General features: G+C 35.1%; 1 protein-coding gene across 9 annotated transcripts; it reads right to left on the minus strand.

Moving 5' to 3' along the window:
- Positions 1 to 1,639: 1,639 nt before the first annotated feature.
- On the minus strand, positions 1,640 to 113,995 carry LOC145690843 (uncharacterized). Of its 9 annotated transcripts, XM_081766197.1 has the most exons (4): positions 106,339 to 106,474; positions 65,249 to 65,817; positions 50,836 to 51,320; positions 39,031 to 39,198 (listed from the first exon to the last, which is right to left on the minus strand). In XM_081766197.1, the coding sequence occupies exons 2-4, from the start codon at positions 65,752 to 65,754 to the stop codon at positions 39,179 to 39,181; spliced, it is 1,011 nt and encodes a 336-aa protein (XP_081622323.1). In that variant the 5' UTR covers positions 65,755 to 65,817; positions 106,339 to 106,474; the 3' UTR covers positions 39,031 to 39,178. The 9 variants fall into 9 exon arrangements, with proteins under 9 accessions (XP_081622324.1, XP_081622322.1, XP_081622318.1 ...); XM_081766198.1 differs by lacking the exons at positions 39,031 to 39,198; positions 50,836 to 51,320 and adding an exon at positions 1,640 to 2,457; XM_081766196.1 differs by lacking the exons at positions 39,031 to 39,198; positions 50,836 to 51,320 and adding an exon at positions 15,291 to 17,585.
- Between the last annotated feature and the right edge of the window lie 30,184 nt (positions 113,996 to 144,179).

The following is a 144,179-nucleotide window of genomic DNA, read 5'->3' on the forward strand; positions in this document are numbered from 1 at the left end:
TTAGTCCCAGCATCTTCCCGAGACAACATGAAATTTGGTAGTTCTTTAGGCTAAAGAAAAAAAGTTTGGTAAAACTACTTCCTCTTATAAAATTTACGTTTTTTTTATTTTTTAGGTCACGTGGTTTACGGAGAACTTCATGTATCCTGGAGGAGACACTGGTTCTCTAAAACACGAAAATACACTGAAAATCAATACTAAAGTATTTTTCTATTTTTCACATCGAACTATGCTATTTCTTCCTACATCATTTTATTGATGTTAAAAACAGTTTGCAGTTAGTTTAACCGTTTTAAGTATATGTTATACACTATTTTCGATAGAATTTTGCTGTTTAGTATCTCAAGCAAACCCGCGAAATTTTTACGCTTGTTTAAAGAAGAGATAGAGCTGAAAACAGTTTCTTGATTCCTACAAAGAAATACTTTACACGTAGAGCATCTAATCCTAGCTGAGTTGGAAGAGCAACCTGGTAAGCGACATCGGTTCTTTTTAACTTGGAGGAAATTCTAGAAGATAAAGAACGCTTTTCCTTCGTAAATCGCCAGATGGATGCGGTACGATGGCTCGTGCATATCTTGATTCTGAATGAGGAACGTATTCCGGATCAGTAGTATCTTCCTGTCCATCATCTTGAATAAGCCATTCTTCTACTTTCTGTCTGAAACCTAGATAATCTACAATATCTTTCACCGGAGTCTGTAGTCCTATTTGGTCTCGCTTATATTTAATCCAGGAAGCTGCGATGGAGAAATCAAGAAAATGCATAATTAGTCGAACCGTCCATTTCTTAGCGCTTGAGGATATTCTGTACATGCCAATTATTCTATCGAGGAGGTCTACACCTCTCATACTTCTGTTTTACGGTTTAATAACTGCAGATCGCTGAATTTCTTCATATGGTTTTCCTTTCTTTGACCATTTACAGATATCCATTGGATTCGAAGTCTCTTTGGATAATACGAGTCACAGGTCTATTACCGTACCATTTTACGACAGCAATCTGCCCGTCATTTCTCACAACATGATCGATCCTCTGGTTTTCCTCAAGCCGGTTTCAAAGAATAATTGGACGGTATGCTTCCTTTTTGAATGGTACCTAATCCTTAAAATTCGCATGAAAGTGCAACATGTGAAGCAGTGGAACTGAATAAAAATAGCGGTTCATGTAAATAGTGGCGCCTGTAGGCAGGGTTTTACAGAGCTTGATTACTGATTTTCCACGAATACCGTAAACTGGGGTGATCTGATACAGCTGTAAATTTTAAAATGAGATAATAATGCCTTATCAAATTATATTCCAGAACTTTTTATATACGGCATATAATTGTGAGGCATAATGTTTGATAGATCATATTGTATGCTGTCTGATCTTTATTGGCACTTATATTTTGCAGGTGAGAATTAAAAAACATGGTGTATCGCTTCACCCCACCAAAAGGGGGGAAGTGAGACAGAAGAGTTATTTATAGGTATATATCACATCAAAGCAGAAAAGGGGTCTTCTGAGGCATACTAGAAAGCTACAAAAAATATTAAAATGTTCCAAACTGTATTTCTATTATACATGCGATATAGTTTACATATATTTAAAAGTAGAATATAAGTCCTATATGGTATATTCATACTATTGTTTCATGAAACATTACAAAACTGTCCTAACAACTACATAACCCTACTGATACCAATTGTTTTCGGAATTCACTAACAGCAAAAATATGATAGGAGTCCTGAAGAAAAAGAAAGTGAACTAAAGACAGTAAAAGTTAGTAGTAAAACAGAAATATGGCACCATATTAAGGAGCACTATATGAGAATTCCTTACGTCCGTAGCATAATGGTGTGGACACCGGAAGCTTGGAAACCGTCGTTTGGATACACGACGCTTCTTTGTTTAATGTTGGGCCATACAAATGTCTTTATGTGCCCTGTATAGTTCCATAAATTTTACTTCTTCAATTGTGGTGGTTAGAGTAGAATTTTCGGCAACCACAACTTGTGAGACATATTGTTTCTCCTTGCCTGTTTTCGAATCCTTCAATTTAACAAGGGTACAGTTATAGTCGCCCTCCCTAAGATTAGATAAGAGACACTCGGGAAGTTTCTGTATCTCCTGCTTCAATTTCTGATATGCTAACAGTAGCATGGCTCGATGGATCGTCCGAATCCAATTCACCCGCTGTAGAGGTTCCGGTATCGGTTCCAGGGACGCTTTTTCTAGGCTTAACAAGCAATTTCTGACTTTTGGTAGTTCTTCTTCCTGTTGTTTTAGTTGCATATCTCCACTCGCGCAGATGATGAATCAAACTTTCATCCATGAAATCTTCCACTGTATTCACGTCTTCACCATGATTAGGTAGCTGCTTCAGGATTTCATTGCTATCCAATGGGATAATTCCTGATTTTCGGAAGTCCCTTCGGAAATATTTTAGGCATGCTTGAATTTCATCTGGTATCCTGTAACAATGAAGAGAATCAATTTACTGCGTGAAACAGTGTAGTGGGAGCATGTGAGACAGTGTATCTCATCACCCCAAAAAGTGCGCAAAATTACGTCTCAGCCTACTACCAAAGTAATCATTGACAAATCAAATTAATATTAACACAAAAAATTACAAAACGTTATGGCTTACCTGTACGGAAAACGATGATCTCCGTAGACCTCCCGAAGTATATTACATTTTAGGGGTTTCCGGGACCACAGAAACACAACAACAACAATGTGTAAATTTCAGTTCCGGTATCTAAGTATCCGAATTCGTAATTATCAAGGATTTTGCCACCTTTGTCCTAGTATAAGAAGTCCAAAGGAAGACCATTTGGTGTTGTTACAACAAAATTTTTTGTACCACAAGAATTTGGTTTACCTTCTACATATTGACGGGTAGATACCCGTCAAAATGGTATAATTTGTTTATCTATAAATACGTCTCTCGACCTTGGATTTAACCTGGACCTGTTAGAACTTATTTGCACATTTTTCGTCCTGTAATACTGAAGAATCCTCTCTAATTTTCAGATTAAGTCTCAATTGAAAATATCTTTTTTTGTGTGTGTGTTTTTGCTAGCTACAGTTTTTACTCTATTCCCCGCTCAGAGCTTACGGAAATCCGGTTTCCGTTAAATTGGTTGGTATTGTAGTATGTTATGTATTTTGGCCCCCTGATGAAGTGTCTCAATGGGCACGACGCCAGAAAGCCCCACGTTTTTCAGATATCTGCTGATTATTAGCGTCACTTAAAGGCGTACATTCCATCATAAACTGGAAATAATAATTAGGTCGACATTTCATCTATGAAGTATGAACGAGTTTCGCTAGGGTATGCTAGGGCTTTGTGGGTCGGTGATTAAAAATCCGAGGTTGGTTGACCTCCATCACATCAGGTTCAAGGACACTTGAAGTTCAAATCGAGAGGCAACGTTGCAAAAATTTAAACAAAAAGTACCTAAAAGTTTTTCGAGTCGCTGGATCAAATTATGTCATTCTCTTGACCCGACAAGTTCATTACAGGGTCATTTCAAGGTCAAACTTGAAAAACCATCCGAAAAATCGGAAAAAGTCATGGATAAGTTTATAGAGCAGTGGCGGATCTAGAAGGTAAAAACTGGGAGCCAGCCAGAACCCAGACTATGATGGGTATATCATAAGTTTACTATAAACTTTCAAAAATATATAAATAATAGCTTTAATTATTTTTCTCTTTAAAAAATCTAGGTGCCGTAGGTCCCCCGGCCGCGGGCTAGTTGATTACGAATTCGAGGTTGGTGCTAATCCAATTTACCATTAATATTGTCCATTTAGTTTTCCAGTCAGTCATTTACAGTGTCTTCTTCAATAAAGATTTGTTTTGCATCTCACATCTCATCATTCTTGAGCTTCAACCTTCAGTATTGTACCTTTATTTACATCTTTGTTCATTACGATTACCAGCATCTTATATGTATTGCAGAAAACCTTAAATGAGGTATTTGATTTGATGTTGATATCGAGCTCATCCTAAAAATCATAAGACAGTAGCTACATGTGCACAACCTAATGTCCTAGCACCGGACTTACAAGTGAAATAATACCCTATATCGGACCATCTTGTACTTCCATGCCTGGCAATTTGCCGTCATTCACTGCAAACCGTCAGCAAAGCTGATATCGAGTAGCCTTTCTAAATCTTGAAAAGATTCTAAACGGTAAGAATCCTCCTGGATCACCACAAAACCAGATCTATGATTTTTTTTTAAATTTTTCGATGGTTTCTCAAGTTTGACCTTCAAATGAACCTGTAATGACCTTGTCGAGTGAAGAAAAAGACATAATTGGATCCAACTTCTCAAAATCATTAACGTACTTTTTGCTCAGATTTTTGCAATGTTCCCTCTCGATTTGACCTATAAATGATCTTGAACCTGTCGTGATGGAGGTTAACTGACCTAGGATTCGGAATCAGCGACCACAAAAACCCTAGTATACCCTAGTAAAGCTAGTTCATACTTAATAGATAAAATGTTGACTTAATTATTGCACATTATTGTGTTTTATGTCGTCTTGAAGGGCTGGGACTTAAGGCTTTCAATTTTTTTTTTAAATTATGGGATTGAAGGAGTACTAAATTTCGTGCTGCCTGTTTGGAGGAGGCAATGCAGGGACCGAGGAGGTTAAACAATGATCAATCGACAGAGTTTAAAAATCATTCTTCCCAATCAAAAATGAGGTAAGTCGCAGATTCCACTACCAGTATCGAAACATATAAGTTTGTAAAATTTACGTAAGTTTTTATAATTGTAATGCCAAGAAAATCAATTTGTAGTGTTATCCTTAACGGTGGGCAGTCTGTTATCTAATGAGAGGAAACTTAGTTTAACCGTATATTAAGTGTTATTTGAATTTTTCTTTAGGGATATAATTTTCCAATGGCTTATTCAATACGAGGTGATTTAAGAAAATAGGCAGGAAAAATAGCTAAATGTATGCTGTTTAAAGTGCGATGTTCATAAGTATCTAACTAACTAACTAACTCTATGGCCTATGGAACCCGGAGGTTCAGTGCCGCGTTCACAAAAGCTCTCCACTGACTTCTATCCTTAGCTAACTGGATCCAGTTTTTACTTTGTATTCCTATCTCTGCGAGATCCATCTTAATGTTATCCTCCCATCTGCGCCTAGGTCTTCCTAATGGTCGTCTTCCTATGGGTCTACCAGTCAAGACTTTGAAAGCGTTTCTACTTTCTTCCATTCTAGCTACATGACCTGCCCACCAAAGCCTCCTAGACTTGACGACCCTAACAATGTTGGGTAAACCGTATAAACTATGTAGTTCCTCGTTATGAAGCTTCCGCCATTCCCCATTCTCGTTCCTCTTGGGTCCGAATATTCTTCTCAGGATCCTGTTTTCAAATACTTTCAGTCTATGTTCTTCCCTCAGAGTAAGCGACCATGTTTCGCAACCATACAGAACAACAGGCATGATTATCGTTTTATATATTTTAAGCTTCAAATTCCTCGACAGAATTCGCGATGACAAGAGATTTTGAACCGAATAGTAACACGAATTCCCTGCTTTTAGTCGACATTTAATTTCTTCGTGAATATGATTTTCCTCTGTTAATATTGATCCTAAATATTTGAAAGTATCCACTTTATCAAAAGTATTATTTAATATTTTAACGCCTCCACAATTTGCCGTATTACGGTCCCGACGCACTTCCATGTATTTAATTTTCTCTGCATTTACTTCTAAACCCATGTCCCTGCAAGCGTTTAATAATATCTCTGCATTTATTTCTACTGTTCTCCTATCATCCCCTATTAAATTTACATCATCAGCATATGCCATAACCTGGTGAATGCCGTTCAACTCTAGGCCCTGGTTGCTATCTTTGATTTTCCTTATGGCGTATTCCAGCACAAAGTTAAATAATAATGGCGACAACGCATCTCCTTGTTTCAGGCCATTTTCGACGTGGAAGCGCGTGGACAAAAATTTTCCTACCCGGACTTTACTTTGGGATTCACTTAAACATATCTTAATTAATCTAATTAGCTTTCTCGGTATTCCAAGCTCTGTAAGAACGTTGTATAATGTTTCTCTCCTAACCGAGTCGTAAGCCTTTCTAAAATCAATAAATAGTTGATGTACCGGGGTATTGTATTCCCACTTCTTTTCGAGTATTTGGCGAATGGTAAATATTTGGTCGATAGTTGATCGATTTCGTCTAAATCCGCACTGATAATCTCCAATAATTTCATCTGCGTATGGGGTCAATCTTGCTAACAGAATATTTGAAAGGATTTTATAGGATGTTGACAGAAGAGAAATGCCTCGATAATTAATACAGTCAGTTTTGTCGCCTTTCTTGTGAGTTGGAACAATGATTGACTCTTTCCACTCTTGTGGCAATTCTTCCTTGTTCCAGATAAGGAGAATGAGTTTGTGTATCTTGTTCCACAATTTTTCGCCTCCAGCTAAAATTAACTCAGCCGGAATTTCATCTACACCCGGAGATTTGTGTTTCTTTAATTTCTTTATAGCGGCTTCCACTTCTATTCGATTGGGTTCTGGAATATACGGTTCTGCGGTGTGTATCTCCTTTTCTCCACGCACATTAGTTTTGGCTGCATGTTCAGCAAATCGTCAAAGAAATCTTTCCATCTATTTAAGAGGCTATCCGTATCAGTGAGAACTGTTCCGTCAGATTTCTTTAATATATAAGCACGAGGTTGATAGCCTTTCTTAAATTCGCTGATCCCCTTATACATGTTCCGAATATTTTTATTTTAGCTTTCAAAAAATCCCGTTTCTTTGTTCTAAAAGTTTTGGAAGTTTCCCGCCTGATATCTGCGAAATTTTGTGTAGTTATTTCATTCGGATTTTGTAGCCACCGTAATTTTGCCTGTTTTCTCTTCTCTACTAGTTTAATGCATTCTTGGTCGAACCATGGTTTGTTCCTACGTATTTCCGCGTGTCCCAGTTTTTCTATTGCTGAACTTTTAATGCTATCTCTAATTTCAATCCAAGTATCCTCAACACTAGTGCACTCTGAGTCTTCTAAAACCGAGAATCTATTCGAAACTTCAATCTGGTTTTCTCTCTTACCTGGCTCTCTTCTAATTTCTTTAAATTAAATCTCTCCGTTTCCGGACATTGAGTATTACCTTTATTCAACGATAATCTCTTCCGTATTATCGCTGCTACCAGGTAGTGATCAGTGTCACAATCAGCCCCTCTAAACGACCGGACGTCAATTATGCTAGATTGTCTTCTTCTATCTACTAAAACGTGATCAATTTGATTATGTGTTTTTCCGTCTGGTGATGTCCAAGTGTATTTATGAACGTCGCGATGTGGGAATTTTGTACTCTTCACGATTAGGTTTTTGGATGTTGCAAAGTTTACGAGTCTAACACCGTTGTCATTACTTTCCTTATGCCAACTTTCGTTCCCTATAATCGGTTTGAAAATATCCTCTCGTCCTACCTTCGCATTGAAATCCCCTAATAGAATCTTCATATGGTATCGCGGGAGTTGGTCAAATATCCGTTCCACTTCTTCGTAAAAACTATCTTTTATATCGTCACCCTTATCTTCAGTTGGAGCATGTACATTTAAAACAATAATATCACACCACCGTCCCTTAAGAGTAATAAAAGAAAGTCTGTCAGTAACAAATTCAACCCGTTTAATTGCTGGTAATATTCGTTTGTGAACAAAAAACCCTGTTCCTAACTGGTGATTTTTATTTCCTTCCCCGTAAAAGAACTTAAAATTTCCGGAATTCTCAGATCCATTTCCTTCCCACCTAACTTCCTGAACTCCTACTAAGTCCATCCTGTATTTCTCTAACTCACTCGTTACAGATTTTAACGCGCCTGCCCTATAAAGACTTCTAATATTCCATGTTCCAAATCACACGTCCATTTTCTTTTGCTGATGTCGTGCCAAGTTATCAGTCCTTGTCCGAGGCTTTTGTGAATGTTTCTGAACAAGTGCCTTTTTTTACAGGATGAGGGTGTTAGCCTTACCCAAACCCCCAAGCTGGAGGACCACTCCTAGTCGTCTGTCCGCGACTGCCTATTCAGTATATTTGCAGCTAACCTCTATATCTAGAGGCCTTCTCCTCGATCCGCAACCTGAGGACGCGCCATGCCGTGGTGACAGGAACCCACGTTACGTTCATAAGTATCTATTTAAGAAAAATCTGGTTCAAAAGCTTGGCCAAAACTACACTCAAATCGGCATTATTAACACCTGCCCAGCAAAGATACTAAACATAACGCTTCTGACGAATATAGGGTCATTTTTGACCCATCAATATTTTAATTTTTTAAAAAGGAAAACATAGTATTACTACTACATTTCCAATTAATTTAAAACTTGATATTAGTGATGTGCCTATTGGTCTTCATTGGCGAATCTAGAAGGTAAAAAGTGTGGGGGGGAAACCAGAACCCAGACTATGATAGCTTGTATAAATTTTCAAAATATATATATATATATATATTCAATTATTTTTGTCACTCAAAAAACTTGGGGGCCTAGGCTCCCCGGCCCATGCTAGAAAGGCCATTGTTGGTCTTGGTCTATTTTACAAAATATATACTAGTCCATCCAGTTTGATATTTACTCTGACCGGCAATGTTACCAGTTCGTGAAGGGAAATTTCCCGTTCGTGGACATGAAATTTTCCAATATGATTCAATGTTTACCGGAAATAAATAAGGCACACAAATACACCCAGATATGCATTTTTCCATTTGTACATGTTTTGAAGAAAATTATTTCGTATCCTACAAATTTGGAAGGAAATATGCCGCATTCCCGCCGGATATGAATTTCCCGTTTCGTGGGAATTTTTGACACCTGGCAAGACTGTTGACATGTTGGAGCATGCATGCTAAGGGAATGAGTATAGAATAGAAATGATCATGGAGAATAAGAAAAATGGCAACAAATAGAACGGTGTGAGGTAGACAAGATAAAATATCCTCTACATTAACAGCGGAGACCTGGTCATTGAAGATCCGGAAAAAGAATTGTTTATTTGTGGTTGACAAATAAAGAATCCTAAGGATGTAGAAATGCTACTGCATGGTACGTAGGTTAAAAGAAGCATACCTATTGTGGTGGCCAGAAAAAGGAAGAAGAAATAGGAAAAAAATTAAATGAAACATTTATGTGTCAAAACTGACCAGATCCCCGTTGGGCGCGTGTTAATACTTTGCCTCTTAAGAACTGTAGTGCTTTAACAGGAAAAGTGTTGTGCTATGTGTTCAATCTGTTTAGAAAAAGATTATTTTCCCGGTAAATGAAGGCAATGCAAAATGATACCAATATTCGAAGGCGGTTGGGCTAATACTCCTAGTAATTATGGACTTATATATCTATACTTAGGAAAGTATCTAAATTAGATGAAAACTGTCTCATGCGAGGTTCGTCAATATGTAGAAAGCAATAATTAGTTTTATGAACATCAGTATGGATTTACAAATGTCAAAAATACAAAAAAAAAAAAAAAAAAAATCCCATAGCTAACTGAAAAAGCATAGAAAGACAATAATGCAAAATGGACTGCATACTTGATATTCGAAAAGCTTTTGACACCATACCACATGATAAATTATTACTCAAATTGGAAAGAATAAGCATTAGGAACAATTCATTAAATCTAATTAAATCTTTCTTTAGAAATAAATACGAAAGGGGCCGTAAATAACAAGACTTCTAACTAATGTAAAATTAACTGTGGTGTTCTTCAAGATCTTTGCTTATCGCAGTTATTTTTCGCTATATTTGTAAATTCTTTTGTTAAATTGGATTTAGAAGGAAACGTTTTGATATTTGCTGATGATATGGCCTTTATTGAGCATGGAAACACAGTACAAGAAGTCATTAATACAACAAAGATTTAGAAAGAATTAGATTTTAGTTAATTTGTAACAATCTCAGCATTAGTACAAGTAAATCAAAATACGCGATACTTAATGGACGAAACGGTAATCGAAAAACGAAATTTGTAGCCACGAATACAGCTGTGGTGATGAAAATAAATGTAAATGTATTACATTAAAAAGTTTAGATATATAAGTATTTAAGTATGTATTTAGACAATAAACTTACTTGACAAACACACATAAATCATGTTAATCAGCAAAATTAGGAAAAATCAAAAAGTACAAAATTTAATATTATTACAAAGAAATCTGACGTCTCTGCACTTTTTTCCTCTTTCGTGAATTCGCATATAATATACGGACTCTCTGTATATTATATACGAAATACAAACAATTATTTAGGCTATGAGACCAAGTGGCAAAGAAAAATGAAGTCCTAAACATAATTCCGATAGACAATCTGATTTTGCAAATAAACTTATTATTACCAGTTAGGGATGGCCTAAAGTTTTCGGATCCGAATATCGGATCTGGGTTCGGATCTCGGATCTGGATCCGTTGCAATATTTACATGTTGCACTTTCTGTCGAAGTCTCTTTAGTAAAATGTTTCCAAGTTTGACTTCTTCCCATTTCAGAGTATACCGAATTGTCTGAAAACTGATGTAAAGGTTAACAAATTTTTCTGTTTAGCTCCTCTTCGAAACTTAATGTTAGGTTCACATTGAAAATATTTATTTTATTCTTAGAAAATAAACTTTATTTTCTCATATACAAATAAGATAAGGCCCTTCTAATCGCAGAAATACTAAACTAAACAAACTCTTTATTAATAGTAGTTTCTGACTCACTAGAGTCCAACCATCAACAAATGTAATAATGAATATCTTTTACTTGGAAGGTATATACAACAAAAGATATAGACTGGTTGGCGTGGAACAACAGTAGATTTTTAAACATACACACGAGAATTTCTGGAGAGCGATATGGTTGTGTTCGTTGTATAACTTTATTACCTAACTTATGGCTTGCCCTTCTGAGGTCGGGAGTTTGTTGGAGTAAATATAAAACTGATTACTGTTATTTTTTCTTCACCCGCCAGGTTTCTTTAATCATGCATTGCAGGACGTAACCAAAACATATGCATCGTATCATTAAAGCGTTTTGTGTTTTGTATATTAAAGTGTTCAAAAATATTTAACATATTCGCATTTGTTCATGTGATCTCTGGTTCGATTCTCGGTGGGAACATACATGAAAAAAATTGAAAACTGAAACAATATGAAAATAGTATTTAAAAGTCAGGAAATTGATATTAAAACTTTAGCTATTTATTGGGACTGTAAGGCTGTAGTTAAATTAACCCACACGTTTCGTGAAGTTATATTACATCAATATTGTTTATTTACTATAAGCTACCAGATACGTCCTCAGAGGCCACTTTACACTGTAGTAATCAAGAGATGAAAACATTGGAAAAGGAATGGAAGGAAGGTCTCCAGAGCCTTAGTACCAACCTAGCATTTGCCCAGTATAACTGAGGAACAACCCTGGAAAATCCTCGGTCAGGATGGCTGGTCTCCGAATTCGAACCCGGTATTATCCAATTGCGAAGCATGAATCCTAACAAGTAGCTTGAGCTCGCTCCGTATTATTATTACTTAATTAACTAATGTTTTAAAATTAGTGCCAATTAACCCTACTTTCTTTATTGCTGATGTTATAGTTAATAAGCCTACATGAGACATCAATCCCCCATCAAGAAAGAATACTAGAACTGAATTCAGGAAACGGGGGTGAAGAGATTAATTAGAATGAGGAAACAATGTACGATGCAAAAAATGAGTAATTATGACTTCATCACAGATATATTCACTTACATACGTCAATTAATATATCTCTGATACAGGGCACTCTTACTTTCTATAGTGGCAGGAAAACGGCCAGCTTTTGCAAACGAACACAGTAAGCACGTGCTACCCGGACCCAATAAGATCCGGATCCGGATCTCGGATTCGAACCTCAGATCCGGATCTCGGATCTGGATCCGAAATTCGGATCCCGGATCTGAGTCCGTATCTCGGATCTCAGACTCGGACTTTATTCGTATCCAAACCTTCATCTCTAATTTTGATAACAAACTTGAATATCTAATATTCGTGAAAAACAATTTCAGGAAGTCCTGACAGTGAAGAAGAAAACAGAAAATTAAGACGAATATTGGCTACTCTATTTGCTTCCCTCAGTCTACTCAAAAGATGAAATGCATACCCTACTTAAGAAGAAGAAGAAGAAAAAAAAGGATCCGGATGAGTTCGGATATCGAATCTAGGTCTGGACCTGGTTCCAGTACCGAAATTCATACCTTGGATTTGAAACATCTAAAACCGGAATACAAAACTCGAATATTTAAAATTCCTCAAGAGAGCTATTTCATTGACAGCTGAGAAAACAAAAGACAATTATTGACTAGTTTTTACGTGTATTTATCTTGCTCAATCTGCTCAAAATATCGAATCAAAAAGATGTAATAATTACTGGGTAATTCACAATATGAGCACCGAGAATAAAGCACGAATTTTGGTGCCTCTTATCTATATTTAAAATTTCGGATTCATACATAGAATCGAGCTGAATACAAGATAAATATTTGATATCTGGAAACCGGAACTTCTGCTAGTACGAAGATTGTAGCCGATGTAATACGAACGGAAAGCACTTGCACTAATTTCGTACTACTTTGGAGAACACTAGAAACTAAATAAGATAAATATTTTTTTTCAGGGATAAGTCACGCTTTAACACGACTTTTCATGGGTGTTGTGTTCAAATACCAAAATTATAGTGGGGATTTGTTTGAAATACAGATACTTTCATTTTTATTTCCAAATTTAGATCCGGGATCCGAAACCAGATCCGGATTTCAGATTTGGTTCAGAGTTCGCACGGAGTAGATTACTTAGTGTTGCATCCAGGTAAAGCGGTACGCGGGTGGGTATATGATGTGTGTGGACTGGATCGATAGTTGTTAATTCACGTAGTTTCTTTAACAACTCACGTTTCGTCGTGGCTATATGCAGTGCCGTGCCATGGAAAATCAGCGCCCGGGGCGAGAGTATACGACGGCGCCCCCATACATATATTCCAAGCAAGTATTCCTTTTTTTCTCCCTAATTTTGCGTCTCCCTGCTTCGGAGCCCCGGGCTGTTGCCCCGCTCGCCTCTTCACAGGACGGTACTGGCTATATGGTTAGTGTTATCTCCCGTTGTGAGAAGGAGGCTAAAAAAAGGAGCGTTAAGCTGAAAGCAAACATTACTAATGTTAGGCTAATAGCAAAAAACCTGTACTTCCGTCAGACATTGTATTCGAAACTCGGCTAAAAGTAGAGTAGATATTTAATTTCGAGACTTAGCGATAAAAAGAGAAATATATGGATACGTTTAAGTTTACTATTATATTAATATAGTAAGTAATTCCATATTTTGGTGTTTGAAATATCTTGAAGTAACACAGATATTTAAGTTATTAGTAGATGTAACTTCGGCTAACATAAAGTACACATTTTTTTCTTCCCAAGTATCTTATTACAAATTGTATATTACAAACCCCAATAGAAAAAAAAATGTTTCATAAATCTGATTCTTATTGAAAGTTGTACAAAAACACCTAAGGTGATTTCACTTGAACTGCAGTTTTACCTATGAGAAACGAAAAATCACGAATCTATGATACACACATTATTAATCTTCATATTATATGTCTTAAAATCAACTTTCTAATGTATCAGTTAGAGAACATAACCTATTTTTCTACCATGGGGGCACGGTGGCTTAGTGGTAGAGCGCTCACCTCTTGTTCCAAGGATCTCTGGTTCGATCCCAGGCCAAGCGAGTTCGTGATGGACGACGTAGTGTTCGTGGGTTTTCTTTGGGTTCTCCCGTTTCTTCAAACTTTTTTCTAATTCCAGCGATTCTTTCATCATCATCCACTTGCAATTCATTCGTTTCGATTAGCCCTCACTGCACAGCTGTGGAACGCTACACTAAAACTTTCCTATGATTTTATTTCTGATATATATATATATATATATATATATATATATATATATATATATATACGTATATACTCATATAACAATAGTGCGTATTTATTTGAAATAGAGATTTCATGACTTGTATTTATGAAGTTTTATGGTATTTTACTTACAGCAACTCGAAAAGAAATTTCATTTTCATTTCTGCAAATACCTTTCATGATAGCTCCACAATAGCTTCATTTAATTTTAATTCATATAACTAAAATTTAAGAAGCAATAAATCCTACTTTGTCTTTCTCTCTGAATTGCATTCACTAGTACCATTCACATCTTATTACACTTCACAACATCGTAAAAATCAAAGAATAAAATTAAAATTGGTTTAGTATTTTGTGAATGACAGAAAATAATGCAATTAATAAGTTATTGTTTCCGAGATACTGTTTGTTGTTTAACAGTTCATCGCCTAAACGAATTACCATATTTGCAGGTGTATTTAGAGAAAATGATAAATATATAGACAATATAAAATATTTATTAATAAAATACTGCAAGAACTAGAAAATTACACAGATTCTTATAACGTTGATCTTTAATTTGTCTAATATTTTGAAAAATGTAGAGAAAAAAGAGGGAAGCTAGACAGCACCCTTTTACCCTGAGATAAGCAATGCATAATAAAAAATTACTCTAGTTATTCCTAGGTATATTGTCCACAAATAAATTCGTATTCCTAAAGTATGTAAAACACAATACATTCAAACATTTTACAATACAATACACAATATATAAAACAATCATCAAAGTTTTATTTAGCCCTATGTTTCTGTTTCTGTTTTTTTTTTTCAGACTTTAGAATGCATTTAACACTTAAGCTTTTTAGATGATTAATTTTCTTATTTAATCCAAACTTTCTACATGCATAAAACACACAAAGTAAACCTTCTGAATAAATATTTTTATGTTGCTTTATAATAATATAGTATAAAAAGACAAGAACAATTATTTCGGATCTGGTCCACCCAAACCAAATAATCATATTATTTATAGGACTTCTCCGCAGTGATTGGATTGCCGAGAATTAAAATGAAGTCAACTACACCATTTACCAAGATCAAGACATGGCATTGAAATATCCTGGGATCGAATCCTTGGTCCTTCCAAGTGCCTTGTTTTTCTTTCTTGCATATCAGTACATGTTGAAACATTTATTTCACGAATTTCACATCTAATATATTAATATTTTTTGAGTTTTGTGAACTGTTACCTTTCTACTTGATTTACGTTACCTATCCATGTATAGTTATTAAATCGAGCTTGGAATAGGTATATTGTATAATGAGTATGAAAGTTTTCCAAATAAACATAAGTGAGAGCAAAAAATTTGATAAAAAAGGTAAAAGAACTTAAAGGCTGATTATGTATATCGTGAAATAAAATCTCTAGATAAATACTAAACAACAACAAAAATAAACAAAAAAGAAGAAACTTCGTGAACCATGATCCAAAACAAAATAATCTCCCTCCGTCGAAAGCGCCTCCATCCATATGATACCGCTTCGACCATTGAACTTCTGAAGAGAAGAACCTGGAAAGTTCGATTTGTTAACCGTACATTTTAAATTTTATTTTATTTTTGTTAGGTGGTCGAAGAGTCTTTCAAACTTATGAATGGACAAGATAGAGGTTAATAAGTATCATATCATCTTTTTTTTTTTTATAGAAGAGAAACGAACAGGAATACACATTCACTACTAGTGACAAGACAATAGTACACAAAAAAGTGACCAAAAAAATATTTACTATTTTAAAAATAATAATAATAATAATAATAATAATAATAATAATAATAATAATAAAGAAATATTTCTCCTAGATTTAAGGTTACATTCTTCATTCTTCGTAGCCAAACATGTAAATTAGGAAGAAACTCATGCATCTTTCAGATTTTTATTTAGAAAAATTAATTTATCGGCATGTTCAGGTGTAAGGCGACTTCTGTTGGCTGAAATAACCATTCCAGCAGTTGAGAAAACTCTCTCCGCTGGAACAGATGTTGCTGGGATAAGCAGATACTTTTTAGCTAATTTCCCTAAGTTTGGAAAGCGTTTAGAATTTTGTCGCCACCATTCCAATGGACAGCGTGATGTGGGTAAAACAGGGTCAGTTAAATAAAGTTTAATTTCATCATCTACACTTGATTTTGTAGATTGCTCGTACTCCTCTCCCAACAAAAGATTAATCGCTGATTCCATATCAGTTTTTCTGTCGTCAGAGGAAGAACTATTGTCGCGAGACTCTTTTTCGGTTATTTGCTGCAATTTACTCTTTATTTCACTTTCAACTAGCATTTTATAGATGTCTTCAAAAAATATTAACTTTTTGTATCGCGGATCAAGAAATGCAGCTATTGCATACAGTGATTTGCATAAATAATTTGGATTTTTCAAACCTAAACGATCTTCTAAATTGGGTTTGATTGTTTTTTTTCATTGCAACAATCCCATTTTCTTTTCCCTCACTTACGTTCTCTCTCTCATTTTCCTTTACAGATAAGTGTTTATTAACCAAAGCAAAAGCAACAGGGAGCACGACGGAAAGTGTTGTGTGTTGTTCACTGCAATTTGCACCGGTTTCAGTTGGGTTACTAATTGTTCCATTAATTCCCATTTATCTTCTGTAATTTCTAAAGATCTATATTGTCTAGGTTTTGTTATTTCCCTGTCTGTGAGAACATCTGTAATAGCTCTCCTTTGTTCTATTAATCTTTGCATCATTTCAAACGCGCTATTCCATAGTGTTTGTGTGTGTTGGATAAGTTTGTGACGCGGTAAATTTAGAGCTTCTTGTCTATTAAGAAGTTCTTTGGTAGCAATTGTGCTGTCTAAAGTGGTTTACAACTCTACTTGCTAACAATAAAATATCAGCAATTTCAGTGGTCTCCAGCCCTTTGTTAACAGAGAGCTGGAGAGTATGAGCAAAACATCTTATACTTTCAAATGGAAGCATATTAAGGGCGGCAACAATATTACTCGCGTTATCGTGAACAATCCCAATAACTTTTGAATGGATATTCCATTCTTCACATACTGAGAGAATATAATCTGCGAGATTTTCTGAAGTGTGTCGTGCTTCAATATCTACCGTCTCGAAGACATGACTACGGAGAACAAAATCCTCTGTTAAGTGATGGGCCGTGATGGTTACGTACGACTGAGATGCTCTTGATGACCAACAATCAAATGTTAGAGCTACAGTGGCAGTTTTGTTTACCTCATCTTTAACACTATTTTTTACAGTTTCATAAAGACGTTCAATTTTCCTGGTTGCCGACTGACGCGATAAAATATGATAATTTGGTTCAATTTCCGAAATAAGTTCACGAAACCCTACACCTTCGACAACAGAAATTGGCATGAGATCTAACACAATCATCCGAGCAATTTTCAGATCGATTGTATCAGACCGCGTTGGTGGACATGGCCTTGTATCCTTGATCAATCCCATGAGTGTAGTTTGTTTGAGGGATGTTTTACGTCGCTTTGGCGTGCCAGATGTAGAAGTTTCTGGTGCTCTTTCGGTCTCTACATGGATTTCTTTCCCCCTTTCTCCTGAACTCGTGCGCTGGAGTGAACTTGTTGATGGTCCTGGAGATGGTTCAGGTTCACTAAAAAAAAAAAAAAAAAAAAAAAGTTATCAAACTTATTTCACATTAGGAAGAGAAAACGGTGACTGTGGTAACAAGCATTCAAATCTAGTACGAAGGTCCCTGGTTCAATCCCAAGCAATATCAGTTTGTGATGGACAACAATCATGACATGAATTTCCTCGTGGGTTTCAGTTTCCTCCCACATTCTCACATCACCAATACTTCCTTAATCATTTACTTTCAAAGTCATCCGTCTTCTTTAAACCTACAAGACATAATGCGGGATGTTAAACTAAAAGGTTTCATTACACACTGAAGCAGTACTACTTACGCATTTTAGATCAAAAATAATTACTATTTGAGTAAGGACCTTTTTTTAATGTCTTGAAACCGGAAGTAGAGGTGATTCGTTTGCCGCACGTACTTGTATATATAACTTGCAAATAACGTGCACAATACTTATTTTTTCGTTTGTAGGATTGCATGTCTTTAGATCTAAAAATGAGGATGAGAAGTCAGGGTGATCAATCCATTTCAAATCAACCAATCAGGTCGCAATCAATATTTAGGTTTTCTTAATATTTTTACACAAGGTTCTACTATATTTAGAGAGTAGAAAAGAAAAGAAAGAAAATAAATTAAATGTACTGATGCCTAGGACACATTTATGTATACTGTACTATAAATACCTCTAATTATTGTTAAATGTTATAGTTTAGATAACGAAAATTATAATTTTTGAAAGGAGAGGATCTATTGTTCAATCTGTTTCTGTACCATTTTCTACAATTCTTCCGGTGTTAAAGTTTCGAAAGAAAAAAAATAAGACACATCTTCATTTCTTTCATCTGTAAAGACTTTTTTTTTTATACAAAAGTTTCAGACCTGTGAGTCTTATGCTGCTTCTTGTACTGGTCTTCAAACATTGTTATTTTTTTTTAAATGCTATATTCAATACATGAAAAGAGAAATTTTAAAAAAACTCAGATTTTCACAAAACAATCTTTATTTAGATAGTAATAAGTCTTTTGAAGTTCTGTTACTAGACCTTTCTAGTTTTTGAGTTACAGTATTTGTAAGATGCTAAAATCAAAAGAAAACACTCTGATTGTTATAAAATTGGTTATATTCATTGTAGAATTCATTCAGTGGTAGTTTAGTTGCTAATAAACCGAATTTCAGCACATAAAAAGTCATAACTCAAAAATTAGACGAGTCCTAAGCGACTTATTGCTATTTAAATAAAGATTGTTTCGTGGGAGATTTTTAAAGTGAGTGAATTTTCATACATATTTATATTGAATGTAGTCGATTTTAGAAAAATCGTAATCATAATAATTGAAGATCCCCACAAGAAAGAGCATAAGGCTCACAAGTCTGAAACATTAGTAAAAACTAGAATACAACGAAGTCTTTACAGAGTAAAAAATGAAGTGAAGTCAAGAAGTGAGCTAAAAATAAAAAAATACTCTTTTCGTTATTTAGACTATAATATTTAATAATGTTTTAAAGTTATTTATAGCACAATATGATTAAATAAGCCCTAGGTATCAAGTAGTACATTCAGTTTACTTTCAATATCTTTTTTAAAGTAACATCGTCAGAAATAAAGGAGCTACAGAATTTACCGCAAACCTTTGCAAAGTTCACAAATAGCTACACGAAACGAATCCTCATAAAGATAGTAAGCATCTAAAAATGAATGACGACTGATTTTCAACTTTCTAAATAATATAACCTTGTAGGGGACTTGGTGGCTCAGTGGTAGAGTGGTTACCTCTGTTGCGGTCCCTGGTTCCATCCCTGGTTAAGTAAGTTTGTGGTGGACATCATGCTCATGGGTTTTCTCGGGGTACTCCCACATTCTCATTCCACCAACCTTATTTTTTTAAAGCAAGTAAATCAAAATGTTGATAGCAATCTCATTGGTTGATTTGAAATGGATTGACCCAGGGTCTATGTATAATTTCCACACCAACAATGCTCTTTGCAGTGATGTAATGCTAATTTTTTAGGTGGGTATACGCTCCATCCCTTGTCACACTCACACACACACACGTATATATATATCGATTGTTTCAATACTATTAGTCTTTGCAATATTAAGATTTAAAGTTCGTTATGAAATATCCTTGCTTATAGGCAATTCGCACTGGCTTTCTGCGCATATCAGTTGCATAACAAGCAGGATATGTATATGAAGAAACAAGAGAAGTCTTAATGGAGAGCTATGTTTTGGAGGACAGTTACCGAACCACTTAACCTATCAACCAGAGGCTAAGAAAAAGATTACCTATAATGTTAGGGATTAATTTAAAACCTTATTTAGCTCTCTGAGCTAAGTAGGTCAGGCTGTAGAAGTTGTTGTACTTGTATGACTGATAACTATAAGAAGAAAAAAATGACTTGGGCCAATGTTATTTCCGCTACCTTGCTCATTCCTTTGGTCCTATCTATCACTAAGAAACTTTCAAAAAATGTATTTATTGTACACAGAAATACACATATCTCGTTTGAGTTAAAATGTTGATTACATTTGGAGTAATTTAAGATTGAAATTTTGAATTTTAACATTGTAAATCGGTCGCGAACCACAGCCTACTGGCTGCTGTGATAATCAGGGCCATAACCAAGAAGAGATTAATTGCTCTCATCTGTAGTTTGTCCGTCCTGCAAATTACTACCTCTCTCCTTCTCTCTCTCCCAAATTGTGTTTAGTTGTTCTTTTGCTCGGAGAATGAATTTAGCTTTCTTCTGTCGGATCTTAATTGCATTAAAATAGAAAAAGTTTAATTTTGGTTTCGTTGGCGCATGACCATTTTAGAATTGATAAGTTGAGTGACCCAGCAGCCTAAGTACCAACAGCAATAATGTCGAAATTAGTATCCGTATTAATATTAATATCGGCCTTATTGCTGTTGGTACTTAGGCTACTGTGTCACTCAACTATTCAATTAAAACAATTGCAACAGTTGTTCAATAAGCAAATAATTAATGACTTGAAGCGTTAATAGCTAAGTATAAAGAATAGGCAAATGAACAATACAATAATACGAAGACAAGATGTTTCCCTGAACTACCACACCTACTATGAGTCCATAAGATGAACTTAGAATTTTAGATGTCTCAGAAAAGCAGAAATAAACTTAGGTTATACCACTGTTCAAATCTAGTCTTTGTTGAGATCTTCAGACACGAAGTTTTCGTTTGCTCTAGATGCCAATTTCAAGACAAACTTAGACCGAATTAAGCATGCGACGAAAGCGGAGACCTTATGATCGAATATTTTTCGTGCTTGCAACTTGATCCGACAAGTTTTTCTTTTCTAATTAAACGTTTATTTTTTTTTATCAGAAGCGATTCAAAAGAGCCGCTTCGACCAAACAACAAATAGGCACCTTGGAGAACATTTTCGAGGTCAATTTATGGTTGAATTAAGCCCTGATACCAGCGCCGAAGTTAGAGTCGGGTAGTATCGGTATACCCATCTAAAACTTTAGGCCGATAATTTCTTTCGATTCGAGGTTTAGGTTTCCCGTCAGGACCGATTTTTAAAAATTACAAATGACAATCTTTCGGAGAGAAGTAGCTCAAGTGGTAGAGCGTGGCTTCACATTCGGTAGATCGTGGGTTCGATTCCCGCTGCCAACCATCCTGACTGGGGTTTTCCTCAGTTCTACCAGGCAAATACCGGGATAGTACCTACTAAACAGGCCCCGGCCGATACCTTCCAAAATCTTTTCTATTATTATTGTTGTTGTTGTTAGATATGCAGTATCTAACTGTATCTGGTGATAGTTATAAAAATATAAAGAAATACGCATCCTGGAAAGAAAGGAAAAATTGATAAAGACAAAAAATGCTCTCCTCCTAAAATGATTTCCTAAACTAATAAAAGTAGTAAACTAAGTTTATTATTATTATTATTATTATTAAAACCGAGGAAGCAAATAAGAAAACCCGCAAGTTTAGCTCTTCTAGTTAGATTGCAATTTTCGTGGTCAGATATTTTCTCAGTTGTTGAAAGGTGTTTCGAGTATACTGTCAGACAAATTAATTTGAAAAGGATGCTGCCTAGACTTATAAGCTGATGTACTATTCCAGCATTCACTTAATCTGTAAAAGGCTTGGAAAGATCAGTAAGGATGGCTAGCTGTTGAGTTTTTAAGAGTAGAATTGCTCGAACAGTTGTTTCCAGCGAAATTTAAGTCTTGATCCCAATAATAATAATAAATAATAATAATAATAATAATAATAATTATTATTATTATTATAAATCGGTCAATAGGATATGGAAAAGCTTTTGCAGGTCGGCTATCCTAAGAGAGGTTTTTCTTCATTCGCAGCAGGCAAATGTCGGAATAGTACCTAACCTACAAGCCCCAAGTACTCTCCTATCCAATGCCTTTAACGAAGGACGTTATCCATCTGATATCTTCGTTATCAAGCCGGAGATGCCATAACAACCTTTATAATGTCAAATAAATAAATAAATAAATAAATATACTTATGTCTTTCCATGAAGTAGTAGATGGCAAAGTAACGTGTTCTTTGGATTTTTCCTCACTATTTCTCGATGTATTTGTTTTCGCATTTTTGTCAATGAAATTTACACAGCTATTGTCTCTTTTCCTCTTTAACCGATTTGCTAACACCTTCTTGGACATTTTGCAAATTACGAAGCAACTATTAATTCGTCAACCCACAAAGAAAGTTTAAACCTTTTGGGATTTCCACTTTCTGAAGTAAATTTTAGACTTTCACTCAAACAGTTACTGCTTCCTTACTAGTTATAGTAGGATCTAGGTTCATACCTTTTTTTTTTTCAGAATAGAGCATTACCTTTTCCAACGGTACCACTCGCTTGTCCGTATTATACACCAGAAATGAGAAAAGCGAGGAAAACCGAGAGCTTTTTCGAATTTTTTTTTCAAAATTTTTACGCCCACTTATATATATTCAAAAAAGAATACTGCGTCATTCCTACTTGGCCTAGCATCATGGTTCAAACGCCACTTTCTTCAGTATTACGCACCCTTTCCAATGGTACCATCACATGTCCATATCGTACACCTGAACCAGGAAATTCAGGAAAACCGTTTTTTTTTAAATCACCCTTGTCGGAACATTTCGCCCCTCTGGCCCGGCCTGGGTTCACGTAGGGATCTGAAAATCTTTTGGAACATACGTGATGCGTGTGCAAAATTTCAATTTGGTATCTTGAAAACAAAGAGCAGAAAAAAATTTGAAAATCTGAAGGTGACCCATTTATGGATATATATACATATATCCTAAAAATTCCTACAACATTACTATTTAAAATAGGATCATGATTCAAAACGTCATTTTCTTCAGTATTACACGCCCTTTCCAATGGTACTACCCACATGTCCGTATCATACACATGAATCTGAAAATTCGGGAAAACCGGATTTTTTCCTGAAAAATCACCCTCTCGGATTATTTGTACCCCTCGGGTCTAGGCCTGGGTTCAGCTAGGGATCTCAAAAAAAAAAAAAAAGAAAAGAAAAGAAAGAGAGAAATACTAAAAGGTGCACACAACCCGTATGCAAAATTTTAATAAATAAATATACTTGCAAACTAAGAGTGGGATTTTTTAAAAATTTCCATTAAGAAAAAAAGTCACGCCCCTCCGCCCCCACTTGGCACTGCCAAATTTACCATCTGATTCCAAAACGCATCTGGGGTTTTTCTCTTATCCATGCTTGACTTGACCAATAAAAAAAAGGTTCAACACGTGTTATATGAGCTTAATAAGCGTTTAAAACAACATGACTTCATGGTAGCGATTCGTACCATAAATCCCCATCGAAATGATTAAAGATTGCTGTGATATGCTCATACGCTACAAGTCTTTCCTGACTTTCGTTTTCTACCCCTTCCTATTAACAATTTTTCTTCAATTTTCTTTTTTTTATGTGAAAGAAAATGAAACAACAAAGAAAAATGTTTATTTTTAACCCGCCCCTTTTTTCTTCGGTAGGTTGAAGAAAAAGTACTACTAGTACTAGCTGCTGAGTATTTATCGAAATTAATCGCTCCTTTCTTTGATGTCAATTGCGGCTACAAAGGAGCAGTACTAATTCGATCTTCGCTGTTGTATTTGGTGGTATTGGGAACGACGATGAATGCTTCAAACTAGACCGAAGATAGGTCAGATGTTTTGTTATTTTTGTAGAGGCCAACGATTTCTTAGCCCAAAATATTCATTTAATTTCCTCTTAACTCTTAAAGTAAAGACCACATTTTTTCGGAACCTCCTTCCGCGATTAGAAAGGAACTGGTTAAATCCCATATTGCCTTGCTCAAATTGTATCCAATCGACAGACTTTGAATTTGAACTTGGAATTTGGAAGATAGGAACAACGCATGTGACATCTTAAGGAAAAAAAAACACTGCATGTTCAGAGCGCTGTTTTCCATTATAGAAGAGATTTGATTAGCACGTCCTGAAAACCCAAATATTTTAAAAGAATTTAGACATCATTCCCGGTAACAGCCTGACGACCAGGTGTTTAGTGAGACTTTTTTGTTTTAAATAAAGCAAATGAAAAGCAGTTGTTGTTTGTTCCAATGAAGTGAGTATACTATTGATTGAATGTAGCGTATACCTGCGTACTTCCTAAATTTTAGGTGGCTATACGATAGTTTCCAAAAATTAGAGGTGGGTATACGCCGTATATCCGCGTATACCCTCCATTACATCCCTGGCTCTTTGGTATCTAAAATATATTTGAAAGCAGACACTAATTTAAGATAAATATTATTAAACATTCAATTCATGCCACTTTATTAACTGAAAGCACAAAGGACAACCTAAAGTATTTTTGAATACGTGAAAAAAGAATGTGAAATATCTTTTTTTTCTCGTGATATAACTTTAATTTACAGGTAGTTAAACTTCTTCAGTTTGCATTTTTATACTTATAACCAAAGTATGTAATGTGTAAAATCTCCAGAGTTGAAACATTCGTAATCGATTGTATCTTCAACTGATGGAATAATATTCATTGTATATATTTTACTCGTTTTAAGTTGGCTTAAAGAAAGCTGAAATTAGCTACCTTAAGTACAGAGTACTATTGGGGTAATATAAATTGATATGTGCAAGTGTATATCTAAGCATCTGCGTAAAGTTGGTCACAATTTTAAAATGGGGATTCAAATCACGTATAAATGATTCATAAGACTCACAGGTCGTTCTTGATCGTTTCGGGATAAAAATAGTTTTTTTTAACATTAAAAAAAGACTAACTTAGAGAGAGAAACTTCGCACTACCCCGCAAATTGAAATGGGGTTTCAACACTTAAATAAATATATTTTTTTCCCGTAAGTTTTAAGAACAATATTACATTAAGTTTTTCTATTAAGGGTCTATTCACACTATGGGCTAATTTACATTTGAAATGATGCTTTTATGTTCTAATTTCCTATTATAGTTATGAGGCAGTTTTATCTTAAATTCTCGCTCACGTTTTCTCACCAAAGAGTATGAAGCGTTTCATTAAGTATATCACACATCAACTAAGAATGTGAGTGATATATTTAATGGAGACCCGGGTTTGATTCCCGGCGGGAGATCATGTGGTTCGGATTTCACGTTAAGCAGTAGGTCCACGTCTCATATTGTCTCCCTGCTGAATGGGGCGTTAAACTCAAAATCAACTCAACGAACAGAAACATCGAGGACAGTTAAAATTTCAAAGGCTCTCCAACCGCGAATCGACCCGGTACACTAAAGGCAAATGTGCTAGCCGCTATACCAGCGGGGAGGGCTTACTGAGCCACTATGCTCCCCAGTCCTTGTTTAGAGTAATATACCAATTTTGAACTTTAGGGTCCTTTTTCGCATGCTACTTGTTTCATAAAAGTTCGTATTTGCAATTCTGGAATTCGTGATAATGACAGCCACCCAACATAGGGTATAAGAGTCATAATAATTTAATTTCTTGGCTTACTCTTACTTAAAAACGTTATACGGTAACTAATTTTCCTTGTCTTTCTTTGATATGAAAAACAGTCCAATTCTACAGAGAAAATCAACTAGGGGACAAGGTTTGCCTTTTTGTTCTGAGAGGAAACAATCGGACTAAGTAAAACCAAAAAAGAGAAAGAAAAAGAAGCACTTTTGATGCCATAATGGAAGATAGTCTATAGCTTCTTTTGTGGGGCTCTACGTTATCTGCACATACCATCTATATCATATCATCTATTTAAATATGTTAACAATATGTTTACCTTAGCCCATCTGTGCTCTCAAGAGAGAGCACTAAAGAACTATCAATGATTTTTCAGGAACACGTCCAATACTTTCATACAATGATGTTACGTTGCAGCTATTATTATTGCAGCTTGTGGAAGCTCTACAAGACACAGTCTTCCTGCCTGTAATACTTTTCTGGCAGTTTCGTCATCAATTTAGTGATTAGTAATACGTAATGACCATGACCTGATGGACCGTAATGCTCGCAGGGATGGGCAAGCGGGTATTCCCCACCCCTCAGTTTTGAAAACTATGTACTTGCATTTACGGGAATAAAAAAAAATGCAATATTAACTAATTAACACTTAGATTGAGGTTTGCCAAACACTGGTAAATTTTGCCTTTCCCTAGATTTTTTATTTGTGGGTGTCCATGGTAATGTCTGCATGGTATGAATTTCATCCCCTTCCGTTATTAAATTGCATTTTTCTATAATTTTTCAGCAGTGTAGTGTGGTTGTAGTAAATGCTCCTATATTTTAAATAATATATTATTTTTTACTAATTACTCTGCGTTGTGATTATTATGCGATTAATAATAAAAATAAATCTTTTCATCTTCCCTCTTGCTTTCTAAGTAGCTCTCTCTCCCTACATACATACACACATACGTTGTATTTATAAAGAAACATGATTGTAAAAGACACTTACTTTGGTTTGTCCAGGGTTTCTTCTTCCATTAGTACATCGTCTTCGAATGATGGAACTTTTTCCGGATTCACTGATATTGTAGGATGCTGGCCTTTTAAATGTTTCCATAATACACTTGTGCTACCTTTGTTCTTTATTTTAACCTTGCAATATTTACATATTGCACTTTCTGTGGAAATCTCTTTAGTAAAATGCTTCCAAATTTGACTTCTTCCCATTTCAGAGTATAGCGAACTTAACCGTCTGAAAGAGCTGATGTAAATGGTAACAAATTCTTCTATTCAGACCCTCTTCCAAAACTTGATGTTAGCTTCACATTGAAAACAATTATTTTATTCTTAGAAAATAAACTTCAGTATTCTCTCATAAACAAATGAAAGATCTCTTAGATAAGACCCTTCGAATCGCAAGAATACTAGACAAAACAAACTTAATTTTTTTAGTTTCTAACTCACTGGAGTCCAACCATCAACAAATTTAATAATGAATGCCTTTCACTTCGAAGGTATAACAAAAAATATAGACTGGTTGGTGTGGCACCATAGTAGATTTTTAAACATACACAAGAGAATTTCTGGATAGCGATATGGTTGTGTAGTATATGTATATTATTAGGTAAAAAAATAAAAGTGTTTGTTGTATGATATTTATCACTTATTATGGTTTGCCCTTCTGAAGTCGAGGGTTTGTTGAAGGAGTAAATAAAAAAAAATATTTCTTTCTGTTGATCTTTCCTTCACCCTCCAGGTTTTTTTAATATACGTTGTAGGACGTAACCAACATATATTCATGTATCGTATCATTGATGTGTTTTGTATTTTGTATATTAAAATGCTCAAAAATACTTAACACATTCGAATGTGATCTCAGGTTCAATTTTCGGTGGAGACATACATGAGACAATTGGGAGATAAAACAATATGAAAACATTATTTAAAAGTCAGGAAATTGATATCAAACCTTAATCAATCTGTTAGGGCCGTAAGGCTGTACTTAAATTAACCCAAACTTTCATCAAGAAATGCACGTCATTATGACAAGATATTATGTCATTATTGTTTATTTACTATAAGCTACCAGATACATCCTCAGATGCTATTTTACACTGTAGTAATCAACAGATGAAAACAACATTGGAAAAGGAAGTGGAAGGAAGGTTTCCAGAGCCTTAGATTAAGGTACTATCCCAGCATTTGCCTAGTGTAACTAAGGAAGAACCCTTTAAAATCCTCAGTCAGGATGGCCGGTCTCCGGATTTGAACCCGGTATCACCCAATTGCGAAGTAAGAATCCTGTAAGGCCCGCTTTTGTAAACGGACACACTACGTGCCCATGGGCGCAACATCCGTTCAAAGAAACATAGGTAAAACTAGAAAAAAAAAACGGAAAACGAGGGGGAAATAAAACGCCCTTCAACTAAAAGAATGCTAAAAATAACTAAATTTAGAGCTACGAAAGATGAGTTTTATTGCAAATAATGTTTTTCATAATGATTAATTGTGCTAATTATGAACATGAATTAGAAAGAAAACAAGTAGTGCTGAGTTCCGCAAACCAATTGAAAAGAAAATGTTGAATAAAATTAACAAAAAAAAAAACGGAATTTAAGATAATTAAAACAAATTAAACTCCTGGCGTAACAGTCCCTTAGGATCTGGACCTACCAGCGGGTTTATGTTCCAAATGGGGATGTGTAGTCAGCGCCACGACACCCTAATGCCGGCTTTCTAGACTGGAGTCCGCTACCTCTTACTTAAGATAACTCCCCAATTGTCCTCACGATGCTGGATCAACATCGAAATTGTTGAGTGTCTCTCCGGAAATTGAACCCATGACCATGGGCACCGAAGGCACGCCCTAACCACTGTTTTTTATATATAAAAAGGTAACCGCTTTTTATCAGATTGTTTAACCTGTTGAACGCTTTGCACGGATTACACTGTAACCATTATGACACAACACAGACATAGAAGTAAACGAGGACAGTTAAAAACACCTATGCCCAAAGCGGGATTTGAATCCAAGACATTCACAGCAAACAATCCACAGCCTAATGCCGCAGACCACTCGACTATGACTGTCGGATTTCCTCGGCTAATCCGTAGCACATTTAAAGTAACTGATTATTTTAAAAGTTGCTCCTAAATACTGACAATCTAAGTCTTATGCATCAAATATTTCCTGCGATAATACCATACACTCTCCGTTTTCTATAGACGAAAAGCTATAGTTACCCACATTATCTAATACAGAAATAAGTTCTGATTCTCTAATAGCTGCTAATAGTGATAGTCAAGGTTCACCGAAGCATGATCCCAAACCCAAACTGAGATATTGATGTCACTGGAACCCCTGAAAAGTCATTGTGGGTAACTGAATTGCCCACTTGTTAGGATGAAGGGCGATGGTGATGTGAAATGCGGGGCTGTCAGAGGTACTACTTATGATAATTGGATTTATTATATTCTATGTTGCCGTAAACCCTCTTCAAGAAGATAACTGTTAATCTTAGCTTTGAAAATGTTACATAAGGAGTTTTATTGCTATCATTAGGTTGCATTAGAAATTATCAGATTTATTTTAACGCATAACTTTCACATCTCTTCTGATTTACGAATATTTAAATCCCGATTATCCCCTTAAGGTCAATTAGTGATATTTTAAATCATTTCGAACCAACTTTATATATGGTTAATCTTGTTATATGGAAATAATTGAGACTAGAAGCAGTCTACAGGCTAAGTCCAAAAGAATCTTGGCCGGCCTCCTAATAAACCACGTCTTTTCAGCAAGGTGAATTGTGGCAATCCGATACCCACATGAGGAAATCTTCGGTTCAGTGTGAAAGCTTCCATAAGGGCCAGCACTCTAATCAGTGAAATGTGCTTTGCTAATTTTTATTCAATGTGAAAGTACCTAACTTTATTGCTAAAAAAGAAAAGGTCCTTATTTCAAACAAGTCATCATTACAGTTTTCTTATTTGAACACAACACTCATGAAAAGTCATGTTAAAGCACAACTTGCCCCTGAAAAAGAATACTTATCTGTTTTTAGTTTCTCGTGTTCCCCAAAGTACATGCGGAATTAGTACAAGTGCCTTCCGCTCGCATTACCTAGGTACAAACGGCTACGATCTTGGTACTAGCACATGTTTCGGTTTCCAGATCTCAAATATTTATCTTTCAGCCTGATTCTATGTATGAATCCGAAATTTCGAATCTAGATAAGGGACACGAAAATTCATTTTTATTCTTGGTGCTTATATTGTGATTTACTAAAAAATTATTAACCCTAGAAATACCAAGGGGGGGGGTCAATTTTGCCCGCGCGTCTTTTTTTGTTCAATTTGAATACCTTCCGCAATGTTTTACGGATTCTCATTTTTTTGTTATTGTTACTTTTGATTAGATGATCATTTTGGAATTTTTCCACCTATGTTTAAAGCAGTGTGGTTTTATATAAAAATATATACATGTTGCGCGGGCTGATTTGACCCCCCCTTGGTCATAGGTGCTACCCATTCTTTTATTTTTCGATGATTTCTTAATTTTGATTTTTTATGTCCAAAATTTAATTCTTTTAAACTATATTGAATTTTCCTTTATATAAACATTCAGCCTTACATAGAGACGGCCCTAAAATACCATGATATCTTTCTGATTGAATAAGATAACCAAATGGTCATGAAAGTAAGTATCGCTTTTATACAAAGTGATACATTACTCCTGCTATCTAGTTGTATTATCAACTGACTGTTAGCAATCCGATATATACCAGAGCAGGATTGTAGGATAGATATTGTCGAGTGTTATGTTTCCTTCTTAGCAGAATAGGTTTCTTTGGTGGAAATGGAACAATTTTGATTTCGGATATGTTCACGATCTGGCAACACGAGGAACAGATAAATGTTCAGAAGTACGCCAAAAGTATGAATGGCACAGCATATAAACGAGAGTAACTTACATCTTAATAATTTTAAATTTTTGCCTAACCTTATATAACATGAACTTTATATTTTAATAAATAAAACAAGCATTTTCGTATATCAGTGATTTCACGCAGTTTTGGTATATATACACTACCAGTGCTGGAAATATTCTCGGTTTTGAAATTTGTTCAACAGTTTAACCATGAGTCAATAAATAAGGTCTGAAAATTACTTGAATCGAGCGCGGGCAAATTTGACCCCCCGTTAGTACTTCACATAGCTGACGCGAGCATGGTCTTTCTAGGGTTAAATCTAATTGTAAGGTATACATTTGTTATTTTGAGCAGACTGAGCAAGATAAATATAAGTAAAAACTAGTCAATACTTGTCTTAACTGTATATATTTTCTTAACTGTCAATGAAATAGGTGTATTGAGGAATTTTAAATATTTGAGTCTTGTATTCCGGTTTCAAATATAAATGTGTGTGTATTTCATCTCGGTCCTGCAACTGGGTGGACCTAGATTCGACATTCGAACTCTCATTCGGATCAAATCAGATTTTTTTTAGTAAGGCAAGCATTTGATCTTTAGTGTAGAATGAAGGAGACAAATAGACTTGTCAATATTCGTCTTAATTTTCTGTTTTCTTCTTTACTGTCAGGACTTCGTGAAATTACTTTCGGCGAATTTTACATATTCAAGTTTATCACAATTTGGGTAGGATGTGGGTTTGGATAAGAATCAAGATCTGAGATCCGGATTTCGGATCCAGATACGAATTTCGAACCCAGATCCGAGATCCGAAACCAGATCCGGATCCAGATCCGAGATCCGGATCCAAAGGATCCGGACCCAATCAGATCCGGCCATCCCTATTACCAGTGAGTCTCAAGAATAGCAGCTTTCTTGTAAATAACAAAGAACATATATTTGAAGAGTTAGGAGAACCTTTACGATAAAATATTAACCCTACAATGCATAGTGGGAGGGATAGGGCCATAGTGGTAAATAATCTGTTCTATCCTTCATAACAGTGTGTAGTTGCTAATGTATATTGAACCACATTGGGAACGTTCGAAGCTGGTTGCAAGATCACAGTTTCCACGTAAATGGTACTAGTAAGCGTACCGGTACTTCTGTTACTCATTTTTGTTTCCTCTCGGAAAACTATTTTTTCACAGAACAAAAAAGCCATGCATTGTACGGTTAAAAAGGAATTAGATAAAAACTACGCACAGAAACTCAAAAAGATATGGGCTGCAGTAAGAAGCAACTCATCGATAAACAAACTAATAAAATTCCTTAAAACTTTTTCCTTCATTGATTTAGTTACAGAAGCAAGCAAATCAACTCCCATCTAACACAAAACAGAGACAGGATGAACAAGAAAAGAAGCCAGAAATCTCATTATTTGATTCTTTCACTTTCTATCTATGCAATGTGAAGGCTTATATACAAGATAATAGGAAAGTTAGATCGATAAACTCTTATAAATACAACATACACGCAAAGGCTAAAAAGGATATGCATCCAAATTAGCTTATATAAATGGAAACAAGCTTTTATGTGTTTCTTCTTTTCCCTTTTAAAAGCAAAACGCGGATGGAAAAGCACAGGACTGGAATTCTTCTAAGATAGTCCAGTATCTTCCCTTTTATTATTATCTTTTAACCATTACATAAGTTAGCATATGTTATATTAGAAACAGCAAAGCCTTTTATTAAGAAATCATTCTAATTTTCTTAAAAACAAGCAGTAAACAATAAACACTGGTAAAAAATCATTTACATACCAATTATAATAAAATTAGACCCTGTATACATCTATACCCTTTTATTAGTATGCAGAGTGAATCTAAAAATTAATTTAGCCAATAATCAGCCAACAATTACTTTATGCAGGGTGTTCTAAAAAGAAGAGACCACTAACGTCACTAGACTAAACGTTGAAGGTAAAAAACGTAAAAAGTGATAATAGTATATTGAAAGTGTATGTTAACTTACCTTTGATAATAAGTTATATACGTTTACGGATGTTGACGTACGTCCGATCGTGGGTTTTTATACGTTTATGCATGTTAATTTACATTCGATCGTACGTTTTGTATGTTTAACTAAATAATTGATGTTCAGGTTTAATGTACGACGTTCAATATTTGCGTTTGACGTACCAGTGTGACTTTTGACGTTCATGTTCAGCCTTTAATACTTTATTCGGAAACTTTTTAACTTATTTTACTTTCCTTCCTTTACTAGTCTTCTTTTTCAAAGCACTTCCTTTTTTGGCAGAGTGCTGTCGCTAGTCATTTTATGTTACTTTGAGACGCTCAATCGTTCGTAAAAGAACGCTTCTCGCTATCTGTTACCGTTTGCTTTTTATATCGATAAATGTTGAAATCGGAAATGGTTAATTTTAACCACTTCCCAATTAGAGCTTTAATGCAAACTATGGAATCTATTCTTGAGACCCTGAATTAAGTGCAGAACGGCACATTTTGATAGCTTTTACCGTTTTTGCTCTACGGAAATAAGTATTGAAATCGGAAGCAATAGTAAATTTGACCTTCTTCCGTCTTGAATAGAGTGCTAAAGGGAAAATAAAATTTATTCTTGGGAAGCTGAATCGATTGTAAGAAACAGCATTTTGATAGCTTTTAGCATTTGTGATGTGAGGATAACAGTATTCCCACCAGAAGTAATAATAAATTTGAACCATATCCATTTTTAATAAAGTTGTGAATTGTCATTATGCATTGTTTGCAAAAAAAATGCTTTTTGTTACTTGTTACGACTTTTATTCTATAGGGATAAGGGTTAAAAATGAGTTGCTGATGTTGAGTTTAAGGTCCCATTCAGCAGCGAGACTATATATGACGTGGACCTACTGATTAACGTAGAATCTGAACCATATGAGCTCCCAGGGGAATCGAACCCTTGTCTCCCACACCAAAGGCACGTATGGAAACCGCTTGCCACGAAGGAGCTCGAAGGGTTAAAAAGGTACTGAAACCGTAATACTAAATTGAACCACTTTCGGTTTGGGTAGTGTGTCGTGAATAATCACGGTATTGTTGTCATTGGAAGGTGAATTGTTTGCCAAAAGCCGCTTCTCGATGTCTGATCGTTTTCGTTCCCTAGCGATAAACGTTGAAACCGGACATCGCTAATTTCAATGACTTTAGGTTTGAATTGGGTTTGGTGGAAATTTTATTGGGACGCTGAATCAATTGCAAACAACCACTCTCATATCTTCTATTGTTTCTGATCTATAGAAGTAAGTATGGAGATCGTATGTAATTGTTAAATTGAACCATTTTTTTTGGTAGAGTATTGGCAATAATTATGTTGTGTTGAAACTCTTAATGGGTTCTAAGAAAAATCTCCCTATCTGTTTCTGTTTCCGTTCTATGTCGATGAAACTTCAAACCGAATATGGCTGATTTTAACAACTTCTGCTTTAAACAAAGCTTCAACGGAGAAGTAACTTATTTTTGAGACGCTGAATCAACTACAAGAAATCGCTTCTTGTTATCTTTTACCGTTTTGCTCTACTGAAATCAGTATTGGAATCGGAAGTTCTAGTAAATTTAGGAATTTTCAGTTTCGGTCGAATTATCTGGATAATAGCGATATGTTGTGTTAAGAGCCTGAATCGTTTGCCAAAACCACTTCTTCTTTTCTGTTACGGTTTCCGTTTCATAGCGATAAACGTTGAAACCGGTATTGAAACCAGAAGTAATAGTAAGTTTTAACCACAGGCAGGTTTTGTATAATACTGTGGATACTCATGGTGTTTTAGACTCTGAATCGTTTGCAGAAACCGCTTCCGACTGTTACCGTTTTGTTTGTATGGTGATAAACGTTGAAACAGGAAATGGCTGATTTGAACCAATTCCAGTTTGAGTAGAAGATTAACAGAGCAAATGAAATCTATTTCTCGAAGACTGAATTAATTGCAAAAGACCGCATCTTGAAAGCATTTACTGTTTCTATTCTACGAAAATAGGTACTGAAACCGAAAGTAATATTAAATTTAAACCACTTAAGGCTTAAAGCAATTATTAATAATACATGAACATATATGAATGTATTTTGAAAGAAACAGAAATAACTCGTACCAGACGTTATAAGAACCGGTGTTGTGTCACTCAACAAGCCGACACTTGACCGAATTATCCACGTCAGCGTTTGGCAACTGCGTTTTCCAAGCGTTATTTATACTGGACGTGTGGTAGATAACAACACTACGAGATACCACTTGTATATGGATTACCGGTGCGACATCTCCTTTAAGAACTATGGCTCATTTCGTAGATTTACGAAATCACTCTTTTAATCCTCGATTAATCCATGTTATAATGGTGGTGCTTTAATAAGTTCTCAATATTGTTAATTAATTCTTGCTTGATCTTGATTTGCAGATCAAATGTTTTTAAGGAAATAGGAAAGCGGGAGCCAGAGATACTTAAAGGCCGTAAATAAATTTCAAACTTCAAATGGAATCCGGGGTAAATCTCTGACAATCGCTAATTTAACAATACATTTGATAATACCGCGTTTAATTGCTGATTCGAAAGCATATTTGGCATGGTCTGTGCAACTTAATGAACAGCGTGAGATTGTCATTCTAAGGGTTCTGGGTTCGATTACCAGCCTAGACCTACCGATATTTTTTCAAGAAATTAAGCATTGTAAATGAAGTTCTTGATTGCTATGGAGATCTCTCCCATAAAGGAAGGAAAACCAAAGAAAAAAGTGAAAGCAGAAAGTCGGAGATTGTTCATCTTCAAGCGTTAAAATTTCGTTTACTCCCATGTCTTTCGTTTTTTCCTTCTTTCTTTCCTTCTTTGTCCTTTTATTTTGCTTTCCATGCTTCCTTGTCTCTATATTATGCATATTGTTTTCATTTATTTTGCATTAATTCATATCTTCTAGAACTTAAGGAAAATTGAATTTACGCCTATCTATCTCGTGTTTCTCTAAGTAATTTTAATTCTTCTTCCTCCAACTGGAGAAATATACTGGCATGTTGTGTTGGGGCATGTTGGCTATCCAGCTATTAGGCGTACAGTGAAACAATTCTGCTGGTGGAAAGAGCTATCATTTCTTATACCTTTAACCTATACTTAATAGTTTCTAGCTGTATAAGTCAATTTCAAGTTATGAGTTGAAAAAGTAAAAGACAGGGCATATTACTTCATATATAACATAACTAGAAGTCACAATAAATAGCGAAATTCTCTGTCCCTTAGACTAGTTGCATAGTTCTTTGATGTTAAACTTCCAATAACTATATGCATATAAATAGCTAGGAAATTTATAATGAAAACGCTTACCAATCGTACGTGGTGAGAATATCAGTCTATTTTATATGACAAAAAGAGAAAATAAACACATTTGTAATAAATGATAAATATGTAATACACCAAACAGATGTAAACTCCAAGTGTACTTGCCTCCCATGGGAGGGGGGAAGGTTGCTTTGGGTCCGCTTGAGGCACTCTAGCGTAAAAAGAGGAATATAGCTTTAAATATAGAAACACGCTGACTTCTTACTTGCTTCATTATTTATGTTAAGAAAATTATAAAGTACATTCCTATGATTATCTCTAATTTTAGATACAAAGTAATATCCTTCGTTAAAGGGATTTATCAGTGATCTGCCTGCCTTACAGTTTTGAAGAGAGTATTGTATATACTACGGCATTGAATTTCCAGTTGAACACTTTGCACGATACTTCTAAAGTATGGTACTAAATATATAGGAATACGCGACTCATAATTGTACTTTTATGTGAACACATTATAATCTTATTAAGATAAAGGTCTACCGTTTTGTAAGAATTTATATCTGTTAATCAATTGTAATTTTATATGCTTTTCTTTCACAAACTGAACAGAAATGTAGAACGTATTATGTACAAAGTTACGGATATGATCCCGAAGTGAACTTGTGAAAGCAACTTTTTCCCCAGAATTGCTAAACATCCCTTGAGCATCACCTGAAAACCTCATTTTTGCAAAAATATTATTTGATGGTTTCGTTATAATTTTTATTTGGCCCTTTGTTAGCAACATAGTTTACTATTCACGTTGGCATCTGGAATACAGTACAAGGTTCGATGCAAACCCACGTAGAATAGACCAGAAAATAAATCCATTTAAAACAGAAGCGATAGAATGAAGCCAGAGAATATTTCCTTCATGCATAAATTACCAATGACACTTTGTGCATCGAACTGCTTTTGGAATACAGATTTATTATCGTAATATATAGTCCAAAATATTATCTTCCAAACGGTGTTCCTAACAAAGCTTCAGGACAACGTAGCAAAAGATGTTGGGTCTTACTCATATAAATTTGAAATATGATTTTTAATTTTTCTAGTCTTGGAGTGCTTTTTTTTTCAATAATTATTTTTCTGATTTCTAAAGTTAAATAATTTACTCGTGAAAAAAGGTTCTCTGAACTCAAAGCTACTTTTAGACCAAACATGTAACACTAATGCTGCCAAATAGAAACTGACACTACCTTTGCTTAAAACTTACTCACATAGAAATGATAACTATAAAGTGTGAGATGTTCCGGAAATCATGATTTCTTAGTATCATGGTTCAGACATCTATTATAATAACGAAATACATAGATTAATTTTGAGGCGGTTAGAGACATATTTGAATCAACAGTTGACGAGGCTTAACAACTAGTATGAAGGAACAAATAATTTATGGAAGTTGATTTGCATCTGAAGCGTCATGTACAATCAAGTGTATGGGTTAAGACCTCAGCTACTTAAGTAAATCTCGTCCCACTCTTTCGGTGCAAATGTAATTTTTTTTTCTTTCTTAAATAACACAAAATATTGCAGGTATTTTTCGATTGATTTTAGATTAGCGTCCCTTTAAGCAGCGAGGCTATATGAGACGTGGATCTACTGATTACCGTGGAATCCAAACCACATGAGCTCGCGCCGGGTATCCTACCCGGGTCTCTCACGCCAAAGGCGAGTACGCTAACCGCTTAGCCACGAAGGAGCTCAGATATTTCTTGAATCTGCGCTTTTTCCTTTATGTGCTAACACAGTAGTCCAAACTTAAGCGACCGTTTCTCTTAAGTGAAATAATGAAGGGGTTAAGAGAACGCATTTAAAAAGTAATTTTAGAACAAATTTTCTAGATTTGTAACTATACAGATATCAAACTTAACTCGCGAAGAAAGGAATCGCAGACACCAATTTTCCCTGCACAGGTTATTACACGTTATTTCTAAAATTAGATCCCTTCCTTCTCACATCTAAGATATAATTATGCAGTCCTCCTAAAGTTACATTTTTCAGATTGATAAAAATTCGATCGGTGAGCACAAATTCCACATTTCGAATTATACAATTTGCCAACCAGCAACGAACGTACGTTGCTAATATGGAACCTTTCCCTGTGAGATCCTGAGAAGTGTTGAATATTTTCCAAAGCTTTGCTTAAGTGCGTGATTTTAGAATGCTTTCCTAGATCAGAAAAGATTCGTAATATTTGCTTATGAAGTAAAGTATTATGTCTGAAATCATATGTTATTATTTTGCGACGTATCTGACACTTTCTTAGGTTGCTTTATCATTTAGTAACATATGAGCGCTCAAACTTCGCCTAAACCTGAATTGTTTATCACACTTCTGGCAACCATAACTTTTATCAATTGTATGCTTTGCCATGTGGTCAGCCAAATTCGATTTCTGGTTGAACCCTTTGCCGCATATGTCACATATGTAAGTGCGTTTATTAGAATGCCGTGCTATATGCATCATCAAATTTGATCTCTGATTAAACTTTTTTCCACACACCTGACATGGAAAAGCCTTCTCTTTCGTGTGAACTACACTGTGAATTTTTAAAATACCTTTTGATCTAAATGCCTTATGACATTCGTTGCAAGAGTAAGGTTTATCGGGAGTATGGGTTAACTCGTGGTATTTCAATCCTGGCTTTGATTTGAACTGTTTATCGCAAAGGTCACAGTAGTGGAATTCACCACATGTGTGAATTAACATATGTCTTCTTAAATATGATTTTTGTTTGAACTTCTTCCCACATTCGTTGCATAGGTACTGTTCTTCACTAGTATGCCTCCTTATGTGAAGTTTCAGGCCTGAAACGGTTAAGAAGAGCTTGCCGCACAGCCCGCAAGAATGGTGTCTCTCACTTGAATGCGTTAATAAATGAACCTTCAAAGATAATTTATCTGTGAAACCTTTCCCACAGTTGGCGCAAAAATACCTTTTCTTACCTAAGTGAGTCAATGTGTGAGTTTCTAAATATGATTTCAAGACGAATGTCTTGCCACACTGGTTACAGGAATACGGCTTCCTATTGCTATGAAGAAAAGTATGATTTCGCAAATGAGATTTTCGTCTGAAACTTTTGCCACATTCTTGGCAAGAATAGGGCTTCTCTCCGGTGTGAATCAACATATGCCTCTGTAAGTCAATTTTCCAAACGAAACCTTTCGCACACTTTTGACATGAGAGAGGCTTTTGATCCTTATGTGTTGACAAGTGCATCTTCAAAACTTGTTTGAGTCTGAATCCTTTTCCACATTCTTCGCACTTATGTTTCTCACAACTATGAATTAAGTTGTGAATTCTTAGCTCTGATTCCAATCTGAACGCTTCGCAACACTTCTCGCAAGAAAGATATTTCGTGTCTGTGTGAATGAATTTACTATTTTTAGAATATCTAACGTGAGAAGTACTTAGTGATGGACAAAGTGCACTGAAAAGAAAAATACGAATATTGATTAATTACCAAACATTTGTTCTGGAGACGGATTCGACTAGATAGATTTTAGCACTGAGGCTCCACCAGAGCAGAGCCGTAACTAGGTATTGCGGCGCCCGGGGTGAAGTAGAATTTGGCGACTTTCTACATTCACCTTACCAAGCTTTCCTTTTTCATTTTTTTTATACATATAAGAAAAGCAGCTTTTGCTGTTATGCTATGCTGAATTTTTATCAAGCTGCTTGGAAAGACTATTGCAACAGCAAAACCTATCATTCTGTATTCTTTTACGAATAACAGCTGCTTTCAAGAGACCTATTTTGTACGTTTTGTTAAACTTGACAAAACTACTTTAGGTTGTATACAAATCTACTTGGTGAACAGTTATGGAAACATACAACTATATAGAACGTTTGATACTACCGATAAGAAATGAAATTTCAATACATTAGAAACTATGCTTTGAATGTTCAAAATGGGTGACAGAATCAATTTCCAGTAATAATAGTAAGCTTCTGTAATTTTGTTCTATATGTGACCACAAAATAACACTTTAATTTTGATTCTTTTACGGTTAATATAGTTTGAGAAATATAATGGAAATTCGGAAGCTTTCTTTGCGCGTATTTCTAAATACTGATCAATAGAAGTGAAGAATATATTTAATGTTTGTATTTAAAATTCAAAATATAGATTGCATATTGCATATGTTTGAAATTATATTAATTGTTTAATCAAATAAACTTCTGAATTTAAGGTTATTAATTACTAATTATTACACTAATAGTACACTAACACACGTACACATGTGTATATATGTGTGTATATGTTTTGTATGTATGTAGACAGATAGATAAAAACGTCACAAAACAACATTCTTATGCAGAAAAAAATTTTGGCGATAGAAGTAGTTCATGGAAATATGATGGCAATAAATTCCTACAAATTCGGAGCATTTCCTATCTCAATCGAAGTAAAAGAAATCAATGATGCACTAATCAGTCATTGAAAAATACGAAATTCGTTAGGTTAAGTTCTGATCCCTTAAGCCCGTATTCAACAGCTGCTTCAATTTCGAAATGTTATTATTCTCCTTGTTTACCTTCATTTTTAATATTCCTGCGCCAAAAGTTTGCATGTTTCTTCATTCCTCTCATTTCCATACCTTTATTGTCACCGTCGTGACTAATCCGATTGTGTAGAAAATCGTGATTAACTAAGCAGACTCATCACCATGAAAACACCTAACACTTACTTGAGACTTGACCGTTTCTGATTTTGAAAACGCTCCTGCGTACACAAGTCATTACTCGGCAATTTATTTAGAAATCATTAACAAATCATATATAATGACTTTCTTTAAGTAATAACCAAACACTTGTGGTGAGTTATTGAAACGTTCGGATTGCGAGCGTAGCAAGAAAGTTTTTAACAAATCTATTTCTTTGCAAATGGATAATATTGATTTAATGGGGCGCCAATACTTTTCAGGGGCGACGAATATTTTACTCATTTCCAACACTTTTTCTTTCTTCTTGCTCGTTCGACGCCTTCTTCCTATCAGCGCCAGGTCAAAGGCCCCGCTCGCCCCCTAGCTACGGCTCTACGAAAATATTGTTTCATGTCGTCTTGAAGTGCTGGGACTTAAGGCTTTCAATTCTTTTAATTCTGGGAATGAAGGAGCACTAAATTTCGTGCTGCCTGTTTGGAGGCAATGCAGGGACCGAGGAGGTTAAACAAAATGATCAATGGACAGAGTTTAAAATTATTCTTCCGAATCAAAAATGAGGTAAGTCGCAAATTCCACTACCAGTATCGAAACTTATAAGTTTGTAAAATTTACGTGTTTTTATAATTGTAATGCCACAAAAATCAATTTTGTAGTGTTATCCTTAAAGGAAGGCAGTCTGCTATGTATGAGAGGAAACTTAGTTTAACCGTGTATTAAGGGCTATTAGAATTTTTCTTTAGGGATATAATTATCGAATGGCTTATTAAATCCGAAGTGTTTTAATAAAATCGGCAGGAAAAATAGGTAAATGTATGCAATTTAAAGTGCGATGTTCATAAGTATCTATTTAAGGAAAATCTGATTCAAAAGCTTGGCCAAAAATGCACTCAAATCGGCGTTATTAACACCTGCCCAGCGAAGATACTAAACATAACGCTCATGACGAATATAGGGTCATTTTTGACCCATCAATATTTTAATTTTTTTTAAAGGAAAACATAGTATTACTACTAGATTTCCAATTAATTTAAAAAATTGATATTAGTGATGAGCCTATTGGTCTTCATTGGCGATTCTAGAAGGTAAAAAATGGGGGCAGCTAGAAGCCAGACTATGATAGCTTTGTATAAATTTTCAAAAATATATATATTCAATTATTTTTGTCACTCAAAAAACTTGGGGGCCTAGGTCAGAAAGGCCATTGTTCGTCTTGGTCTATTTTAGAAAATATATACTAGTCCGTCCAGTTTGATATTCACTCTGACCGGCAATATTACCAGTTCGTGAAGAGAAATTTCCCGTTCGTAGACATGAAATTCTCCAATATGATTCAATGTTTACCGGAAATAAATAAGGCACACAAACACACCCAGATATGCAGATCTATATATATATATATATATATATATATATATATATATATATATCGAGAGAGAGAGAGGGAGATAGATAGGTAGTTCTACCGTACTTTTCCATTTGTACATGTTTTGAAGAAAATTATCTCGTATCCTACATATTTGGAAGGAAATATCCCACATTCCCACCGGATACGAATTTCCCGTTTTGTGGGAATTTTTGACACCTGGCAAGACTGTTGACATGTTGGAGAATGCTAAGGGAATGAGCACAGAATAGAAATGATCATGGAGAATAAGAAAAATTGCAACAAATAGAACGGTGTGAGGTAGACAAGATAAAAGATTCTCTACATTAAGATCCGGAGAAAGAATTGTTTATTTGTGGTTGACAAATAAAGAATCCTAAGGATGTAGAAATGCTACTGCATGTTACGTAGGTTAAAAGAAGCATACCTATTGTGGTGGCCAGAAAAAGGAAGAAGAAATAGGGAAAAAAATAAAATGAAGCATTTATGTGTCAAAACTGACCAGATCCCCGTTGGGCAAGTGTTAATAATACTTTGCCTCTTAAGAACTGTACTGCTCTAATAGGAAAAGTGTTGTGCTGTGTTCAATCTGTTTCGAAAAAGACTATTTTCCCGGTAAATGAAAGCAATGCAAAATTATACCAATATTCGAAGGTGGTTGGGGTAATACTCCTAGTAATTATCGACTTATATATCTATCGTTAGGAAAGTATCTACATTAGATGAAAACTGTCTGCATGCGAGGTTCGTAAATATGTAGAAAGCAATAATTAATTTTATGAACATCGGTATGGATTTACAAATGTCAAAAATACAAAAAAAAAAAAAAAGAAAAAAAACCGCAATCCCATAGCTAACTGAAAAAGCATAGAAAGACAATAATGCAAAATGGACTGCATACTTGGATATTCAAAAAGCTTTTGACACTCACCATACCACATGATAAATTATTACTCAAATTGGAAAGAATAAGCATTAGGAACAATTCGTTAAATCTAATTAAATCTTTCTTTAGAAATAAATACGAAAACGGCCGTAAATAACAAGACTTCTGTAAAATTAACTGTGGTGTTCTTCAAGATTTTTGCATATCGCTGTTATTTTTCGCTATATTTGTAAATTCTTTTGTTAAATTGGATTTAGATGGAAACTTTTTGTTATTTGCTGAAGTAACACAGTACAAGAAGTCATTAATACAACGAAGATTTAGAAAGAATTAGCTTTTAGTTAAGTTGTAACAATCTTAGCATTAGTACAAGTAAATCATAATACTCTATACTTAATGGAGGAAACGGTAACGAAAAACAAAATTTATAGCCACGAATACAGCTGTGGTGATGAAAATAAATGTAAATGTAGTCCATTAAAAAGTTCAGATATATAAGTATTTAAGTATGTATTTAGACAATAAACTTACTTGATAAACCCACATAAATCATGTTAACCAGCAAAATTAGGAAAAATCAAAAAGTACAATATTTAATATTATTAGAAAGAAAGCTGACGTCTCTGCACTTTTTTCCTCTTTCGTGGATTCGCATATAATATACGGACTCTCTGTATATTATATACGAAATACAAAACAATTATTTAGGCTATGAGGCCAAGTGGCAAAGAAAAATGAAGTCCTAAACATAATTCCGATAGACAATCTGATTTTGCTAATAAACTTATTATTACCAGTGAGTGTCAAGAATAGCAGCTTTCTTGTAAATAACAAAGAACATATATTTGAAGAGTTAGGAGAACCTTTACGATAAAATATTAACCCTACAATGCATAGTGGGAGGGATATGGGCCATAGTGGTAAATAATCTGTTCTTTCATACATAACAGTGTGTAGTTGCTAATGTATATTGAACCAGATTGGGAACGTTTGAAGCTTGTTGCAAGATCACAGTTTCCACGTAGATGGCACTAGTAAGCGTACCGGTACTTCTGTTACTCATTTTTGTTTCCTCTCGGAAAGCTATGTTTTCACAGAACAAAAAAGCCATGCATTGTACGGGTAAAAAGGAATTAGATACAAACTACGCACAGAAACTCAAAAAGATATGGGCTGCAGTAAGAAGCAACTCGTCGATAAACAAACTAATAAAATTCCTTAAAACTTTTTCCTTCATTGGTTTAGTTACAGAAGCAAGCAAATCAACTCCCATCTAACACAAAACAGAGACAGGATGAACAAGAAAAGAAGCCAGAAATCTCATTATTTGATTCTTTCACTTTCTATCTATGCAATGTGAAGGCTTATATACAAGATAATAGGAAAGTTAGATCGATAAACTCTTATAAATACAACATACACGCAAAGGCTAAAAAGGATATGCATCCAAATTAGCTTATATAAATGGAAACAAGCTTTTATGTGTTTCTTCTTTTCCCTTTTAAAAGCAAAACGCGGATGGAAAAGCACAGGACTGGAATTCTTCTAAGATAGTCCAGTATCTTCCCTTTTATTATTATCTTTTAACCATTACATAAGTTAGCATATGTTATATTAGAAACAGCAAAGCCTTTTATTAAGAAATCATTCTAATTTTCTTAAAAACAAGCAGTAAACAATAAACACTGGTAAAAAATCATTTACATACCAATTATAATAAAATTAGACCCTGTATACATCTATACCCTTTTATTAGTATGCAGAGTGAATCTAAAAATTACTTTAGCCAATAATCAGCCAACAATTACTTTATGCAGGGTGTTCTAAAAAGAAAAGACCACTAACGTTACTAGACCAAACATTGGAGGTAAAAAACGTAAAAAGTGATAATAGTATATTGAAAGTGTATGTTAACTTACCTTTGATAATAAGTTATATACGTTTACGGATGTTGACGTACGTTCGATCGTGGGTTTTTATACGTTTATGCATGTTAATTTACATTCGATCGTACGTTTTGTATGTTTAACTAAATAATTGATGTTCAGGTTTAATGTACGACGTTCAATATTGGCGTTTGACGTACAAGTGTGACTTTTGACGTTCATATTCAGCCTTTAATAGTGTGACTTTTGACGTTCATATTCAGCCTTTAATACTTTATTAGGGAACTTTTTAACTTACTTTACTTTCCTTCCTTTACTAGTCTTCTGTTTCAAAGCACTTCCTCTTTTGGTAGAGTGCTGTCGCTAGTCATTTTATGTTACTTTGAGACGCTCAATCGTTCGTAAAAGAACGCTTCTCGCTATCTGTTACCGTTTGCTTTTTATATCGATAAATGTTGAAATCGGAAATGGTTAATTTTAACCACTTCCCAATTAGAGCTTTAATGCAAACTATGGAATCTATTCTTGAGACCCTGAATTAAGTGCAGAACGGCTCATCTTGATAGCTTTTACCGTTTTTGCTCTACGGAAATAAATATTAAAATCGGAAGCAATAGTAAATTTGACCTTCTTCCGTCTTGAATAGAGTGCTAAAGGGAAAATAAAATTTATTCTTGGGAAGCTGAATCGATTGTAAGCAGCAGCATTTTGATAGCTTTTAGCATTTGTGATGTAAGGATAACAATATTGCCACCAGAAGTAATAATAAATTTGAACCATATCCATTTTTAATAAAGTTGTGAACAGTCATTATGCATTGTTTGGAAAAAAAAAATGTTCATGATACTTGTTACGACTTTTATTTTATAGCGATAATTGTTAAAAATGAGTTGCTGATGTTGAGTTTAACGTCCCATTCAGCAGCGAGGCTATATAAGACGTGGACCTACTGATTAACGTGGAATCCGAACCATATGAGCTCCCATGGGGAATCGAACTCTTGTCTCTCACACCAAAGGCACGTATGGTAACCGCTTGCTACGAAGGAGCTCGAAGGGTTAAAAAGGTACTGAAACCGTAATACTAAATTGAACCACTTTCGGTTTGGGTAGAGTGTCGTGAACAATCACGGTATTGTTCTCATTGGAAGGTGAATTGTTTGCAAAAAGCCGCTTCTCGATGTCTCTTATCGTTTTCGTTCCCTAGCGATAAACGTTGAAACCGGACATTGCTAATTTCAATGACTTGTGGTTTGAATTGGGTTTGGTGGAAATTTTATTGGGACGCTAAATTCTTGGCGGAACATTTACTTGGGACGCTGAATTGATTGCAAACAACCGCTCTCATATCTCCTATTGTTTCTGATCTATAGAAGTAAGTATGGAGGTCGCATGTAATGGTTAAATTGAACCATTTTTTTTTGTTTTGGTAGAGTTTTGGCAATAGTTATGACGTCTTGAAACTCTTAATGTGTTTTAAGAAAAATCTTCTCCCTATCTGTTTCTGTTTCCGTTCTGTGTCGATGGAACTTTAAACCGAATATGGCTGATTTTAACAACTTCTGCTTTAAACAAAGCTTCAACGCAGAATGAACCTACTTTTGAGACGCTGAATGAATTGCAAGAAATCGCTTCTTGTTATCATTTATTGTTTTGCTCTAGTGAAATCAGTATTGGAACCGGAAGTAATAGTAAGTTTTAACCACAGTCGGGTTTTTTTTAATATTATGGATACTCATGGAGTTTTAGACTCTGAATCGTTTGCAGAAACCGCTCCCGACTGTTACCGTTTTGTTTGTATGGTGTTAAACGTTGAAACAGAAAATGGCTGGGTTTGTACCAATTCCACTTTGAGTAGAAGATTAACAGAGCAAATGAAATCTATTTTTTGAAGACTGAATTAATTACAAAAGACCGCATCTTGAAAGCATTTACTGTTTCTATTCTACGAAAATAGGTACTGAAACCGAAACTAATATTAAATTTAAACCACTTACGGCTTAAAGCAATTACTAATAATACATGAACATATATGGATGTATTTTGAAAGAAACAGAAAAAAACTCGTATCAGCCGTTATAAGAACCGGTGTTGTGTCACTCAACAAGCCGACACTTGACTGACTTATCCACGTCAAGGTTTGGCAACTGCGTTTTCCAAGCGTTATTTATACTGGACGTGGGTAGATAACAACACTACGAGATGCCACTCCTATATGGATTACCGGAGCGACATCTCCTTTAAGAACTATGGTTCGTTTCGGAGATTTACGAAACCACTCTTTTAATCATCGATTAATCCATGATATAATGATGGTGCTTTAATAAGTTCTCAATATTGTTAATTAATTCTTGCTTGATCTTGATTTGCAGATCAAATGCTTTTAACGAAATAGGAAAGCGGGAGCCAGAGATACCTAAAGGCCGTAAATAAATTTCAAACTTCAAATGGAATCCGGGGTAAATCTCTAACAATAGCTAATTTAACAATACATTTGATAATACCGCGTTTAATTGCTGATTCGAAAGCATATTTGGTATGGTCTGTGCAACTTAATGAACAGCATGAGATTGTCATTCTAAGGGTTTTGGGTTCGATTACCAGCCTAGACCAACCGGTATTTTTTGAAGGAATTAAGCATTGTGTATATAAAGTTCTTGATTCCTACGGAGATCTCTCCCATAAAGTAAGGAAAACCAAAGAAAAAAAGTGACAGCAGAAAGTCAGAGATTGTTCATCTTCAAGCGTTAAAATTTCGTTTACTCTTGAAGGGAGGAAGTCTTTCGCTTTTTCCTTCCCTCTTTCCTCCTTTGTCCTTTTATTTTGCTTTCCATGCTTCCTTGTCTCTATATTATGCATATTGTTTTCATTTATTTTGCATTAATTCATATATGCTAGAACTTGAGGTAAATTGAATTTACGCCTATCTATCTCGTGTTTCTCTAAGTAATTTTAATTCTTCTTCCTCCAACTGGAGAAATATACTGGTATGTTGTGTTGGGGCATGTCTGTACTGTCATATTGGCTATCCAGCTATTAGGCGTATAGTGAAACAATTCTGCTGGTGGAAAGAGCTATCATTTCTTATATCTGTCAACCTATACTTAATAGTTTCTAGCTATATAAGTGAATTTCAAGTTATGAGTTGAAAAAAGTAAAAGATAGGGCATATTACTTCATATATAACATAACTAGAAGTCACAATAAATAGCAAAATTCTCTGTCCCTTAGACAAGTTGCATAGTTCTTTGATGTTAAAATTCAAATAACTATATACATATAAATAGCTAGGAAATTTATAATGAAAACGTTTACCAATCGTATGTGGTGAGAATCTTAGTCTACTTTATATATGACAAAAACAGAAAATAAACACATTTGTAATAAATGATAAATATGTAATGCACCAAACAGATGTAAGCTACAAGTGTACTTGCCTGCCATGGGGGGAGGGGGGCTTTGGGTCCGCTTGAGACACTAGCGTAAAAAGAGGAATATAACTTTAAATATAGAAACACGCTGACTTTTTACTTGCTTCATTATTGATATATGTTAAGAAAATTATAAAGTACATTCCTATGATTATCTCTAATTTTAGATACAAAGTAATATCCTTCGTTAAAGGGATTTATCAGTGATCTGCCTGCCTTACAGTTTTTAAGAGAGTATTGTTTATACTACGGCATTGAATTTCCAGTTGAACACTTTGCACGATACTTCTAAAAGTATGGTACTAAATATATAGGAATGCACGACTCATAATTGTACTTTTATGTGAACGCATTATAATAATCTTAGTAAGATAAAAGTCTACTGTTTTGTAAGAATTTATATGTGTTAATCAACTGTAATTTTATATGCTTTTCTTTCACAAACTGAACAGAAATGTAGAACGTATTATGTACAAAGTTACGGAAATGATCCCGAAGTGAACTTGTGAAAGCAACTTTTTTCCCAGAATTGCTAAACATCCCTTGAGCATCACCTGAAAACCTCATTTTTGCAAAAATATTATTTGATGGTTTCGTTATAATTTTTATTTGGCCCTTTGTTAGCAACATAGTTTACTATTCACGTTGGCATCTGGAATACAGTACAAGGTTCGATGCAAACCCACGTAGAATAGACCAGAAAATAAATCCATTTAAAACAGAAGCGATAGAATGAAGCCAGAGAATTTTTCCTTCATGTATAAATTACCAATGACACTTTGTGCATCGAACTGCTTTTGGAATACTGATTTATTATCGTAATATATAATTCAAAATATTATCTTCCAAACGGTCTTCCTACCAAAGCTTCACGACAACGTGCCAAAAGATGTTGGGTCTTACTCATATAAATTTGAAATATAATTTTTAATTTTTCTAGTCGCTTTTTTTTTCAATAATTATTTTTCTAATTTCTAAAGTTAAATAATTTACTCGTGAAAAAAGGTTCTCTGAACTCGAAGCTACTTTTAGACCAAACATGTAACGCAAATGCTGCCAAATAGAAACTGACACTACCTTTGCTTAACACTCACTCACATAGAAATTATAACTATAAAGTGTGAGATGTTTAGGAAATCATGATTTCTTAGTACCATGGTTCAGACATCTATTATAATAGCGAAATAGATAGATTAATTTTGAGGCGGTTAGAGAAATATTTGAATCATCAGTTGACGAGGCTTAACAACTAGTATGAAGAAACAAGGAAGTTGATTTGCATCTGAAGCGTCATGTACCCTCAAGACTATGGGTTAAGACCTGAGCTACTTAAGTAAATCTCGTCCCACTCTTTCGGTACAAATGTAATTTATTTTCTTTCTTAAATAACACAAAATATTGCAGGTATTTTTCGATTGATCCTAGATTAGCGTCCCCTTAAGCAGCGAGGCTATATGAGACGTGGATCTACTGATTACCGTGGAATCCAAACCACATGAGCTCGCGCCGGGTATGCAACCCGGGTCTCACACGCCAAGGGCGCGTACGCTAACTGCTTAGCCACGAAGGAGCTCAGGTATTTTTTGAATCTGCGCATTTTCCTTTATGTGCTAACGCGGTAGTCCAAACTTAAGCGACCGTTTGTCTTAAGTCAAATAATGAAAGGGTTAACAGAACGTATTTAAAAAGTAATTTTAGACCAAATTTTCTAGATTTGTAGGTATACAAACATCAAAATTGCGCGAAGAAAGGAATCGCAGACACCAATTTTCCCTGCACAGGTTATTACACGTTATTTCTAAAATTAGGTCACCTCTTTCTTACATCTAAGATATAATTATGCAGTCCTCATAAAGTTACATTTTTCAGATTGATAAAAATTCGATCGGTGAGCACAAATTCTACATTTCGAATTATATTATTTGCCAACCAACAACGAACGTAGGTTGCTAATATGGAACCATTCCCTGTGAGATCCTGAGAAGTGTTGAATATTTTCCAAAGCTTTGCTTAAGTGCAAGATTTAAGAATGCTTTCCTAGGATCAGAAAAGATTCGTAATATTTGCTTATGAAGTAAAATATTATGTCTGAAATCATATGTTATTATTTTGCGACGTATCTGACACTTTCTTAGGTTGCTTTATCATGAAGTAACATATGAGCGCTCAAACTTTGCCTAAACCTGAATTCTTTATCACACTTCTGGCAATCATAACTTTTATCAATTGTATGCTTTGCCATGTGGTCAGCCAAATTCGATTTCTGGTTGAACCCTATGCCGCATATGTCACATAGGTGAGTGCGTTTATTAGAATGCCGTGCTATATGCGTTATCAAATTTGATCTCTGATTAAACTTTTTCCCACATACATGACAGTGATAAGCCTTCTCTTTCGTGTGAACTACACTGTGATTTCTTAAAATACCTTTTGATTTAAATGCCTTATCACATTCGTTGCAAGAGTAAGGTTTATCATGTTTATGGCTTAACTCGTGATATTTCAATCCCGGCTTTGATTTGAACTGCTTGTCGCAAAGCTCACAGTAGTGAAATTCACCACCTGTGTGAATTAACATATGTGTTCTTAAAGATGATTTTTGTTTGAACATCTTCCCACACTCGTTGCATAGATACTGTTCTTCACTAGTATGGCTCCTTATGTGGAGTTTCAGGCCTGAAACGGTTAAGAAGAGCTTTCCGCACAGACCGCAAGAACGGTGTCTCTCACCTGAATGCGTTAATAAATGAACCTTCAAACATAATTTCTGTGTGAAACCTTTCCCACAGTTGGCGCAAAAATACCTTTTCTTACCTAAGTGGATCAATGTGTGTGTTTCTAAATATGATTTTAAGAAGAATGTCTTCCCACACTGGTTACAGGAATACCGCTTTCTATTGGTATGAAGAAAAGTATGTTCTCGCAAATGATGTTTTCGTCTGAAACTTTTGCCACATTCTTGGCAAGAATACGGCTTATCTCCGGTGTGAATCAACATATGCCTTTTTAAGTCATTTTTCCCAACGAAACCTTTGGCACACTTTTCACATGAGAGAGGCTTTTGATCCTTATGTGTTAACAAGTGCATCTTCAAAACTTGCTTGAGTCTGAATCCTTTTCCACATTCTTCGCACTTATGTTTCTCGCCACTATGAATTAAGTTGTGAATTCTTAGCTCTGATTCCAATCTGAACGTTTCGCCACACTTCTCGCAAGAAAAATATTTCGTGTCTGTGTGAATGAATTTACTATTTTCAGAATATCTAATGTGAGAAGTACTTAGTGATGGACGAAGTGCACTGAAAAGAAAAATACGAATATTGATTAATTACCAAACATTTGTTCTGGAGACGGATTCGACTAGATAGATTTTGGCACTGAGGCTTCACGACAGCAGAGCCATAACGAGATTTCAGCGCCCGGGGTGAAGTAGAATTTGGCGACTTTCTACATTCACATTACCAAGCTTTCCTTTTTCATTTTTTTATACATATAAGAAAAGCAGCTTTTGCTGTTATGCTATGCTGAATTTTTGTCAAGCTGCTTGGAAAGACTATTACAACAGCAAAAGCGATCATTCTGTATTCTTTTGCGAATAACAGCTGCTTTCAAGAGACCTATTTTGTACGTTTTGTTAAACTTGACAAAACTACTTTATGTTGTATACAAATTTACTTGGTGAACAGTTATGGAAACATACAACTATATAGAACGTTCGATACTACCGATAAGAAACGAAATTTTAATACATTAGAAACTATGCTTTGAAATGTTCGAAATGGGTGACAGAATCAATTTCCAGTGATAATTGTAAGCTTCTGTAATTTTGTTCTATATGTGACCACAAAATAACATTTTAATTTTCATTCTTTTACGGTTAATATAGTATGAGAAATGTAATGGAAATTCGGAAGCTTTCTTTGCGCGAATTTCTCAATACTGATCAATAGAAGTGAAGAATATATTTAATGTTTGTATTTAAAATTCAAAATATAGATTGCCTATTGCATATGTTTGAAATTATATTGTTTAATCAATTAAACTTCTGAATTTAAGGTTATTAATTACTAATTATTACACTAAAAGTACACTACCACACGTACACATGTGTATATATTTTGTATGTCTGTAGACAGAAAGATAAAAACGTCACAAAACAACATTCTTATGCAGAAAAAATTCTGGCGATAGAAGTAGTTCATGGAAATATGATGGCAATAAATTCCTTCAAATTCGGAGCATTTCCTATCTCAATGGAAGTAAAAGAAATCAATGATGCACTAATCAGTCACTGGAAAAGAAGAAATTAGTTAGGTTAAGTTCTGACCCCTTAAGCCCCTATTCTACAGCTGCTTCAATTTCGAAATGTTATTATTCTCCTTGTTTACCTTCATTTTTAATATTCCTGCGCCAAAACTTTGCATGTTTCTTCACTCCTCTCATTTCCATACCTTTATTGTCACCGTCGTGACTAATCCGATTGTGTAGAAAACTGTGATTAACTAAGCAGACTCATCACCATGAAAACACCTAACACTTATTTGAGACTTGACCGTTTCTGATTTTGAAAACGCTCTTGCGTACACTACACAAGTCATTACTCGGCAACTTATTTAAAAATCATTAACAAATCATATACAATAAGTTTCTTTAAGTAATAACCAAACACTTGTGGTGAGTTATTGAAACGTTCGGATTGCGAGCGTAGCAAGAAAGTTTTTAACAAATCTATTTCTTTGCAAATGGATAATATTGATTTAATAGGGCGCCAATACTTTTCAGGGGCGACGAATATTTTACTTATTTCCAACACTTTTTCTTTGTTCTAGCTGATTCGGCGCCTTCTTCCTATCAGCGCCAGGTCAAAGGCCCCGCTCGCCCCCTAGCTACGGCTCTGCATGAGAGATGCAATTACAGATTATAGTAGGTTCCAAACCACACGAGCTTGCATCAGAAATTGAAACGCGTTTTCCTGTGCAATAGGAGAGCACGTTAACTATATAACGAAGTAAGAGTTCACGAGCTTTTGTCTACAATTCTGAAATAGTTATGGGATCCAACGTGAAGAAAATATTAAGCATTAAGAAATGTTTAAGCTATCTACAACAGAAACGTAATATATTATATAAAAGAAAGTAATATATTTTACAGTGAAATCCATGTTGCTATCATTTTTTTATTGCAAAGTTGTAAAAAAAATATATTTTTGAAACAAAAATTAAAGCAATTCTAATGCAGCTTAAAGTTAATATTTTCGTACTAAGTTGTACTTTATGAATATTATAAAGTAAAATTTACTTGTAGAATTTAAAAATGTGCTATGAAAAAAGTATTTATCTTGGTTTATCATTGGCGCTTATTTGATATGCAATTTCCACACGCTAATCACCTACAAAATGACATGGCACGTTGTTTGTTCATCTTTTCCACCTATGACAATTAGTAAGAGAAGGTTTTATAAAATATGTGTTTCAAGAAATAAAACATCTACACTCCCTTCTTTTCCCTCTCTACAATCCAACACCAAAAGTCATCTACTGTGCAACTAGAAAATTGTTTGTGACTAGTGCACAAAGTGAAAGACGAGTTTTATTACATTGTGTACCCTTTTTGGTAATACTTGAGGATGTGTACAGTCCGCGGCATAAAATTTGTTACAAAAATTCTAGGTCCAAATGAATAACAAACTCTTGCCCAGTTTTCTTATGCATTCCCGCAATACATGTATCAATCGATTAGTTGCTTCTAGTATTTATTCCAACTCCTCCCCGACCTCCACCTCTCCTTGTCTAAAGCAGTGTATGTAACGTAGTACACTCTTTCCATTCAGCTGAAAAAGAAACAGGAATCAAGTTTACAACGTTATAGCTTTAAAACAGTCTTTTCCATTCGTTTGTTCTGAAATATTTTTAAGAGCCTAAATTAAAGGAAAGTCACACAATCTTCCCAGAGCTTCATAAATATATTTAGTTTCATTCGTTTCTTTCTTTAAAGAGTGCAAGCTAGTAAGATGCTCCCTAAGAAATCTATGGAAGTTGCGAAGAGCTCTAAAATATCTACGGACAGAAACGAGTTTTATTCAATGGTTCATTGAATTTCTTTTCAGTAAGTGCAAGCAAATGTTTCAGGGGCGTCATTTGGGCAGGACAGGAGGGTGTAATTTCCCCTCTCTTGAGCTTCATAAATACGTATTTTTTGATCAAATCTATAGTAATACACTAATAAAAAGCTAAAATCTTATGTCGCCGGAGAATCTCTTCCTTCCCTCCCCCCTTCCCCAATAAAGTCTAAAAGACACTGGTTTTAACAACAAACCTATAGAGTTACGATAGCACATTGCTAAAGAGCTTACATTTGGTTTCAAGATTCGAAGGTTTGATCTCAAGCCAGATGACATCCTGGGTGACATTGGGAGAGAGAGAGAGAGAGATAGAGAGAGGGATTCAAGTATGGAGACAGAGAGGAATGATTTGTATACATAGATTTAGAATTGGGGAAAAAATGATCGGACAGCATTCGTATTATAACGAAAATTCTGATTTTGTGAAAAATAAGAAGGGAAGTTTTCGAACTGCGAGGATCACATTAGGCAGTTGTCGAATTAATGTGGAGAACTCTTTTTAGAGCATCAGATGATTACGAAAGGAGAGAAAGATCTTCAGAACTGAGGAAATAAGATTTTAAAAAATCTGGTTTAGGCGACGGGTTTCGAACCACGAACCTTGTGGTAATCGAACCATCACTTTATCCATTCTGCTACGGAGGATTCTATTACTCGTTCACATACGTTTCCCTTAGCTGCGTTGAAAGCTACCTTAAGGGGATATTCCAAAAGTTGACTCGGTAGATGCGCCGTTCAGTTAAGACGTAAACCTCTTGTAACTTAGTTACAATGTGGAAAATGAACTTCCTCTTCTTCAGGACAATTTTTAAAGCTTTAAAATTTGTTACTATTGTTTTAATTACGTTACATTTGATGGAACCATCTGATAAAGTAGTGCCAAGCCCTGTGCGTCATTGTCTGTTAAGTGAATGGTTAATGTAAGTTACTCCTACGTGGATGGTCCGAGCTTCCAATCAAGACCATTCTTATTGATTATTTTATTTGAGCTACGCTCATACTGTATATTCCACAAGTTCAAGTTTGAAGTAATGTAGTCACAACTAGTTTAATTCGAAATAATTTTCCAATATTATATTTGTTACTAAATTTACATGGCACTCCTCACTTGTTTGTAGCCCTGCATAAATGCAAAATTGTTTTAAAAGTATATTTTACTTTCAAGTATTATTGATTTTTTTAAATTGTCCTTCAAATTTATTTTATAATTATTTTCTATTTCTTAATTATAACATATTTTCTATTTATATTGTATTCTATGTTACACGTTTATTATTTACATTTTATGTCTTACCTTTGAAGAGGAGCTTTTGACAATTCAGAGCAGCAGGGACATACACAGGATGCAGGCCTTGGCAATCCAGACCTTTTGCCCCCACGAAATCACTACTTTTTTGTTTGTATATATATATATCTAACTTGATAGATGGTGATAGCAGGGGCGGATCCAGGGGAATGTGTTTGGGGTGATCGCATCCCCCAGAATAGGGACCTTTTTATACTGTTTAATTTAAAAATAAAACATATCCTAAGTATTTTTCATCTTTGTATTATAAACGTAAATTAAAACCTAAAGTAGATAGGCCTTACTTTCTTAAGAAAGTTAATTCTACAGAAGAGCTCTTTCTCATGCTCTATTTTCTCTTTTCTTTCTTTTCTTTTCTTTCTTTCTTTCTTTTTTTGCAATCCGCTCTTACCTTGATTTGACTTCGAACGACCGCCCTTCCCAAACAATCATCCTGGATCCGCCCCTGGATGATAGACATTTTAGTAAAATATGCCCTCAATCGCTGAAATAAATTTCTGTAAAGCTTTCGATCGCTGAAATAAATTTCTGTCTACAGCCCTGCAAAACAGTGACGATTTTAGGGAGTGATCAGTTAGTAATGCCTCCCTGGAGCAACGACACTTCCTCAGAAGTCATATCTCCGATAATTCAGAATGTGATTTGTGCATTATCACTTTTCACTCTCAGTGTCTTGAAACGCACCAAAAAGGAACTGTTCTGAAGTATTTACTGGTTCTCCCTATGACCCCATTTCAATATGGCCAACCTTGGACATATTCTCATCTGAAATATCACCTTTTATGTCAGTGATCCCGAAAACTATCCATTCGACACAAATATAGGATATTTTCGATTCTTTATTCCTGTCACCCTCCCATTGTCAACTCGAAGCCAACCAAGGCTCATTTTGGACTTACTCAGCATCCACAGTGTCACTTTTCATCTTTGCATATGAATTCGACACTAATTTCGTTCGTATTTGACTACTTTTACATGTCACCTTCACCTCTTGGTAGGGATTTTTTCAGTATCTCGCCCCCACAACTATGGAGAAATTTGAACCAACTAAGTATAATTATAAATTATCATCTGAAACACAACAGTTTGGTTGATCTTTTTCGCAGAGGAATTCGTTAACTACTGTTTCAATATCAATGTATTGGCTTTTTTTTCTGTCCATGCTGAAGATTGCCAAAGGGCTAATCTTCATGTGCAATGAATATAGGTTTTAGTGGTTTAATTTACTGAATACTCGCTTAAATGTTGCTCTCGTCACAGAAAAAGTGATATACAGTTATAAAAGAAAAATGAAATGAAATATCTAATTTTTACGTCCCACGATTATGCCGACTATGCTAATGGAGAGAGTAATGGTGAGAAATAAATGAAATTGTTTAATGAAAAAAGTGGAGGAAACTGGAGAAACCCGTGGACACTCATGCACTCGGTGTTTGTCCATAATAAAGTTCATTCGGCGTGAGCTGGGATCGAACCAAGGACCCCATGCACCATAGGTAAAGTTATAAAAGAATAGGCGTCTAAACAAATACGGAACACTACTATCAATGAGAGTTATATAAGATTAAATTTTTAGTTATTTCATTCTAAGTTAAAATTTCAATCAATCTTGTTCTTCATTACTGTTCCAAAACTTAAAGTTGTTGCTGCAAGGACGTGATAAATCTTTTCAGTAGACTTCGCAGTCCCCTCCACAGCTTCTTTTTCATGTAAGACTAAAGTAGTCTCATTTTAGACATCGAGGAAAAATAGTGGAATTACGAATTTTCAATGGGCCCCGTTTTACTCTGGGCTCCCTCAACGCACTGCCGTTAGTTACGTCACTGTTCAGGATGCATGATGCAGCTTCTGCTTTTAGGAATACTTTCTAAGGCAGTACGATTTTTTTTAACTGCTGTGTGAATTAAGTTGTATTTGCTAGAAGTGTCGGTTAAAGGAAACTAAAGATTCTACACTCAAACACAAATAATCTCTTTGGAAACTCTAATGGAAAACGAAACGAATCGTCCTAAACATGTTACGCTTTTGAAGAGAAAAAGAGCAAAGCAGTAGTTGCACATACGCTTAATGGTGTTTCTTGGATACAAATTTATAACTTACAAAAGTCATGTTCACGTCATGGTTTGATAGATGAAGGGTTAGTAAAAGGAATTCTTACGCTGGTGGTCGTGGGTTCGAATCTCTGCTCTTCTTGTTACTTTTTTCTCTTAGCTACACTTAGTTTGTGCATTCCAAACCTCGAAGTTTGGTTTGGATTATTTATGAAAGCAGGTAGAGAATTAATTGTAGTCGAAATTAGTTTCAAATATGAGATTATAATTATATATTTTGTCTTTAACTTATTACGTATCAATTTTTATATCAAATTTTTAAGTCTTTATTTAATTCATCTTCCGGTGTAATACAATGAACATATGCAGAGCGACGTTAGTCGGACAGAGGTACTATATTCCATTGTTACTCTAATATACCTAGGTATTTGTTCATATATTTATAAATTGTTTACTAAGTAAAAACTTATGGCGGTCCACATTATGTGTCATATAATAGACCGGCGGACATAGCAGAAGGCGTATTGCAAATATCCCTGGTGATAGAAAGTAGGGATCTTCTTCACTAGATGCGAACCACTGTTACAGGCGGTTTTGGTTTACATAGCAAGCATAATACCACTCGGCCACCAAGTCTCGCACGTTAGCCTCTTTATTAATGCAGAACATACTGAGACACTTACATTCCCTGGTGTCGCGTAATGAATTTCATAAAATTTTGTTAATAAGTGGGTCGAATTAGGTAGCCCTCGAGAGGGCTGATGATGTTGTGGGCGAGCATTTATTAATAGTGTGTATAGTCAGTCCTCTTGGGACTCGATTACAGCTGCCATACGCCGTGGCATTGAATCCACCAGGCGAGAGATAAAGCGTTGGGTGCAACAGATCGACCACGCATCTTCAACACGCTCCCAAAGATCATTAGATGTTCCTGGAGGATTGTTCGACCAGGTTTCCCGCAATGTTCTTGCAACAGAGGCCCACATATTTTCAATAGGGTTCAGATCTGATCCATGAGGAACCCAGTCAACTATTTCGACATCAGGTTGCCTCTGTAACCATATCTAAACCACATTTGAATTATGTATCGAGCTATTGTCCTGTTGCAAATATAATATGCCGTCACCTACATTAGCTTTTATTTCCGGGATCGTTTCATCCTGATGTTCCACATACTTGTGGGCGTTTAGGCGACCAGGAATCCTGCAGATTCCTCCGAAATTTGCAGCCTTGCATATCCATGCCCAACAGTGGACAGTTACATGTCCCATTCGACCAGAACGGGAAACGTATTCAGAGGCATACCTTTTTCCAGGGGGGCGGTAAACACGCTTCGGTCCGAAGTTTGCATTGGAAAATATTTTTTCGTCTGTGACAACGACCTCGTCCCACACACGTGCAATATTTAACTGTGCAAACGTCAGACGGTCAACCATGTGGTCTTCTGTTAGTCGCTCCTTAACAGCTGCCCTGTATGGTCTCAAACCAAAGGATTTGAGTCTACGACGGACAGTCGTAACATCGCCTGGGAAATTGGTTTCCTCTCGTAACTGTCGGGCAGACATAAAAGGGTGTTCACGGCATTGGGCAATTACACTCTGGTCTTCTTCGGCAGAGGAAACTCTTTGTCGCCCACTTCCTCTTTTACGTCTTACATCTCCTGTTTCCTCATATCTCCTCCACCACCTCCGTGATGTAGCACGGTTAACGCCATATCTCGCGCCTGCCTCGCTATAGTTCATGCCCGCGTGCTCAATTAAAGCAATCACGCTGCTTTTAACAAAAGCTTCGTAGTGAGCCATTTTCACACCAGAAGCAAAATGATAGCTTTGCTTAGGTGTTTGAACGGAACGTGCTTCATGTGACGTCACGTAGCAAGGCGGAGTTTCCTCTTATTGCTGTAGACGATATCGTACGCCCTCTGCTGGGTGTTTCGTGACGGAAAAAGTGATTTTAAGCAGTTCATGGCGACCGCTTTGAAAGCAAATGTAAAGTATGAGAATTAAATTTGTCATATCTGTAGTTTGGTGTAGAGACAAAACAAAATTGGAAACCAAAGGTTTAAGAACAACTCAGATTATTAACATAAAACAAGTCAAAGATTATTAACTTGTATTATCATACAAGAAATGCGAGAATTTTGAAACAATGAAAAATAACTTAGAAATTTGCAACTGAAAACAAAAAAAAAAAAAAAAAAACTAACTTAAACACACTAAAGGGTATGAGTAGGGGGATTAATGGGGACGTCAGCAATGAGGCTATATGTCCCCGTCTCGAGTAACGCGAGGGATGGATTTTACCATTTCACTTTGACGGAATAACGTAGAGGATGGAGAGGAGGGGGAAGATACATAACAGCTATAAATATAAAAATAAAGGTGACAATGTTCGGTGGTGAATAACTCTTGAACTACCCGGTCGTACTCAATCACATTTTGAACATAGATGAAATTCGGACCTGGGAAGCTTTTTGTTATTTCATTTTGACATTAGAACTTGCGGAAGAGGAGGGGAGGGTAAATATATGAAAATGAATGAAACTTAATAACTCTTGAACAATCCGACTGATCCCAATCAATCGAACATTCAATATAGATAAGGTTCGGACCTGGGATGTTTTCATTTTTTGCCTTGACAGCACAATGTAGGGGTGGGGAAGGGGGACTATGCAAAAAATAAAAATAAAAATGCTGTCTTGGTGACTTCATCACGCTTAAACCACTGAACTGATCTTAATCAAATTATCAACATAGATGAGGTTCGGACCTGGGGTGGTTTTTATCATATCCCTTTGATGGTAGAACGTAGGGTAGGAGGAGGGGAGGGGAGATATCTATAAAAATGAATAAAACTTAACAACTCTTGATTCACCTGACCGATGTCGATCTAATTTTCAACATAGACGACGTTCGGGCCTAGAAACTTTTGTTTTAATATTTTCACTTTGACGGTAGAACATAGGACAGGATAAGAGAAGGGGAGATTAATATATAAAAATCAATAGAACAACTCTTGAACCATCCAACAGATTTCGATCAAATTTTCAACGTACATGACATTCGGGCCTGGGATAATTTTTGTCATACCGTGCCCCCAACATGGAGAGGGGAGAGGGTTACATAAAATCATCGAAAATGACCAATATCAAAGAGTGCTTTAGTAATAGTAAAACCATAACATATTACTATTTTTCTTTAATTTAGCCCAGCGAAATCGGGGTGCGACTTAGATTCGAGGACGTCTTAAGTTCGAGTAGTTATCGAGAAATAATTAAAGATATTAACGTGTTATTGAATTACTTTGCTAATAATAATAATAATAATAATAATAATAATTATTATTATTATTATTATTATTATTATTATTGAAGATTTGATCATTCAAATATTGAAAGATCAAAATATTCAAATACCTTAAGACAATTAAACGTGTGTCATCGCCGTCTAATGATCACCAAAAATTCTAAATTTAAACAAAATATTCACATATGGTTCCGACTTGAGAACCTCCAGATTATTAGCTAGCGCCTTGAGCACAGATCCACGCTCTATATGCGCTAAATGGTATGTTTAAATTAGATTTTCTTGCCTCCAGTTACAAAATTCTAAGTTAGTATTTTTCGTTCCTTCAAAATTTCTTTCGATTTTTTTAAATCATATAAGTCAATAATCTTTGGCATAGTTTATATTAATAACGTGTTTGTTCTTAAACCTTTCGTTCGCTATTTGGTTTCTTCTCCACACCAAACTACAGATATGATACCTTTAATTCTCATACTTGTCATTTGGTTTCAAAGCAGTCACCATTATCTGGTAAAGCAATTTTGTTCGCCACGATTCATGAGTTTTGTAACAAAACTCGCCAAGAAATGAGTTAAATGAAGGCTGCAAGAGTTTATATCAAAGTTGAGTATTGTGAGCTAGTGACAAGCATGTAATAACGTCTCGTATTTGAAAATAATGTTAGCTACTTTTAATTCACTAACTGGTATTAGATTTAATTCAAGCTTAAAGAATTGGAATGAACAAACTCAGTGTAGCTTAAAGAAACAAAACGTAAGAAGAACGGACGAGATTCGAACCCTGGACCACAAGTACAAAAATCCTGTTCACTAACCCCTCACCTAACAAGCCATCAACTTCTATAAGTTTTAAATTTGCAAGCAAATGATACCATTATACGTTTGTGCAATCAATGTTTTGCTCTTTTCCTCTTCAAGAACGTAACATGTTTACGACGATTCGTTTCGTTTTCCATTAGAGCTTCTAGAGAGATTTGTGTTTGAGTATAAGATCTTTTGTTTCCTTTAACCGACAGTTCTAGCAAATACAACTCAATTGAAACAGCTGTAAAAAAAAAAAAAAGTACTGTCGGTATAGATTTTCACTTTTTATTAGTGTATTACTATACATTTGATCAAAAAATACGTATTTATGAAGCTCAAGGGAGGGGGAATTACACCCTCCTGTCCTGCCCAAATGACGCCCCTGAAACATTTGCTTGCACTTACTGAAAAGAAATTCAATGAATCATTGAATAAAACTCGTTTCTGTCCGTAGATATTTTAGAGCTCTTGGCAATTTCCATAGATTTCTTAGGGAGCATCTTACTAGCTTGCACTCCTTAAAGAAGGAAAAGAATGAAACTAAATATATTTATGAAGCTCTGGGAAGATTGTGTGACTTTCCTTTAATTTAGGCTCTTAAAAATATTTCAGAACAAACGAATGGAAAAGACTGTTTTAAAGCTATAACGTTATAAACTTGGTTCCTGTTTCTTTTTCAGCTGAATGGAAAGAGTGTACTACGTCACACACACTGCTTTAGACAAGGAGAGGTGAAGGAAGGGGAGGAGTTGGAATAAATACTAGAAGCAACTAATCGATTGATACATGTATTGCGGGAATGCATAAGAAAACTGGGCAAGAGTTTGTTATTAATTTGGACTTAGAATTTTTGTAACAAATTTTATGCCCCGGACTGTACCAGATCGTCAATTGTCCACAATCGCCTTCATGCTCTTCAAGAGGAAAAAATATTTGAGGACGAAATGAATTAAAGTACATCTTAATCTGTCTGGAAAGAACCTCCAAATAGTGTTTAAAATAAAGTTTAAAATTGGAGGCTTTAGAGGCACGATCTATTGACACGATAACAATAGTCATATAAGCAATAGAAACGATTATCTTTGTTGTAATTTTGAGAAATTTTAGGAAGTTTCCCCTTTGTTTTACTGACATGAATTGCTCAATATAAGCAAATATTTTAAGAAATAATAATTACAAAAATGTCCAACAAACAGTTACACGAATGTAGCCAATTTTGAATACTGGCAGGTAGCCACCAACTTATATAATAATGAATGGTCTATTATATGGGAAATTGCAAGTTCCATAGTAGTTCACAGCGGCAATGTTTTCATCCTTAAGCGATGTCCGGCCTCTTCTGAATTCACCAAACCACCGAAAAATTGTAGCACGGGAAGGAGCAAGGTCCCCAAATGCTCCCTGCAAACGGTCAAGGCTTTGTGTCTCGTTCAAACCAGTTTTGAAATCGTAAAGGATCATTGCCCAAAAATGTTCCTTTTCGAGCTCCATCCTAGACAGCCGAATACTGCTCACATCAACAAACAAGTGAAGGCGATACGGCCACGCCGATAAGCGAGGCGAGTTGAAACTTGCTTCGCTTCTTTGCTTTGGATACCACTACCGAACGCGTTGGAATTCAAATACTGTGTCACAACAGTGCGTATATAAAAAATTTCGTAGTGACCTTTGTACGCCCTGCTAACATAAGGACCACGGTGCCGATGGGCGTTAAATTTCCTGCCCTGCCGATCTGCGATAATATTTCTGCCCACCTAAACTGTCATCTTAGTGTTCGTGCAAAGTATAATGCTTGCAGTTATGCTTCGACTACCGTATTTTGTTTCTTTGTGAACAAGAACATCATAAGTTAATTTCAAAGGATCAGTCTTTGCACGTGTGTACTATGAAAAAACTTTTATTATTGTCAAATAATTATGTAATCTGTCTAATTCGTCGTCTAAGGTGCCCTGATATAACGTAGATGCTATGAATTTTCCTTAGTCTTAAAGTAATGTCATTATTTATTACATATTCTACAGATTTAAAAGTGAAGCACCATAATTTTCATAGTTGTTTTAGAGAATAATACATTTTCACATATTGAAATTGTTTCTTTACTGCGTGAACTGAAATTCAGAATCTAAATTTTTTACATTCTAACTGCAACTAAAGTTCCAATCTCTACAATTTACTTCGGAAACTGTAGGTTATGTTTCATTCTGTAAGTCGCTTTGCGAAAAAGCACTGTCCCTTCAAATTTAATGGGTTCTGTCTCTGATGGATACCGGAGTTAGAATTACCATAGGAGTTTAATTCAATCTCAGCAGATAACAAATAATCAAGTATGGAAGTATTTCTAAAATAAACAGATTTTATATACTGTTTTTATTTCTTCTTTGTTTTTATTGTTAGGTTAAGAGGTTGTGTTTTAATTATCTTGATGAGACTTTTTGCTAATAATTGATTTTACAAAATATTTAGGATGTCTTGCAGTTACTGATATTCTATCATTATAGTTATTTAACTGAAGACATGAAAGTAGAACTATTGTCTTTTATATACATACATATGAAACGTTTTAAAAAATTCGGTACATAAGAAAAAATATTTCTACTTACTGTATTTTTTATATCTTAAACACTGAAACTCACGAACATACGCGTAAGTGTGAGAATCATATCACGGCGTTACGTTCTATTTCTCAGAAATACGTATAATTAATTCTTTTCCCGTCTGACTTAAGAACACGATATTGAGTAATGAATACTAGAATATATACCCTGTACTCTAATATCGAAATTAATCTATAAAAGTTCTGAATTAATGGAAGTGATTAATTTAATGAACGGATCTCTTACTTGAGCCATACAGAAAACAATTTCCACAGCGTTTTCCTCATTAATTAAGCGAAAATTTGGAAGGAATGATCATGAAATGAAATACAGGAGAATATCTTAGAAGCTAAGGCTAGTTTTAGACGGAAGGATTTATCGTAGCAAAAATCGTATCATCGAGATCCTACAGTGTACCGTAGCAAATGCTATAGAATTTCCCACGCATGGCATTTCTTGTCGATAGAACCTGTTAATTTCGTAGCATTTCCCCTAGCACTTCTGGTCTGACTGCAGCGCCGTGGTGTGCTAAAAGGAAGCGAAAAGTTTTGTGCCAAATATCCATGATCTTTGTTTTGTGTGGGAAATCGAATTGTAGTAAAGAAAAATGAGTTGGAATAGGGATGCTATTTGCCCACATACTTCTTTGTGATTTTCGTTTTTTTTTTAATATAACCGGCAAGAACTGTTCTTACATTGACTACAGCTTTAAGTACTTCACGCTTTACTTTCGGAGTGCGCTCTTCTCCAGTGATTCGGTTGCTACGTCAGGATAAGATCCTTATTAAAATGCTACTGTGTAGAATTACCATATACTCTTGATGCCATAGAATGTTATACGAGCTTTTGGCAGCACATCTGCTACGATAAATGCATCCGTCTAAAACTAGCCTTAGAGCTCTGTTGCTTTCTCCAAATTGCTCAGTCGTTTCCAATGTGATATGCTTCAAATAAAGTAGGTAAAAGGGATATTGAAAAAAATGTGAGACCTGTAAAACAAATGATTTGTGCCACGCAATTTTGACAGATATAGGAGTGGATACGTACCTGACTTCTTTAGAATATTGGGCTACTTCTGGGCAAACATTTTCATAGTTGCCCTTTTTGGTTCCATCATACCCAATAAAACAACTGTTTGATTCTTCTGCTAAGTTCGTAAAATCACTGAATTTTGACTCCATGGACTTGTTGTTAAAACGATCATAGCTTATACGTAAATCTGCTATTGGTAAGCGCTTGATCAAACACACTGGATTTGAAGATAGTTTCCAATCTAATAGTGGATCATAATGTTTCTGCGGTAAACAGATTTTAAACTCAGGTACCAAAGTTTCTCCTAACATAGAAATTTGCAAGTTACTAGAATATTCGCTTTCTTTTTCAACTGATTCTGCACATTCCATATGTGACGCAGAACATGCGACAAGAGGATCCTTATGTTCGAACTCATTAGTATCATTATTCTGTAGTTTATTACTGGAATCATTAGTAGAAAAACTTTCTGAGTTCACTTCAACCTTAATAGAAGAAATGTTAAAAATTTTGGAAGCCATTGATTTAAATTGTTTTTTTCTTTCAAATTCTTGACATTCTTCTTGAGCTCTTTCCTAATATTCCTGAAAAGCATTGAAATATGCCATCAATTTCATTGAATTGTTTAATATAACAACAGATATGCAACAAACATTAAACACACACAAAATATATATATATAGAGTTTATTTTCGGGAAAAGCGCTTAGAACTAATCATTAGGATGAATAATACCACGTTCAAAAAACTTTCACAGAAACAAGATTGATTTTACATGGATTATTGTCGACTACTTTATTGTAATAGTAACTGAGCGATTTTAGTACTTACAGTGTATGACCTGAAAGAAATGAAACTGGCTATAAAAAAAGAAAAAAAAATATTAACATTGCTGAACAAATTTGATATACCTGCAAATAACAATCTTCGGGATTGAGAAGTTTTTAACAACCTATTGTTATAATGCACACTGGAACATTGTTTCTAGAACGCTGTATAATTTGCATGTCATAGTTCGTTGGATGTTTTTGACTGTTGTAAAAACATTCGTAAGACTAAGGTTTTCGTAAGACTAAGAAATAGGAAATAATAACGGGTTGAGAGATCCGGGCAATAGGGTAGTTGAATAAGCGTAGCTATAGCTTCTATAGTAAAGAACGCTGGACAAACGGTTTGCACGAACTTCTCCTATCTGCAACTAATCTGTTAACCTCTGATGTACTGTCGTTTTCGAGATTTCAAAACCCTTTCCTATTAAATAGTTACTCAGGGAATAACCAGCTTCCAACAGATAAAATAAGAAACACATTTTAAACTGTTTTCGTCATGGCAGGTTGCTTGAATTGTTGTCTGCACACGCCTTCTGTAGTTCCTAAAGGTTTTGTGTCAACTAAAAGATTGGACATGTACTCATGGCCGTAGGCTCTCTTTAGTTTTCCACGAACCGGATATACCAAGTTTTACACAAAATTTTTCAGCATGATTTCCATGACGCCTCCCTTATCTATAGATTCGGTACGCTTATGCTCACCGGTTTCAATCCACTATTACGCTACAGTTGCACAACTAGGGATGTCTTGTTCCATCACCTGCTATTTATCAAATGCATCTGCACGCGACAGTGGCAATAGTCTTGTCAATTTCTGGACGGAACTAGTGATGGGTAAATTCCCGGGAAGATATTTTTCAGGAATATTCGCGGGAAGATTCCCCAAAATGGGAATTTTCCGGGAATTTATGTACAATTACAAAGAAAATTGCATTCTATTGCTATATTATGATTTCAAAGATAAATTCGTTTTTATATCACAGTATGTTATTACTGTTGTCCACAGGGGAGTCTTTAAAATGTATATTCTGAACGATGTTATGTTATTTTATTAATATTCTATTATATTTAGAGAGTACGCATAAATTGATATTTATTTACAATATCTTCTATGAAAGTAAATAAGTTACAAAAATGATATAGTACGTCCACATACTTTAAAACGCTGAACAGTATAAATTTACATGTAAGTGGCTTTTCTAAACTTGACTCTACTACTAATGTTATAAACATAATAATTTTTTAAATGTTATAAAACATTTTGTCAACATTTGCGCATAAATATGTATGTTCACAATATTTGCAAAATACTTTCTTACCTTTATAATTTTTATGTAACATTGCCACACACGACCATTCTTCCTACCCATTTCTCGAAATTTCATGCGTTAATTCATATGTAAGAGAAGTCCGAGTACCTCTTCAGAAATTAAGTCAGAGAGAGGAGACAAACCGACGTTTATTGCTTACGGTGGTTCAGAGTTTATTAATAGTACTTCATCTCTACTTCTACATAATTCTACATTACTTTACAAAATGGTTCCTTTTCATCATTTGTAAGTTAGTTCTTTGCTAATTTTGACTATTGCTTAGCATTGGGGGGGAAGACAGTTTTTGCACCTACTTTTTTGCGATATTCTATTCCGATGCGGTTGTTTTATAGTTTCATACGTTAAATTACGTTACCAACATTAAATTCAGACAGCATTGCAGAGCGAGCGCTAGCGAGTGAAGGCGGGTTAGAGTCCCGCATTGCACGTTGTTTTCTATCTTCGTTATCAACAATTCACTTCCTTTTCTCACATAAATCACTTCCACTTACCTTTACTTCCTTGATTATTTGAACAAAAATATCAACTCATTTCTTCCGTAAATCATCCTACTTTTTGCTAGTTTTGGTCTGCCAATACTAAACATTTACTTTACTTTTTAGTGCAAATGGAAATGGAACTTAAAAAATCATATTATTAGTACAGTCAAATAATTTTAATTTTTTTAACTTCCAAATTCTTTAAAACCTAGAAGTAAATCATAATATATTGAAATAAAGTAATCAGTTATATGGTTCTTATAATTTGGGAGATAAAGTAAACAAATGAAAATAAATTCCTTCCCGGGACTTTATAGGCCAGGGAAAAACCGGGGAATATTCCCATTTATTAAATTCCTTCCCACCGGCAATATTACCACTGCTCATCCCTAGACGGAACCCTGTATTTTAAAATCTTCAGAGAGATGAATTTTGACCTATAACTATTGTTTGCTATGACAGCGACTTGTATTGCATACTGCTAGAGCTTTACCATCCACTTAATATCACCTTAAAACAACTAACAATCGAAAAACTAGCTACAGGATGCCGACTAAATCAACGATTTAAAGTTATTAGTTAATAAGATGACAAAACCATATTAAAGGCCAACAGAAGAAAAGAGTCAAAAAGGCATGAAATGAAGTTCCCACGATTATGTTTTCTACGCAAAAAGGGAGTGTGGAAATACACTTGGAGAGAAACAAAAAACTAACAATATGTTATGGAACACAAACTCAATTCGGGGGAGGATTGAAGCAGGTCCTGAGATAGCCGCTTCACTACTGAAATTGAGTGCCCTCAGATTTACTAATAAAGTAACTCGTTTGGGTTTTAGAAAAAAGAAATGGGATAGTCTTTTGTATAGAATAAAAAGCTAATAAAATAGTTGACTTGATATAGGTGTTCATGAATTATGTTAAGAATGCATGGAGTTAGTAAATTCTAAGCAGGTACAGACAGATAGATATATATATATATATAAATGTAACGAAAAATATCATTATTTATGCGTGATAGATGTGTAGAACAGGTTTAAAGGAAAGGAATTAGTAGTTAGGGTGGTAGACTTGTTACTGTAGTCAAACCATGAATTTACAATCAAAGCAATAGTCACGAACGACGATACACTTTTCCTGCATTCCAAAAAGTATAGAAAGCTTACTTGTGCAAATTTCCGTAATGTCATAACGGAGATTTCATCTTATAACTTGACGCAACATGATGTATCCTTGAATCATGGTTTAGTCACGGGAAAAAAGAAGTAGGAGCTACTTCGCATGAAGAGTTTAGATGTTCACTGTTTCGTGCAAAACTCAGCAAAAAATAAAGGTTAATGTGAAAGATCATTCTCCTTGTTCTGTACTGAATTCATAGTAGACACTTGCTGCGAGTTGCAAAACATTCGATTCTAGTATTTTCTCGTCTCTAATCTCAAAGTAAATTATTTTACGTGATACTTGTATAGGTTCGATTTTGTGCTTATTTTCAGTTGTTGGACCCTTGTTTACATCAGTGCAATTCGTCATTAATTTGAAATAACGAACTCACTTACAAGCTTGCGGCCTTATTTGCCTCTTTGTATTCTATACAATGCTATCTAATTTTATACTTTACAGACAACAGATTAACTGACATTAAAAAAAAATCTGTCTGTGATTTAAGTGCGAGCCATGTTGAATGTGATGCGTTCTTCACGGGATTCAATTTTTATGATATGACCATTACTATAATGGAAAATATTTTCAAGATTTCTTTATTCGTTTTTTGTACTTGTAAATTTACACAAAAGGTAAGCAAGCAACAGAACATAATATGGCAATGTTTCAGATCCACTGTGTTATTTATTAACCTAAAAGTTGTATGGACTATGCTCCAGTAATTGATAGAAATACAGAAATGTAGAGTGGTAACTAATTAAGAATAGAGTTGTATCTGAACCAAACGTGGTGAAATGGGGCAAAACTTTGGTCGCTATCTTACAAGGAAACTTACCGAAGTGTAACTCACCGATTCGAATGAAACTTTGCTTACTTGTAAAACATCGAAAAATAATCGACACGTATTTTTTTTTATTTCGGCAATGGTGCGGGTTTAAGGGCAGAAACCACCCTTTGAAAGTTAGGGTTGGTCACAAAGCATAGACCAAAAACAATCATTTATCGTAGAAACAAAAAATTCTGCTAGGGGAGGAGCTAATCCAGAATCTGACGCCAAAATTACAAAATTCAAAATGTCGAATCCAGTATGGTGACTGAAACTACTAAATCCATGCTCTGAAGATAGCCAAGAACAATTATAGTTGGTAGGGGCTACTGCCAGAAGGTTATAGATTGATTTGAAACCTCTTTTAATATTTATTGTAACAGGACACTTGATCGAAGTGACTTTCTGAATTTCTCTGCTCATTTATAGTGAGTCCCTTTGCCTCTCATTATTCGGGGTGCTTATTTATAGTGAGTACAGTCGCATCTCACAATTCCGGGTCCTTATTTATAGTCCCCTTTTCTCAATAGTTGGTGTGCTTAATTATAGTGAGTTACCAAACCTCTCACTATTCGGAGTGCATGTTTATAGTGAATCCCTTCGCCTCTCACTATGTCAGAATTTCATATATATCATCAAGTCTTACAATAATGAATTTATAAGAAAACGTTTTACAATAACGATATTCTGTAAAAGAAAAATCCATTAAAAACAAAGTAACACAGCTGTATTTTAGATTTATAAATTAGGATTGCTACTGTAAAATCATTAAAAGTGGTTTAGGACGGATACAATGATTGTGTATGAAAAATGACTGTATTGATACTATTGTCAACGAGTGGTGTACTTCTTACCAGCGTACAAAAGCTTACAAGTGAAGCGTTGCTAGTATGATACAAGTCGTATTGAAACTCATAATATTGTCAAATTGTCCTTGTTTTCACTACTCTCGCTTACGTGAAGTCCCACTGTTGTTGATGCAGTACCATGCTATCATGCGCGCCCAACTGCTACGCCCTACCTCGACTTTCATTCGTGGTCTCTAGTAGCCACCTAGCACGGGTTGATTTCTTTTTGCACTAATTTTTATGCAATACATTTGGACGCCGTATTTCTATGCAAACCGTAGAATTGTAATTGATCAACATTATCTTCAAGTGCCCCACTTAAATTTTTTCTATGCTAAATTGGGTAACGTCATGTCGCTCAACGCAATTTGCAGAACACGAAGAAGGCAATTTATGAAAGAATTATAACATTTCAATAGTTCTTTCGAGTGGTCCATCAAAACTTGCCTGAATGCCCCGATGTAAATAATATTCGTGCAATTTTATTATATGGATCCATAAGTAGTAGTAGTAGTAGTAGAAGTTGAAGTAGTAGTACTATTAGTAATAGTACGAATAGGTTTCTAACTCTGTAGGGCCGGTTGGATTCTGTTCTCGACAAGAAATGGGCAAATTAGACTTGCCCAATTTTTTCTGCACATTTGACAATCTATGGATCAGTATAGTAAAACTGCACCATAATTTTAACTTTTCTCATCTTTATATTACTATTCTATTGATTAAAATTATAAATTTCATGCGCAGGAGACATTAAGCTGTCTGCAGCCCCAAATGTCGACCCTATCCTATTCTTACTTTTTATTTTCACGCATTTCAACCTAACAGTATAACATACACGAAACTATTTCACATTTAAACTAGTGCACTTTTACTTACACGTTAAGAAAAAGAACCCAAACCCAACTAACAATAATTATGAGAATCCATCTGATACTACAATTTAAATTTAATTTCTTTCTTTCTTCATTCTTTAAATCCCTTATCGGTATAAAAGGTCGGTGCGCCAGCGATAAAGTCATGTGCGCTACAATGACAAAATTGTCTTATGTGCACCACACAAAAGAGGAGTTTTGATTCAGACAATAAATTGAATAAAAGTACAGGACACAATCAGGAATAAAAAAAGACACAATCGAGAAAGAAGAGACAAAATTGGGAAATGTCAAAATCGGTGAAGAAGTTCAGACGGTGAAAGAGGTCTAGAGACAAGCAGACAGGGCAAAAATGTAAGGAAAAGTAAGAAGTGTTAAACGAAAAGGAAAGAGGTGTTATAAAAGGTGATATTTGTACGAGTAGATGGAGAAAAAGGGAGGTCTATCTAGGGTAGGTCGCAAGATGTGAATAGTTTGAAGTTACCATTTTTTGAGATAGACTTTTCATTTTTGGCATCTGGGGTTTTCTTGGATGCCCAACACAGTGGCAGGTTAAAAATATACGCACTTTGCAAGATAAGAGAAATTATTTGAGAGTGGTAAAGAGTGATGGCGCCCCACATGTTGCACATTACCTCCTGTTTGGCATACAGTATCGATAAGCTAATAAAATGCATTTGCTACTCCTATTCGACTGTATTATCATTCATATATCGTTTTCCTGTTTGGCCACCTCTAAACTGAACAATGACGTTTGTCTCCGAAACGCTTTGCCAGGCGTGCGAAGTTCAATCGCGAACGTCATGGTATTCATAGTTAATTTTTTTAATTTTATGTAATGTGATGTTATTTTTTTCTGTAGGTAGGAGTGAAACCAATATTTTCTTAAAAGGCTCTGTCACCAATGTGTCGTTTTGTCCAGGTCAGCTCTTCAACAAACTATTTCCAGCACTGGGGCGCACAATACAGTATCATATGGGGAAAATAAAAATCAGTTTATTGTTAAAATGAAGTTAATTCATATAAATTATACACCACATGCTGGCTCTGACAGTGAATACGAATGTCAGTTTACACCAAGATCCTCGACTTTACTGTTCCATTATTGCTTCGATTCATTTTTGCTTGGATATTAAGCGTTCGAGATGTTTTTGATGCAAACGGGTACTTTTTTCTTAACCTCTTCGGTCTCAGGAATTATAAAAAATGAACGTCTTTAGTCCCAGCATCTTCCCGAGACAACATGAAATTTGGTAGTTCTTTAGGCTAAAAAAAAGTTTGGTAAAACTACTTCCTCTTATAAAATTTACGTTTCTTTATTTTTTAGGTCACGTGGTTTACGGAGAACTTCATGTATCCTGGAGGAGACACTGGTTCTCTAAAACAAGAAAATACACTGAAAATCAATACTAAAGTATTTTTCTATTTTTCACATCGAACTATGCTATTTCTTCCTACATCATTTTATTGATGTTAAAAATAGTTTGCAGTTAGTTTAACCGTTTTAAGTATATGTTATACACTATTTTTGATAGAATTTTGCTGTTTAGTATCCCAAGCAAATCCGCGAAATTTTTACGCTTGTTTAAAGAAGAGATAGAGCTGGAAACAGTTTCTTGATTCCTACAAAGAAATACTTTACACGTAGAGCATCTAATCCTAGCTGAGTTGGAAGAGCAACCTGGTAAGCGACATCGGTTCTTTTAAACTTGAGGAGGAAATTCTAGAAGATAAAGAACGCTTTTCCTTCGTAACTCGCCAGATGGATGCGGTACGATGGCTCGTGCATATCTTGATTCTGAATGAGGAACATATTTTGGATCAGTAGTATCTTCCTGTCTATCATCTTGAATAAGTCATTCTTCTACTTTCTGTGTGAAACCTAGATAATCTACAATATCTTTCACCGGAGTCTGTAGTCCTATTTGGTCTCGCTTATATTTAATCCAGGAAGCTGCGATGGAGAAATCAAGAAAATGCATAATTAGTCGAACTGTCCATTTCTTAGCGCTTGAGGATATTCTGTACATGCCAATTATTCTATCGAGGAGGTCTACACCTCTTATACTTCTGTTTTACGATTTAATAACTGCTGATCGCTGAATTTCTTCATACAGTTTTCCTTTCTTTGACCATTTACAGATATCCATTGGATTCGGAGTCACAGGTCTATTACCGTACCATTTTACGACAACAATCTGCCCATCATTTCTCACAACATGATCGATCCTCTGGTTTTCCACAAGCCGGTTTCAAAGAATAATTGGACGGTAAGCTTCCTTTTTGAATGATACCTAATCCTTAAAATTCACATGAAAGTGCAACATGTGAAGCAGTGGAACTGAATAAAAATAGCGGTTCATGTAAATAGTGGCGCCTGTAGGCAGGGTTTTACAGAGCTTGATTACTGATTTTCCACGAATACCGTAAACGGGGGTGATCTGATACAGCTGTAAAGTTTAAAATGAGATAATAATGCCTTATCAAATTATATTCCAGAACTTTTTAAATACGGCATATAACTTGTGAGGCATAATGTTTGATAGATCATATTGTATGATGTCACAACCACTAGTCTGATCTTTATTGGCACTTATATTTTGCAGCTGAGAATTAAAAAACATGGTGTATCGCTTCACCCCACCAAAAGGGGGGAAGTGAGACAGAAGAGTTATTTATAAGTATATATCACATCAAAGCAGAAAAGGGGTCTTCTGAGGCATACTAGAAAGCTACAAAAAATATTAAAGTGTTCCAAACTGTATTTCTATTATACATGCGATATAATTTACATATATTTAAAAGTAGAATATAAGTTCTAAATGGTGTATTCATACTATTGTTTCATGAAACATTACAAAACTGTCCTAACAACTACATAACCCTACTGATACCCAGAGCCGTAGCTAGAGATTTCGGCGCCCGGGGCGAAGTAGAATTCGGCGCCCCCTACACTCATCTTACCAATCATTATATATATATATATATATATATATATATATATATATATATATATATATCCAGGACCTGATTTAGGGGGGTGCAAAGGTGCACGTGCAACCCCCTTCGTTGTAAATATACAGTATCTAAAATGAGAAGCTACCAATGAAAATAGGAACACTTTCCGAAACATTCTTCTATCGTTTTTCCGTTTGGACAGAGCATTGAAAAAAAAAGAGTTTAAGTCGATTTTCTAAAGGTTGAAGGGAAAGTATTTACCAAGCTAAACAATATAACATTTCTCAAGTAGGGAAGAAAACAGAAACCACGAGGAGAGAACATTTTTTCCTGCATAAGACTTGCGACCCTCTTTAAAATACTCCCCCCTCCCCCGTTCAATGGATCAGTTCTCAGGTGTAAAGAATATTGTCGCCTGTCACTTTGAAGAGTTTCAGTGTGATTGGTTATTTTGGTAGATATTGGCATAGGCGCCGACTTTGGGGGGCAGAACACTTTTGGCCCCTTCAATATTTAAAGGTAGAGTCCTCGTCCCCCCCAATATAATAAAGTCGAGGAAAAATTAACAAAGAGGAGCAAGAATTTCTGTCGTAAACTTTGTCGTGCCTTTAATTCAATATTAAGAACAGTCTTCTTATTCGATAGAAAACATCATTTTCAAAACTGTTTAATAGAGCACTGAAGCTTCAACCAACACTCTGGCAGCACTGATATGAAAAGTGAAGATCAATGTGGTGTATAAACTTCCAGTGAAGTTCCCAAATTTTGAACTTGAATTTGTTTTAATGCCTTGAGACAAATTTGACTTAGGTCGTGAATTTCCCAGCGGAGCGGATGCAGCGGAAAGAGGTCCGTGGGGGAAGGGGAGAAGGGGCCTTCATCAAGCAGTTGATATAAAACGACTGAATATAATGATATATTTATTCATTGTTTGCCCCCCCCCCAATATTTTCTTCAAGTCGGCGCCTATGGATGTTGGTGCACTTCCCCTCAGACGATCCTGGACCGGCCCTGTATATATATAAGAAAAGAAGCCTTTGTTGTTATTAATCTTCTTAGAAGACCATTGCAACAACTAAAAACGATCATTATGTATTCTTTTTCAAATAAGAGCTGTTTTCAAGAGTGTTATTTTGGACTTTTTGGTAAACTTGAGGAAACTACCTTTAGTTGTATACAGATTCACTAGGAGAACAGTTATGGAATGTTACGACTATTTACAGCGTTTCATACTATCCATAAGAAATGAAATTTCAATATATTAAAAACTATGTGTTTTTAAATTGTTCGAAATGGGTGACAGTATTAATTTCCAGTAATAATTGTAAAATTTTAATTTTATTCTGTATGTGATCACATCAATAGTATTTTAATTTCGATCTTTTTACGGTAAGAAATATTTTGTGAAAGGTAATGAAAATTCAGAAGGAGCCTTCTTTGTAAATTTCTAAATATTGATCGATGGAGGTGAAGAATATGTTCAATGTTTGTACTTAAAATCTAAAATGTACTTTAGCTGCTAAAATGTCTGAAATTATAGTAATTACTTAATTTCTTAATGAACGAAAGTTCTGAATTTAAGGTATTTATTATTAATTAACATATTAAAATACACTAACACGTACATACATAAAGAGTGCGTGTACTTATCTTTTATATGTATGTAGATAGATAAAAACATCACACAACTAGACACTTATGCACAAAATAATATGCTGGCGATACAAAAAAAATTGATGAAAAATGACCTCAATAAATACCTCCAAATTGGAAGCATTTGATATGTCAATGGAATTTAAAAACAAATCATTGGTAGTGATAAGAGTCTGAAAAAGTTGAATTTCGTTTGGCTAACTTCTGACCCTTTAAGCCCCTATTCTACAACTGCTTGAAATTCGAAAATGTTATTGTTCCCCTCGTTTACCTTTATTTTTAATTTTCCCGCGCAAACAGCAGCTTGAATGTGTCTCTTCACTCTTCTCACTTTCATACCTTCATTCTCACCGTCGCATAGTGGGGCCAAACCAGGCAATTCTTAGCAAAAACTCGAAAAATGAAATAAAAGATTGACTCGATATAATTTGTTATAATGAAACCTTAATAGTGTACACATGAGATAGTGTGCAGGAAAAGAAGTGATAGCAGTTTACAATGAACTCATGGGACGTGTAAATTTGGTTATCCGCTGAAGCCGGAGAAGCGTTGCTTAGTGACAGAAGATAGGAAATTGACTTTGAATGCGACTGTTCCTCCATTGCATGTAGATATTCAGTGGCTGGCGAAAATGGTGACACAGCCGATATGTATGTATCGTTTTGTATATTTAGAATGTTGATGTGATGTGTAGTCAATAATCATATTTCAAATGATGTTGATGCTAATATCATTTTTACATCACTAAGATAATCCCCTACTTAATATCATATTTGGAAAATACTGTGGTACTGAAAGCATATAAACAATCTATGGACCATAAGATAGATCAATATTAAAAATGATGTTTATCAATTCAGTATTGTGTTTTTTGTGATGCGTGTACATAAGTGACATTGAAATCAACTAATAATGAGCCTCCGCTCGCTCGAACTCAGAGTGTTCCAATCAAGCCCTGAAATGAGCTCACGTAATGCACGATGCAATATATGAAACAGGTTACTGATGCGTGTAAATCATAATATGTTTAATACATCTGATAATATATTCATGTCGAGAACTTGTGATGAAATAATTTTTATATTGAAGCGTCCTTGCATCTTCATTGTCATAACGAATCCTCCACAACTTTGAAATAATTTGAGAAGAACTTCTCTTCAATTTTATTACTCTTCACTTGTAAAATGAACAAGTACACTTTTTCCTTTCATGCGTAAGAATGTAAACCAATCGTAAATTGACAAACCAAAGCATATTGCCCACGCGTTTGTTTAAGCCAATCATATAATCTGTTACATAATTTAAGAGCGAATATAAGGAATATTTCCTTTTATGATGTAAAACTATGTTTTTGATGAAATAATGTCGAAATAACATTATTGTAGCCACTGCACACACCGAACTAATTATTTTTCTTTCAATTTTCTGCTTCATATTACGAATTCTTATTTTTGCCAAGAATTCAGTGCTTTGGCCCCACTGTGCTTCGTGATTAATCCGATTGGGTAGAAAAACGTTTTGAACTGAGCAAAATCATCACTGTCAAAACGCCGAATATGACTTTGCTCGTTTCTGGTTTCGAAAATGCTCCTGCGTACGCTATAAGTCATTACTCGGAACCTTGTATACCACATGTCATTAAGAAATAATCTATAATAACTCTTCAAGTAATAAGTAAAAACTTGTGACTTATTTAATCTCTTGGATTGCGAGCGAAGCGAGCAAGAAAATTTAAAAGAAATCTACATATTTCATTGATAACCGACAGCAATATTAATCTAATAGGGCGCCAATACTTTCTGGGCGCGACTCATCTTTTACTCATGTCCAACACCACTTTTTCTTTTTCCTTGCTCGTTCGGCGCCCCCTTGCTATCAGCGCCCGGGGCGGGCCCGCTGGCCCCCCCTTAGCTATGGCTCTGCTGATACCAATCGTTTTCGGAATTCGCTAACAGCAAAAATATGATAGGAGTCCTGAAGAAAAAGAAAGTGAACTAAAGACAGTAAAAGTTAGTAGTAAAACAGAAATATGGCACCATATTAAGGAGCACTATATGGGAATTCCTTACGTCCGTAGCATAATGGTGTGGACACCGGAACCTTGGAAACCGTCGTTTGGATACCCGACGCTTCTTTGTTCAATGTTGGGCCATACAAATGTCTTTATGTGCCTTGTATAGTTCCATAACTTTTACTTCTTCAATTGTGGTGGTTAGAGTAGAATTCTCGGCAACCACAACTTGTAAGACATATTGTTTCTCCTTGCCTGTTCTCGAATCCTTCAATTTAACAAGGGTACAGTTATAGTCGCCCTCCCTAAGATTAGATAAGGGACACTCGGGAAGTTTCTGTATCTCCTGCTTCAATTTCTGATATGCTAACAGTAGCATGGCTCGATGGATCGTCCGAATCCAATTCACCCGCTGTAGAGGTTCCGGTATCGGTTCCAGGGACGCTTCTTCTAGGCTTAACAAGCAATTTCTGACTTTTGGTAGGTCTTCTTCCTGTTGTTTTAGTTGCATATCTCCACTCGCGCAGATGATGAATCAAACTTTCATCCATGAAATCTTCCACTGTATTCACGTCTTCACCATGATTAGGTAGCTGCTTCAGGATTTCATTGCTATCCAATGGGATAATTCCTGATTTTCGGAAGTCCCTTCGGAAATATTTTAGGCATAGTTGAACTTCATCTGGTATCCTGTAATAATGAAGAGAATCAATTTACTGCGTGAAACAGTGTATCTCATCACCCCAAAAAGTGCGCAAAATCACGTCTCAGCCTATCAAAGTTAACATTGACAAATCAAATTAATATTAACACAAAAAGTTACAAAATATTATAACTTACCTGTACGGAAAACGATGATCTCCGTAGACCTCCCGAAGTATATTAAATTTTAGGGGTTTCCGGGACCACAGAAACACAACAACAACAATGTGTAAATTTCAGTACCGGTATCTAAGTAACCGAATTCGTAATTATCAAGGATTTTGCCACCTTTATCCTAGTATAAGAAGTCCAAAGGAAGACCATTTGGTGTTGTTGCAACAAAATTTTTTGTACCACAAGAATTTAGTTTACCTTCTACATATTGACGGGTAGATACCCGTCAAAATGGTATAATTTGTTTATCTATAAATACGTCTCTCGACCTTGGATTTAAGCTGGACCTGTTAGCAGTGAATGAATTATAGGTTGAACCTTCCAAAACTTATTTGCACATTTTTCCTCCTGTAACACTGAAGAATCCTCTCTAATTTTCAGATTAAGCATCAACTGAAAATATCTTTTTGTGTGTGTGTGTTTGCTAGCTACAGTTTTTACTCTATTCCCCTCTCAGAGCTTACGGAAATCCGGTTTCCGTTAAATTGGTTGGTATTGTGGTATGCTATGTATTTTGGCCCCCTGATGAAGTGTCTCAAAGGCACGACGCCAGAAAACCCCACGTTTTTGAGATATCTGCTGATTATTAGCGTCACTTAAAGGCGTACATTCCATCATAAACTGGAAATAATAATTAGGTCGACATTTTATCTATGAAGTATGATCGAGTTTCACTAGGGTATGCTAGGGCTTTGTGGGTCGGTGATTAAAAATCCGAGGTTGGTTGACCTCCATCACATCAGGTTCAAGGACACTTGAAACTCAAATCGAGAGGCAACGTTGCAAAAATTTAAACAAAAAGTACCTAAAGGTTATTCGAGTAGCTGGATCAAATTATGTCTTTCTCTTGACCCGACAAGGTCATTACAGAGTCATTTCAAGGTCAAACTTGAAAAACTATCCGAAAAATCTGAAAAAGTCGTGGATAAGTTTATAAAGCAGTGGCGGATCTAGAAGGTAAAAACAGGGAGCCAGCCAGAACCTAGACTGTGATAGGTATATCATGAGTTTACTATAAACTTTCAAAAATATATAAATAATAGCTTAAGCAGTGGAGGATCTAGAAGGTAAAAACAGGGAGCCAGCCAGAACCTAGACTGTGATAGGTATATCATGAGTTTACTATAAACTTTCAAAAATATATAAATAATAGCTTAAGCAGTGGAGGATCTAGAAGGTAAAAACTGGGAGCCAGCCAGAACCTAGACTGTGATAGGTATATCATAAGTTTACTATAAACTTTCAAAAATATATAAATAATAGCTTTAATTATTTTTCTCTGTAAAAAATCTAGGTGCCGTAGGTCCCCCGGCCACGGGCTAGTTGATTACGAATTCGAGGTTGGTGCTAATCCAATTTACCATTAATATTGTCCATTTAGTTTTCCAGTCAGTCATTTACAGTGTCTTCTTCAATAAAGATTTGTTCTACAACTCACATCTCATCATTCTTGAACTTCAACCTTCAGTATTGTACCTTTATTTCCATCGTTGTTCATTACCATTACCAGCATCTTATATGTATTGCAGAAAACATTAACTGAGGTATTTGATTTGATGTTGATATCGAGCTCATCCTAAAAATCATGGGACAGTAGCTACATGTGCACAACCTAATGTCCTAGCACCGGACTTACAAGTGAAATAATACCCTATATCGGACCATCTTGTACTTCTATGCCTGGCAATTTGCCATCATTCACTGCAAACCGTCAGCAAAGCTGATATCGAGTAGCCTTTCTAAATCTTGAAAAGATTCTAAAACGTAAGAATCCTTCTGGTTCATCCCAAAACCAGATCTATGATTTTTAAAATTTTTCCGATGGTTTCTCAAGTTTGACCTTGAAATGACCCTGTAATGTCCTTGTCGAGTGAAGGAAATGACATAATCGGATCCAAGTTCTCAAAATCATTAATGGGCTTTTTGCTCAGATTTTTGCAATGTTCCCTCTCTATTTGACCTATAAATGACCTTGAACCTGTCGTGATGGAGGTTATTTGACCTAGGATTCGGAATCAGCGACCTCAAAAACCCTAGTAAAGCTAGTTCATACTTCATAGGTAAAATGCTGACTTAATTATTGGAAATTATTGTGTTTCATGTCGTCTTGAAGTGCTGGGACTTAAGGCTTTCAATTTTTTTAATTCTAGGAATGAAGGAGTACTAAATTTCGTGCTGCCTGTTTGGAGGGAATGCAGGGACCGAGGAGGTTAAACAATGATCGATCGACAAAGTTTAAAAATCAATCTACCCAATCAAAAATTAGGTAAGTCGTAGATTCCACTACCAGTACCGAAACTTGTAAGTTTGTAAAATTTATGTAAGTTTTTATAATTGTAATGCCACAAAAATCAATTTTGTAGTGTTATCCTTAACGGTAGGCAGTCTGTTATGTGTAAAAGGAAACTTAGTTTAACCGTGATTTAAGTGTTATTTGAATTTTTCTTTAGGGATATAATTTACCAATGGCTTATTCAATACGAGGTTTTTCAAAGAAAATCGGCAGGAAAAATAGCTAAATGTATGCTGTTTAAAGTGCGATGTTCATAAGTATCTACCTAAGGAAAATCTGGTTCAAAAGCTTGGCCAAAACTGCACTCAAATCGGAATTATTAACACCTGCCCAGCGAAGATACTAAAAATATGAAATGAAATCTTTGAGTTTTACGTCCGACGATTATGCCGGTTAGGCTAAAGGCGATGGTGATTATGAGTAATGAATGAAATGGTGGAATGAAGAAAGTGGGAGGAAACGGGAGAACCCCGAGAAAACCCACGCACACGATGTTTGTCCACCACAAAGTTCACTTGGCGGGGGCTGGGATCGAACCCGGGACCCCAAGCACCAGAGGTGAACGCTCTACCACTGAGCCACCGCGGCCCAGCGAAGATACTAAACATAACGCTTCTGACAAATATAGGGTCATTTTTGACCCATCAATATTTTATTTTTTTAAAAGGAAAACATAGTATTACTACTAGATTTCCAATTAATTTAAAACTTAATATTAGTGATGAGCCTATTGGTCTTCATTGGCGATTCTAGAAGGTAAAAAGTGGGGGGCAGCTAGAAGCCAGACTATGATAGCTTTGTATAAATTTTCAAAAATATATATATTTAATTATTTTTGTCACTCAAAAAACTTGGGGGCCTAGGTCAGAAAGACCATTGCTGGTCTTGGTCTATTTTAGAAAATATATACTAGTCCATCCAGTTTGATATTTACTCTGACCGGCAATATTACCAGTTCGTGAAGGGAAATTTCCCGTTCGTAGACATGAAATTTTCCAATATGATTCAATGTTTACCGGAAATAAATAAGGCACACAAACACACCCAGATATGCATATATATATATAGATAAGTAGTTCTACCGTGCTTTTCCATTTGTACATGTTTTGAAGAAAATTATCTCGTATCCTACATATTTGGAAGGAAATATCCCGCATTCCCGCCGGATATGAATTTCCCGTTTCGTGGGAATTTTTGACACCTGGCAAGACTGTTGACATGTTGGAGTATGCTAAGGGAATGAGTATAGAATAGAAATGATCATGCAGAATAAGAAAAATGGCAACAAATAGAACGGTGTGAGGTAGACAGATAAAATATCCTCTACATTAACAGCGGAGAACTAGTCATTGAAGATCCGGACAAAGAATTGTTTATTTGTGGTTGACAAATAAAGAATTTTAAGAATGTAGAAATGTTATTGCATGGTACGTAGGTTAAAAGAAGAATAACTATTGTGGTGGTCAGAAAAAGGAAAAAAATTAAAATGTACCATTTATGTGTCAAAACTGACCAGATCCCCGTTGGGCGAGTGTTAATAATACTTTGCCTCTTAAGAACTGTAGTGCTCTAATAGGAAAAGTGTTGTGCTATGTGTTCAATCCAGGGATGAATTCAGGGGGTAGCCCGGGGGAAATCTCCCCCCGAAGAAAATTCATTCCCCCCCGGAGAAACTCCCAAAATTTCAGTCACAAAATGTAGAAATCACTTCACCCAATTATTTGCTTTTCTTTCCGTGCACGTGCAGACGAAATCCGATCTCTCAATATATATATAAATGACTCAGACCCATTCGATATAAATATTAAACATGTACCGCCTTATGCAGAGTCATTTTGACATACGATTAGCGTCATACTAAAAGCATGACTACTGCATGGAACATACGTTAGTAGAACTCTCTAGAATGTCACTAATCACTCGTCAGAACGACTCTGCATAAGACCCGTAATATCTAAGATTGAATACCAAATAGTCAATAAAACCTGTATTTCTTAACGCCATGGCCGAGTTTGCCAGAACATGAAATTGTCAACTGTTGAAGAAAGGTTTGTATTGTAGTAGGTACTATACTCTCGCCCTATATTATATATTAGTAGGTAGCACTAGCACAGATTGAGATAGGAAAGGAAAGATAGGGAAGATCTTTCGATCATTCCATATGATCTCTGATGTCAACAGACTTCAGTTCTTGAAAATGTACAGTTCTTGCATTATTTGAAATAGAGCGCCTAAATCCCATTTCTCGCATCGGAAGTGACAGACTTAAATGTGTTTTACGATTGTTAGAGTAAACACACCTTTCATTAACTAAAAATAAGTCAGTTAAAGGGCGAGATTCAGTGGGCGTCATTTAGATGGATCAGGGAGGAACAGTTATCCCTCCTGGGTTAGAGATTTATATAGAATTTATCAATATAATAGTAATATATAAGTGAAAGATTGCTATTGAAGGTGACGAAGATCCTCATCAGTGCCGTGCCATGGGGAAGGGGCAAGCGGGGCGACGGTCCCGGGCGCCGAAGTAAGGGGCGCAAAATTCGGGAGGGTAAAAGAAAAGAAAAGAAGGAAAAAAAAGAGAGGAATGAAACACATGTACACATGTGGGCATGTTCACATATATAAATGAAAGGAAAAAGTAATAAAAAGTGCTCAAAATCAAGGAAAAGCAGGGTTTACTTTTTAAAATTTTCTCACCTTTCGCGGCTGGTCTGTCGACCTCACTTATATGTACGGGGATGTAATCTTATACTCTCGCCCCAAGCACTTATTTTCCACGACAAGGCACTAATTCTACTGAAGATTTCGTAAACTAAACTATTCCAGTGTAGAAACCAAGGTTAATATGCTTGATTTAGAATCAGAAATCAGAGAAAGAATGATAACTTTTTGTTAAGATATTCCTATGTATGTTTGTTTTAGGACAAAAAATATTAGAGTTGATTTAAATCTTTTTAAAAACTTCTACATTGGTAACAAACAGTAACTACTGGGTATAGTAAATAATAACAAAAATAGCTACTGTAAATAGCAGTTAAAGTTTAGTCTAAAATATTTTTGCCGGTCTTTATTTAATGTTTTAGATAAAATTAAACGATTGTTTTTTTTTAAATTATAATCTCACATTGAATATTTATCAGCAATTAGTCTCAATATTAGGTAAGATTGCATGTGAATGGAATTGTTAAATATGCTGCTTTCTTGCAAAAATACAGAAAAAGAACCCTCCCCCCCCGAGGAGTTCACATAACCCCCCGGGTGAAAATGTCTGAATTCAACACTGGTTCAATCTGTTTAGAAAAAGACTATTTTCCCGGTAAATGAAAGCAATGCAAAATTATACCAATATTCGAAGGTGGTTGGGCTAATACTCCTAGTAATTATCGACTTATATATATATATATATATATATATATATATATATATATATATATATATATATATATATATATAACCTTAGGAAAGTATCTAAATTAGATGAAAACTGTCTGCATGCGAGTTTCGTTAATATGTAGAAAGCAATAATTACTTTTATGAACATCAGTATGGATTTACAAACGTCAAAAATACAAAAAAAAAAAAAATCCCATAGCTAACTGAAAAAGCATAGAAAGACAATAATGCAAAATGGACTGAATACTTGGATATTCGAAAAGATTTTGACACCATACCACATGATAAATTATTACTCAAATTGGAAAGAATAAGCATTAGGAACAATTCGTTAAATCTAATTAAATCTTTCTTTAGAAATAAATACGAAAACGGACGTAAATAACAAGACTTCTAACTACTGTAAAATTAACTGCGGTGTTCTTCAAGATTTTTGCTTATCGCTATATTTGTAAATTCTTTTGTTAAATTGGATTTAGAAGGAAACTTTTTGTTATTTGCTGATGAAATTGCCTTTATTGAGCATGAAAACAGTACAAGAAGTCATTAATACAACAAAGATTTGAAAGAATTAGATTTTAGTTAATTTGTAACAATCTCAGCATTAGTACAAGTAAATCAAAATACGCGATACTTAATGGACGAAACGGTAATCGAAAAACGAAATTTATAGCCACAAATACAGCTGTGGTGATGAAAATAAATGTAAATGTATTACATTAAAAAGATTAGATGTATAAGTATTTAAGTATGTATTTAGACAATAAACTTACTTGACAAACACACATAAATCATGTTAATCAGCAAAATTAGGAAAAATCGAAAAGTACAATATTTAATATTATTACAAAGAAATCTGACGCCTCTGCACTTTTTTCCTCTTTCGTGAATTCGCATATAATATACGGACTCTCTGTATATTATATACGAAATACAAAACAATTATTTAGGCTATGAGACCAAGTGGCAAAGAAAAATGAAGTCCTAAACATAATTCCGATAGACAATCTGATTTTGCAAATAAACTTATTATTACCAGTGAGTGTCAAGAATAGCAGCTTTCTTGTAAATAACAAAGAACATATATTTGAAGAGTTAGGAGAACCTTTACGATAAAATATTAACCCTACAATGCATAGTGGGAGGGATATGGGCCATAGTGGTAAATAATCTGTTCTTTCCTACATAACAATGTGTAGTTGCTAATGTATATTGAAACAGATTGGGAACGTTCGAAGCTGGTTGCAAGATCACAGTTTCCACGTAGATGGCACTAGTAAGCGTACCGGTACTTCTGTTACTCATTTTTGTTTCCTCTCGGAAAACTATTTTTTCACAGAACAAAAAAGCCATGCATTGTACGGGTAAAAAGGAATTAGATACAAACTACGCACAGAAACTCAAAAAGATATGGGCTGCAGTAAGAAGCAACTCGTCGATAAACAAACTAATAAAATTCTTTAAAACTTTTTCCTTCATTGATTTAGTTACAGAAGCAAGCAAATCAACTCCCATCTAACACAAAACAGAGACAAGATGAACGAGAAAAGAAGCCAGAAATCTCATTACTTGATTCTTTCACTTTCTATCTATGCAATGTGAAGGCTTATATACAAGATAATAGGAAAGTTAGATTGATAAACTCTTATAAATACAACATACACGCAAAAGCGAGAAAGGATATGCATCCAAATTAGCTTATATAAATGGAAACAAGCTTTTATGTGTTTCTTCTTTTCCCTTTTAAAAGCAAAACGCGGATGGAAAAGCACAGGACTGGAATTCTTCTAAGATAGTCCAGTATCTTCCCTTTTACTATTATCTTTTAACCATTACATAAGTTAGCATATGTTATATTAGAAACAGCAAAGCCTTTTATTAAGAAATCATTCTAATTTTCGTAAAAACAAGCAGTAAACAATAAACACTGGTAAAAAATCATTTACATACCAATTATAATAAAATTAGACCCTGTATACATCTATACACTTTTATTAGTATGCAGAGTGAATCTAAAAATTACTTTAGCCAATAATCAGCCAACAATTACTTTATGCAGGGTGTTCTAAAAAGAAGAGACCACTAACGTTACTAGATTAAACGTTGGAGGTAAAAAACGTAAAAAGTGATAATAGTATATTGAAAGTGTATGTTAACTTACCTTTGATAATAAGTTATATACGTTTACGGATGTTGACGTACGTTCGATCGTGGGTTTTTATACGTTTATGCATGTTAATTTACATTTGATCGTACGTTTTGTATGTTTAACTAAATAATTGATGTTCAGGTTTAATGTACGACGTTCAATATTGGCGTTTGACGTACAAGTGTGACTCTTGACGTTCATATTCAGCCTTTAATAGTGTGACTTTTGACGTTCATATTCAGCCTTTAATACTTTATTAGGGAACTTTTTAACTTACTTTACTTTCCTTCCTTTACTAGTCTTCTGTTTCAAAGCACTTCCTCTTTTGGTAGAGTGCTGTCGCTAGTCATTTTATGTTACTTTGAGACGCTCAATCGTTCGTAAAAGAACGCTTCTTGCTATCTGTTACCGTTTGCTTTTTATATCGATAAATGTTGAAATCGGAAATGGTTAATTTTAACCACTTCCCAATTAGAGCTTTAATGCAAACTATGGAATCTATTCTTGAGACCCTGAATTAAGTGCAGAACGGCTCATCTTGATAGCTTTTACCGTTTTTGCTCTACGGAAATAAATATTGAAATCGGAAGCAATAGTAAATTTGACCTTCTTCCGTCTTGAATAGAGTGCTAAAGGGAAAATAAAATTTATTCTTGGGAAGCTGAATCGATTGTAAGCAGCAGCATTTTGATAGCTTTTAGCATTTGTGATGTAAGGATAACAATATTGCCACCAGAAGTAATAAATTTGAACCATATCCATTTTTAATAAAGTTGTGAACAGTCATTATGCATTGTTTGCAAAAAAAAAAAAAAAAAAAAGGTTCATGCTACTTGTTACGACTTTTATTCTATAGCGATAATGGTTAAAAATGAGTTGCTGATGTTGAGTTTAACGTCCCATTCAGCAGCGAGGCTATATAAGACGTGGACCTACTCATTAACGTGGAATCCGAACCATATGAGCTCCCATGGGGAATCGAACTCTTGTCTCTCACACCAAAGGCACGTATGGTAACCGCTTGCTACGAAGGAGCTCGAAGGGTTAAAAAGGTACTGAAACCGTAATACTAAATTGAACCACTTTCGGTTTGGGTAGAGTGTCGTGAACAATCACGGTATTGTTCTCATTGGAAGGTGAATTGTTTGCAAAAAGCCACTTCTCGATGTCTCTTATCGTTTTCGTTCCCTAGCGATAAACGTTGAAACCGGACATCGCTAATTTCAATGACTTGTGGTTTGAATTGGGTTTGGTGGAAATTTTATTGGGACGCTAAATTCTTGGCGGAATATTTACTTGGGACGCTGAATTGATTGCAAACAACCGCTCTCATATCTCCTATTGTTTCTGATTTATAGAAGTAAGTATGGAGATCGCATGTAATGGTTAAATTGAACCATTTTTGTTTTTGTTTTGGTAGAGTTTTGGCAATAATTATGACGTCTTGAAACTCTTAATGGGTTCTAAGAAAAATCTTCTCCCTATCTGTTTCTGTTTCCGTTCTATGTCGATGGAACTTCAAACCGAATATGGCTGATTTTAACAACTTCTGCTTTAAACAAAGCTTCAACGGAGAAGTAACCTATTTTTGAGACGCTGAATCTATTGCAAGAAATCGCTTCTTGTTATCTTTTACCGTTTTGCTCTACTGAAATCAATATTGGAACCGGAAGTTCTAGTAAATTTAGCAATTTTCAGTTTCGGTCGAATTATGTGGATAATAGCGATATGTTGTGTTAAAAGCCTGAATCATTTGCCAAAACCACTTCTTCCTTTCTGTTACGGTTTCCGTTTCATAGCGATAAACGTTGAAAGCGGTATTGAAACGATAAGTAATAGTAAGTTTTAACCACAGGCGGGTTTTGTATAATATTGTGGATACTCATGGTGTTTTAGACTTTGAATCGTTTGCAGAAACCGCTCCCGACTGTTACCGTTTTGTTTGTATGGTGTTAAACGTTGAAACAGAAAATGGCTGGGTTTGTACCAATTCCAGTTTGAGTAGAAGATTAACAGAACAAATGAAATCTATTTTTCGAATACTGAATTAATTGCAAAAGACCGCATCTTGAAAGCATTTACTCTTTCTATTCTACGAAAATAGATACTGAAACCGGAAGTAATATTAAATTTAAACCACATACGGCTTAAAGCAATTATTAATAATACATGAACATATATGAATGTATTTTGAAAGAAACAGAAATAACTCGTACCAGCCGTTATAAGAACCGGTGTTGTGTCACTCAACAAGCCGACACTTGACCGATTTATCCACGTCCGCGTTTGGCAACTGCTTTTTCCAAGCGTTATATATACTGGACGTGTGGTAGATAACACTACGAGATGCCACTCGTATATGGATTAACGATGCGACATCTCCTTTAAGAACTATGGCTCGTTTCGGAGATTTACGAAATCACTCTTTTAATCCTCGATTAATCCATGATATAATGATGGTGCTTTAATAAGATTTCAATATTGTTAATTAATTCTTGCTTGATCTTGATTTGCAGATCAAATGCTTTTAAGGAAATAGGAAAGCGGGAGCCAGAGATACCTAAACGCCGTAAATAAATTTCAAACTTCAAATGGAATCCGGAGTAAATCTCTGAGTCACTAATTTAACAATACATTTGATAATACTGCGTTTAATTGCTGATTCGAAAGCATATTTGGCATGGTATGTGCAACTTAATGAACAGCGTGAGATTGTCATTCTAAGGGTTCGATTACCAGCCTAGACCTAACGGTATTTTTTCAAGGAATTAAGCATTGTAAATGAAGTTCTTGATTGCTACGGAGATTTCTCCCATAAAGGAAGGAAAACTAAAGAAAAAAGTGAAAGCAGAAAGTCAGAGATTGTTCATCTTCAAGCGTTAAAATTTCGTTTACTCCCATGTCTTTCGCTTTTTCCTTCCCTCTTTCCTCCTTTGTCCTTTTATTTTGCTTTCCATGCTTCCTTGTCTCTATATTATGCATATTGTTTTAATTTATTTTGATTTAATTCATATCTTCTAGAACTTAAGGAAGATTGAATTTACGCCTATCTATCTCGTGTTTCTCTAAGTAATTTTAAATCTTCTTCCTCCAACTGGAGAAATATACGGGCACGTTGTGTTGGGGCATGTCTGTACTGTCATGTTTGCTATCCAGCTATCAGGCGTATAATGAAACAATTCTGCTGGTGGAAAGAGCTATCATTTCTTATATCTTTCAACCTATACTTAATAGTTTCTAGCTGTATAAGTCAATTTCAAGTTATGAGTTGAAAAAAGTAAAAGATAGGGCATATTATTTCATATATAACATAACTAGAAATCACAATAAATAGCAAAATTCTCTGTCCCTTAGACAAGTTGCATAGTTCTTTGATGTTAAACTTCAAATAACTATATACATATAAATTGCTAGGAAATTTATAATGAAAACGCTAACCAATCGTATGTGGTGAGAATCTTTTATGTGAGTCTATTTTAAATATGACAAAAACAGAAAATAAACACATTTGTAATAAATGATAAATATGTAATACACCAAACAGATGTAAGCTACAAGTGTACTTGCCTGCCATTGGGGGAGGGGGGTTTTGGGTCCGCTTGAGATACTAGCGTAAAAAGAGGAATATAACTTTAAATATAGAAACACGCTGACTTCTTACTTGCTTCATTATTGATATATGTTAAGAAAATTATAAAGTACTTTCCTATTATTGTCTCTAATTTTAGATACAAAGTGATATCCTTCGTTAAAGGGATTTATCAGTGATCTGCTTGCCTTACAGTTTTGAAGAAAGTATTGTATATACTACGGCATTGAATTTCCAGTTGAACACTTTGCACGATACCTCTAAAGTATGGTACTAAGCATATAGGAATACACGACTCATAATTGTACTTTAATGTGAACGCATTATAATAATCTTAGTAAGATAAAGGTCTACTGTTTTATGAGAATTTATATCGGTTAATCAATTGTAATTCTATATGGTTTTCTTTCACAAACTGAACAGAAATGTAGAACGTATTATGTACAAAGTTACGGATATGATCCCAAAGTGAACTTGTGAAAGCAACTTTTCCCCCAGAATTACTATACATCTTTTGAGCATCACCTGAAAACCTCATCTTTGCGAAAATATTATTTGATGTTTTCGTTATAATTTTTATTTGGCCCTTTGTTAGCAACATAGTTTACTATTCACGTTGGCATCTGGAACACAGTACAAGGTTCGATGCAAACTCACGTAGAATAGACCAGAAAATAAATCCATTTAGAACAAGCGAAAGAAAGAAGCCAGAGAATATTTCCTTCATGCATAAATTACCAATGACACTGCTTTTGGAATACCGATTTATTATCGTAATATATAATCCAAAATATTATCTTCCAAACGGTGTTCTTTACAAAGCTTCGGGACAACGTGCCAAAAGATGTTGGGTCTTACTCATATAAATTTGAAATATGACTTTTAATTTTTCTAGTCTTGGAGTGCTTTTTGTTTCAATAATTATTTTTCTGATTTCTAAAGTTAAATGGCTTACTCGTGAAAAAAGGTTCTCTGAACTCGAAGCTACTTTTAGACCAAACATGTAACAGTAACACTGCCAAATAGAAACTGACACTACCTTTGCTTAACACTTACTCACATACAAATGATAACCATAAAGTGAGAGATGTTTAGGAAATCATGATTTCTTAGTACGACGGTTCAGACATCGTAGATTAATTTTGAGGCGGTTAGAGAAATATTTGAATCAACAGTTGAGGAGGCTTAACAACTAGTATGAAGAAACAAATAATTTGTGGAAGTTGATTTGTATCTGAAGCGTCATGTACCCTCAAGTGTGTGGGTTAAGACCTCAGCTACTTAAGTAAGTCTCGTCCCACTCTTTCGGTACAAATGTAATTTGTTTTGTTTCTTAAATAACAGAAAATATTGCAGGTATTTTTCGATTGATTTTAGATTAGCGTTTCTTTAAGCAGAGAAGCTATATGAGACGTGGAATCCAAACCACATGAGCTCCCGCCGGGTATCGAAACCGGGTCTCCCACGCCAAGGGCGCGTATGTTAACCGCTTAGCCACGAAGGAGCTCAGGTATTTCTTGAATCTGCGCTTTTCCTTTATGTGTCAACGCGGTAGTCCAAACTTAGGTGACCGTTTGTCTTAAATCAAATAAAGAAAGGGTTAACAGAACACATTCAAAAAGTAATTTTAGACCAAATTTTCTAGATTTGTACCTATACAGACATCAAACTTAACGCGCGAACGAATCGCAGACACCAATTCTCTCTGCACAGGTTATTACACGTTATTTCTAAAATTAAATCCCTTCGTTCTTACATCTAAGATATAAGTATGCAGTCCTCCTAAAATTACATTTTTCAGATTGATAAAAATTCGATCGGTGAGCCCAAATTCCACATTTCGAATTATATTATTTGCCAACCAACAACGAACGTAGGTTGCTAATTAGAACCTTTGTGAGATCCTGAGAAGTGTTGAATATTTTCCAAAGCTTTGCTTAAGTGCGTGATTTTAGAATGCTTTCCTAGGATCAGAAAAGATTCGTAATATTTGCTTATGAAGTAAAATATTATGTCTGAAATCAAATATTATTATTTTGCGACGTATCTGACACTTTCTTAGGTTGCTTTATCATGACGTAACATATGAGCGATCAAACTTCGCCTAAACCTGAATTGTTTATCACACTTCTGGCAATCATAACTTTTCTCAATTGTATGCTTTGCCATATCGTCTGCTAAGTTCGATTTCAGGTTGAACCCTTTGCCACATATGTCACATATGTGAGTGCGTTTATTAGAATGCCGTGCTATATGCATTATCAAATTTGATCTCTGATTAAACTTTTTACCACATACATGACATGGAAAAGCCTTCTCTTTCGTGTGAATTACACTGTGAACTCTTAAAATACTTTTTGATTTAAATGCCTTATCACATTCGTTGCAAGAGTAAGGTTTATCATGTTTATGGCTTAACTCGTGATATTTCAATCCCGGTTTTGATTTGAACTGTTTGTCGCAAAGCTCACAGTAGTGGATTTCACCACCTGTGTGAATTAACATATGTGTTCTTAAAGATGATATTTGTTTGAACTTCTTCCCACACTCGTTGCATAGATACTGTTCTTCACTATTATGGCTCCTTATGTGGAGTTTCAGGCCTGAAACGCTTAAGAAGAGCTTGCCGCACAGCCCGCAAGAACGGTGGTGTCTCTCACTTGAATGCGTTAATAAATGAACCTTCAGACATAATTTATCTGTGAAACCTTTCCCACAGTTGGCGCAAAAATACCTTTTCCTACCTAAGTGGGTTAATGTGTGTGTTTCTAAATATGATTTCAAGACGAATGCCTTCCCACACTGGTTGCAAGAATACGGCTTTCTATTGCTATGAAGAAAAGTATGATTTCGCAAATGATATTTTCGTCTGAAGCTTTTGCCACATTCTTGGCAAGAATACGGCTTCTCTCCGGTGTGAATCAACATATGCCTCTGTAAGTCAATTTTCCAAACGAAACCTTTGGCACACTTTTCACATGAGAGAGGCTTTTGATCCTTATGTGTTAACAAGTGCATCTTCAAAACTTGCTTGAGTCTGAATACTTTACCACATTCTTCGCACTGATGTTTCTCGCCACTATGAATTAAGTTGTGAATTCTTAGCTCTGATTTCAATCTGAACTCTTCGCCACACTTCTCGCAAGAAAAATATTTCGTGCCTGTGTGAATGAATTGATTATTTTCAGAATATCTAATGTGAGAAGTACTTAGTGATGAACGAAGTGCACTGAAAAGAAAAATACGAATTTTGATTAATTACCAGACATTTGTTCTGGAGACGGATTCGACTAGATAGATTTTGGCACTGAGGCTCCACCAGAGCAGAACAGTAACTAGAGATTTTGGCGCCCGGTGTGAAGTAGAATTTGGCGACTTTCTACATTCACCTTACCAAGCTTTCCTTTTTCATTTTTTTATACATATAAGAAAAGCAGCTTTTTGCTGTTATGCTATGCTGAATTTTTATCAAGCTGCTTGGAAAGACTATTGCAACAGCAAAAGCGATCATTTTGTATACTTTTACGAATAACAGCTACTTTCAAGAGACCTATTTTGTACGTTTTGTTAAACTTGACAAAACTACTTTAGGTTGTATACAAATCTACTTGGTGAACAGTTATGGAAACATACAACTATATAGAACGTTCGATACTACCGATAAGAAATGAAATTTCAATACATTAGAAACTATGCTTTGAATGTTTAAAATGGGTGACAGAATCATTTTCCAGTAATAATGGTAAGCTTCTGTAATTTTGTTCTATATGTGACCACAACATAACACTTTAATTTTGATTCTTTTACGGTTAATATAGTTTGAGAAATGTAATGGAAATTCGGAAGCTTTCTTTGCGCGAATTTCTCAATACTGATCAATAGAAGTGAAGAATATATTTAATGTTTGTATTTAAAATTCAAAATATAGATTGCCTATTGGATATGTTTGAAAGTATATTAATTGTTTAATCAAATAAACTTCTGAATTTAAGGTTATTAATTACTAATTATTACACTAAAAGTACACTAACACACGTACACATGTGTATATATGTGTGTATATGTTTTGTATGTATGTAGACAGATAGATAAAAACGTCACAAAACAACATTCTTATGCAGAAAAAAATTCAGGCGATAGTAGTAGTTCATGGAAATATGATGGCAATAAATTCCTACAAATTCGGAGCATTTCCTATCTCAATGGAAGTAAAAGAAATCAATGATGCACTAATCAGTCATTGAAAAAGAAGAAATTCGTTGGGTTAATTTCTGATCCCTTAAGCCCGTATTCAACAGCTGCTTCAATTTCGAAATGTTATTATTCCCCTTGTTTACCTTCATTTTTAATATTCCTGCGCCAAAACTTTGCATGTTTCTTCACTCCTCTCATTTCCATACCTTTATTGTCACCGTCGTGACTAATCCGATTGTGTAGAAAACCGTGATAAACTAAGCAGATTTATCACCATGAAAACACCTAACACTTACTTGAGACTTGACCGTTTCTGATTTCGAAAACGCTCCTGCGTACACTACACAAGTCATTACTCGGCAATTTATTTAGAAATCATTAACAAATCATATATATTGACTTTCTTTAAGTAATAACCAAACACTTGTGGTGAGTTATTGAAACGTTCGGATTGCGAGTGTAGCAAGAAAGTTTTTAACAAATCTATTTCTTTGCAAATGGATAATATTGATTTAATAGGGCGCCAATACTTTTCAGGGGCGACGAATATTTTACTCATTTCCAACACTTTTTCTTTCTTCTTGCTCGTTCGACGCCTTCTTCCTATCAGCGCCAGGTCAAAGGCCCCGCTTGCCTCCTAGCTACGGCTCTACGAAAATATTCTGTTTCATGTCGTCTTGAAGTGCTGGGACTTAAGGCTTTCAATTCTTTTAATTCTGGGAATGAAGGAGTACTAAATTTCGTGCTGCCTGTTTGGAGGCAATGCAGGGACCGAGGAGGTTAAACAAAATGATCAATCGACAGAGTTTAAAATTATTCTTCCGAATCAAAAATGAGGTAAGTCGCAAATTCCACTACCAGTATCGAAACTTATAAGTTTGTAAAATTTACGTGTTTTTATAATTGTAATGCCACAAAAATCAGTTTTGTAGTGTTATCCTTAATGGTAGGCAGTCTGTTATGTATGAGAGGAAACTTAGTTTAATCGTGTATTAAGCGCTATTAGAATTTTTCTTTAGGGATATACTTATCCAATGGCTTATTAAATACGAGGTGTTTTAAGAAAATCGGCAGGAAAAATAGCTAAATGTATGCTATTTAAAGTGCGATGTTCATAAGTATCTATTTAAGGAAAATCTGATTCAAAAGCTTGGCCAAAACTGCACTCAAATCGTCATTATTAACACCTGCCCAGAGAAGATACTAAACATGTATCATGACGAATATAGGGTCATTTTTGACCCATCAATATTTTAAATTTTTTTAAAGGAACACATAGTATTACTACTAGATTTCCAATTAATTTAAAACTTGATATTAGTGATGAGCCTATTGGTCTTCATTGGCGAATTTAGAAGGTAAAAAGTGGGGGCAGCCAGAACCCAGACTATGATAGCTTTGAATAAATTTTCAAAAATATATGTATTCAGTTATTTTAATCACTCAAAAAACTTGGGGGCCTAGGCTCCCCGGCCCAGGCTAGAAAGGCCGTTGTTGGTCTTGGTCTATTTTACAAAATATATACTAGTCCATCCAGTTTGATATTTACTCTGACCAGCAATGTTACCAGTCCGTGAAGGGAAATTTGCCGTTCGTAGACATGAAATTTTCCAATATGATTCAATGTTTACCGGAAATAAATAAGGCACACAAACACACCCAGATATGCAGATCTATATATATATATATATCGAGAGAGAGAGAGAGAGAGGGAGGGAGATAGATAGATAGGTAGTTCTACCATACTTTTCCATTTGTACATGTTTTGAATAAAATTATCTCGTATCCTACATATTTGGAAGGAAATATCCCGCATTCCCACCGGATACGAATTTCCCGTTTTGTGGGAATTTTTGACCCCTGGCAAGACTGTTGACATGTTGGAGCATGCTAAGGGAATGAGTACAGAATAGAAATGATCATGGAGAATAAGAAAAATGGCAACAAATAGAACGGTGTGAGGTAGACAAGATAAAAGATCCTCTACATTAATATCCGGAGAAAGAATTGTTTATTTGTGGTTGACAAATAAAGAATCCTAAGGATGTAGAAATGCTACTGCATGTTACGTAGGTTAAAAGAAGAATACCTATTGTGGTGGCCAGAAAAAGGAAGAAGAAATAGGAAAAAAATTAAAATGTACCATTTATGTATCAAAACTGACCAGATCCCCGTTGGGCGAGTGTTAATAATACTTTGCCTCTTAGGAACTGTAGTGCTCTAATAGGAAAAGTGTTGTGCTGTGTTCAGTCTGTTTCGAAAAAGACTATTTTCCCGGTAAATGAAAGCAATGCAAAATTAATACCAATATTCGAAGGTGGTTGGGGTAATACTCCTAGTAATTATCGACTTATATATCTATCCTTAGGAAAGTATCTATATTAGATGAAAACTGTCTGCATGCGAGGTTCGTAAATATGTAGAAAGCAATAATTACTTTTATGAACATCAGTATGGATTTACAAATGTCAAAAATACAATATATATATATATATATATATATATATATATATATATATATATATATATATATATATATATCCCATAGCTAACTGAAAAAGCATAGAAAGACAATAATGCAAAATGGACTGCATACTTGGATATTCGAAAAGCTTTTGACACTCACCATACCACATGATAAATTATTACTCAAATTGGAAAGAATAAGCATTAGGAAAAATTCGTTAAATCTAATTAAATCTTTCTTTAGAGATAAATACGAAAACGGCCGTAAATAACAAGACTTCTAACTACTGTAAAATTAACTGTGGTGTTCTTCAAGATTTTTGCTTATCGCTGTTATTTTTCACTATATTTGTAAATTCTTTTGTTAAATTGGATTTAGAAGGAAACTTTTTGTTATTTGCTGAAGTAACACAGTACAAGAAGTCATTAATACAACAAAGATTTAGAAAGAATTAGCTTTTAGTTAAGTTGTAACAATCTTAGCATTAGTACAAGTAAATCATAATACTCTATACTTAATGGAGGAAACGGTAATCGAAAAACAAAATTTATAGCCACGAATACAGTTGTGGTGATGAAAATAAATGTAAATGTAGTCCATTAAAAAGTTCAGATATGTAAGTATTTAAGTATGTATTTAGACAAAAAACTTACTTGACAAACCCACATAAATCATGTTAACCAGCAAAATTAGGAAAAATCAAAAAGTACAATATTTAATATTATTAGAAAAAATCTGACGTCTCTGCACTTTTTTCCTCTTTCGTGGATTCGCATATAATATACGGACTCTCTGTATATTATATACGAAATACAAAACAATTATTTAGCTATGAGACCAAGTGGCAAAGAAAAATGAAGTCGTAAACATAATTCTGAAAGACAATCTGATTTTGCAAATAAACTTATTATTACCAGTGAGTGTCAAGAATAGCAGCTTTCTTGTAAATAACAAAGAACATATATTTGAAGAGTTAGGAGAACCTTTACGATAAAATATTAACCCTACAATGCATAGTGGGAGAGATATGGGCCATAGTGGTAAATAATCTGTTCTTTCCTACATAACAGTGTGTAGTTGCTAATGTATATTGAACCAGATTGGGAACGTTCGAAGCTGGTTGCAAGATCACAGTTTCCACGTAGATGGCACTAGTAAGCGTACCGGTACTTCTGTTACTCATTTTTGTTTCCTCTCGGAAAACTATTTTTTCACAGAACAAAAGAGCCATGCATTGTACGGTTAAAAAGGAATTAGATACAAACTACGCACAGAAACTCAAAAAGATATGGGCTGCAGTAAGAAGCAACTCGTCGATAAACAAACTAATAAAATTCTTTAAAACTTTTTCCTTCATTGATTTAGTTACAGAAGCAAGCAAATCAACTCCCATCTAACACAAAACAGAGACAAGATGAACGAGAAAAGAAGCCAGAAATTTCATTACTTGATTCTTTCACTTTCTATCTATGCAATGTGAAGGCTTATATACAAGATAATAGGAAAGTTAGATCGATAAACTCTTATAAATACAACATACACGCAAAGGCTAAAAAGGATATGCATCCAAATTAGCTTATATAAATGGAAACAAGCTTTTATGTGTTTCTTCTTTTCCCTTTTAAAAGCAAAACGCGGATGGAAAAGCACAGGACTGGAATTCTTCTAAGATAGTTCAGTATCTTCCCTTTTACTATTATCTTTTAACCATTACATAAGTTAGCATATGTTATATTAGAAACAACAAAGCCTTTTATTAAGAAATCATTCTAATTTTCTTAAAAACAAGCAGTAAACAATAAACACTGGTAAAAAAACATTTACATACCAATTATAATAAAATTAGACCCTGTATACATCTATACTCTTTTATTAGTATGCAGAGTGAATCTAAAAATTAATTTAGCCAATAATCAGCCAACAATTACTTTATGCAGGGTGTTCTAAAAAGAAGAGACCACTAACGTTACTAGACTAAACGTTGAAGGTAAAAAACGTAAAAAGTGATAATAGTATATTGAAAGTGTATGTTAACTTACCTTTGATAATAAGTTATATACGTTTACGGATGTTGACGTACGTTCGATCGTGGGTTTCTATACGTTTATGAATGTTAATTTACATTCGATCGTACATTTTGTATGTTTAACTAAATAATTGATGTTCAGGTTTAATGTACGACGTTCAATATTGGCGTTTGACGTACAAGTGTGACTTTTGACGTTCATGTTCAGCCTTTAATACTTTATTCGGGAGCTTTTTAACTTACTTTACTTTCCTTCCTTTACTGGTCTTCTTTTTCAAAGCACTTCCTCTTTTGGTAGAGTGCTGTCGCTAGTCATTTTGTGTTACTTTGAGACGCACAATCGTTCGTAAAAGAACGCTTCTCGCTATCTGTTACCGTTTGCTTTTTATATCGATAAATGTTGAAATCGGAAATGGTTAATTTTAACCACTTCCCAATTAGAGCTTTAATGCAAACTATGGAATCTATTCTTGAGACCCTGAATTAAGTGCAGAAGGGCTCATCTTGATAGCTTTTACCGTTTTTGCTCTACGGAAATAAATATTGAAATCGGAAGCAATAGTAAATTTGACCTTGTTCCGTCTTGAATAGAGTGCTAAAGGGAAAATAAAATTTATTCTTGGGAAGCATAATCGATTGTAAGCAGCAGCATTTTGATAGCTTTTAGGCGGCAACACTTTTCAGGGCGACGAATATTTTACTCATTTCCAACTTTTTCTTTCTTCTTGCTCGTTCGACGCCTTCTTCCTATCAGCACCAGGTCAAAGGCCCCGCTCGCCCCCTAGCTACGGCTCTGCATGAGAGATGCAATTACAGATTATAGTAGGTTCCAAACCACATGAGCTTGCATCAGAAATCGAAACGCGTTTTCCTGTGCAATAGGAGGGCACGTTAACTATATAACGAAGTAAGAGTTCACGAGCTTTTGTCTACAATTCTGAAATAGTTATAGAATCCAGCGTGAAGAAAATATTAAGCATTAAGAAATGTTTAAGCTATCTACAACAGAAACGTAATACATTATATAAAAGAAAGTAATATATTTTACAGTGAAATCCATGCTGCTATCATTTTTTTTATTGCAAAGTGGTTATCTGATAAAAAAAAAAATAAATTATTTTTGAAACAAAAATTAAAGCAATTCTAATGCAGCTTAAAGTTAATATTTTCGTACTAATTTTTTGTACTTCATAAATAATATAAAGTAAAATTTACTTGTAGAATTTAAAAATATGCTATGAAAAAAGTATTTATCTTGGTTTATCATTGGCGCTTATTTGATATGCAATTTCGACACGCTAATTAGCTACAAAATGACATGGCACGTTGTTTGTTCATCTTTTCCACCTATGATAATTAGTAAGAGAAGGTTTTATAAAATATGTGTTTCAAGAAATAAAACATCTACGCTCCCTTCTTTCCCCTTTCAACAATCCAACACCAAAAGTCACCTACTGTGCAACTAGAAATTGGTTTGTCACCAGTGCACAAAGTGAAAGACGAGTTTTATTACATTGTGTACCATTTTTTGTAATACTTGAGGATGTGTACCAGATCGTCAATTGTCCACAACCTCCTTCATGCTCTTCAAGAGGAAAAAATATTTGAGGACGAAATGAATTAAAGTAATTCTTAATCTGTCTGGAAAGAACCTCAAAATAGTGTTTAAAATAAAGTTTAAAACTGGAGGGTTTAGACGCACGATCTATTGACACGATAACAATAGTCATATAAGCAATAGAAATGATTATCTATGCTGTAATTTTGAGAAATTTTAGGAAGTTTCCCCTTTGTGTTACTGACATGAATTGCTCAATATTAGCAAATATTTTAAGAAATTATCATTACAAAAATGTCCAACGAACAGTTACACGAATGTAGCCAATTTTAAACGCTGGCAGGTAGCCACCAACTTATATAATAATGAATGGTCTATTATATGGGAACTTGCAGGTTTCATAGTAAACACGCCAATACAAGCAGATAGCCAACTAAACATAACTACACAGAAGTAGAGAATAGATATCAACAAATATACCTGTAAAGAATGAACTATTTGCACTAGATAAAAATCGAAAATTAAAATAAAATATCTGCACAATGTTTTCCCATCATATTATGCTAAGCTATTCGATTTCAGCAGACATGTTTAAAATATTACAGAAATTTCATAACACTGATTCGGATTAGTAAGATGAAATCCGGCAGAAGTCAATTGTAGCGCAAATTCTAGCTAATGTACAACACTCAGGTAAGAATAGCAACTTTACTTCGTTCATCTCTTCTAAAAACAGTAAAAGATTTAAAAGGCATTTGTGAGTAAAAGCACAAATTCAAGATTAGTGATAATAATAACAAATCCCCCTAATATATTTTACTGCAAGTACGACGTGCCTGATCTCTTAAATCTAAGCGAGAGAGAGCAAATATTTCTCTATTTTCTGTGGATTTGTCAACTATATTTTCTACAGCACTATCGTATCTCTTGTGTTAGTATTCTTTGTTGTACGCGTATTTTGCGCTTTACACGACCATTTTGTTGACATGTTAACTGGTACTTTATCTACCTAATGGCATAATACACGTTGCCGAGATTAAAGATACTCATTTTGTACGAAATATAAACGGTACACGCGGCCCAGAAGCAAGATGTCATGTGTAAAACTATCATACACAAGGCAGTCAATGTTGTACGAAGTAACACCAAAATAAAACATTTCGCAAACTAATGGATGAGAAAACTTCGCTAACCATGTGAAAAAGATAGGTTCTAATAGTTAAAGAAGAAAGTATCTGTGGCCAGATCAGTCGAGCCAGTGAACAAGGAACTACGGATCTTTTAAATAAGACACACAGTCTTGCAGTGGATACTTTGGTACTTTGGATTTGTTTTTTGATACATCAAGATCCCTTTATCGAAAAGAAATTTACATGTCTAACAGCCTTAATATTGAAAATCCTGTTTTACTCTCTCTTAAAATTTATATAGGTGATACTCAGAGGTATTGAATTGTCTGCGTGAGTTTTCGTAAGGAGTAGTTATTTGAAAGAATTGATGATTGTGTATTAGGAGATCGATTTTCGGAGGTCCACTGAAAAAAGTGTAAACCAGACACAACCACCAAGATGTAAAGTTTTTAATAATTCGAAATTTCACGTAAGACTTTAACACGCACGTAAGACTTCAACATTGTCTGCTAAAATTATTATTATCTATAAAATTCTATTATCTGCATTGATCAATAAAGTACAGCATTTACCTTTGGGGTGATTTAGAGTCCCAATATGAAAATTATATAATTCCTGAAGAATACATATTTCACATATCGAACTCTTATTATGAGGACTATTTCTGGTTAAGACTATGTCACTGTGCTCTTTTTATTCACATCTTTACATATATGTACTTGTATAATATAGGTATACTGTCTATATTTGTATATCCAATTTTAGTGCGTATTGCAACTTATTTATAACTACAGGTAATTGACATTATTATTTAATTTCAAATTTTCACGAGTACTATCGTTGAGAAACTAAATTGAAAATCAGCTGCAAAATTCCAGATTTAAACTGATTCAAGGAGCATAGCGTAACAAATAAGAGAAATACGGTAAACTATCACTTGACTGTTAACATCGAATTGCCAAAGAAAATTAGACGGCATACTACAAACATCCTCTTATAAGTGCACGGCACTTATGTACAGTTTAAAACATATGGCTCACCACTTTAAATGATTTAGTAAATGACCATAAACAACATTTTGAAGTACTACAACTGTTTTCTTTTAAAGAGCTGGTGAAACAATAGTGAGAGAATAACTTTATCCGTACTACAAAAGTAGTACACAGTCTGATGCAACTACAGGACTTGCAGAATTTTCCCGAATAGAACAACTGATTACAGATATACGTGGGTCATTACGAAAGTTTTGAGATGTGAAATAACTTACATACTTAAAATCAATTTAACACTTACATTTTCTCAAAGTATTCACCATTACACTGTACACATTTTTGTATCCTCGAAAACCACTTTTGGAAGCAATGTTGCTAGTCTTTTTCTTCAAGTGTTGAAAGTTCATTCTCGTAAGCCACTACAACTTCTTCAGGGCTGCAAAATCTCTTCCCACGCATGCGATCTCTGATCCTGGGGAACAGAAAAATCGCACGGGCCCAGGTCAGAGCTATACGGCGGATGAGTCATACGTTTGACCTCCGTAGATTCTAAAAACTGAATTGTCATGGCCGTGTGTGCGGACGCGTTGTCATGATGAAACAGGATCTCACGCAATCCAGTTCTTGGACGCCGTTCCTGAAGCTTCTGGAACACTTTTGTTAGACAAACAGTGGTGTACCACTGAGCAGTAACAGTCCTTTGTTCTTCAAGTCGAACAGTTGCAGCATGGCCAGATATTGAGAAGAAAGTTGCGACCATCTTCTTCCCCACACTTCGCGGTCGCTTTACTTTCGTGGGTGGATTTTCGTGTGGAAAGATTCAAACTGTAGACTGGAGTTTATTTTCAGGGTCAAATTGATAGATCCAAGTCTCATCACCAGTAACAATGGCAGAGACGCGTCGAGAATTGCCTTCATCAAATCTTGCAAGCATTTCTTCACAACATTCCACACGGATGCGCTTCTGCTGTTTAGTCAGAGATGAAACCTTCCTGAGCCGAAGATGATCATGAAGAATATTTGTTACTGCTAGCGATCCAATGTTCACTGTAGATTCAATGTCCTTGAAAGTTGTTCGAGGATTTTCTCGAAACATTTGTCCCACAGCGGCAATGTTTTCATCTTTAAGCGATGTCCGGCCTCTTCTGAATTTACCAAACCACCGAAAAATTGTAGCACGGGAAGGAGCAAGGTCTCAAATGCCCCCTGCAAACGGTCAAGGCTTTGTGTCTCGTTCAAACCAGTTTTGAAATCGTAAAGGATCATTGCCCAAAAATGTTCCTTTTCGAGCTCCATCCTAGACAGCCGAATACTGCTCACATCAACAAACAAGTGAAGGCGATACGGCCACGCCGATAAGCGAGACGAGTTGAAATTTGCTTCGCTTCTTTGCTTTGGATACCACTACCGAACGCGTTGGAATTCAAATACTGTCACAACAATGCGTATATCAAAACTTTCGTAGTGACCTTTGTACGCCCTGCTAACATAAGGACCACGGTGCCGATGGGTGTTAAATTTCCTGCCCTCCCGATCTGCGATAATATTGCTGCCCACCTAAACTGTCATCTTAGTGTTCGTCCAAAGTATAATGCTTGCAGTTATGCTTCGACTACCGTATTTTGTTTCTTTGTGAACAAGAACATCATAAGTTAATTTCAAGAATAGCGCAACCAGGCTCCGTACACGTAGGTGCAGTCTTTGCACTTGTGTACTATGAAAAAACTTTTATTATTGTCAAATAATTATGTAATCTGTCTAATTCGTCGTCTAAGATGCCCTCATATAACGTAGATGCTATGAATTTTCCTTACAGTCTTAAAGTAATATCATTATTTATTACATGTTCTACAGATTTAAAAGTGAAGCACCATAATTTTCATAGTTGTTTTAGAGGATAATACATTTTCGGATATTGAAATTGTTTCTTTACTGAGTGAACTGAAATTCAGAATCTAAATTTTTCCATTCTAACTGCAACTAAAGTTCCAATCCCTACTATTTACTTAGGAAACTGTAGGTTATGTTTCATTCTGTAAGTCGCTTTGCGAAAAAGTACTGTTCCTTCAAATTTAATGGGTTCTGTCTCTGATGGATACCGGAGTTAGAATTACCATAGGAGTTTAATTCAATCTCAGCAGATAACAAACAATCAAGTATGGAAGTATTTCTAAAATAAACAGATTTTATATACTGTTTTTATTTCTTCTCTATTTTTATTGTTAGGTTAAGAGGTTGTGTTTTAATTATCTTGATGAGACTTTTTGCTAATAATTGATTTTACAAAATATTTAGGATGTCTCGCAGTTACTGATATTCTATCATTATAGTTATTTAACTGAAGACATGAAAGTAGAACTATTGTCTTTTATATACATACATATGAAACGTTTTAAAAAATTCGGTACATATGAAAAAATATTTCTACTTACTGTATTTTTTATATCTTAAACACTGAAACTCACGAACATACGCGTAAGTGTGAGAATCATATCACGGCGTTACGTTCTATTTCTCAGAAATACGTAAAATTAATTGTTTTCCCGTCTGACTTAAGAACAGGATATTTAGTAATGAATACTAGAATATATACCCTGTACTCCAATATCGAAATTAATCTACAAAAGTTCTGAATTAATGGAAGTGATTAATTTAATGAACGGATCTCTTACTTGAGCAATCCAGAAAACAATTTCCACAGCGTTTTCCTCATTAATTAAGCGAAAATTTGGAAGGAATGATCATGAAATAAAATACAGGAGAATATCTTAGAAGCTAAGGCTAGTTTTAGAGGAAGGATTTATCGTAGCAAAAATCGCATCATCGAGATCCTACAGTGTACCGTAGCAAATGCTATAGAATTCCCCACGCATGGCATTTCTTGTCGATAGAACCTGTTAATTTCGTAGCATTTCCCCTAGCACTTCTGGTCTGACTGCAGCGCCGTGGTGTGCTAAAAGGAAGCGAAAAGTTTTGTGCCAAATATCCATGATCTTTGTTTTGTGTGGTAAATCGAATTGTAGTAAAGAAAAATGAGTTGGAATAGGGATGCTATTTGCCCACATACTTCTTTGTGATTTTCGTTTTTTTTTTAATATAACCGGCAAGAACTGTTCTTACATTGACTATAGCTTTAAGTACTTCACGCTTTACTTTCGGAGTGCGCTCTTCTCCAGTGATTCGGTTGCTACGTCAGGATAAGATCCTTATTAAAATGCTACTGTGTAGAATTACCATATACTCTTGATGCCATAGAATGTTATACGAGCTTTTGGCAGCACATCTGTAACGATAAATGCATCCGTCTAAAACTAGCCTTAGAGCTCTGTTGCTTTCTCCAAATTGCTCAGTCGTTTCCAATGTGATATGCTTCAAATAAAGTAGGTAAAAGGGATATTGAAAAAAATGTGAGACCTGTAAAACAAATGATTTGTGCCACGCAATTTTGACAGATATAGGAGTGGATACGTACCTGACTTCTTTAGAATATTGGGCTACTTCTGGGCAAACATTTTCATAGTTGCCCTTTTTGGTTCCATCATACCCAATAAAACAACTGTTTGATTCTTCTGCTAAGTTCGTAAAATCACTGAATTTTGACTCCATGGACTTGTTGTTAAAACGATCATAGCTTATACGTAAATCTGCTATTGGTAAGCGCTTGATCAAACACACTGGATTTGAAGATAGTTTCCAATCTAATAGTGGATCATAATGTTTCTGCGGTAAACAGATTTTAAACTCAGGTACCAAAGGTGACGCAGAACATGCGACTAGAGGATCCTTATGTTCGAACTCATTAGTATCATTATTCTGTAGTTTATTACTGGAATCATTAGTAGAAAAACTTTCTGAGTTCACTTCAACCTTAATAGAAGAAATGTTAAAAATTTTGGAAGCCATTGATTTAAATTGCTTTTTTCTTTCAAATTCTTGACATTCTTCTTCAGCTCTCTCCTAATATTCCTGAAAAGCATTGAAATATGCCATCAATTTCAATGAATTGTTTAATATAACAACAGATATGCAACAAACATTAAACACACAAATATATATATATATATATATATGAAGAGTTTATTTTCGGGAAAAGCGCTTAGAACTGATCATTATGATGAATAATACCACGTTCAAAAAAGTTTCACAGAAACAAGATTGACTTTACATGGATTATTGTCGACTACTTTATTGTAATAGTAACTGAGCGGTTTTAGTACTTACAGTGTATGACCAGAAAGAAATGAAACTGGCTATAAAAAAAGAAAAAAAAATATTAACATTGCTGAACAAATTTGATATACCTGCAAATAACAATCTTCGGGATTGAGAAGTTTCCAACGACCTATTGTTATAATGCACACTGGAGCTTTGTTTCTAGAACGCTGTATAAATTGCATGTCATAGTCCGTTGGATGTTTTGACTGTTGTAAAACAATGTTCTTTTAAGTCTATCGGAAGACTAAGAAATAGGAAATAATAATGGCTTGAGAGAACCGGGCAATAAGGTAGTTGAATAAGCGTTGCTATAGCTTCTATAGTAAAGAACGCTGGACAAACGGTTTGCACGAACTTTTCCTATCTGCAAGTAATCTGTTAACCTCTGATGTACTGTCGTTTTCGAGATTTCAAAACCCTCTCCTATTAAATAGGTACTCAGGGAATGACGAGCTTTCAACAGATAAAATATGAAACACATTTTACCCTGTTTTCGATATGGCAGGTTGCTTGAATTGTTGTCTGCACACGCCTTCTGTAGTTCCTAAAGGTTTTGTGTCAACTAAAAGATTGGACATGTACTCATGGCCGTATACTCTCTTTAGTTTTCCACGAACCTGATATACCTAGTTTTACACAAAATTTTTCACCATTATTTCCATGACGCCTCCCTTATCTATAGAGTCGGTACGCTCATGCTCACCGGTTTCTATCCACTATTACGCTAAAGTTGCACAACTAGGGTTGTATTGTCCCACCACCTGTTATTTATCAAATGCATGTGCACGCGGCAGTGGGAAAAGTCATATCAATTTTTGGACGAAACTAGTAATGGGTAAATTCCCGGGAACATATTTTTCAGGAATATTCCCGGGAAGATTCCCCAAAATGGGAATTTTCCGAGAACTTGTGTACAATTACAAAGAAAATTGCATTCTATTACTATATTATGATTTCAAAGATAAATTCGTTTTTATATCACAGTATGTTATTACTGTTGTCCACAGAGGAGTCTTTAAAATGTATATTCTGAACGATGTTATGTTATTTTATTAATATTTTATTGTATTTAGAGAGTACGCATAAATTGATATTTATTAACAATATGTTCTATGAAAGTAAATATGTTTAAAAAATGATATAGTAAGTCCACATACTTTTAAACCGCTAAACAGTTTAAATTTACATGTAAGTGGCTTTTCTAAACTTGACTCTAGTACTAATGTTATAAACATATTAATTTTTTAAATGTTATAAAAAATTTTGTCAACATTTGCGCATAAATATGTATGTTCACAATATTTGCAAAATACTTTCTTATCTTTATAATTTTGCATGTAACATTGCCACACACGACCACTCTTCCTGCCCATTTCTCGAAATTTCACGCGTTAATTCATATGTAAGAGAAGTCGGAGTGCCTTTTCAGAAATTAAGTCAGAGAGAGGAGACAAACCGACGTTTATTACTAAAGGTGGTTCAGAGTTTATTAATAGTATTTCATCTCTACTTCTACATAATTCTACATTACTTTATAAAATGGTTTCTTTTCATCATTTGTAAATTAGTACTTTGCTAATTTTGGCTATTGTTCAGCATTGGGGAGGGGGCAGCTTTTGCACCTACTTTTTTGCGACATCCTATTCCGATGCGGTTGTTTTATAGCTTTATACGTTAAATTACGTTACCAACATTAAATTCAGACAGCATTGCAGAGCGAGCGTTAGCGAGTGATGGCGGGTTAGAGCCTCGCATGCGACGTTGTTTTCTATCTTCGTTATCAACAATTCACTTTTTTCTCACATAAATTACTTCCACTTACCTTTACGATTTATACAAAACCCCTACTGCCCTAAAAAAATGTGTTCGACACTTTCTTGATTATTTGAGCACCACTATGAACTCATTTCTTCCGTAAATCATCCTACTTTTTGCTAGTTTTGGTCTCCCAATACTAAACATTTACCTTACTTTTTAGTGCAAATGGAAATGGAACTTAAAAAATCATATTATTAGTTATATAAAGTAAAGTCAAAGAATTTTAATTTTTTGAATCTCCACATTCTTTAAAACCTAGAAGTAAATCATAATATATTGAAATAAAGTAATTAGTCATATGGTTCTTATAATTTGGGAGATAAACGTATGAAAACAAATTTCTTCCCGGGACTTTATAGGCCAGGGAAGAAACCCGGGAAAATTCCCATTTTTTAAATTCCTTCCCACTGGGAATATTACCACTGCTCATCACTCAGTTTTACTAGACGGAACCCTGTATTTTAAAATCTTCAAAGAGATGAATTTTGATCTATAACTTATTGTTTGCTAAGACAGCAATTTGTATTGCATACTGCTAGAGCTTTACCATCCACTTACCATCATCTTAAAACAACTAACAATCAAAAAACTAGCTACAGGATGCCATGTAAATCAACGATTTAAAGTTATTAGATAATAAGATGACAAAACCATATTAAAGTCCAACAGAAGAAAAGAGTTAAAAATGCATGAAAGGAAGTTCCGACGATTATGTTTTCTACGCAAAAAGGGAGAGCGGAAATACACTTGGAGAGAAACAAAAAAAGAACAATATGTTGTGGAACCACAGCCTTCTATATACCATATAGAAGGCTATGTGTGGAACACAAACTCAATTCGGGGAGGATTGAAGCAGGCCCTGAGATAGCCGCTCCACTACTGAAACCGAGTGCCCTCAGTTTTACTAATAAAGCAACTCGTTTGGGTTTTAGAAAAAAGAAATGGGATAGTCTTTTGTATAGAATAAAAAGCTAATAATATAGTTGACTTGGTATAGGTATTCATCAATTATATTAAGAATGCATGGAGTTAGTAAATTCTAAGCAGGTACAGAAATATATATATATATATATATATATATATATATATATATATATATATATATATATATATATAAATCTAACGAAAAATGTCAGTATTTATGCGCGATAGATGTGTAGAACAGGATTACAGAAAAGGAATTAGTAGTTAGGGTGGTAGACTTGTTACTGTAGTCAAACCATGAATTTACAATCAAAGCAATAGTCACGAACAACGATACACTTTTCCTGCATTCCAAAAAGTATAGAAAGCTTACTTGTGCAAATTTCCGTAATGTCATAACGGAGATTTCATCTTATAACTTGGCGCAACATGATGTATCCTTAAATCATGGTTTAGTCACGGGAAAAAAGAAAGAAGTAATAGCTACTTCGCATGAAAAGTTTAGATGTTCACTGTTTGGGCAAAACTCAGCAAAAAATAAAGGTTAATGCGAAAGAACATTCTCCTGGTTCTGTTCTGAATTCATAGTAGACACTTGCTGCAAGTTGCAAAACATTCTAGTATTTTTTTGTCACTAATCTCAAAGTAAATTATTTTACGTGATACTTGTATTACCTGTATAGGTTCGATTTCGTGCTTATTTTCAGTTGTTGGACTCTTGTTTACATCAGTACAATTCGTCATTAATTTGAAATAACGAACTAACTTACAAGCTTGCGGCCTTATTTGCCTCTTTGTATTCTATACAATCCTATCTAATTTTATACTTTACTGATAACAGGTTAATTGACATTAAAAAAAAAATCTGTCTGATTTAAGTGCGAGCCATGTTGAATGTGATGCGTTCTTCACGGGATTCAATTTTTATGATATGATCATTACTATAATGGAAAATATTTTCAAGATTTCTTTATTCGTTTTTTGTACCTCTAAATTTACACAAAAGGTAAGCAAGCAACAGAACATAATATGGGAATGTTTCAGATCCATTGTGTTATTAGTTAACCTAAAACTTGTATGGATTATGCTCCAGTAATTGATAGAAATACAGAAATGTAGAGTGGTAGCTAATGAGAATAGAGTTGTATCTGAACCTAACGTGGTGAAATGGGGAAAAACTTTGGTCCCGATCTTACAAGGAAACTTACCGATGTGTAACTCACCGATACGAATAAAACTTTGCTTACTTGTAAAACATCGAAAAATAATCGACACGTATTCTTTTTTATTTCGGCAATGATGTGGGTTTAAGGGTAGAAACCACCATTTGAACGTTAGGGGTGGTCGAAGCATACACCGAAAACAATCATTTAATGTAGAAAAAAACAATCTGCTAGGGGAGGAGCTAATCCAGAATCTGACGCCAAAATACAAAATGTCTATGATCCAATATGTGCCCTCAGTTTTACTGATAAAGCAACTCGTTTGGGTTTTAGAAAAAAGAAATGGGATAGTCTTTTGTATATATGATGATCCAATATGGTGACTACAACTACTAAATTCATCTGATTTGAAATGCTCTGCAGATAGCCAAGAACAATTATAGTTGGCAGGGACTACTGCGAGAAGGTTATAAATCAATTTGAAACCTCTTTTAATATTTATTAACAGGATACTTGATCGAAGTGAATTTCTGAATTTCTTTGCTCATTTATAGTGAGTCCCTTTGCCTCGCACTATTCGGAGTGCTTATTTATAGTGAGTCCAATCGCATCTCACTATTCGGGGTACTTATTTATAGAGTATCCTTTTCTCAATAGTTGGGGTGCTTAATTATAGTGTGTTACCTCACCTCTCACTATTCGAAGTGCATGTTTATAGTGGATCCCTTCGCCTCTCACTACGTCAGAATTTCATATATATCATCAAGTCTTACAATTATGAATTTATAAGAAAACGTTTTACAATAACGATATTCTGTAAAAGAAAAAATCCATTAAAAACAAAGTAACACAGCTGTATTTTAGGTTTATGAGTTAGGATTACTCGTGTAAAATCATTAAAAGTGGTTTAGGACGGATACAATGAGTGACTGTATGAAAAATGACTGTATTGATACTATTTTCAACGAGTGCTGTACTTCTTACCAGCGTACAGAAGCTTACAAGTGAAGCGTAGCTAGTATGATACAAGTCGTATTGAAACTCATAATATTGTCAAAACGCCCTTGTTTTCACTACCATCGCTTACGCGTAACTTCCACTGTTGCTGATACAGTCCCATGCTATGATGCGCGCCCAACTGCTACGCTCTTCTTCGACCCTCATTCGTGGTTTCTAGTAGCCACCTAGCACAGGTTGATTTGTTTTTGCACTGTAATTTTTATGCAATACATTTGGACGCCGTATTTATATGCAAACTGTAGAATTGTAATTGGATTGAGTATAGCCCGCTCCCCCAGTGATTTTTAACGAATCATAGTGATTCTAACAATTCATTTTAGTTCATAATGAATCGGAACCGCATGTTATAAAGATTTAAGATGTAAATCTTGTGGTAAGGAAGCTTTAGTATAAGTAGTAGTAGTAGTAGTAGTGATAGTAGCAATAGTAATAGTAGTAAAAGCAGTAGTATTGGTAGTGAATCTTCCAGTTCCGGTGACAAAGAACTGGGAGGAGCGGGCTATACACAAGCCTTGTAATTGATAAACATTATCTTCAAGTGCCCTCCTTGAATTTTTGCTATGCTAAATTGGATAATGTCATGTCGCTCAACGCAATTTGGAGAACACGAAGAAGGCAATTTGTGAAAGAATTATAACATTTCAAAAGTTCTTTCGAGTGGTGCATCGAAACTTGCCTGAACGCCCCGATGTAAATAATTTTCGTGCAATTTTATTATATGGATCCATAAGTAGTAGTATTTTATTATAAGTAGTAGTAGAAGAAGAATAGGAAGTAGTACTATTAGTAATAGTAGGAATGGGTTTCTAACTCCGTAGGGCCGGTTGGATTCTGTTCTCGACAAGAAATAGGCAAATTAGACTTGCCAAAACTTCTCTGCACATTTTACAATCTATGGATCAGTATAGTAAAACTGCAGCATAATTGTAACTGGCCTATGTTTAGCACAAGGGGTCCAGCTCGTTTCTCTAAAAAATGTTACTATTTTGGTAATTTCTGTTCACATTCTGTTAGTTTAGGGTAGGGTTGGTTAGTTTAAGTTAGGTTAGGCTAGTTTAGGTTACGTTAGGTTAGTTTAGTTTATGTCATATTAGTGTAGGAGTCCCGCATACTTTTGGAAAAAATGATAGAATTTCGGGTAATAGTTAAGAACAGCTACTTCTCATCTCCCGTGCACGAGGATACATCTTAATGTTGCACTACCTGAACACCCTAAGTACAAGGGCAAGAACTCAGTCTATTACCTACTTTTTAACATCCTAGATAGTCAATGAATAATTCCTGAAAGTATGGCGTTTCTCGTCCTTCCCTAAATGGGAAGTACGGCTCCTTAACTATAACCGAATTTCGCTTATATCTACTAATGTTACGTTAGTTTAGGTTAGTTCAGGTTAGCTTAGTTCATTAGTTCATGTTGGGTTAGGTTAGGTTAGATTTGGTTACGTCATGTTACGTCTAAGTACTTGCATCACTCATTTCCCCTGTAAATGTTGTGTTTGTTACGTGTTTCTGGACCCCATTTACTAAACATACTCCTTTTAACTTTCCTTATCCGTATATTACTCTCGTATTGATTCAGTGGCGTATTTACGACTTTGTTTCGGAGGGGTTTTTGCTAACCTTCGAGGGGGGGTTGCCTGAAAATGAGAAAATTCAGCAAGATATTTCATATACTTTACTATAGAATGTAATATTTTGTGGGGGACCTAAGCCCGGAAGACCCCCTAAATACGCCACTGTATTGATTATATATTTCATGCGCAGGAGACATTAAGCTGCCTGGAGCCCGAAACGTCGACCCTATCCTATTCTTACTTTTTACTTTCACGCATATCAACCTAACAGTATAACATACACGAAACTATTTCACATTTAAACTAGTGCACTTTCACTTACACGTTAAGAAAAAGAACCCAAACCAAACTAACAATAATTATGAGAATCCATTTCTCTTGTCCTGTCTTATGACTATTATCAGGCAAATAGGTCGGTGCACCACCTCACTACTCATATGTGCTACAAATGCTAAATTGTCAAATGTGTACCTTAAACAGAGGATTTATGATTTAAAATAAAAATAGAATAAAATACAGGACACAATCGGTAAGAAATGACACAAGTCAGGAAAATAGTCAAAATCAGGGAAAGGTCAAAATCAGGAAAGAAGTTCACACAGGGAAAGAGGGCTAAAAGCCAAGATGAAGAGGGCAAAAAAGTAAGGGAAAGTGGGAAGTATAAAATGAAAAAACAAAGCGTATAAAAAAGAAGGGAATGTATGTACGTGTAAATGTAACAGAAAGTGTAAGTGTAGTGTAGGTGTATAGCAAGGCCCACTTAACCTTCTTCCTCACGGAGAACCACGTGCCTGAAGTTGGCCCCCCACCTCTCCCAAATTACACTAAACATTGCACATCGTTAGTGCAAGTTAATGCACTCAGAACTAACGTTAGTGCTATCAGCGTTTACGAAATATTGAAGATTTTTGGTGAGGGGGCCAACTTCTAATGAAGTTATCCCCCCACCCATCTTTATGCAGACAAATTTTCAAAAAACTTAGCGAATGGTTAGTGCACTTAAACACACTAAGCACTACCGTTAGTGCTACATAACTTTGGGATTTATTCAAAATTTTTAGTGGGGGGGCCAAATTCAGAAATATTAAATTCTATACAAAACAGAGGTAGAAACGTGGGGATAACGACAATCGTTAGTGCATCGTTAGTGCACCTAAACGCACTAAGCACTAATGTTAGTGCTACCATATTTTGTGATTTATTCAAGATTTTTGTTGGGGGGCCATCTTCAGAAATATAAAATTCTATACAAATAGAGGTAGAAACACGAGGTAAGTGGCAATCTTTAGTGCATCGTTAGTGCACTTAAACACACTAAGCACTAACGTTAGTGCTACCATATTTTGGGATTTATTCAAGACTTTTGGTGAGGGGGCCAACTTCAGAAATATCAAATTCTGTTCAAATAGAGGTAGAAACATAGAGCTAACGGCAATCTTTAGTGCACCTAAACGCACTAAGCACTAACGTTAGTGCTACCGTATTTTAGATTTATTCAAGATTTTTGGTTGGGTGGGGAACTTCAGAAATATCAAATTCTATACAAATATAGGTAAAAACATAGATTTAACGTCAACCGTTAGTGCATCTTTAGTGCACTTAAACGCACTAAGCACTAAAGTTAGTGTTACCATATTTTGGGATTTATTCAAGATCTTTGTGGTTGGGGGGGTGGCAACTTAAGAAATATGAAATTCTATACAAATAGAGATAGGAACATAAGGTTAACGGCAATCGTTAGTGCATTGTTAGTGCACTAAAACGCACTAAGCACTAACGTTAGTTCTACAATATTTTGGGATTTATTCAATATTTTTGGTGGGAGACCAACTTCAGAAATATCAAATTCTATTCAAACACGGGGTAGAGGTAGAAACACGGGGTTAACGGCAACCGTTAGCGCACTTAACGTACTAAGCACTATCGTTAGTGCTACCATATTTTGGAATTTATTCTAGATTTTCGGTGGGGTGGGCAACTTCAGTGATACCAAATTCTATACTAATAGAGATAGGAACATAAGGTTAACGTCAATCGTTAGTGCACTATAACGCACTAAGCACTAACGTTAGTGCTACCATATTTTGGAATTTATTCTGGATTTTTGGTTGGGTGGGCAACTTCAGAAATATCAAATTCTATACAAATATAGGTAAAAACATAGATTTAACGTCAACCGTTAGTGCATCTTTAGTGCACTTAAACGCACTAAGCACTAAAGTTAGTGTTACCAAATTTTGGGATTTATTCAAGATTTTTTGTTGTTGGTAGGGTGGCAACTTAAGAAATATGAAATTCTATTCAAATATAGGTAGAAATTTAGAGTTAACGGCAATCGTTAGTGCACTAAAAGCACTAAGAACTAACGTTAGTGATACCACATTTTGGGATTTATTTAAGATTTTTTGTTGGGGGGCCACCTTCAGAAATATCAAATTCTATACAAATAGAGGTAGAAACTTAGTGTTAACGGCAATCGTTAGTTCATCTTTAGTGCACTTAAACGTACTAAGGATTAATGTTAGTTCTACAATATTTTGGTGTATATTCAAGATTTTTGGTAGGAGTCAACGTCAGAAATATCAAATTCCATACAATTGATGTATAAATATGGGGTTAACGGCAGTCGTTAGTGCATTGTTAGTGCACTTAAACGCACTAAGCACTAACGTTAGTGCTACCATATTTTGGGATTTATTCAAGATCTTTGGTGGGGGGGCAACTTCAGAAATATCAAGTTCCATACAAAGTGTCAGTATTTTCAGGAAGCAATAACGAATGCACTAATTACTTTGTTCAATTTAGAACAATTTAAATTGCCTCTCCCGTCACTATATGGGTATTGACGTGTGTTTAGCGAATTAGGTTTACAAAATATTAATGGCGCCGCTAAAGTCCAAAGTTTCCCGGTCACTAACTAAATATTTGAGCATGAGATTTAACAAACCGGAGTTGCGTCATAATTCAATTATAGCTTAATCCATAGCAATTAGCGTACTAAAGAAAACTGATGAAGGACGACGAATCATAACAGCATGCATGGCCATTTTTGATCAGAGTGGTGATAGAGGAAAAAAGCAGAAGGAATCATATCAAAGTAAGAATCAGCTCATCAAGGAAAACAAAAGTTTCATGTTCCACACCATCTATAAAGAGTGCGAAATTATTCATTCTGCTGCTGCAGCGTTACGAATGCGTTACCTAACACTTGTATTGCAAAGGTACTGCCTATTGCTCAACGATTCAATTATTTTTTAAACTTTCTTTCCTCGTCTAAGTCCAAAAAGACAAATATATATTTTTGTATTTATGTATTTTATTATAATGGAATATAAGATTATGGAGTATATTTGGAAATAATAGAACATACATAATGACGTTATATTAACGAATTATTTTGCATTGCCTTGAAACATTTTATTAAACACGGAGAATGCATAGAATGCTTTTATTGTAGGTATATAAGTAGATGTGTCACACTTGATTTGTTTTTGCGGAAGAGTAGAAAAATGACTAGCATGGAAATTGCTTATGTTTCACCTAGAGAAAAAGAAATACAGCGTGAAAACGAGAAACCAATACTGTTAATCCAGCCGTCTGACCCCGATTTGCCAGATGAATTACGTGATAAAGTGAGAATCATATATCCAACACAAGAAATAGAAGAAGTGTATTATTTTAGACGGTATAATAGATATAATGATGAAATACTCCCGGAAAGTGATGATGACAGTATTTCAAATATTACCTGTTTTGAACTGGAAGCTAATGAGTGCGAGTGTACTAGTGAAAGTATTAGTGATACATGTGTTATACAATTATTTAATGAGTATACACCAAATTCAGTATTATTATGTGAAGCATGTTCTAAACATAATGAAAATGAAAAAGACCACACTTGTTTGCTGCAGTATGATTACGAATTATTACAAAAGGTGTGGACGATCTTAATTAAACGTGAAATGAGAGAGAAAATCTATAAACTTTATTTAAAGAAGCATTTTAAAGGTTGCAATATTAAGAACACTTATACTTTGGAGAAAAAATTTAATCGGGTATATGAACACATTACAGAGTGTGATTATTATATTAACAAAATAGTAGAAATGTTTTTAGATAAAGATAAACAATTATTTAATTCTGTAAATGAACACTGAGCCCACTGTAGCATATGTATTTGATTGTGTAAGAATAGAAGAACATTTTAGGCCTAAAAGTACAAAGGGTTACTGAGAATTGAACTGTTAAATGGATCAATTTGTACTATTGTAATATTAAGAATTTAATAAATTACAAACATTGGACACTGGCAACTGAATTGTCAGTGAAAGTAGTATATTGTTTTCTTTAAAAGAAATAAAGTAACTGATCTGGATGACACAAAAATATACAAAATGTAGCACCACAACTAAATGAACCACTCGTTTTTTTCAACCCGTCACAAAGGTATAAAATGTATCATCTTCACTTTTCTTCTGGTCGTTACAAAAATCAAAATAGACCACCCAAATTGATTAGAGTAATACAAAATGGTATAAAAATAGTGAGCTTCTTATAATGGTCCTTCTTCCCTTTTTTGTGGTTGGTACAAAACTAAAAGGTGGTATAAAAGTGAATAGGTTTATTCCTTCGTTTATTTGAATAGCACAAAAAGGTATAGAAATTCTGAGCTTATTCCTTCGTTTGTTTAAGTAGCAGAATATGGTCTTTCTTTGTTTAAATCTGAGAAATTGGATCGTTAAAATGTGTTCGCAGAATGGCGGTGTAATTGTTATCTTTACCTAATAACTCTCTTAGAGATCATTATTGCTGATAGACTACAATTCACCTTTAAAACCTACTCTCACTCGAAAAATAAACTGCACTATTACAGACTATTATAATTACAGTGCAATACCGCTATTATTTGGAAATTCTTACACAATGTATCGTTCTTATTATCGAAGTCTACTCCAACTAAGCAAAAGGAGAAAGTAGTATTTTTTTTGCCATAATGGATTATTCTGTATGTATAGCTTTATTGTGAGAAAAACCATTTGTTATTCTTTTTCACCAAGTTTCCAAATACCGCGAGGTCCAACAGATAGGTATCAGGAGATACCGCAAAAACCCCAGTTTTACCACATCGTGTAAAGCAACCAAATAAATCTGCAATCTGGATACTTGGCCTGAACTCGCACACATGATTCCAAAACTTTAATAACTCATCCAAAGTGTCCTGCGTTCCCCCATAGCGAAAGAAAGCTGTTACAGTATAACTATTACCCTTAGTTTTCATGGCAAAAAAGGTAGCTGATTGGAAAAGAGAACTGTGTGCGGTTAAACGAGTAACCAACGACAAAAAGTCTATCTTAATATCTACCTGCTATAAATGCTTAACAAATTCTATCATATACCATTTGTTATAGCGACTATTAAACAAATATCTATCCATCAAATAATTGTCTACCACATCGTTATAGTGGGCATTGTGCTCAACAAAACATGGCTGTATACCATTATCCAACCGAAAATATCTAACTGTAGACCTAGAATAAGCGGGGCGACCATTACGTTGTACCACAGGGAAATGAAAAACTTCGGCCATTGTAATGCACACAACCAAGTATGTGTTAAAGGTTTTAGTCGTTAATACAAAATAAAGAAGCCAACAAATTTCTGCTTGGTACGAAACTAAATATTCTACACCTTCTCGGTGGTACTAAATAGTACAAAATACTTAAATTGATACAACGGTACAACACTAAATCCCCAACCGGTACAAAATAAAATATTCCATTCAATTTTTTTTGCCCTTTACAAAACTAAATTCCGTACATATGCCACTCAAATTCATTTATTCTTCCTTTTGACCTCTAAAATAATAATAATAATGATTTAAAATTTAATTTTCCATTTCTTTACTCTCTCCTTATCTCTACTTAATTAAAAACTATTGTTTCTACTAATACTGTATTTACCCATATGGAACTGTCTCAAAATTATCTATTTGTTTTCTTTTACTAGATGTAACCTGATAAATTCTAAGATGTGGATAATTTCCAAGTAAAGTTGCCGGATAAAGCAGAAGATCGAAAGAATCGAATTTCTATCCAGCAGAAGTGTTATTTCATATAGTGTCTTGCTGCCCTTGGTCTAAAATGCATGCCGAAGACAGTTGAAGAAAGAATTTGTTTTCTAATTTCTGGAGTGGGGGTAAGAAGCTTGTTTGTTGTATAAAAGGTATACTCCAATATGGATTACTGAATCGACGCCCTGCTAGCGGGTTCCTAATGCTTGGTCCTCTTAAGTCTGCTCCAAATAAGCATTTTTTGCCATAGTGGCCTAATTCGTATGTATTCGAAAATGAAAGTCGCAATAATACCACATTGTTTTATTTTTTTTACTATGTACTAATTGATCTACTCGCAGCAGGATTAGTTAAAATGAACCTCCTTCAAATTTGTTTCTTCGTTACAAAAGGCACATAAAATGGTCTCTCTTTGCTTTTCCTCCGTTTATTTGTAGAGCACAAAAAGTAGCCGGAAAATCTGAATACAAAAGATAAAATGGTTTTTCTAAAAAGCCGACAAATTTTCTGCTTAGTACAAAACTGAATGGGTCACACAAATTTATATCTTTGTATATTTTGAGTACTACAAAATTAAATTAAATGGCCCTTCCCCGTTTTCTTCTGGAGAACACCCAAATTTATTCCTTCGTTTATTTTAGTAGTACAAAAATGTACATAAATACTGAGCTATTTAAATTTTACCTTCTTCGCTTTTTTTCTGCTTAGTACAAAACTGATTAGGTCACCCAAATTTATTCCTCCTTCGGTTTCTTTTTTGTCGCTGGTGCTCCATTTTTTTGTTGGTACATAAGAAAATAGTCCATCCAAATTTTATTCGTTCTTCACTTCTTTTTCTTATTTTGTTAGGTACAAAACTAGATATTCTACCCAAATTTATTCCTTCACTTTTTCCAGTTGGTACATAAGGAAATAATCCAATCAAATTTTTCTGGTTCGAACAAAACTAAACACTCCATCCAAATTTGAGTATTACAATATGAAATGAAATTCTGAGTTAGTTAGAAAATAGTCCTTCTTGCTACAAAATTGGAAATCTCACTCAAGAGACCTTCGTTTGTTTAAATAGTACACTTCTGAGTCGGTTAAATTTATCCGATTGTTTGTTCATTTAAATAGTACAAAATGATTTAAAATACGCCGTTATTTCTCATTGGTGCAAAATTGAATAGGTCACTCAAATCCACCCCTTCGTTTGTTTAAATATTAGAACATGGTCTAGAAAAAAATGGCATTTCTCATTGGTACAATATTCCTTCGTTTATTTAATTAGTCAAGAAGAGTTAAGATAGAGGTAGTTGAAATGGCATTTCTCGTTGATAGAAAATTGAGTAGGTTCCCTTTGTTTCTTTAAATTCTCAGCTAGCTAAAATGGCATATCTTTGCTTTCTTTTTCGTTAGTCCATCCAAATTATTTTGAATAACCCACAATGTACAGAAATTCTGAGCTAGTTACAAATGAGATTTCTCGTTAGTACAATAGCAAATAATTCACTAAAATTTATTCATTCTTCACTTTTTCTGCTTGGAACAAAAAAATGAATAGGTCACAGAAATCTCTTGCTGGCTTCGTTTACGAGTTATTAAGGCTTAAATATTTGACCTTTGACCTCGAAAGTCAGTACGTTTTTTAACATGTACTAGTTGATGACCTATTACTAGATTTGGAAACCGCACCTCAATATGTGGCTCCGTTTTCGAGTGATTAGGTTTTAAGTACTTTAACCTTTTGACCACGATGGTCATTATTTTGGAACTTGTAGTACCTGATGACCAATTACTAGATTTGGAAACACCATCTCAATATGTGGGGCCGTTTACGAGTTATTAGGTTTTAAGTATGTTGACCTTTGACCTCGATGGTCATTATTTTGGAACTTGTAGTACCTGATGACCAATTACTAAATGTGCAAACAGCATCTCAATATGTGGATCCGTTTACGAGTTATTAGGTTTTAAGTATGTTGACCTTTGACCTCGATGGTCATTATTTTGGAACTTGTAGTGCCTGATGACCAATTACTAGATTTGGAAACAGCATCTCAATATGTAGATCCGTTTTCGAGTTATTAGGTTTTAAGTATGTTGACCTTTGACCTCGATGGTTATTATTTTGGAACTTGTAGTAGTTGATGACCAATTGCTAAATGTGGAAACAGCATCTCAATATGTAGATCCGTTTTCGAGTTATTAGGTTTTAAGTATGTTGACCTTTGACCTCGATGGTCATTATTTTGGAACTTGTAGTACCTGATGACCAATTACTAGATTTGGAAACACCATCTCAATATGTGGATCCGTTTTGGAGTTATTAGGTTTTAAGTATGTTGACCTTTGACCTCGATGGTCATTATTTTGGAACTTGTAGTACCTGATGACCAATTACCAGATTTGGAAACAGCATCTCAATATGTAGATCTGTTTTCGAGTTATTAGGTTTTAAGTATGTTGACCTTTGACTTCGATGGTCATTATTTTGGAACTTGTAGTACCTGATGACCAATTACTAAATGTGGAGACTCCATCTCAATACGTGGCTCCGTTTACGAGTTATTAGGTTTTAAGTATGTTGACCCTTGACCTCGATGGTCATTATTTTGGAACTTGTAGTACCTGATGACCAATTACTAGATTTGGAAACACCATCTCAATATGTGGATCCGTTTTCGAGTTATTAGGTTTTAAGTATGTTGACCTTTGACTTCGATGGTCATTATTTTGGAACTTGTAGTGCCTGATGACCAATTACTAAATGTGGAGACTCCATCTCGATATGTGGCTCCGTTTACGACTTATTAGGTTTTAAGTGTCATACAAACGACGTATCCCACATAAACTATAAGACCCTGGTAGAAATAAGTGTGGTATTCTTTACCAGCATGGTCGAATCGGAAATGTAAATGTTTCTGCGCATGCGTGTTATTTGTACTAAATCGGATTTGGCATACGCAACCAAGTGTGGGTGTATACTGTGTTATTTAGGGGATGAAAAATAAATCATAGTCTTTTATGACCTGCTTGCTGCACGTAGTCTGCTCTATTGAACCGGAACCAGCACTGCAACTGGAACAGTATGTAGTCTAGTGTAATTTTTCTGCGCATGCGTGCAATGTGTAATTAATTGGAAATTTAATTTTACTGCGCATAAGCAATCAAGTGTGTGTGTTGTTATTTTTTTATTCTCTGCTCTATTATGTTGCTATAAAGTGCTCGTAAAAGAGAACGGGGGTGTTATGTCTTATTTTATGTTTCTGCGCATAGCCGTAGTCTGCTCCTAAACCGGAACAGTCTACGGTCTGCTGTGTGTATGTGTGTGTTATTTTTTATTCTCTGCTCTATTATGTTGCTATAAAGTGCTCGTAAAAGAGAACGGGGTGTTATGTCTTATTTTATGTTTCTGCGCATAGCCGTAATCTGACCCTGAAGCGGAACAGTCTGCGGTCTGCTGTGTGTGTGTGTGTGTTCTGGTACCATTGATATAGAGAACGGCAGTTCTGCTCCGGCGGAATCGGAAGAGTTTTGCACATATGCGCAGTAGGTCAAAAATTGGTCTCCATTCTCTGCTATGTTGAAAAAAAAAGTGCTCATAAAAGGGAAAGAGTGCACCCCTGCTATGCTATATAGTCTTATGTAATATGTGCTATGTTATGTGTTCGTAAAGCGCTCATAAAAGGGAACGAATCTTATGTGACATGTGCGTGGACGGGGATCCGGCGCCGGCCGATCAGCGCGGTACTCCTAAAAGACCGTGCGCGTGGCCGGCCAATCAGCGTCAAGGGGGCGAGGTCCGACGCCAGCCAATCGGCGTGGTCCTGCGCCAACCAATCGGCGGGGGTCCGCTGCCAGCCAGTCAGCGCAGTAGATAGGAGGTCGTAAAAGAGCGTGGCCGGGGGCGTGGCCAGCACCGACCAATCAGCGTCAGGGGGCGTGGCCGACACCGACCAATCAGCGTCAAGGGGCGTGGCTGGGGGCGTGGCCGGAACCGACCAATCAGCGTCAAGGGCGGGACCAAGGGGGCGGGGTCACGTGACCTGCGCCAGCCAATCAGCGTCAAGGGTTTGCGCATGCGCAGTAGGAAAAAAACAGCACCAAGTGACCCCTCTCTACTCTGGACACCTTCAGGAATGTGTCCAGGCTTATCGCTGGCCAACCTTGTCGTCACCGACCCAAAATGAGATGTGTCCAGGCTTGTCGTCGTCCAACCTTGTCGTCAACGGCCCAAAATGAGATGTGTCCAGGCTTGTCGTCAACGACCCAATTTGAAATGTCTGTTCCAACAAACTCTACCAGTTGAGGCGTTTCCAGTTCATACATAAATGCCTTTCAATATAGAGTTGCATGGCTCGCATCTATATCGCTATTGGCTGATTCTCGCCAGTCAGCTACTGCCCTCAACTAGAGGATTTTCGAATTATTTTAAATTTATTATCTTTTATTAAAAGAGATTATTATTATTTACAAAATTTTCGTTTTACTTAAATAATTTACTTAAATAATTATCCAATGGGATGTGTGTCCTGTGTCCTTGTACATAAAATTTTCGCCGAACTGAGCTGGCGCCGATACGATGTCATCGAAACGTAGCGGCCCTAAAGCCTGATGGCTTGAATAGGTTTGAACCCTCATGTCTGTTGTACTTCTTACGATTTTTATGAATATCACGGTTGTATAAAAATAACACTGCAGTATAAACAGAGAGAACAGTTGCCCTTGTACATTGATAACACTAACTGCCCTTGTACACCCGTACAAGTGAATAAACAGTGGTATTTGTCAGATCTACGTGCTTTGAATGCACTAAATCGGCCCATTGGAATGTGTCCAGGTTTGTCGTTGGCCAACCTTGTCGTCAGCGATCCAAAATCGATCCCGACAAGCATGGACACCTCAGGAATGTGTCCAGGCTTGTCGTTGGCCGACCTTGTCATGAGCGACCCAAAATTAGATGTGTCCAGGTTTGTCGGGATCGACCACGACAAGCTTGGACACCCCAGGAATATGTCCAGGCTTTTCGTCTTCCAACCTTGTCGTCAACAACCCAAAATGAGATGTATCCAGGCTTGTCGGGATCGACCACGACATGCTTGGACATCTCAGGAATTCGTTCGAGTCTGGCGCAAGAGGATAAATTGAAAAGTGTCCAAGCGTGTCGTTGTCCAAGCTTGTCGTCGTCCAACCTTGTCGTTGTCCAACCTTGTCGTTGTCCAACCTTGTCTGCGTCCCTGTGAAATTATCAAAATATAACTATTATTATTATTATTATTACTATTATTATTATTATTATTATTATTATTATATTTATTATTATTATTATTATTATTATTATTATTATTATTATTATTATTATTATTATTATTATTATTATTATTGCTTCCATCCACCCGGAAGAAGGTGAAATGAGACAACCACATAGCCTCATATTGCCACCATTCAACTTGAAAATAATTGCAATAATCTTGAATCCTACGACTTTCTATATGATTTCGAAGAGTAATTTTATACTCATAGTCTTATCGAAATCATAATACACTGGTTGTTTCCACACATCTATCAAGCCTCAAATCATTGCCACTTGAACATTTCTGTATGCTTCCTAAATTAAATAAACCTCTTCGTCATAGCACACGCACCCATTAACATTCATTTCTTCAAATATAAGCACTGAAAATTTCTCCACACCTCTTAAGCAGCGCCCTCGTCAAAATTTTCAAAACTAGTTTAAGAATACCAGGAGAAAACGGTAATTTTTGCATACAACATCGAAGAGTTGGTACATTGGGTACGGAGATTCGAACTTGTAACCGCAAATGATTGTATAATTTATCACTGAGGTGCGTTTTGTTAATGCACGAATGATATCTTAATCAGTTATTTCTTGACATTTATTAGGATATTTTCTTGGCCCGGTATAAAACTTTTTCGTAATGTATCCACCACCCGGTTATTAACCCCTCTATTGAAACGATCACAATATTACATTTTAGAACTGGCCTTTGAAATTAATTCTTTATTATATTTGCTTTCCAATTATTTTAACTTCGTTTCTAAATCTGTTATTTTAGTTTTATACATACTGAAAGACTTTAGTTTTTTGTTGAGCCGCGGTGGCTCAGTGGTAGAGAGTTCACCTTTGGTACAAGGGGTAATTGGTTCGATCCCAGCTCGCGCCAAGTGAACTTTGTGGTCAACAAACACCTTGTGCTTGGTTTTTTCAGGATTCTGTTTCCTTCCACTTTCTTCATTCCACCATTTTATTCATTTCTCATGATTACCGTCTCCGTTAGTCTACCCGGCATAATCGTGGGGCGTAAAACTTAACAAACGAAGATAACATAAACAAAGAGTTATTTTTCATTCTCGTCACAATAGTTATTTCACCTGACTGCACCCCAATGTGTGATTTGTTTTTTCTTTAAATACCTAGCTTCCGTACACTTATTTCTTTAATTATTTACAGAAACACTGTACAGCACGACACTGATAAGTTCAGTGAAGGCACCACATTTCGTGTAAATTTATTCTTGAGGGGAATATTTAGAAGCTCACATTTTAAATCATGTCCATAAGCTTCGGGAATAAAATGATCGGGATACACATTGGCCTCTCAAGCTTAAAATATGTCTTTTCGACAGCATTTCTTTAGTTAAGGTTTCCGCCGAGGATCCGAGAAAAATACATGATAAATAACTTAGGAACCTTTGGTATTTTTACTATGATTGCGACAAGTACTTATCGAACAATTCGAAACGCTTATAGGCTAACACGAACACTATAATAATTTTTCTCAATGCAGGAAAACAAGAATCGCTCACCTCCCTGCAAAAATCAAACTAACAAGCAAGGGTGAATGACAAGGACCTTGGAGAAAGCTGTTTCTGCTCCCGCGGTGACGTCACGATTTTTACTGCATCTTCGGGTTTCAAAGAAGGGTAGTTATGACGCGACTTTAAAAGGGGAAAGGAACAGTAGGGTCGACAGACCTTGAGTTAAACACCACCGGCATTTCATTTGTAGTCAATCGCGTGGAATTGGTACTTCAAATTAATCGCGCGTTTCGGAGACAAATATCATTGTTCAATTTGAAGGTGGTTACACAGGAAAGTGCCATTTGGATGACAATAGAGCTTATTAGACTGGCAAATACATTTTATCAGCCTATCGACCCAGTGTGCCAAACAGAAGGCAATTTGCAAGTTGTAAAACACCATTACCCTTCACCTCTTTCATACCAAGTGTCCTTATATTGCAAAAATGCGTACGTTTTGACCTCACCACTGTGCTGGTAGCTCATAAAACCCCTCGTTACCAAAAATGAAGCATGCATCTAAGGAAAATAATTACTTCAAATCTTATGCAAAATCTGTTCAATTGTGAACTTTGAACGCTCGTAATTCGAACACGTTTCCGATCGAGAATTTCTCCATTTGCGCAATTGTTTCATATGTAAAAAGAGTCGATTGAGCACAATATTAATACGAAGTCAGTGTACCACCTCGCGGCCTTCCCTAGCAACTGCAGTGCAGTGTTGGTGTATAGTAAGTCCCACTTGACCCCGTTTCCACAGAGTTCACACCAGACAGGGCATTCGCCTTGACGGCCACTGTCCACCTTTCTTTGTCACATGCCAAAGCAAAGTACAGTGTTGTCAAACTGCTTGTACAATACTAACATGGAATTATGAGGCACATCTGTACCGTTCTTTTCTATGAATTCGGAGGGTAATGCAACGAACATAATGCAAAATAATAACAACTTCAATCTATAATATCGCAAACGAAAGTGTAAATTTTGCGTTGTGTTGACGCAAGCTGTAGCGTTAAATACCAAAAAATAAAAAAATAAAAAAACTTTTTACATTTACTTTCGTTATTTACTTCCATCTCTACATTTGAATCCCACTTATTTATTGAAAGGAAAATGAAATGAAATCTTTCAGTTTTACATCCCGCGTTCATGCCGGCTAGGATAAAGGAGACGGCGATGATGAGAAATGGAGGAAATTGTTAAATGAATAAAGTGAAGTAAACGGGAGAACCCCGAGAAAACCCATGCACACTGTGTTTGTCCACCACAAAGTTAACTTATTCCTTGAAACGAATCACACTTACCGTCGTTCACGTTGTAAGTTGCAGACAAACAATATACCCTGTTTCAAGTAATTTGTAATCCTACACTATGAGAGATATGAACAAGTGTCTCACAAAACCAGCTGATACTAGTAGTTGAAATACTGTGCACCTAAAGCAATATTGTTTAAGAATAAAAAGCACATTGCTAAGATTTGACGACCAAGGATATTGCCAATAGATTGGGATTGAGATCCCCTGAAAAAATAACGAAGGAAAACAACAGAGTGAAAGGAAAACAGGAATTTATTTTTATCAGTATGAAAACTATAGATCCATGTGTGAAGCCAGCAGGTTTTTCTAGGAGGGGCCCGTTGTTTCTGAAGGGGGGCCAGCTAGAATGTACAAAACCAAAAAGAAATATGTTGCAGCTAGTGTTTTTGAGGCCTGAAAGAACGGAAAATTTTAGTTTCCTTCCGGAAAACTAAAGACACTGTTTTTAGCCTTATTATTATTATTATTATTATTATTATTATTATTATTATTATTATTATTATTATTATTATTTATTGCTTTTTCTTCATAAATTATATTCCTGGTAGTTTTTATTATGTTTAACTAAGAACTACTGCCCCGGACCAAACATTATACCTTCCCACACAGGAAGGAATATTTCCTCAACCAAAAGAAAATATTTTCCTTGGTTTCCAAAAGGTTTTCCTTCTCTGGAGATTTCCATCCTGGTTCCCCGAATGTATTTCGAACATTTCCCGAAAATATTTTCCCAAAAATGTTTGTAAAACATTTCAGAAATTACCGGGAGTACATTTTGAGAATGCTTGCCGGAAAGTAAATCCAGGAAAATACACAAAATATATTACAAATATTGTTTTGGATCTAATTTAATATGTTTTCACTGTTGAGAAGGGAAATGTTTCTGAAATGATACTAAAAATGTTTTCCATATATGATACGGAAAACAATGAAAGGAAACATATTCCACATATTTAAAAAAATGTTTTCTAATACGTTATTTGCAATATTTTCTATTTTTACGAGAAAACGTATTAAATATATATTTTTAAAAACATTTAGAATATTTTAAAAATAAATTATTTCGTAATATAATAAATATTTTTCAGAAATGTTTTAAAAAGGTTTACTTAATTTTTTACAAAAGTATTTTGGTAATCTTCTACAACTTAAATTAAATATTTTCGTATGATATTTTAGTATTATTTCCAGAATATTTTATCGAATTTTGAATTTAAAACTTTAAAACAGGTAAAAGAAAACATTAAAAATGAATAGAAAATGTTTTCAATTGTGTTTTGGAAGTTATTTTGTGTCTTTAATAAACATTTTCTGATATAGGTCTATTATAGAAACATTTTTACATTTTAAGAATATACTCTTCCGTTACTGGAGAAAACATATTCCTTGTCATATCTGAGAAGTATCCCAAATATTTGCCGGAAATAATTTTGAAATGTGTTTGGAGAACGTTTAATGAAGTACAGGAAGCAGTGGCGTTAAAAAAGCTTTCCGGGCTTAAGCCCCACCGAAATTTGTTTTAGTATATTAAAGTAAATGAAATAGCCTGCATAATTTTCACATTTCCAGGAATAAAGTTAGCAAAGATACCCTGCACGAAAGAAAATCCTAAATACGCCACTGACAGGATGTGCATTTTTAGAACGTTAGTAGGAAAATAATGTAAGGAAAATTTTCACAAATTGTAATAGAAATATTGTGTTGAATGTAATGTAATATGTTTGAATGTTGAGAGCAGGGGTAAAAGTGGATCTGTAAAGGTTGGGGGACGGTAGGTAGCGGATGACGTCACGCCAGTCCCCCTGCCTATCTTTGCCCATTGTATTTTTTTAGGAACTGGGGAGACGCCGTACATATTTTTTCGCGATGGGGGCGGCGTCCCCCCGCACTTTTGGGAACGTTTTATGTTCGTGTTATGCTTTGTTTACGTTCTACGTTTATGTTCTGTGTTTTACGATCTACGTTTACGTTTACGTTTTGTGTGTAGATTATATATTTACGTACGTGTTATGTTTTGTTTACGTTCTACGTTTATGTTCTGTGTTTTACGATCTACGTTTACGTTCTGTGTATAGGTTATATGTTTACGTTCTATGTTTCTTTATAGTTTCTGCGTTAGTATTTAGCTGGGGCCAGAGGGACAAAACATAACAACAAAACACTTTCGCCTTGTCTCTTCTGCTGTTTGTTCTGGCTAGCGTGCTGGGAAGGCGAGTGAGGATTTCGCTTCTCTGTAACTGTTTAAAAAGAATTCTTGCTTGCTGTACCACCTTAACTTCTGTTCTGCTATTGGCTCGTAATTACAGCCACAACGATTTTTAGAACATAACGTAATTTTCTCTTTCTTCGATTAGCTCTTTAAAACGAAACCTATTGCAGCTAAGTTACACAAGGCATGTTAGGTTTCCTCTGCAAATACAAGAATCATTTCTCTTATGTTAGGTCGCGCAATAGCTATACTTCCAATGTTAAAATTCGTTTTGGTTGCAACTTCTTGCGTTGGGTTGTGCATTAGATATACTTCCAATGTTACTTCTTTTTACTTGTGTTTCTTTTTTTTCCTTTATAGAATCATCCATAAAGAAACTACGAATTATGTTTTCCCTTTTTACAACAACTTGAGAACACACACACATACACACAAAAAACGAAAGCATATTGCATTACTTCTCCTTTATAGACAAATCCATACGAAAGTTTAGCATCTCGCACACCCCAATGATCTTTTACTCTTGTGCTCTATTAAAATTGGCTTTAGGTGAAAAACACATTAAGCCTTAAACAAAACTTACTTTGGGCTAACTTGCGAGACCTCCACGGAGAGAGATAGAGATTGGGAAGAGGAAGAATAAGACAAATAACATCTGTATCGTCCACTCTGTAAAGCCTCTAATATCACATCTTCGGCATACATACTAGGTAAAGCTACAAAGAAGTTAGATAATTCCACATAGACACTAGTACTAGATCCTGTTCTCTCCTTGTTACATATAATGTCGTGTATTAAGTATGGTTTGTTCGGAGTTAAATAGAAGAAGGGTACTACCCGTTTTGTTCTTAGCTTTGCATTGGAGTCCATTTATTGTATAAGAATAGTTCCCAAATTTCCTTTATAGACTTTTTCCATAAAGTACTAAGACAAACTAAAACTACTTCCTAGAGTGTCTCTTCCTTAATGCTTTGTTCTTGGTTTCTTCTACTAACAAGTCCTCCACACTAGACGCATCGCAATTGCTTAAGTCTTCTTTCTCTTCTTCTTCCGCTAAACTAGAATGGAAAAGCAACTTGTGCCTAGACTTACCACCAGATATTGATTCCTTGCCATTATAAGAAAAATATAGTTTGCCAGTAGAGTTCTTAAATTGTTCTAAAGTTTGTGGTTGGAGTAGTTTGGAGTAACGATCAGGAAGGAAAACAGAAAACCTAGACGTATGCAACGCAGCCTTGTCTCCGTACTTTGTTTTAACTAGATCGAAAGACTTAACTCGATGTCTAACGCCTAACTCAACCTGTCTTAAAGGAATAAAGTTATAGGTAGGCACGGAACAAGAATTTAATTCGCTAACAAGATCATCCATATTTGTTGTATACTATATTATTTTTGTGTGTTTGTTCATTTTTGTTCTTTGTTTGCTACCCATTCTATCACAAACCAATGCGCTTAACAGAAGTTCTTTTCGATAGGTACACACACACACACACACACACACACACAGGGGCCTTTATAAACATTGTCCATAAAGGCACTAACGCCAAACAAAATATACAACAAAGCTAACTAACAAACTAAGAATCTACAAGCTAAAATTACATGCAGAAAACTAATCTCTCTTTATTCTTAGTTGGCGTCGCCTTAACTCGGTCTAACTTAATTCTAAACTTAATGGATAAATTCAAACCTCTGTCCTTAATTTCTTTTTGCAACCAATAATTAGAAACAAACAAATCCTGGATGTTCTCGAATCTTAGAATGTATCTTTCCGTATTTCTATATTGTACAATCTTTAAAGCAGTTATAAGCAGTTCTGTTCCAGGAGCCAACTCTTCTAATCTCTTGCACTCCAAAACTATTACAGGTCCTAGAATATCTTCCATTCTAACTGCCTCCGCTTGTTCTAAAATCTCTTGCGTGTAATCAATGTAATTTTCTTTATTCTTTAAAACATTCTCGTCTACACGTAAGCTAACAACTTTTGGAAACGTATGGCCATTATAACTTTCTATACCATCTGTCTTAAGAACCGCAAAAGGATTCTCACTTGGGAAATACACAATCTCCATCCCGTTATAAGACAACAAGCAAAAACCATCGCCTCGCAATTCGTTCTTATTGTACTTGTAAAGATTGACTAGATGCATTTTAAACAATCCCTTAATGTATCGAACGGACTTAAAACCATCCAACTCCACAAGAACACCAACAAAAGTAAATTTACACCTATCGTTAACTAGAAATGCATGTAGGTTGTAAGTAGCTACTAAATTCAAATCCTGCCAACGAGAACTAAACAAAGATATTAATTCTTGTTCTCTTTCTTCTCGTAAGGTATTCTTCTCCAATGTATCGAGGTATTCTTGTCTTACATGTTGTAACTTAGCGGCATAATCCAGTGTATTTCTTCTATCTTGTAATTCTAATAACTCTGCTTCTCTCTTGGAACGGGACTTTAAGTAAACATTACTAATCGGTTCAATCGGACGAAGAGGATATGGATTAAGAACGTTAGTAATATTAATTCTTTTTCGGCTTACTTCTGGAATTAGATTCTCTGTTGCTATTAAACCAGCTTCTTCTATGTTGATATCGGCAGGAATCGTAGAGAAGGGTGTGTTTGTATTGGAAAAGTACGTCTTCCCTTGCTTTAAGTAACATTTTTGTACTATAGAAACTTCTGTTGTATTTTCTGGATCAGGAATTACTTCTATATAGTTAACAGGCAAGAGATTAAAAGAGAATGCAGAAAGAGCGTAAGAAATCAATTTGTCCTGCTTCTGTTTGTCCTCTGGTAATTTTACACGCATCCCTGTTAGCTTGGTTGTATGAATATTCCCCCATAACACGAAATGTAAAAGTCTTTCTTCTCTATTAACTACACAACAACTATTTTTTAAAGAATTACACAACCGAGTCCACATATCTCTTATTGGTACACTGTAGAAGGGAGCCTCCTGGAAATACTTTTTACTTCTTCTTAATAACTTTAAACAATCTTGCACTGGATCGAAAGGCTTGGCACAAGAATATTCTTCGTCGTAGTAATTAAAAATAGTAGCTTCTAATCTCGTTATTCCATGCTCTTTGGCTAATGTGGAAGAAAAAGTCTCTCTAAGTCTTTTGTCTGGACAACACAAAAAATCAATAATATGGTTGCCAAGTTGTTTAGTAACACCTGGACTTGTAATTTGACAGATAAACTTATTATAGATCTCTACGGATGTATTTTTAGAATTATAGCGCAAACAATCCAATCCAACAGTCTTATCGTTGTCACAAATAACTTTTAAACCCTGCAAACACTTATCTCTATCCTCTTCTGCAAAATCTTTTAAATAATCCTTAACCTCACCTTCCATACGAAAATTAAAATTGTCTAACAGGTACTGGATAACTTCTCCTTTATTAAACACACCAGCAAAGTCTTGGGTAATATCGAAATCTAACAAAAAGTAATGTTCTTTTTCTAGCTCTGTTAATATGTTTGGTAAATGTTCTAAAAGAGTGGAAATTGGAAGGTCAGCTAGTTCGATCTTATAAGGACAGCTATTGGTTGATTATACTTTCTGTCAATGTCTTTCTTATGTCTCTGTATTATTTGGTTTACGCCCTTAGCCCTCTTTGTGTTAGAATTCAAACGAAAAGGTAATTTGGCTTTAACTCCGTGCTTAGCGACAACCCAATTAGAAAATACAGAACGAAGAAAATAATTAAAGGAACCAGTAGCTTCTTTTTTCAATAAAAACTTTCCATTTAATTTTCCCTCGCAATGTTGGAAGTCTGTAATCTTAACAATCATAATGTTATCACAAAAGGGTTCTGTAATTGGTTGTAAGGATTGTAATCTCGGTTGCCCTTCTGTGTAATCTAAATCTCCAATGTTTGTTAACACATTGTTCTGGTGTAAATTCTCTGTTAAAAGCCATAAACTAAAACGCTCGTCTGTAGGCTTAGAAACATTCCCTAGTAGCTCTGTAATAGTATAATTGGTAGTTGAAACCATATTATTCATCTCCATATTTATTACAAGAAGGAAAAAAATATAATCATTTTCGGAGCAATATCAAGCCTAAATATAGGTACAAATGTAAAGACAAAGTGGGAAGCAAAAATAGAACAAATTATTTCGTTTACAAGACGCCTGTAGAATATATATATAAGATTGCGAGCGTAATAATCAGTAACTGTAAACTGTGTATAACTTTGTACAACTGTAAACTGTAACTGTAAGATTTGTGTAAGAGGAAGACTTGTATAACTGTAGACTGTACGCATTTATAGACTGTGTGTAACTGTAACTTGTGCTTTAGATATGTAAAAAGACTTTGTAACTATAACTTGTGCTTTAGATATGGAAACATTGTAGCTCTACGTAATGTGCTGTGGTATTGTTATGTAGAAAAAATTTGTAAAAGGTAGTTGAAACTGGGGTAGTTGAAGCAACGCAACCTAAGTTTCTTACCTATTTGAGAACTGTGTTTTAGAAAAGAAAGAGTTATATAGAATACAAAATCATATTCGTAGTAAAAAGCATAATGTATACTCGGTAGAAGAAAACAAGTTAGCTTTAAGTGCTTATGATGATAAGAGATATATATTGAATGATGGTATACATACTCTAGCTTGGGGTCATTATAATATAGAATTAAGGAAAGAAGATTTGATTCCCAAGTTAAAAGAGTTATATGATCAATATGCTAAGAGTAGACAAGAAAGAGAAATACAACGAATAGAAGAGTTAAATTAGATGTAAGTAATTTTAGATGTAAGTTTTAGATGTAAGTAGTTTTAGATGTAAGTTTTTATCATTTAATGTGATAAAAGCCAATGCACAGTAACAGTACCCAATCTCTCTTTGTGCTATTCTTCTTTGTTGAAGTACTATGGTCAGTGGCAGGTTTGGGGTTGGATGGAGAAAGTGCGTCAGAACTGGTATCAATGACACTACTATCAATCATTGTACTAAAACATCAAAGAAATATATTTGTTAAAAATTTGAAATTTATGATATCCTGTGTGACATCGCATAGGCATCTATGTGAGATTGCAAATTAGCATCGCTACTTCAACCGTCATTTGTTTATCAAAAGTACCAGCATTCCTTGCGCGCTATGTTGAATTTGAGCTAGGCAGAGAGGTAAGCTGCCTAATAACACACCTTTCAACTAACAATCAAAATTTTACATCGTTTTTATATATTACGGATGTGGGTGAAACAGACTTAAGTCTGCACTCTTCAATTTTTAACACCTAATGTTAGGTGAAGTGGAAGTGGGGGTAGGCTGTAACGGAGCCGTAATCTCAGCACACGAAGTCTGGTGCATTAAGCAGACGTTTACACTGAGCACAAGTTTTATAGTTAAAATGTATTGTGAAATATTTTTCGTGAAGGAGTGAGAGTGTGAATGTTAGTTATTTCTGTCACTGCACAGCTTATTGAAATGGATTTTGAATGCAAATAGGGTAGAAGTAAGCGCCGGGAATTTGTGGTTCATACGTCAGTTGTGGACATCTGCGATGGCCGTAATGTAAACATTTTTTTAAAGAATTGTGTAATAAAGAGAGAGGGATTATAAAGTTTCTGCAGAGTCATTGTATGGTGAAGCGCGTAAAATCAACTGCGCAAAGTGTGGAAAAGATTTATTCAAGAAGAAAAATTCAGAACAGAGGCAATAGCTCTACATACACTGTTTTCTGTCGTAAAGGTAAGAAAGTCGATGTAACACTCGTGTACTAGCTGCGAAAGGTATTTTTTTAGGATCGAAATTAAGTGTTTCTGAAGATAAGAATAATTACAAATATTGTAAACTAGCAGCGTTCACCCCGCTTCGCTGCGGTCACCCCGGAACGCAATAAACTTTGTTACTTAGATAATTTTTACTTTTTCGCTTTCAAATTGCAGTAAATTTTAACATTATAGCGCCTGTCATTTATGTTAACCCGCCGAGTCACACGGTCATGCGGGTTGCATATAAATACGGTTATTTTTACCTATGATGAACTAACAAAGGATTTGTGGACACCTGAATGGTCAATTATCTCAAGACACTGGTAATTGAAAATTAAAGTGATATGATAAAAACCATCTAGGGTCCAAATCCTAATAACCCCCCCAAAAATGAAAGAAATTGGTTCAGCCGTATTAGCGTGATGAGCGGACAAAGGATTTTGTACGTTCTCTTTTATATATATAGATGTTTTTCCATCCCCCTCGTTTATGCGTACCCTCTCCCTTGTCGCTGACGTGCCTGCTCGCTACGCTGTCGCTCGGGCCACCCTGCTGTGCTTCTGCGCTGACTCAGATAGCATTTGTACTTTTTTACTGGTCACCTAGCAAAAGTTGTTTCGCTTTTTCTTTTATTGCTCCTCATTTAGACATAGGGCGCCGCGGTTGCTCAGTGGTAGAGCGTTCACCTCCGGTGCTTGAGGTCCCTGATTCGATCCCAGCTCGTGCCGTGTGGACTTTGTGGTGGGTTTTCTTGGGGTTCTCTCGTTTCCTCCCACTTTCTTCATTCCATCATTTCACTCATTTCTCATTATCACCGTCTTCTTTAGCCTAACCAGCAAACCGTGAAACGTTAAACTTAAGGATTTCTTTTCGTTTAGTGCATGTTCTGTAAAAAGGAACCGGAAGACGCAAGAAATGCGTCAAAATTTGGTAAAACAGTCTGCTCGAGTATTGCCTAATTCTGCGTGCAGGTTTGCTATTGGCGTGCCGCTCGAAATAATTGTTGAAAAACTATAATTCTTTCGCTAATTTTCTTATTGTCTCTTAAATGATTTGCGGCAGGCGACATGTAAATATTTCACCTGGCATATATAAAATTCAAGGGGGCGATCAGAGTAGATTTACTGAAAAATTACAATTAATCTTTTGCGATTTGCGTATATATATGTATTGTATTGTATTCAGGGTTTGCCCAAGTGGGCCCAGCCTGGAAACACCCACCTGGGTTTTTGAGCTTTTCGTTAGTATATTATTGGTCCAATTAAGGTAATCACATTGGAAGTGTTTCTTATCAGATTTTGGACTTCGCTTGGGCGAATTAGGTGCTTTCACGTTAAGATACACAACATTCAACATAAGACCTTTATAAAGTTCTGAATGCACTGAATGCATTTAAAAAACCATACTTTAGATTGAGATAATTAAAGAACAAATTAATGTATGGATTCTGCTTATAGCCTATTTGAAGTAAAATATGCAATTTTATATTTTAGCGAATACTTTCCGTGAATAGTGTGCTCGCTCACTCGGCGACGCCGAAGGACATTATCCCTCATCTGATAGGTTTAAGGCCATAGGTGCTGGTACTACTAGTAAATATGTAGTGTATTAATAAAACTATTAGTATTATCTTTGATGGTAACACTAAACAGTTTAGTTTTGTTATTTGTTGCTAGTTTTCAAATAAGCTTTCTGCAGAATCAACAGCAGCAATAGCGTAAAAATTCGTGTCAAATTTAAGAATCTTAATGCTCGGAGTTTCGAAGAGTACGTAACGCTTACTATTTAAAGTGCTGAATTCAAACTTCGTACTAGTGGAAGTTTCGATATACAGTAAAGAAAGCTTGCATTTTCGGAAAATAATAATAAACCTTCGTCGCAAAAGAAGTGCTCGGGAAATTCCCGCAATTAAACGCACAAAGCACCGGAACTGTATACTTCAACAACAAAACTATTTGAAAAAAATGAAATGAAATCTTTCAGTTTTACGTCCCACGGTTATGCCTGTTAGGTTAAAGGAGACGGTGATTATGAGAAATGAATGAAATGGTGGAATGAAGAAAGTGGGAGGAAATGGAAGAACTCCGAGAAAACCCACGAGCACGGTGTTTGTCCAAAAAGTCGACACGGCGCGAGCTGGAATCGAACCAGGGACCCCAAGCACCGGAGGTGAACGCTCTACCAGTGAGCCACCGCGCCCCTAATAAAACTATTTATTTTACGCTGTAAGATATTTAGTTTCATTTAAGACATATTGAAACATTTACTTTATGAAATATGAATTATACAGGGTGTTTTAAAACAACACCGACAACGTTTGGGAGATGATTCCTGACACCAAGATAAGACAAAAAGTGTAGACCAACCTGGGTGCACAAATGCTTCCTTTCGAACTTACAGGCTGCCGGAAATATGAAAAGATGAACTTTAAAGGTCTATAGCACGAAAACTATGGGACCTATCGTAGTCGTGTCGAGACTTCACGTAGCAACTAAAATGTGCACTATCCAAAAATTTACGTTTCAGATCCTGCGGTACTCACGCAACAGTTTTTATAGAGGGAGCTTTGCTACGGGCATATAATTTGAAGTACTCACCAACTACTTCTTGTTCATGTTTTCGGCAGCTTATAACTCCGAAAGGAAGCATTTGTTCACCTAGATTGATCTATACTTTTTGTCTTATCTTGGTGTCAGGTATCACCTCCCAAACGTTGTCGGTGTTGTTTTGAAACACCATGCATATATAGTACTTCTTTTTAAGTTAATTTTCTGCGAGAACGGTCTTGCAACAAATGCTCGGGAAATTCCCGTAATTGAACGCACAAGGTATCGGAAGTGAACTTCAACAATAAAACCATTTATTTTATAAAACATGAGTTATAGATTAAGTTGTTCTGAATTAATTTATTATATTTGTTTTAAATTAATATATTTGGTGTTCATATTTGGCGAATGTCACTGAGGATATTGGGCTGATTCGTTCTACATTTGTTCGTTCGTCTGCCTGTAACACACGTACAACAGGGTACCACTTTCCGTTTTTTAAGTTTAAATTTTCAGGGTACAAGTACGAGACACACTAAATCCCCTATACAGATTTTGGCGACATGCTAACCTAAAATTTCAAAATAGCGGGTATCCACGCCGCAATTTTTTGTTTTTGAAGTTGAAATTTTCAGAATAGAAGCACGAGACACTCTACATTAACTGTATATATTTTGGCGGCGATCCAACGTAAAATTTCAAAATGACAGTCATTTTTCAAAACAGCAGTGCATAGAAAACTGTTGCAAGTTGTGACAATCATAATCTTGAAATATAAATCACATTTTTACACTTTTCCCCCAAAGGCATTAAAATATTTCAAAAAAACTCAATTACACCCAACGAAAAACAAACTCGAAACACCCCATATGGGCCCAGGTGGGTTGGTTTTTTCAAAAAAGCCCGGTTTTTTTAAACCCTGATTCTATTGTATTTATTTTCACCCGTTTTCATACAAATTGTTCACAACGTGAACGTATGAGTTGGACACGTCACAAGAACATTGAATGTGTACATATTTATACATTTAGATCTACATGCAATAATAAAATAGCATCAATTTAAGTAAAAGAGATACAATTTTTCATTATTCTAATTTACATACAATGATATAAAACAGTATAAATGTTAATGAAACCTTACATTATATATATGCAAAAATATATATACACTTTAAACCTTGTTTACTACAGACATTTTTAATATAAGTGCTTATGGATTTGCGAGATATTCTCCTACAGAGTAGAAGCAGTGCTCAAATAGGTAGTACTTGATTGCTTTATTGAAACCGGATGTTTTGTTTTTAAAGTGGAAGGAAGCTTGTTTTAAATATTCACTGCCATAGGAAATGTACTATTCTTATGCACTTTTAAACGTGAAAACTCCATGAAGATCCGACGCTTGTCTTGTATTATGCATATGAATATCTGAGTTCAACCGGAAATTGCTTGTACCTATCTATATACCTTTTCTTGCAAATCTTAGAAGTTCATATATATATATATATATATATATATATATATATATATATATATATATATATATATAAGATGTTCGAGAAGAACTACAGTGCCAAGAATAAAAACCAAGCAAAAGTCATACTAGTAGTGCTTCACTTGTAAATATAAAATACAGCTTCTGTACACTGTGTAGAAATACGGCGCCGGTGGAAAATAGTATCTTATACAGTTGTCTTTCATATGCACTTACGTATTCTATTCGTCGTAAAGCATTTGTAATTATTTTACACTTGTAACGCTTCACTTATAAACCTAAAATACATGTATATTACTTTGAATTTAATTCTATCGCCTGCAGAAATTTGTTTTTTATAAATGTGTTTTTTCATGCATAGTTTTGAATTTTACTTGTATATCTTCCAAAATGTGGTGCGCCGAAAGTAAACCAGCGCCTAAAATTTAAAGGTCTGAGTGACGACTGACTGATCCTCGCACAAGCCAAGCCGATTAACTTAAAACCTTGAAATTTGGACAGTACACAGGATTTGTGACGTATGGTACCTCTAAGAAAGATTTGTTGGTAATTCTACGGGAAAGGGGAAATAAGGGGTGGGAAGTACTTTAATAAGGTGGCCGTATTTCTGAATCTCGTAGGCTTAGATGCTTGAAGTTTTATTTGGACTTCTCATTTAAAATAATTTGATACGTTTTTAAGGGTTTTTTGATATTTTAGTAAAAATGGGAAGAGGGGAAAATGAAAAACAGGGGATGGGTTTGCAACTATTATAATCAAATATCGAGATCCCGGAACATTTGAAGGTTAGGAACATGAAGTTCGGACTCATTATTTACCATAATTAGACACGTATTTCAGTTTTATTATTATTATTATTATTATTATTTTGACACAACTTAGAATGGAAGAAAAAGGGCGGATACGCGGAAAGGGGTAAAAAGCATTTTAATAAGATGGCCACATCTCCGAATCCCTTAAGCTTAGAAACTTGATGCTTTGAATTTAAGCTCCTCATTCAAAATAATTTGTACGTGTTTCACTGATTTTTAATATTTTAGTAAAAATTTGAAGGAAAGAGGGGCAAACGAAAAAAAATAGGTTTTGGTTTAAAGGTTAGAAACATGGAATTTGATATTTGGATTTCTAATTTAAAATAATTAGATACGTAATTAAGCTTTCTTTTCTAAATATATGTCCTAGAGGAGAAGAAGAAGGGCGCTGACGGCGATGGAGGGAGAATGGAGCTGGTAAAAAATAGTAGACACGTGTCCGAGAGTTTTTGAAAATTCCGTACATTAGAGTGAAAGGGGCTTAATTGTTGGTCTGACAGCGAAGCGAGTACGTTTAGACCTAGTTGAAACGTTTAGAAAGTACGTACTTCATCTCTGCTGCATGGTGTCCTTGGTTCGATCCCAGCTCGCGCCAAGCGGGCTTTGTGGTAGACAAACCGTGTGCGTGTGTTTTCTCGGGGCTGTCCCGTTTCCTCCTACTTACTTCATTCCACTATTTCATTCATTTCTCATCATCAGCGTCTCACTTGACCTCGATGCATAATCGTGGGACGTTAAACTAAATGTTTCATTTCATCTTAATTTTCATGTACAAGTACCTGCTTCTTGAGTTATACATAATATTTTCAATCTGTGAACAATGCTAAACTAGTGTATTAATGTAGGTTGCAGACGTTATGGTGCCTACATTACTGCGCAGAATTTGATATTTATGAATTCTGATAGAACAACTTCGTGTGGGCTTTGCTTTGGAAGTAATTTGGAAAGATGTGACTTGTTATTCAATGCATGCTGGAAAGTATCTCATCCATGTTGAAGTTCGCGAATAGTTTGTGTTTTCTGCATTACTACTCCCTGAATACAGCGTGGGTATAAAGTCAGTTTTTATTCGTAACAATTAATATTTCTAAAAGTAAACAACCTATCACAGTTTTATTTTCATCGAATACGTTATTAGTGTATCATTTGGTTATTAAGTTACATTTGATTATGATTATGAGTTTAACGTCCCGTTCAGCAGCGAGGCTATATTAGACGTGGACCTACTGATTAACGTGGAATCCGAACCACATGGGCTCCCGCCGGGAATCGAACCCGGGCCTCCCACGCCAAAGGCGCGTACGCTAACCGCTTAGCCACGGAGGAGCTCATTAAGTTACATTTCAACGTATACACCCGCATTTTCCACAACTTCTAACATGTTAACGGTATTACACGCCAGCTAAAGCTGATGCTAGTTTCTAGCATAATCTAGATTAAAAATAGGTATTGACTTTACAACCACCGTGTATATTCTGAAACTGTTAAATTATTCCTGATCTTCCTGTAGATTTCGTAATATTTTTATAGATACGTTGCTTTCATCAATTCCTAATTTACAACTGTAGGGTTGGCTGGTTTAAACCACCTTTAAAAAAACTCGTTTAAACGAAAAACAAAACAAGAACGAAAAATGCTTTAAATCGTGTGAACTTCATGGTAACGTCTCTACATATCACACCATCTGCATTACGTTTATCTACTTTTCACCTTTTAATCAAGGGATCCCGTGTTCAATTCTCCGTCGAACCACAACCCATTTTCAAGTGTAAACCAAGTAGCGATTCAAGGTGTCCCTCTAAGCGAAAGTCTTCTCCGTGATAACCTTGGTATTTTGTAAAGATGTTAAGCCTAAACATACGAAACGAAACCAAATTGTATATTTCTACTTGCCTGAATGCCTGTTGTTTTATAAAGAAGCCATGGTTGCTTAAATATATTGATAGAAATTGGCAAAATGTATCAACTGCCTACGTAGCTTCTAACATTAGCTTAGATTCAACTTTGTTTTAATTTTGTTGAATGTTATCTACATAAAAAATTTGTAATTTAATATGATACGTTGACCTTAAAATTTTACATACAAATACATTTAAACTAATAACAGGATTTTCCCAATGGCTAAGGCGGAAGTTTCCTGATTTATATGTAATTCTGTATAATGTTTTTACTTGTGTAACTGCTTATCTTTTTGTAATTCTGAAATGACTCTTGACAATTATATTAACAACTAGGCCTATGTAAAGACCAATAAAACGTATTTTTATCAGGAGTCCTTGAGTGAGTCGGCAATCTCATTTGTGATCAATTAGTCCCGGTTTGGTGTCGAAATAGACAATTTCTCTTGGATGTAAGCCGAGAAGCGGTTTGGTTTCCCTTTCAGCATAACCTTGTTGTTGCATAATGACACCAAGACGAAACAAACTAATTTCTATCCATATCTAATATAAATACATAAAATAAACTAATAAACCAAGAAAACCTGGTTTTTTGGTTTTTTCAATAAAAACCATGGTTTTTGCCAACCCTGTACAACTGCTTGAAAATTAGTATGTAACTTTCTTTTATTGGAAAAACTAAACGTCAGTGCAAATATTAATTTTTGAGGATGTGCCAATTGCACCTGACTCGGTGACACTGTCTTAAATCAATGTAATTTGTTTAAGGGCATCAGTTTTATGCTCTAAATTTTCATTACTATTACTTGAGTGTTTAGTGTATATTTCGTTACAGGTCCAAGAAATGAAAAACTTGGAGGTCACAGCTTAGAATCCATCACAAGAAACATCATGAAAAAGACAGGTGCAATAGCTGAGCAATTTAGTTGGCACGGTGCAAAAGGAAAGAGCATTCACTCATTAATCACTAACACAATAATAGGTAAGAAACTCTCCCTACTGTTCTAGAAGTTGTCATTTGAAGAGCGATACACTATTTTTAAATTCTTGTATATATATATATTAATCATTCCCTGCTGTTATTGTTATTAAACGCTGCCTATTATTTTTATTTTCAGAAACTGTGTAACACAAGAGAAACGTAACTAACGCTGAGATCGCGTTGATTATTGGGATTTGGCTTCAACATGTCATACACAGACGAACAAGAAGATCAGTTAAGAATTCAGCTGCAGTTCCACAGAACTTTAACTGACAATTCACAGCGTCGAAATTAGAGTTAGTTGCGATAATCAAAAGTGACATTATAAAGAAGCAAATATGTATTTCTTGTTCTTCAGCAATGTGATATTTCTTGAAAGTAACAAAAAGTGACATTTCGTGAAAAGATCTATTCCCCATACGCCGTAGATTTGTAGAATATTTTCAGCAACACACGTAAATATTGTTGTTATTGATTTTTATTTAATTAGTGTCAGTGACAATTTTCTAGAAAAAGTGTTTACAAGTTAAAACGTGAATTTCTGATATTTGAGAAGATTGTTCTTAATTTATAGAAACAAATAATACGAGCAGCATGAAGATGCTGCTGAAGAGAATTTAAATATATAAAGCCAGAATGGTGTACATTTATATTTTTGTTTAACTACTAACTGATATAACTTATATATATATATATATTGTAAGGATCCCCACCTTGCCGTACCAAGCAATAAC

Source organism: Thermobia domestica, chromosome 7 (assembly GCF_964235325.1).
Source record: "Thermobia domestica chromosome 7, izTheDome1.hap1.1, whole genome shotgun sequence".
NCBI lineage: Eukaryota > Metazoa > Arthropoda > Insecta > Zygentoma > Lepismatidae > Thermobia > Thermobia domestica.

Coding starts and splice junctions, on each gene's coding strand:
- LOC145690843 (XM_081766192.1), bottom strand. CDS start 65,754: ATGGCTTCCAAAATTTTTAACATTTCTTCTATTAAGGTTGAAGTGAAC. Junction 39,199..65,248: donor CAATATTCTAAAGAAGTCAG/GTACGTATCCAC, acceptor TTTTCTTTTCAG/TGCACTTTGTCCATCACTAA.